Genomic DNA, 121,017 nt, shown 5'->3' with positions numbered 1-121,017 from the left:
AAGCAACATTTAAAAATAAAAAAATTATTGTCTTAAATTTAGTTTTTTTTATTTATCAATTGGTTTACACAAAATATATAAGAAAAATAAAATTTTATTAGAAAAGTATCTTTTCATACACTCATATAATACTAATCACAAAATAAAATTTTCTAAAAATAATTCAAATTTCATGTACTCATCAATGAAAGACAGTACTTAATAATAAAATATAATACTTATATAATTAAAATGTAGTATTTGAATAATTTACGGTAATATATTTGATTTAAAAAGTATATGAAATATTAATTATTTTTAAATAATTATTTGAAATTTGTATTATATAAAATTAAGTTTCTATTTTATGATTTTTTATTTAAAACAAATATTTTTTGAATTATCCGATAAAATTCAAATTTGAGATTTTTTTAATTGAATTTATTATAAAATACAAATTCATTAAAATTCTAAAATTTAATATTTTCATTTCAAAGTAAATAATCAAAGCCAATATAACTCTTTTAAAAATAATAAAGAAATCATTACATCATAAAAACGATTGGTTAATTTTTTACTATTCGAAGGTCACGAAAATGGTCGGATAATATATTTAATATTATTTTAAAAGAAAAAATATGTTTTTCATGTCCTTACCAGACAAAAAAACATAAAATAAGAACTAAAATTTATAAAATATAAATATTAATTATTTACCTAAAATAATTAATATTTAATTCATTTTTCTTCAAAAGATATCTTTTTTTATTATATTAGATATATACTATCTTTTATCGATAAATAAATAATATTTGAATTATTTTTAGAAAATTTATGTTTTGTAATTATTTTTATAAGAGTGTGTTGAAATATAATTTTTTTTAAAAAGTAAAAAAAAAATTTCCATTTTATTTGTCTCATCTTTCATTATCTTCCTTTCAATAAATATATTTAATCTTCCTGCAAGCCTTACAGTTCACATCAGTACCGAATAAAAAACCCTACCCTCACACCTCCGCCGCCTCTCTTTCTCGCCACCTGTCTTCCCGCTGTCGCCTGACGCCATGCTCCGCCGTGCCGACAGAAGCTCCGCCCACCTCTGCTGCGCCCTTCGCCGCACCATCTGCACTACGATTATTACGATTTTAACTACTCATACCACCATTATTTGCTGAATTCTGATTTCCACTCTCCCATTCCTCTGCCGAAACACTGCACATCTGAGCTTGACTTCACTACTATTTCTAATATCCTTTTTCGAACGGGCTTTATCGGCTTGGACCAGATGGCGATGTTGAAGAACTATGGTGCTTGCTTGAAAGACTCAACTCTCCAGTTTCCGCGTCCTAACTGCGGCGATATCAACAAGAGGTTAATCTGAATTTTTATACTTGTTAATTTATTTTTAACATTAAACAATCGTTTGATTGATTTTTATTATATATTTTTTAGTTTAATTTATTCAATTTACGTGTTTGTTTCCCGCGAATTTGAAAAAGAAAATTTTGAGAAAAGTTGGTAATTTTTTTCCCTAGGTGACATTCGCGTACTGTTTGCTTCGCGGAAGCTTTGAAATGAAGGTGCTTTTTTTTTTTTTTTTTTTTGTGAATTTAAACAGAGCCTTAGGCCATGGTGTAGGAAGATTAAAAATCAGTCTATAACGAGCATTGACAAGCATTATTCTTTTTTGGTGTGAACACCTGAGGTTGTTTACGTCAATCATGGCAATGGCATGATACATGTGAAATAAAGAAACGAAAGTGGCGATTTTCAGAATAAACTAGGCTTTGATTTCGGAAGCATTCTTCTTACTATATGCATACGTAAGTGGCTTAAAATCGATTTTTAGAATAAAAACGAGAGTGGCTTAAAATGATGCTTTCTCAAATAACAACGTTACCAAACTGGCATTTTTGACATTAAAATGGTTATTTTCCTCTATTTTTGAAGTGGTTTGGCATGCTTCATTGCTAGGCAAGAGGCTGAAAAAGGCTTGGAGAGTGCCCCTTGTGTTTGTTTTGGACTCTAGAGAAAGAAACAGAAGGGCAATTAATGAAGAGCAGTTGAATCAAGCGATCAAATCAGATTTTATATCCATACTTTTGGGTTCGGTTAGGATGTACATGGAGGAGCAGGACATTCTTTGGCTATGACTGATTTTTTAGAGTGCTTCAAGCAAGGAGAGAGAATTTTGTTGCCTTTGCTTTCCTTGCTTAGCCTAAGCAGTTATTGTAGCGTTTGCCGCAAGACTAATCCTTTTTGTTCCAAAAAATAAAAATAAAAATCTAAATCTAGAATATTTTTGAAAATATTTACCGAACTAGTCTTCCAGTTAGTCCATCATCCACTTTAGTATTTTGTTTTTAATTTTTTTTTCTTATGTTAAAACCATAGTCGGTCATTGTGCTTTTGACATAAAAAAATAAAAAAAATAATATATAGATGTTGATGTGGCAATGACTCACTGGTTTGGTGAATATTTTCAAGAGTAATCTAAATTGAGATTTTTTTTAGAAGGGTTACTTTTATTGCAAACTCGCTATTGTGGTGTGTACTTTGGTGCACCTCCTTTTAAGCGTCTTTTGATATACAATCTTTTTTGCCTATAAAAAAAGTGTTTTTTTTTTTCTTTTTATCTTTTTATCTTTTTATTAGGGCTCATAGCGAAATGATGTTTCTGAAAATAATGAGTATTGCTTTGAATTATTAATATGCTTGTACTTTTTAAAACACAAAAACAGCACTTAAATGTTTTCTAAATAATCCGTTTGAAGGAAATTTCTCCAAAAACACTTTTTGAGAAGTTGACAAAGAGTATGTTTTCTGTGTTATGTTACTGTTTCTGCCTCCCAGACAAGTATTATTCCATGATGTTGGATTTATTACTATACCATTCTAGCATCATTCTATGTATCCACTTTATGAAAGCTGAATTGATGCCAATTTTCAAAATGCCTGTACATTGTGGTGTTCATGCAAGAAACTGAGAATAGTGTGCCTTAACTCTTAACATGGTGTTCCTTTATTTCCAGCATTCTTATTTTGGTATAATCACTCAATCATGTTTTAATCAGTTTCATAATCATAGTGAAAGATGGTTTACTTTTCTAGTTGATAGTGATAATAGTCGTTAGGAAGGCAAAATTGGGGAATCCTATGAATTTCTAGATTGGGATCTCTTCTTCATTCTCAACAGGAATGCATCAACACAACTGCCCTTCCATATAGATCGTTGTGGCCTGGATCCTAGAGGGGAATCTCAGGAGAAGATTTAATAAACGATGCTCTCACTACATGCAATGGTTCGTCAGGAGCGAAGAGTTAGTCTGTTTAAAGTCTTTCACTGTGAAAAGTAGCTCTCTCCTAGCTTCTGGAAAAGCTTCTAGCATGCATTGATTCAGTCTGTGACTCTGTCAATCTCAGTACTGAATGAGATTGGACTGGACTGATACCTGCCAAATAATGTATACAGTTTGGACTGACACTAGCTCACACCTGTTTATTTTCATCTTGGAGTCATCTAGTCATTGTTGCATGAATTCAAGTATGTTTGTGCGAAGTTCCTGACCTCGCACTGAAGCAAAATGCTGGCTAAATGCCACCAATTATAAAGCAGATGAATATGATCTGTATTGCTGCCATCATCCTGGGTTGCTATACTAATGTATTCTATTCTTTGCCACTAAGCAGGAGGAACGCAAAATGGAAGTCTGCACAAGCAGCTGTAATTCCTAATTTCCATCTCCCAATGCGTAGTTTTGAAGTTAAAAATAGGTAAGCTATTATTTATATGCCCAAAATGATGCATTTTTAGATAGAATATCTGCATTATGCATTTTCTTTTTTTAATAATTGGTTTAGGAATACATGTCTTGGCATGTTAATTTGTAAAGACAAATTGCGGCTTTACTTTGATTCGGCTTTGTGGAAAATGTCTCCTTATAAATGTTGACTAATTCAGAGAAAATAATTCCTTCCGAAATGAAGGTGAACACTCACTGCACTGATTAGAGAAAATTCTTGAGTTTTTACCCTGAATGTGTTTTTTATATCCTTTTAGGGCCCATCTGTATGTCCCGTAAAAATGAAATCATTCCATTGCTTATATATAGCATCTGAATTCTGTCTATGTTTGCATAATATAAGACATGCATCTAATGCTGTGTACAAAGGTCATTTTTGTGAAAAGATGTAATCGCAACCATTTTCTTTGTCATGATGACTCTGTTCTGGAATATGGTGTTGGGTACTCAAATTCCATGCAAAACCAAATGGAAGTACCTATGATAGATGTTGGATGGTTTGCCCTGGCAGTTGCTGTTTCCACATATTTGGAATTCTGTAACACTTAGAATAATATTACCTTTATTTACTTTAAGCATATGCAGAAGGAAATATGAAATAATTATTTGACACTCCATTTTTTTTGTCTCCAAGGGGTTTTTCCCCGAATACACATAAAACTCACATTTTCTTGTTTAATATAGTAAATTCATTGATCTTGAAAATTGCTACATGTATATCAGTTTCTCCTTGTATAGTTTTTAGAGAGTTGTTTTGTTCAGTGATTGCATTCTGTGCATAGGAAACATTTTGTTTCCAGGGAAGGCCTAAATGCAGTACTCATAATCTAGACTATATTGACTTAATTGAACCTCTCCGTTTGGATGCAATGTGATATCAATTAAACCATCCAGTTCTACTGGGGTTTTGTTCAAACCAATTAAGTAAATTTTAAAGACAAACATATGTATGAAGAAAGAAGAGTTAATGTTTGATTTATTGACTTTACAATTGTGCATTTGAGTGACACATGGCATGCTTGTTGTACCTGCCTACATAATCCGTCAAATTGGAAGATGGATAAACCCTTTTAACAAATACCTATAAAAAAAAGGATGGATAAACCCTTTTAACAAAGTTCATGACAAATGCATCAGAAACCTTAGTTTGAGCAATGTTTTTTTCAATTATTTTAATTATTTATATATTATTAATTTAAAAAAGACAATGAAAAAATTAAATCAATTATAGGTGAAGGTCTTTGTTATACAATATAAAATCAATTTGGAAATTTACCTTTTCATCCAATGGGTCCAGCTATGAGAAGGCAATACCGTTCACCTGTCCAGTTTGTTGACTAGTCGGGTTTTTGTAATACTGGCACAAATGGGAAGGGATTGTTAAGCAAAGGTCTCCAGTTCAGTATTGTCTGGCGAGTGGACCTAAGAAATCTCAACCCTGACCCACGAAACCACTCAAAATAACCTGTCACCTGAACTGATTATAAACAGTTCGAGTCCCAGTGGAGTCTCTAGAGCCTGTCAACTCAACTTTAATCAGTTAGTTCAGAAATGTTTTAATAGATTCACAAAGAATTGATGTTATATATTATATATATTCTTTGGATGTAATTTATTTTTAAAAAGTTTTTATCAATTTAAATCTCCAGTTGAGGGCCCAACCAGATCTCAAAGGCTGGCTTCAGGTTTGGCTTGAATCCACCTGAACTCGCATGGTTGCCACCTCCAGTGGTGACAGTTTCAAACTGTTAAGGAACTGTATATCAAGTGGTGTGTTGTGATTAAGTTTTGGCAAAGTTTTCTTGTAGAGTTATATGATTGTACTTGCACACAATTATCAGAAAACATTTCATGGAAGTGCATGTGCACATCTGCACATGTTTGCTGCATGCTACGTGCATGTGCTGGTTAATCATCTGAGAACAACGAGCAGTCTGACCAAAGCCTGAAAAACACTTTTCCTAGCAATCCTTTTTTGTGGGTTAAGTTCTATGAAGATGAAGGTTCTATATCATTAATTGATTTTGTTGATTGTTTGGGTTCTAACTGAGGGATGGATTAGTTTTTGCGTTTCCTCTTTTTTGGTTGTGCCTTTTAGTGTCCATTATGTACTTCTTGTGTACTTTGGTGCACTGTTTCTTTTGGCCTTTTTTATATTTTATACCTACTTTATTTGCCTATCTCTATGAAGCTGACTTTCTTCTCAGCAAAAAAGGAGGTGAGTTTGATGTCCAGGAGAAAAAAATTGTGTTCCTTATTAAAAAGGCTAAAAAATAAAAAAAATAAAAACAAATTGGTCTTGCCATTTGTCAATAACTCTGGAGTTGAAAATTGATAACCAAAGGAGGTTGAATACTCGCTTTTATTAAAAAGAAAGGGGAAATGGATTATAACCTACTGTTCCTCTCATGCTTGCAGGACATCAGTAGATGATATCAAGTCTCTTAGGTTGATCACAGCCATCAAAACTCCATATCTTCCGGATGGCAGGTTTGATCTGGAAGCATATGATGCTTTGGTGAACATGCAGATTGTAGATGGAGCTGAAGGTGTGATTGTAGGTGGCACAACCGGTGAAGGCCAGTTGATGAGCTGGGATGAACACATAATGCTTATTGGCCACACAGTCAATTGTTTTGGTGGATCAATCAAGGTAATTGGAAACACTGGAAGCAACTCCACAAGGGAAGCAATTCATGCCACCGAACAGGGCTTTGCTGTTGGAATGCATGCTGCTCTTCATATCAATCCTTACTATGGAAAAACTTCCTTGGAGGGTTTGGTTTCTCACTTTGAGAGTGTGCTCCCCATGGGTCCTACCGTTATTTACAATGTACCATCACGAACTGGCCAAGACATTCCCCCAGGGGTTATTCACACCGTGGCACAGAGTGCTAACTTGGCTGGTGTTAAAGAGTGTGTGGGAAATGATAGGATAAAACAGTACACCGATAACAGAATTGTGGTGTGGAGTGGGAACGATGATCAGTGCCATGACGCGAAGTGGGACTATGGAGCTACTGGAGTGATATCCGTTACTAGCAACTTGATTCCTGGTCTAATGCGACAACTCTTGTTTAAAGGGAAGAACCCTTCTCTCAATGCGAAGATCATGCCTCTGGTTAACTGGCTTTTTGAAGAGCCAAACCCCATTGGCTTAAACACAGCTCTGGCTCAACTTGGTGTGGTGAGGCCAGTTTTCAGGCTACCCTACGTACCACTTCCTTTGGCAAAGAGGGTAGAGTTCGTGAATATAGTGAAGGAAATCGGGCGGGAGAATTTTGTCGGTGAAAAAGATGTTAAGGTTCTTGATGATGATGATTTTATCTTGGTGGGTCGATATTAGTCTCTATACTCTACTCTTGTTCCAGTTACCATGCTGTCTTGGTTTCCAGTTCATGTTTCAACTCTTTTTTGGGGAAATAAATTTATATAATTTATCCGTACATTGTTACTTAGACGTCGGTCATAGATCTGTAGTAAAACATGTAGCTATCAAATGGTGTATGCTGGACGGTTGGAATAATTTTGCCTTTATAGCTGTGGAACCCAGTTTGCATATGAAGCTAATGGGCAGCTTTTATTCTTTTTTTTTTCTTTTCCATTGTATTCACTTCTGGCCCAGCATGGCTGTTTGGAAAGGGATTCCCTTTGGGCTCTGCTGCCGACAGATAACCTTGCCTCCAAAGTTAGGCATAATCTTTGTGATATATCATTTGTATATTGCATAGCAAAACGCATCTGATATGGATGTCATATCATGTCATTTGCTTCTACAAACACATCCTGAATTTGAATAGGTTTGATAATTTTTTATTCATCCTATCTCAAGTTCGTTTTAGACTTTTGACACAACAGAACAATGACTGGCAATGGAAAAAAGTACAATATGTAAAGCACCTTCACCAATTCCCCCCCTTGATTTTCCACGCAATTTCCTTGCTCTATTTTCTACGTGTGAGTTCTGGTTTCTGTCTCCCGAAGTTGCTAACTCACCTAATCTGCCTACCTAACTTAGACCTTGGAATCCTCTCTGTAGTCTGTGCATGAATGTGATGTAAAAATGTTAAAAGAGAGGATGCTGCCTGTCTGCCTTTTGAAATGGTCAAAATCAAGCCACTTTATAATTTTACCTTATGGTCTCTGATCACTAAACCAAAATTCTGTTAAACATCTTTACAGAATAGATGACTTTTCAAAACCAAAAAAAAAGTGATGACACCCACAACCATAGGATCAGTCAATGTCTTGCCTTTTACTAAGACCAATGTTCCAGATCTTCTAACATATACTATTCAAACTTAGTGATTCCTCTAGCCATTAGTTAATCAAGTCTGCATGGGACATATTATATAATGTCATATGGGTATAGATTACAAAATCATGTGACTCCTTCTGGAGTTGTATTCTAGCATTAAATATTGTGAAACATTTAGGGCAAAAAAAAGGAAAAAAACAATCTGGACTTTGTTTTACATGTGTTTGGATTTGTTAAAAAATTTGGGAGATCATTATTGTCAGAGTGCAGAATATAGGAGTAGGAAGAGGATGGAAACAAAGGCAAAGACACAGAGGTCCCCATCTCAAAAGATCTATCTCTGAGACCCAACAATTTATGATCATGAATATTTGTTTATTTCATTCTAGGTTAAATTTCTATTACTAGCAATGATCAGAAGAACAAGACACTTATTCATCCCCTCAGTAAGTTATTGGAAAAAAAAAAAAACTTATTAGAAAGAACAACTGGCTAGAAAATACAAACAAATATTAAAAGCTAGTCCCCCTCCTTTAACTAACTATGCTTCCTTCTGCTGCTGCTGCTGCTGCTGATGATGATGATCTATGTGGAATTAGTGATTGTTGTTGTGAGGAGAGGTTTTGAACTTATTTTGAAGCTGAGATAGCAAGGCTTGGTTTTCTTGATGAAGAAGAAGAGCTTTCATTCTCAGCTTTTCATTCTCTTGTATGATGCTTTGGTTCAACATGTAGAGCTTCCAGTTCTTTATCTCCATCTCTGACTTCACCCCCACCACCATCATGGCCTTGTCTTTTGATTCTTTTCTGGTTCTTCTAGATCTCATCCTGTTTCATTAACAACTTCATTAGAGAAAGAGACAGAGAAGGGGGGTGGAGGGTGGGGAGAGATGGAGAGAGATTGTGAGGGAAAGAACCTGTTTAGCCTGCGAACTTGAACATTGAATCTCTTTAATCTTCTTCCCCGGAAAACAGTAGAACACCTGGGAAGGGATTGAAGCAATTCTGGGCACATGCACATCTTGTTTCACTCTTTTCTTCAGTTCCTATATATCTTTTGGTTATTTTCAGACGGAGAGAAGGAGAGAAGAAGAGAGAGAGAGAGTAGGAGAGGGCGAGCTGGGTGAGGAAGATGGAGAGGCAGAGGTGCTTTGTGGGTTGAGAATGGGATGAAGGAATGAATGTAAACTGAGAAAAAAAAGTGAAGATATATAGCTGGGTATTGTGTCTGTATCTCCATTCTCATATGATATAGAGAGAGAGAGAGAGAGAGGGAGAGAGAGGGGGAGAGAGAGAGGGAGAGAGACTTTTGGAAGCAATGATGGCAAGAGGGAATGATGATTACACAAAGGGCATAGGAGGTGAAGAAGATGATCATGAAGAAAGGGTTTTTTCTCACACCTTTTTTCTTTGGCCTTTTTGATTACATTCTCAGCAGTCCATATAGCTGCCCTTGTGTGGGGTTGGTGTTTGGGCACACAGAAAAAGGACAGAATGCAGCCTCCGACTTTAGTATTCTCCCTAATTCAATTTTGGAACTTTCCCTTTCAGTTTCACCATAATTACCATTCCTCTGATTCCTTCTATCACTGCACATCAACATAAATGCTCTCTCAACTCCCAATTATCCTCATATCACGCCAACTCCATATGATTTTCTATCCCCCCAAACAAAAGTAAATAAAAAGGACCCTCTTCACTACCAGTTCCATCCTATTTCAGTACATGTGGGAATATTGGTTTTTTTTTCTTTTGGGTTATTATTATTATTATTATTATTAACATAATAATTGATGGGCTTAGCATTTGGTTGTATTAGAAGACAACACACCCACAATGTATGTACAATAAAAATGATGAATTTTACTTTTAGTACAAGACCACTTCTATAAAACATTAAAATATTAATAATATTCAACTAATAAGAAAAGTTGATAAATAACTATACATATTATATACATGTAGCCCACATGATAAAAATGAATAACGGGAAGTCTGATGCTAATAAATGACATATAATCCTTGATTTGAATTCTTTCATCGAGAATATCTTGAATTTACTCAGTATTGATTATTGCGAAATGATCAGCACCCTAAGATTTGACTTAAAGAGTCCAAAGGGCTTAAAAAAAACAAAAAGAAAATTATCTATATTATATATATTATTTATCTAAAAAAATAAATACACATGTTTCTTGTCATAGTATATGACACATGAAAACAATACACATGGTAAATATGTTAAAAATCATGTGATTAGAGGGCTCTCAAGGCCCAACTCAAAAGGAAGAATAGGATTAAAAGCTATGTTTGATAAAGATAAACATTGAGTTGAAATTGTGCTTGTTTGTTAGGTTGAGAAATTAGATAGGATATGGTCAAAAAGAAGAAATTTGTTTCATATTATATCTTTTGTGGGTTTCATATGGTAAAAAATTCGATTTTATGATGTGATTATTATAATAATTAATTTTGATTAATTAAATTTTATTTTTTAATTAATTGGGTAATTACCAAAAAAAAAAAGGTGAATTAGATAACTCTCTTTAATTGGGTAGAAAAATGTGAATGCCAAGGGAGTTTGTTTGAAAAATAGATACTATTTTTTCAATCATTTTGCTCTTTGACAATTTTTTTTTTTTAATGCAAAATCCTCAAATTTCAAACAATGTGAGTAAACAAATTTTATTTCCTCCAAGTTATTATGGTTAATCATGTGCATTTATATAGAAAATGAAAAGCTATGTTGACTATGACACAACATAAGTTAAAAAATTAGTTAAAAATTTGGTCACGTAAGTACTATTTAATTCACATGAATAAGAAGTAAGCCACTAAAATAAGGTCACTTGGCATAATGTGTTACACTTAATTTAATTTAATTTAATTTATTTTTATAAGATTAAAAATTCAACTTTTTAATCATACAATTATTGAAAGTCGAAATTCTTGTTATGCTTATCAAGGGACACCTTATTGTCAGACATTGATCGATCAACTTTATCTAATTTGTCCATTAAAATAAAGAGAATATTATTTTTATTAACCAATATTAATTATTAATTGAGAAAATGAGTATGTGATAAGAATTAAGTAGATCAGAAAAATCATATGAGAAACATGTGAAGGAAATTAGTTTTCAAATTTGACCAAATTATTTTGGATTCTAACTAGAATGAATGATAAATAAATGGAAAATGAAAATAAGATCGGGTTATTTGATTAAAAAATGTAAATTTAAAGAAATAACCTCGATCAATCTTTTTTAAAACATAAAGTATAATATCATTTTTTAATCTTGGTCTCGTATTCTACATATATGTAGATAAAAACATCAAAATAAGGCTATATATAGAATGTTCAATACATAGAAGTTATAATTATGTCGTTCCATTTAATAGAACATTTTATAAAGATTTCACCGACCATTAGCAAACCCTTATCCAAGACTAGCAAGTCAAATATATGAAAGGAAGAAGCTGAGATGGTCACAACACATGGGTTCCCACATGCAGAGCACATGCAGTGGAATAGGGGAAATGAATGTGGGAGTGTGGGAAGGGGAAGGAAGATGAGTGGAAGGGAAAGGATGGAGGAGGAGGAGGGAGTTGTATAAGGATACACATATAATTAATGAAAAGAGGGAGAAGGAAGAGTCAAATGGAGAGGGGTTAGGTTTCTTTCTCTTTTGTCCCTTTTCTTCATGCAATTGAGTACAAAGCCATGCTCATTTATTTGGAAAATGAACCCCCATTTTGGCTTCTTCTTCTTCTTCACCATCATCACCACACTTCTCTCTCTCTCTCTCTCTCTCTGTGGTATCATCATGATGATGATGGGAGTATATTTTGTCCAATTTCATCTGCACCACTTCACATGCCTCCTTAAATATTGGCTTGGTTGGACTCTTAGCATGCTATATAGATTGCCCACTATATTATTCAAAAAAAAGAAAAAAAAAGAAATTAAATATATACACACCCATTAGAGTTTTAGGGTTTAGGGGAGGAATATTGCAATATGACATAGTGGATATAAACCCCAGAAGAGGATGGTCACTAGACACCCACTACATAAATGGTCCAATCCAATGCACTCAATTCAATTTTCCCATTTTTTTTTTCTTTCTCTTTTGTCTTTCAAGAAAGTTAGGGTTTAGGGTTTTATAATTTCATGCACATGGTCATCCCTTGATTGTGATTAGTAGTTCCAACCAAATGATAGATTAGTGGGCATATCAATTTGAAAAGGTTTGTGTGTGTGAGTGTATGGGGGCGGTGGGTGTGCTTACTTCATCTCAATGGATTAGAAATGGATTGAAATTTTTCATAGGCCTTAAAGTGGATGGTAGATTCTTTACGCCAAACACAACGTCATGCTAGTTTTGAGAGAGATTTTTTGAACTTTGAAGAATTTTCTTCCATATATGTTTTGAAAAGATTAGGTTTGGTAATGATAAAAATAACCACTCTTGAAAGTAATATAAAATTTGACATGATAGGTGTCTTGACCTTTTGGAGTGAATATTATTGACTTTACTGTATAATCTATTCGTATACCATGTCTTAACTCATACTTCCAATTTAATTCAATATAGGTTGAAATAATAATAATAATAAAAAGAAATCTTTAATTCTTTGTTGGTAAAATTAATTTGAGAAATATACAACCTCATTTTCAACTTTTTAGATTAATAAAAAGAAAAAAAAAACAAAACAAAAGACAAAAGAGAAATAGTTAATGTTGTTATATGATTAGGGTTGCAAATTGGGTGTATCCAATTGGTCTAGCCTAGTGTTTGGGTTGGCGTGTAATCTATGATAAAGTTTGAAAGGATTGGAGTTAAGTTTGATTAAGAAAATATCAATTTAGGGTTGATTGAAGACACGAGCAACTTGACAAAAGACATTCCACACAAATATATATATATATATATATATATATATATATATATATAAAAGAAAAAGTTATATTATTGTTTTACTTTTTAATTATATTAGAGTAATAAATTTATCCTTTCATTTCATTTTTAAAATACTTTTGATAATTAAAGTCTGAATTTATGATTAATCATTTATATTAAATTAATAAGTAATACTTTATTTTATGATTTCAAAATATTTTACATTTAATCTCTTATTTTAAAATATGATTTAGATTTTATAGAGTCTAAAATAATTATTTTCTTTGATATCATCGTGGGAATATAAATTTCTCAAAAACTTGATATGGGTTGAAAATTCTGAATCCGATTTTGAGTTAAGTTTGACATGAGTTAATTTTCTATCTCACTTATATTATAACCCAGTATATCATTAAATTTATACTTGGATCAATATTTTTATTAAAATTAATAAATTGTTTTAATAATTTTTTTTAATATATATATATTTTTAAAAGAAAAGGAGAGTATGTGGGTATGTACATTCAATGTACATAATAATGTAGCTAAGAGATAGGGGAATAGAATAGAGGGAGTCCTCACTCATCATACCCATTTGAAGATAGAGGGTTGAGGCATTTGATATGGACTAGGACCACTTGAGAGTCTTCACTTATTTCTTCTTCTCACAAAGTACTCAACACTACTATCTCCTTTAGTCAACAAACAAATCAAACTCTCTTCCCTATCTTCAAAATCTTTTTATTGCTCTCTATTTGGACTTTTCAATCCCACTTTGATTTATTTTCCCTTGTTTTTTTCTCTTTTGTTCTCATTTTGATTCCCAATTTATTGACACTCATTTAAATTTCATTTACAATAATTAACATTAATATGAAGTAATTTTAGTAAAAAAAATAAAAATCAATATATAATATATTTCTATAAAAAAATTCTTATTAAAAATTAGTTAATATTTTAATAAATTTAGATTTTTAAAACTTAAATAAATACTTAATTTTTGTTAATAAATAAATAAATAAAAAATATATACTTTCAAATATTTAAAAAGAAAAAAGAAAATTGCTCCCAATATCACATCCTCTTGATTTGACTAAATCTTATGGTTTATGGTTACATTGAGTGAAAGCATCTTTACCATGTAAAAACAAAAGTATATCCCTATCCCATGTTGTAGAAGTAGCATCTTCTATGCAGCTTCATAGGATAACTTATATGAATGGCTTTTTTCCTAATAAATATTCTCAAAATTGACTACTTTTAATTAGAGAAAAAAATAAATAAATAAAATAAAAATATATATATCCCATATGATTATCTTTGTGGAAAAAGTGAGGTTGAGGAGCATCTTCTAAGCAGCTTCATTCACCAGATTCTTTTGTATGGCCTTTTTCAAATTAGAGGCATAACCCAAATATCTTTGGTTGTACCAAAAAAAAAACATGTTAAAAAAAAAAAAAAAAAAAAAACCAATCTTGAAAGGGAAAATTGAAGAAAATGAATTCTTTCACATGCCCCATGGAGAGAGGCATTGATGATGATGATGAGTGTGTGTGGATGTGGTCCACATCATCATCATCATCATAACCATATCCACCTCCAAAAAATTCAACTTAGAAATCCATGCTATCTGCCACTCAATTATACATGCAGTGCAATTGATTGCCCTTAAGATTGCTGCACCATTTCCTCATCATATACCAATATTTCTATTATTATTATTATTATTATTATTAAATACGATCTGATTATAATACTGAATCGATACCTATTAAAAAGTAAGACCAATCACAACATGCCATCGATCTTCCATTTATTTTTATATTTTCATCTCATTTACTTATATTTGATGTCATTTATTTGTATCTTAATTTCATATATTTGTATATTCATCCAACTATCTATATTTTATCTTATATTTTCAACGATCGAGATATAGGGGTAGTGGATATATACCGTAACATAAGGATAGTGGATACATATCGTAACATTTTTGATACATAAACATATCTATCTATATAATAATAACAAGTAGGAATTTTAAAGTATGGAGGAACAATGGTGGGAGAAAACTTAGCATAAGAAAACAAAGAGGAAGTGGCATTTTCCTGCTGGCCATCCTCTCAACTATGTGGGGATTTAGATTCTTTTGCTTTTATTTTCTTTGATGTATTTGGGATTCATTCAGAAAAATCTGAAGGTTGCAGAAGGATACGATAAACAACTGTTGATGAATCTCTCATAACTATCCTTTCGAAACATATTTTAAAATAATTTTTTGAAAAATTCAAATTTGGCCTCTGCTTTATGGATGCAGTGTGACCAAGCCTTATCCTACCCATTTTTTATTTTATTTTTTGAAAAATTAAACTTGAAGCTCTTAAGTCAAACATGGGATAGGGAAAATGAAAGAAGTTTTAAATTTGATTATAGGATGGGAAAATTTTGGGGTGGTATGTTTGGTTTTAGAAAATCAAGGAAAGAAAATAAAGATGAAAAACAGAAAAAAAATAAATAAATAAAAAAAGATTTAAAATCAATCACTTATTTTTATATATTACTTCAAATTTATTTAATTTATTTTTTCTTTTTTATGTAAAGATTAAATAATTTACAAATTTATAAACTTTTAATTATTTTTATTTCTTAAATATTTTTTATAACGAAATACATGAGAAAATCATTTTTTTAATATTAATTTTTTTTCTTAATACTTTCCAGGGACCAAATATAGCCTTAGGATTCATATTCATCTCGACCTTACTAAATTTGAACTCTTTAATAAAACTGCAAAAAGAAAAGAAAAAATATGGATGGCCTAAACTACAAACAAATAAAAATGTGGTAGACCAATTTTTGATTGAGGGTACATATGATTAACTTTTTTGGAACCATAGGAAAAACCAAAAAAGTATGGGAGAGGCCCAATTTAGAGGTAGGACTAAGCCCAATTGCCTTAATTCAGCCTAATTTAATTGGGTTTAGTGCATGTTTATAACTTCATTATATGTGTATTTGTGATTTCTTATTGTTAGTAAACAACACTTTATTTAAATTCTTAATTTTAATTTAATTTCCTTTCATTCCATGGCATTCTTATTTTCATTCCTTTTTTCTTGTAACTTAATAAATATCACATTAAAGCATTATTCAAAACTATTGAATTCATAAAGGTCCTATTTTGTAACCGTTTTTTCAAAATAGGTTTTAGAAACAATTTAAAAAAAAATGATATTCGCATTGTTAGCAAGTATTTATTTTTTACTTTAAATTTTATTATTATTTAATCCATAATAATTTTCTCATTGACTTCACAAATGCTGTATCTTTTAGCTACAGAATATTAAAACTTTTTAAATCACTACAATTTGTTAATTTATTTACTGGAACTCCTGTGTTCACTCTTAGTTCTTTTGATAATAAATGTAATTGTCACGATAATTGTTATTTGTTACTATCACTTAAAAACCCACATAATTGGTTTAGTCTTAATTATAATTTTTTCTCTTGACAAGATACTTAATATTTACAATGCATTGGTAGTTAAGAGTCAAGATACTATCGATCAACAAATTAATATGACTTGTGAGATATAATAATTATTAGGAAATAATCAGCTATAGCTATGAATGTTATAGATGGTCTAATGAGAGGAATGGAATGAACAACTATTTATTTGGAAACTTATTTTTAATTATTTTTTATATTTGTATAAGTATTTTTTAAAATATTCGTCCAAAAATAATTGAAAACAATTAAAATATATTATCTAAAAACACTAAATTTTTTATTTTTAAGAATAGAAAATCGTTTTTTTATTGACAGATGTGTTTTCATTTTTTTTTTAATTTGGAATGAGAGAAAATTATTTTAAAAAATATTTACTAAATAGGGTCACAATCACTTCTAGCTTTTCATATATAATTGGAAACTTGGAAATTGGAATAAAGAAAGGCAAGACAAGAGTGAAGTCCAAGAAGCAATAGAAATGTGGGGATAAATTCAAACCGACTTGGTTGACAATTAAAAACAAAAATAAGAAAGAAAGAAAGGGAAAGAAAACAGCTCATATATTGGCTGGCACTCGAGACTTTTCGTTGTTTTTATGATTCGTTATTAACTTTCACCTTTTCCTCATGCGTTTGTCACGTGGATGTCAGCTGCCATTCTATTTGTCACGTGAAATTTATTTCAGAATATCTTTCACAAAAATGAAAAATCAATTTATGGGTATTCCCTATTCACTTAATTCTTCAAATAATATAAATCATATTTAAAAATAATAATTTTAGAATGATAATTTAAACCATACAAACAAAACAAGCATATCTTTTAATCAAAGCTCACACTTTCGGAAATTCTAGGGTATCAAATTAGCACCTACCAAATTTTAAAATTTAAATTGTTGGATAATAGTATAAATATACGTGATCAAGGTATATGAGAATGACACTAAGCTCAAATATTTGGTTCCCAAAAAATTTGAGAAAAAAATACAATGAAAAATAGAGGAAAAAAAAAAATTAAAAATCAATAAATTATTTGTACATACTATTTTAAATTTATTTTAACTCATTAATATAAAAATTAAATAATTTAAAAATATATAAAATTTTAACTAATTTTAATTATATTTTATTTTCTTTAATATTTTTTATAGAACAATCAAACATAAAAAAATCATTTTTTTTTTTTGCATTTCTTTTCTTTACTTGATATTTTATGAGAACCAAACATAACCTTAAGAACGTGCTCTCCTGTTTCAGATTTCATTCCAACATTTCTAATTTTCTGATAGAGTAGATTAAGAACAGCCCAGTACACACTCATAACTTAAATACAAGGAGAGAGGTACTGAGCCAAAAAGGAAAAGGAAATAATATTCAACTACATCGCGCATGTACAACCTAATCCTCCTAGAAGGCCAAACAATGAACCCTCTGCACATTCATTTACATGTCAGCTTATCCCAAAGAACCTTCTTGAGTAGCTTCATCATCTTCCTCCATTGCCTCGTTGCGGTTTTCATCTTCATCAGCTTGATCACCACCTTCAGTTTCTGCATCTGAAATTGATCCATCTTTAGCATGGACTCTTACATAATCATCATCGCTGCTGTCAGTGCAATTCTCAGTATCTGAGTTGGAAGTACAACCCCCCTTTTCCCTCCCACCGTCATAATCATCATCCCCAGCACCACCAAACTGCTCCTTCAAATCAGGAGCAACGATTCCAATCATCTCACTTAGTGCTTGCGGTTCACGACTCAATCTGTTAGCAGCAACCTCAGAAGATGGGTTAGTTTGACTCTCAGCTACTTGACCATTGGCATCATGTAGGGCCACAGGATGATTTTGATCATGGTCTCTACTTTTTGGAGATTCATTCTCTCCATGGACAGAAGGTGCTGTGCTGCACGCCCAGCTACCAGCAACTTCTGAAGCCAAGAGGTCTGCGGTTCTGATTGTTCCTCCAGCTTCTGTATCTTCCATAGATTTCAAATTCTCAAATCCGCTATTTGATTGGGAGTGATGAGAACCCTCCCCACGATTGATTCGACCTGGCTCTTCAGTTTCACGTATATGGGCTTCATCGTCAATCTGCATTGTGTCCCCAGCTAGATCAATGCACTTATTTAAATCAATGTTCTTTTCACCATTGATGCCAGGGCTTTCAGTTTCCATAACTCTCTCAGTTTCGATGGGGTCCCCTTCCAAAGCAGGTGCTGTGCCAACACCATCAATGTCAGAACCGAATCCACCCTTTACAAGACAATCAGCACTTGTGAATTCTGCCTCTTGCGTGTTTTCTTGGGTTCTGATGTCGCAGTCATGCTTCTCAGTAACACTGGCTTCATTGCTGGAAGTTTCAGCTAAATTTCTGCCAAACCTCTGGGCTGAAGTAGCAGAGCCTGTCTTAGCAGCACTACTGCTCCTAAACCCTATTGCTTCTTTTTCTCTGATGACAGTTCCATTTATGAATCCATTTGTTGGATTAAGGTCGATATCAACCGATGTGTTCTCATAATTATCCTCATCTTCCAGGGTCCTCTGCATTGCCTTCAGCTGTTCCTGCTGCTTTGCAAACAGATTTGAAATCTCCTCAGTTGTGGAATAAAATGCCCGCAGTTGTGTTTCCCTGCATATAAACTGCATTTCAGTAAACCATTGCACATAGGGACTACTTAAAATACATCTATAAATCAGGAAAAAAAAAATTAAGCTTCCAAACTCATGTGAGATAATATATGTATAACACTAAACCGATTAGCCTCAAAAAAAAAAAAAAACAGCACCTTTTACACTATGTAAGCACAATTGGTTTAGTTATAGCACTCTTAAGATGCCTTGGTGCAGTGAAAAATTGACAACCAAGAATAGAATATTTATCCTGATTATCTACCTACATATTCATGTGAAACAGAAAGCTGGCAGCGTCCACTCATAGCATCAACTCATAGATTATATTTTTAAAAACCCATTGCATATCTGAAAGCAGCTGGCTCAAGAACAGAGAGTATTTAAACCAACTTCCTTCCACCAACTCCCAAGGCCATTTTGCTACTTCAAATCAAATAGCGATCATTCCATCTTACAAATTCACCATGATAAATGACAATTGTTGCTTAACTGCTTGTCCACAATACTCAAACCTCAAGCTATACTAAAATTAATGGTTCAAGGATAGCCAGTTCCTCTCATATATAGACTTCCCAGGGATAATGCCTTTGTGAGATTTTTTCCATCTATGAAATCAGATGAGACATATACAGGCTCAGTAGAATGCATATGAAGAGCTAAATCGAAATACAATACCTCATAACTGTACAAGTTGCACTCAAATATTAATCTAGTATTGGCATAAATTTCACTCTTCGGTCAAATTTGATTAGAGATCTTTAAATTCTTTACTGTATCAAAATTTTTGTTCAAAGACTTGCTGCTGGTTTCATTTTGAGATGCCAAAATTTGAATCTCACAGATTCACAAAAGCACAAGAAGATTCTAGAAGTATGAAATTATATTGACATTGAACCTTGATTATCCAAATGGCACATCTCTTGCATTCCATAAAACTCAATAGGCTGGTTCTACTTTTAGCCAATAGCAGCTTCCCATTGATTTTTTGATAAGCAAGTTAAAAAGATATGCTAACATCACCTATGAAAAACGGCACACCAGAGTAAATGAATTGTATACAAGGGTGCCAAAAGGCAAGAACAAAACAAAGAAAGCAATATACAAAAAACAATAACCCCTCCCCTTACACAGCACCCATCCAATTGACTAGGTCTACCATGGATATTGTTGTTTCAATTAAGCCCAACCTCACCCAATCCAGAAATAGATGTAAAAAGGACTATTTTCGCATTTGATCTGTCTCTTCCACATCCTCAAAAGATCCAAACAATGCATGAAGGGACAACCCTCCATGCTTTCTTTCTTCTTTTCCCGACAAATGATCCATGTCAACTTAAGAGGGTCCCTTTAACTGAAGTTGGCATTAACCATTCTATCTGGAACAAAGAGAAGACTAGCTGCCACAAGATTCTTGTTCTGGTACAATGAACAAAAAGGTGGCTTGTCAATTCTTCCTCATCTTTACAGAAGGAACATTTGTTCACCATGGTCCAACCCCACTTTTTCAGCTGATCTATGGTGATGATCCCATCCCAAGTTGTTTCCCATGTAAAGAATCCCAATTTTGGTAGCACCTAAGGTTTAAGTTATATCCTTCGAAAAGTGGTAATCTCTCCTCAGCATCAAAAAGGTGTACAGAGATTTATTGAAAACATACCACTTTTCGTTTTCAACCAAACTACCCTATCCCCATCATTCCTACTTTCCACTTTGTTTATTACCTTAAGAGAAATTCCTCCATTCTTTCAAGTTCCCAGTCATGTAACTGTCTTACAAAACAGGGGTTCTAGCATCCCCTTTCCCCTTACTGCCCCCACACAGCCACTACCTAAGAGGCCTTTGCAGTGGCTATAGCAAAAAGAGAGGAAAAGGAATCTCTCAAAGTTGACTTATCACACCACTTATCCTTCCATCTCCACTATGAAACAAGCTTTTGACAACATCCCATCCTTGTCTAATTGCCTTCCATAGGCCCACTCCATGATTATCCCTTACATCACAAGATCTCCATCCCCATGCTTCTCCCCAAATTTCCCTATTATAACCCATTCCTATAGAGCTTCCCTTTTTATTGTGAACCTCCAATTCCATTTGCCAATCAGGACCTTATTGAGTTCTTGATACCAAGACCTCCACTTTTCTTATCCACATTGCGAATCTCCAATTCCATTTGTCGATCAAGACCTTATTGAGCATAGCTAGATTCCTAATACCAGGACCTCCACTTTTCTTCTCCATGCAAACAATTGACCAATTAAACAAGATGGGGTTTGTTTTCTGACGATCCCCCCTCCCCCCCAAAAAAAGTCTCTTTGTATCTTCTCGGGTATCAAAATCACTGTTCTTGGAATGATTAAGGATGTGTAGTAAATTGATAGGCTTGAGTTGCTTGACAAGCTAATTTAATCAGGGTGTATTGTCTTTTCCATCCGGCAAATCTTCTTTGGAATCTTTCTTCCCCATCCCACACTAAGGTTGATTTAAAAGAGGCACCTAAAATCAATCCCAAATACGTTGTGGGAAGTGCCCCCACCCTACAGCCCAACACCAAAACTAGCTCCTCCACATTCAATGCCCCTCCTATTGGGATTGGCTTGCTTTTTTCTAAATTAATTTTTAGCCCATAAACTACCCCAAACCATATTAGAGTCCAGCAGCTTCCCATGGATTGCTGGTCAGCTGAAGCTCCATCATTCAAAACAACTTATTTTTAAATCCAAAAGAACAGTAACTTCTTAGGAAACATTTCATCAGTTTGTTAGCTAATAGTGGCCTCCCATGCAGATTTTGAGATATGTCTCATATTTATCTTTCGGGAACAACCTTATAACTTGGGGTATTCTCATCTCTAGAGGAGAAAAATTGTCCCTCTAAAATTTTTTTTCTCCTTGAAAAGAACAGAATCTGAATTCCACATTATAATAATAGGGTCCATTGTATTGAGGGAAGTTTATGCTAAGGTGGTGGGTTAAAAATCCCATTGCTTCAAGGCAACATACGTCTCACTTGAACCTATCTTCATATGAGTATGATGCTCCAGCCTTTTCAAATGATTGGTTACTACAAAACCCAAGACCATGTACTTTTGGAACATAATTTTATATATATATATATATATATGTAGGTAAAGATAGGTATGTATAAATTAATAATAGGAAAAAGTACACAAAAATACATAGGATGTACAAGGAGCACTTAAGGGAAGGCCTCAAAAGAGAGAGGACACAAAAAAACCACCTTAACTCTCAACAAGACCCACCCGATCTACGAAATCAAACAAAAGCATTGAGCATTCACTTATGTACATGCTAACCCAAGCTAAAATTTTTTTTTTTAAAAAAAAAAAAAAAGAATGTTTTATCTTTTGATCAGTCCATTTCTGATTTTCAAAAACTCTTTGATTTTGTTCCCACCAAATTGTCCAAAATATGCAAAGAGGGTCAGCCTTTCACCCCTTCCTAATAGCTTTCCAAACACCAACCATAAGCATCTCTAACTTCACAAGGGTGCCAACCTGCTCCTTCCTTCCTATACTTCTCCTCCATAATTTGCTTCCAAAAACCTTCCCCATCAGAAACATATCTCCAGTTCCGCTTACCAAGGAGGGCCCAATTCAAAAGAGAGACTTCTAATGCCCAAACCAACCCCCCCTTCTTTTTCTTATCCGAGAAAACAATTGACCAACTAACCAAATAAGGCTTTTGAATCGTCTCTAACCTCAATCTAACCTTTCTAGGGATTACAAACAAAGACATGTAATAGGTTGACAAGCTCAACAAAGTCTTCTAATCAACATAAGCCTCACCCTTCAGAAATATATTATCTTTTCCACATCAATAGCCTTCTAGAAAACCTCTCTTCCACTGTGTCCCAAATTGCTGCCAATCTGAAAAGGGCTCCCAGAGGCAAAACTAGGTAAGAAGATGGAATTCCCTCCACCTTGCAACCCAACCCCATTGCCAAATCTTCTACATCTGTAACCCCTTAAATTGGAACCAATTCACTTTTATCTAGGTTCATTTTAAGCCCTACTAATGCTTCAACAGGTTCAAAATGATTGAAGGGCCTGATTTAGGCCCGGACTTTATGGTCATGGCCAGCAACACTGTCAAAGCTTGTGTTGCAACCCTTTTGTCTCCAATGATAGGGCAGCCTAACAATCATGTTGATGAACAACTCTCCACCATTGATCACCTATTTTTTTAATCACGTAATTGAAAACTGGCTACCAGCATAGCCAAAATGCATTTGTTTCTATTCCTATACTAGAAAGTATTTCACAGAAGGAAATATTTGGGTTCTTTCATTTTCAGAAGGTGAATTGAGGTTCTATATAATAGAATCAAGGTTTTTGTAAATGATTTCAAGTCCCAATAGCTTCTGCAGGAACCACAATCAGGAACAGAACTAACACCTGGGTTAGAAGTTTCCTGCAACTGAGATCCAATATGGTCCATAATATAGCTGCTATTTGAAATCTTGTTCAATTTTTCCCCAAAGTGAATCCAAATTTCTCAATATGACCTTAACTAATTCCACCTCTGAGATAAGGAGCTTCTGCTAATTCCACCCCATGCATGCATCATAATAGAATCCAAGAATTGGAAAACCATTTGGCACCAGAAATATGCCAAAATTCAGGAGTCAACTTTAAAGTGTCAAAAACTCAGGAAGAAGTTAACAATGAAATTTGGCAATAAACATTTTGATTATAAAAAACGAAGGAAAAGACAAGAAAAAAGAGGTTGAGGGAAATATAACTAAAGAGAAATGTATGTTTTCACATACAATTACACAAAATAATACAGGATTTTTTTTTAGCAATAAAGGAATATATGTCAAAGGCAAGAATTCCATAATTCATAATTAATGAATTAAGATAGGTTCTTCTCTATTCATCCAAGCCTATGGTGCGTCCTTTCACATAACACATGCACAATTCAGTAATTAAGCAGGACAGAACAAATTGATCGAACAATGCTAAAGAAGGAAAAAAATGAACAAAAATAATCAACATTAAGTATAAGAAAAAAGGAAGCAGAATAAAAAAAAAACAATTGGCGCACACTGTAATTGTAAATATGTGGATGCTAAATGGTCAGTATGATGCATTTTCAGTAACAGGTATCAAATATCATAAATTATATCTATGGCTTATATGTTCGTACCGAAGCATAATTCTTTCCCTAGCACCTTTTAACCTCCGCCTCTCAAAATCAAGATCCCGCATTGCAGCATTTATCTCAAGTTCCAGCATAGAAACCTTAGCCCATGCTTCTTCTCGTGCTGCCTGCTATCCAACAGCAAGGGAAAACCTCAGCTTAAAATCAAAGGAACTTTGTACTCAGGTGCTCTTATAGATCATTTCCAAACTCAAAACACAGTGCTAAACTGATTTTAAATGTAATAAGCAATCCCACTGGAATGAGTAAACAGCAGTTACGAAAATCATGATAACCTAACAAAAAGATTCATCATCTGCAAGGATAAACACCATATTATTGTCTAAAACGAAATTGAAACACTTCCACACTTCTTAATTCATGGCAGGTGTAGTATCAAACTTGTCTTCACCAAATTTTAAAGCCAATAACATGCTACACTGTAATAGATCAATGACATTTTATGACAAGTTGTACTAATCACCTTCCATGAAATTTATATATCAGCCAACCACACATGCATGTGCACAGACAGGAGAGGGAGATAAAAAGGGCATTGCTTTCAAGGAAATTGAATTAGCAATTAGTTAAAATCTTTATATTCAATTCTCCATGCCTTTGAATTTTGCATGCATAACCTACAAAAATTGATAATAGACGAATCTGACTCGTGGATGTCAGAGTGACAGGATCATGAACATTTTAAGGTGTGAGAATCTGGAGGGCAAAATATAGCAGGATGTGGCTATGAAGGCTTTCAAATTGAATAAAAAATGACACCAAGGAAGCTTAGTGGAAATTTGTCATCTCTACCTTTTCACTCTCAAGCTCCTTCCTCAATCTCGTCATCTCATGCTGGAGTTCTTCTGCTCTCTGCTCCAACATACACAGTAGAACAATGAATGTTAGCTTCTATTTGTATATAGGTATGCAAGACAATGGAAGATAGCAATAGATTATTAAGTTTATTGAAACCTAAGTGGACACTAGCAGACGTGCATACTTTTCTTCCATCTGCAGAGGCTAGTTGCTCTTCACAAACTTGGGTTTCTAGCTGGCGAACTTTATTGTCAGAAATAACCAACTTTTGTCTAGTGTCTTCCTGTTGCAGACAGAGTTGAAAGGAAACACAAATCCCTAATGATTTGGTTGATATATGAAAATTCTTTAATTGATTCAGAAGATACGGGTGGGATGATGATGTTTACCAGTTTAGATCTCAAAGTTTCTACCAGTAAACACCTTTCTTTCTCCGACTCCTGAGAATGCAAATGACAAAGACTTCAATCTTCTATTATTTTAAGATAAAACTACACAATGAGAATACATAATAATAGAAAAATCAGAGAGCTCTCAGACCTGAAGTCTATTAATTACTTCTTGCAGCTCTCTTTCTCGTCTTAAGGCCACTTCAGACAGTCGTTTTATTTCCTCTTGAGCCTCTGACTGAGCTCTATGTATTGCCGCTTTTAGATCAGCTGTAGCCTTTTCTCGTTCTTCCATTCTCTGATCTTGCTCTTCATCTAATCGTGCCTCGAGTTTAGATATAGATGCCTTCTGACTAAAAACAAAAGACATGGCTCACACATTACTTGGAAAAAAAAAACTTGTAGGTGGAGTATCACCCAGCCAAAAGCATTATTCTCCTCTAGGACTTAAAATAAGCTCATCAATGGAGCATAACTAAACCACAGCAGGCAAAGCATTGTTATCATTTAGTGAGAAATGAACTAGTATTATAGAATTCCTGGGGGAAAGATCTTCCTAAAGGGTAGGAAAAAGATAATAAATAAAAAAAGCTCAAGTAACCATAGAAATAAATATCTTTAACTTAACAAAATACTGCCAATACAGTTGCTAATCTCCCTGGTAAGTAAAAAAATAAGTATTGTTGTGATGCAGTATGTGATAACACTAAAATCCACAACCAATTTCTTAATGTGAATTACCGCCTTAAGTCTAAAAACACCGCACTAAGAATTACCTTCACATTTCTATAAGCACAACTTTGGGAAACATATTAAGAGTTATAGAATTGATGAGAATATCCATTCAGAATGCCATCTTGTATTGATCATTTATCATGTACAACACAAGCTATACAACAAGAGCAAATGCAATGAAAACCAGAAGGCAACTAGTTGCACAGAACTAAATGGAAGAGAAGAAAATCTTCTCATTCTGTAGTAATAACCAAAAAGAAAAAGGATTACCTGGTCATTATTTCATTTGCTTCAGCACATGACTGCATAGATGCACTAAGTCTTTCATTAAGGTCACTCATAGCATGTTTTTGTTCGGCCAATATTCTATTGACCTCTACCAATTCCTTCTGTTTAACCTCCAAAAGGTGGTGCAGCTCTTGCAATTGATCAACATATGGTTTGGACACCAATTCTTTCAGCTCCTTCATTTCCTGCAGAATTAAATACATTAGAACATGAGCTGAGATAAGGTTTTGCTAAGTTGAGTAATAGGACAAGTATAAACCAAACTCAGAATTATAAGATTGTTTGCAGCATTAGAATAGAAACAATACTGATAAATGGTAAAACAAGGAACAAGTGATCAGAAATAAAATTAAAGAAATGGCGATGCAGGACAATTTTACATGTTTTCAATTTTGTACAAAATCAAAATGTTTTAAAATTTCAAGCAGGATAGTGTTTTGGTTTGCTTTTGATAGGCTAGTAAACAAAACTTCAATGAAATTAAGCAATCAAATTTGGGAAGACATACCATCTTGTATGTCTTCTCTTCTCCTGCAATTAGAGTTCAGAGTTTCAACCCTGGACATAATTATTTTTATTTTCAAAGCTATAAAAAAAAAATAAACAAAGTAGTAGCATCATCCATCCCATTCATTCAGAGACAAACAATAGGATAGTTAGGGTCAGCTGTCAGAGGAAGGTAGGTTGTGTATGCACATGCAAGCAATGTTGTGCACATGCATAAAAATATAGTTGTTAAAGGTGCATTTAAGCACACGTAGGTGCAAGGTGGTGCAACGAGCTGCAATGCTCAGATCTAGCACCCTGGTTTGTCTTGGGTGAGGCACCTTCATTCAAGCGCTGCCTTAGATGCAAGGCATGCACCTTGGCCAGGAAACAAAGGCACATTAAAGGCATGAGTCTTAGGACACTTTAATATGGAAGGAGGATAGGAGGGGAAAATTCAGTGTCAAGTCATTTTATAATTCTCTAATGGCTTAGAATTTAATATTCCCAGCTAAAGAGATTTGGGGATCCGATGCTCCTCTTAGATCTCATTTTTTTGCTTGGGAAGCTATTTGGGGGAAGATCTTAACCGATAGACACGTTAATGAGGAGGGGATGGTCTACGGTTAACATATGTAGCCTTTGTAAAGCTAGTGATGAATCAGCTGCTCACATTTTGATTCATTGTAATAAGACAAGAGAGCTTTGGACCTTCTTGTTAGCAATCTTCGGTCTGACTTGGGTGTTCCCGACTTCAATGAGAAATCTTCTCCTATAATGGAAACTTAAGGGGCTAGGGAAGAAGAGAAGAGCAGTTTGGCAATCGGCTCCGATTTGCCTATTTTGGTGCATTTGGAGAGAGCGCAACCGAAGGACATTCAAAGATGAAGAGTTGTCAGATCAAAATTTGAAGGATCTCTTCTTTCAGTCGCTTTTAGAATGGTCCCATGGAGTCCTTGGTTATGGAGAATCCCTCTGTTTTGAACTTTTTACATGCTCTTTATTGTGGCTAGATTAGCACTTTTTAAGTTTTGTTTTATTTGGTGCTTGCTTTGGCTTTTTCTATGTATACTGCCCGTATACGTAGAGTGGGCACCCTCTTTTTGGCGTTTCTTAATACATGCCTTGTTTGTCTACCAAAAAAATTAAAGGCATGAGTCTTCTAACCTTATCGTAATTGCCCCTCCTTTAACTGAACAAAGCAAAACAAACTCATTTTGCATTATGTTTTTAAGAACACTACAATACAGTGTTCTTATTGTTCCTGAATCTTCAATAAAAAACCCCAACCCACCCTACAAGTATCTCTTTTGCTGCTGCTTCTGAAATAATATTGCTTCGCTTCTAATTCTAGTCAATCCTGAAAAAATGAACATAATTTTTTATTTTTTTTTATAAGGAAAAAATGAACATGATACACTGAATTGGAATTCAAATTTTGGATCTTACTTTGGTGATATATGACCATATTCGCACTTTAGATTTTATATAATTGTCTTGTTTTTGTTTGATGCTTTTTATAAAGGTTTGAAACCTTCAATGCTATAATGCCAAGATCTTTTTGTTGCTTGGATTGGAATTCGGAATCCTATTATCAAATTTAAGATAAATGCATGTATGTTCAGATATGCAATATTTTATAAAATTGCCCATGAATTAGGTTGTTCCTTACTTCTCTTGGGCACACCCCCTGGGCCTAGGCTTCATGAGACTTGTATGCCTTCGGTGACTATGGTTGCATGTGTGTGAGCACCTACATGTGTCTTAGAGAGAGAGAGAGAGAGTAGTTAAAGGGGAGACAATTGGGGAGAAGGAACACAATACATGGGCTGATGGTTGTATAAAATTCCTAAACACAACGGAATAGTTAAAGAGGAGACAACATTAGACTGGGTTGGGATTTACCAATCCAAGTCCCATCTATTAAATGTTTAATCAATCCTAAGTTAAGGTTAATCCAAGCATAACCTCCATGACCTACATTCTTCGACTTTTTTGAACTCTTGAACCCTGCCAAGCTAAAAGAAGCTCCCCACTGGTCTTCTGAAAAACCTACTGATAACAAAATAAAGCCAACACAAGGGCCCAAAGCACATGGGCTTTCACACAATGAATAAGGATGTGGCAAGCTGACTCCTCCTTGCTCCTATACCAATAACATCTATTAGCCAGCTGCCATCCCCTCTTCATCAGCTGATCAATGGTTAAAATCTTCTCTCAAGCAGCTTCCCTAGCAAAAAGTGCACCCACAGGGCCACAACAGGGCTCCAATATTCCAAATCACATTAGCTAGAAACTTAGCAGAGATATCAACACAGATGGAAGAATGATAAGGCTTAACAGAAAGCACCCACCCTTCGTTCCCTTCCACACCAATCTATCCTCCACAGAACCTCAAACAATCAATAACTGAATGAATTCATGGAACCTGTTTACCTCCTCCAATTCTCAATCATGAAAGCAATTATGAGAACAATGGTTCCAAAAATCCCCTACCCTAGCATTATTATTAGAAAGTGATTACTTAGATGAGGAACTAATTCCAACTTTGGTTGAACTTTAGCACGGACTCATCGCTACACCTATAGAACCAGAACTTGATTTTAATCCGGTTACCAACAGAGATACTAGTCCTAAGCCAGAAATCATTCCACCCTCTCCTAAATGGCCTTCCAAAGTGGCAAAACCCTACTCCAAAAGGCTCTCCAACCTTTTTGGAACTCTAACCATCATCACTCTCCCCAAACTTGCCAACAATAACCTACTTTGAATAAACAATTGTCCTCCACCTCAAACCTTGACAGCCACTTACCATGAAGGGCTTTGTTAAGAGTTTCCAGCCTTCTTATACCAAGCCTTCCTAGATTCTTGCCATTAGGAACAATGCCCCACTTCACAAGATGCATCTTTTTGCCAAAAGGCTTTCCCCCCAAAGGAAGTCTCTTGGAATTTTCTGCAACCAATTCTTCCCTGTTTCAGAAGGAAAAGCCAGACATATGCTAGATTAATAGGCTGGAAAGGGTGCTCTTAATAGGGGTGAGCCTTCCACCTTTGGACAGATACTGTTTTCATCCGAAAGGTCATTCTCCTTTAGAAACACTCCTCCACCACATTGAGATTAGAAACGAGCTCCCAAGGGCAAGCCTAGATAAGATGTGGGCAGACCGCCCACCTCTCAATATCAGCCTCTCCCACTGGAATAAGCGCATTTTTTTTTTTTTTGCAAAACAACTTTCAATCTGGAGATCATTTCAAAACAAAGAAGCACCCACCTTAATTGGACTAGCTAGCCATTTTCTCCACAAAAGTTGAGAGTTTCAACTGCCAAGAGGAGATGAGAGACTTGTATACCCACTTCCTCCTCCTCCTTTAAGTTGCCCCTGAGACTAGGCAAACTAAAAGCTTCCATGACCACCCAAAAATAGACAAGGGGATGATAGGGGATAGGGGCTCCTCTTGTTTTAACTCTCTAGAACCTCAAAAGAAGCCTACCAGCATCCCATTAACCAAAACAGAGAAGCACACAAAAGAAATGCAAGATCTCATCCATGTCAACTATTTTTGGCCAAAACCCATGTTTTCCATAACTACAAAAAGGAATGTCCCAATTGACATAGAAATATTTATTTGTTTCAGTGCCACCTTTTTTCAAACTGAAACATTGCCAAAGACCTATTATTCCATTTCTTCAGGTCCTCTTTCAGAGCTTTTGATTTACTAACCAACACAAAGTTGTAGGAATCCATGAAAACATAACTTTGGCACCACTTCCTAACCCAGTCATAGAAGCCCTCCCCTTTGAGCCACATTTTCTCATACGTAAATGGAGATTTGCCCCTTCTCAGCCCACCATAATCCAGAAGAATAGGGAAATGATCTAAGGTAGGTCTTGGGAGGAGCATCATGTACTATTACAATAGAGGTTAAATTATTAACCATTTTCCAGCAATTGATCATTGATATCTTGCTCAATTGCTTTGACTTTTGTGAGGTAAAGGGGAAAGCCTTAATCAAGCATATCTAGTGAAGTTTTTCTGCATAACAAAAGAAAAGTATAATTCTAGCAACCTTATCAGCCTTGAACATACTCTACCCAATCACAAGGTCCATAAATGCCAATGTGGATAATTGAGCTACATTGAGTTTTTGACACATCTTTTATTCAGTTGAAATTAAATGTTCATAAAGCCTAAACTATTACCAAGTTCCTCTTAAAGTTATTTTTTTACACCTTTCATTTTCATTTTCTATCTTGTGTCCTGTTTAGTTCCCTCTTCAATATAACCATTTAGGAAAGAGTCCTTGGGTAGTACATGGTATCAGCATTAGCACATAAAGCATGCAAACAACATGGAAAACACAAAATTTATTATCATACAAGCACCAAAATTTCATTGACTTATCAAGATCCTATGTCAAAAGTTTCAGAACAGCCATTATGAAAATAAATCATTATCACACAAGAAAAGAACAGTACTTGTTTCTGATCAAGAAATTAATAAATAAAATAGTACAACAAAGATTGATCTATATCATCATAATGTCCATTATGAGGATGCAGTTCCACTTCATAGAAACAGGATGCAGATCACTATCATGTGCTCTAAAAGACCAAAAATTTTGAAATTCTTGCCATCACCAATCAAGGATTACGTGTAAACAAAAATGTGCCTGAATGACTTGTGAAGCAAACTAAGATGAAGTTCAACCAGGAAAATAAAGATAAAAATAAAAATCCTATCACAAATGAGTGGGGAAGGAGAGAGCTATGATGCACCAGCAGAACACACATTTTCATGACGCTCAATAGCAGCGCGGTTCTCATTTTGCAATGTATCAATGGTAAGGACTTGGTTTTCTAACTGCTTCCTCAATTCCTGCGTGTATGCAAACATTTGAGATATAAGAATTGTGCAAAATAAAATTGAGTGCACTTTAATAGAAGACTCCATATGATCAACCTCAGAAGTTTAATAATCAAAATTAAGATACCGTGTTTGACCGCTGAAGGCTTCTAAAATCATCAAGAGAAATAGGTCCTTCAGGAGCACCGATGCCAATACCTTTTATTCTCTTGTTTTCAATACGAAGCTCCTCTACCATAGAAAACACACACACCAAAACAAACAAACAAACAAACGACAATTTATCAATAATAGACAAATCTAAACCTCAAAGCAACTAACGTCACACTCACATTCAAAAGCAAACATTGTAAGTTGGATCTCAAAGTAATAGAATCCAAAATATGTTTTATCCTCATCTGTTAATTGCTTCACCTAAAAGGTCAAGTCATTTTTTAGATCAGAACACGTAAACGATACATATTGCAAGGAGTAAAAAATCCAGAATGTAGATGCAGTTTCCCAGTTCATAATTAACAGACGGTTAAAAGGCACCTTAAGTGGACACACAAAGAATACACATCACAAGAAGTAAAAAATTCCCGAACATAAACGCAGTTTTCAAGTTTATAGTTAATTAATGGACAACTAAAGGCACCTTAAAATGGCAAAGAATACAATCCAAACCATTAAAGAGAAGAAATATGATTTCTTTCCTATAAAGATACCTGCTTTTCTTTTTGGAACTGCCACATTCAAGGGAGAGGACTTAAGAACATCTCGATATACAAATGTAAATGCAATCTCTGCAACCATGCAACACATGAAAAAGGTTAATAACACAATTTGAAGTTGTCTTATATTTTAACTAAGATGATGGATTCTAAAACAACACATTATAGGAATAAAAAACTTTAGAAAAATACTTGAACGCAATAATCATAGCAAATTAGTGAACCAATTCATTCTTTTTCTTTTTATGAATAATAGGAAAATGAGAAAACTGATGACCTCGTTGATCCTTCCTATAATTATACTTTGCTTAAACAACCTATGAAACAGATAAAATTAAAACAAGTTCAGTACAGAGGCCTCCTAAAAAATTCCAACAACAATTAGTTATAAAAGAAATTGATAAACATAACTGATCCACCAGGTTCTCTCCATCAATAGTATGAGAGAATGAATGAAGACATACAGTAAAATATAAATAAATTTTTGAATAAGAAATACATGCAATGGAAAAAGCAACAGAAAAATGAAGGCTTCATTAGGTTAATGGAGAAGGCAGCATAAACAAAAGAATGGATGAAGAGATTTTTTTTTTTTAAAAAAAAAAAGAAACCAATTCCTTTCCCATGCTTGGTTGAGAGGACAAAACGAGAGAAGGAAAAAACTGGGGTGGTTCTAAGGGGGAAAATAACTAGGGAAGGGATAGAGCATGCAGCTTCAAAAGCAAAGCATGGACTGTGATGGTGGTAGGAAGGTGGTTGTAAGGGGGAACAAACTAGGGAGGGGATAACGCATGCAGCTTCAAATGCAAAGCATCACTATTACTAAGATGAGGAGATAATGCCTGCAGCTTCAAACTTAAAGCATCATTATTACCATGATGAGGAGGTGCCAAGCATCAGCGTTACCATGATGGTGGTGGAGAGGTGGTTCTAGGGGTGACGGGATAAAGCATGCAGCTATAAAAGAAAAACATTACCATAACATGACAAGCAGATAACGCACAGAGCTTCAAATGCAAAGCATCACCATATCCATGATGATAATGTGGTGATGCTGCTACTGCTGCAGGTGATGCTGTGGTGGTGGTGATTCTTAGTGAGAACAAGTAGTCATGGAATAATGCAAAAGCAAAGCATCAGTGTTACCATGATCAGGAGGAGCAGCAAATGATATAATATCTCCATGATGTAGCATAGATTCAGGGCTATTCTTCTTCAACTTCTCCCAGTTGAGATATGTCCCATTTGTGCTGCAAATGGTGCAATCCAGTCATTTACACAAATTAACACAACAGAAAAACTCCATAAACAATATTCAACCTAGTATCTTTCAAAAATGCAGAGGGATGATCCTCGTCTTCATAAGCAACCATCTTCCTATAAATTTTGCAATGATTTGCACTAACTGCAGCTGATTCAATCTGGAAACGTGTGTCCTCTGCCAAACGTCCAATGCAGTGCTCATTAGCGGTCAAGAGCACATTTATACCCTGTTTTATAATTTTTTCATCAGGAAGACCCATAATCATACATAAAAACAAAATTAATAAGTGCTTCAACACTGTATTTCAGAGTAGGCAGGCACTGAACTACAGGCTAATTCAGCAGTTAACTTCTTTAACATAGATCTGAAACCAGAAAAGCATAAACTCAACTAAAGCTCCATGAAGTCAAAACTATTATTTTAAGCAATCAGGGTGCAATCGGACTAGCAGATGATGAATCTTAAAGCTGAAATATAACATGGAAATTCAATTCTCTTAGGATGATGCACCTTTGATGTAAAGGTTAGACAGGCTAACCCTCTTATTCAACCAAGTCCTAACTAATCAAATGTAACTTAATACTATTAATATTACATATAAATATGTAATACCAATAACAATAAGATGATAATAATACTAATAATAATAATTAAAATGATAGCAGTCACAATATAAGAACAATCTTCCCAAAATATCCATGTTCCTTCTCCCATCTCACTTAACAAAGTAAAGAAACAATATACATTTCAAATCAGACAAAATTATTCACCACTCCCACTACTGGATTACCACCAATTTCTCTGAAATAAGCAAGTCACTAAACCAATGAAAAAAGGCAAAGACAACAAGGTAAGGAACCACCTTTCTGGTAATAAAGATCTTGTTGTTGGTCATAGCTTTACTATCTCCCAACTAGTTTATTATGAGATTCTATATTCACCCATGATGCCTATGGTACTTACTTGCATTTAAAATGTCAAAGGCAAAATAGTTTTCTCTCGATGGGATAAAAAAAATAATTTCAAAGAATTTAGACTTTGCCACTCATCCACCACTCCCTTGGTTTAAATCCTCTGCAGTATATAACTTCCATGAGCTAATGATAAATAGATTACAGGTTAGCACCACCCATGTCTAGTAAGAACAATAAAGCCCTACAGCAAGCAGTTTTTACATCAAACTACACAGTTGCATTGTTCATTGTGTATGGTTCTTGAAAGTACATAACCCAGAAACATCTATTTCACTATTTGAACAAAGTCTCATTCCTCCATTATGCACAAGCTATTAAACTAAGGCTTCCATTCACATTCTGAAAAATATCTTCCATTTTCAAAAAATAAAAAAGAACATAAAACAAATTAATGATGTGTGTGGTTCTCAAAATTTGTTTTCTGAACAATTCCCCAGAAACAGCCGTCCCCGTAAACATAAAAATTTAAGATATAAGAAAAAAAAAAAACTTTTTTCCCAAATATTCAAAATCACAGGCTCGTGCACAGCGGAAAACAACCATTCTCGTTTCCAAAATTCATAGCATCTGAAAATTTCTTCAACCGTAAAACACCTACATTCCGAAAATTATTTTAAAAACACACACACACTCAACAACAACATTTTGAGCTTCTAAGAAAGAAACCTTTTCAAAATATCCTTGGTACACGTTTCTGCCACTTTCCACTGTGTTTGGTGTGAGGGAAAAGGAATGGGAATAGAATGGAACTGGAGGTGAATCACAACACCATGAAGAAGAGAGTAATTTAATAATTAAGATAAAATAAAATAAAATCCTAATGAGAGTAGGATTTGGTTTCATACTAACAAATTTTTTATTCTCATCCCCATTCTAAAAACCAACCCAAACACATTAACTCTATTCCAGCTTTCCAAACGTGACCATGTCATCGAACCAAACACAGCCAGAATTCAAGAGAACTGAGGTCATAACAGGTGGAGGTTGGCACCTGGCGGCGTTTTCGGGCGCAATTGGAGATCGCAGTGAGAACGCCCCAGACTTCAGGATCGAAGTTCTGCAGAGGCTGAGAAGAGATTTTCGTGGCGACGGAGATGATAAAGTCTTTGGAACTCTGAGGCTTCGTAGCCGATGCAGTGACGTCATCTTGAGCCGGATTATGAGGCTGAGAAGAGCCAGTGTCTGAGACAATGGAACCTCCGTCCCTAGCTCTTGGCACTATTGGAGTCACAGGGCTAGGGTTAGGGTTTTCATCTTCAATCGCCATTGAAGGGAAGTTAGGGATGCCAGCGTCTCACTCCACTCCCTACTCAAATCCCCAGTCCAAAAATAATAATTAACTTAATTTTGAGATAAAATATTTTTTATATATAAGTTATAACATAATATATAGCTCAAGAATAATCAATTTTTTAGGTTATGTTTGGTTCGAAAAATTTGAGGGAAAATGCGAGGAAAAGAAAATACAAAGGAAAAGTAGAAAGAAAGGAAAAGTAGAAAGAAAGAAAAGGTGAAGGAAAATAAAAAAATAGATTAAAATTTAATAAATTATTTTTTTTGTTACTTCAAACTCATTTTATTTATTTTAACTCATCAATATAAAGATTAAATAATTTAAAAATACATAAGTTTTTAATTAGTTTTAATTATATTTGATTTTCTTTGATATTTTTCATATGACAACCAAACATGAGAAAATCATTTTCCTTAGCATTTTTTTTCTTTCCTTTGCACTTTCCGGGAACCAAACATAAAGAAATTTGCTTTTATTATTTATTTATGTCTCATTGCTCGCAATTTCAAAATTTATTAATAAAATGATTAAATTTTGATGCTTCGAAAATTCAAATAATTAGATTATGTTTGGTAACAGTTTTTAAAATCTATTATGAAAAATAATATTTTTAAAAAAAAAATCTATTTGAAAATCTAAAATATTTTAAACTTATTTTTAATATTTTTAAAAATAAATTTTATATATAATATTTTATTTTTAATTATTCTACATATTTGCATAATTATTTTTTAAAACAGTTTTTAGAAAATAAGTAAAAACAATTAAAAAATATTCTTTAAAAATATTTTATTTTCTATTCTTAAAAACATAAAATAAAAAATAATTTTTTATTATAAAATGTTTTTTCCTAATTTTTTTTATTTTGAATAATAGAAAATTGTTATTAGAAACAATTATCAAACAAACCTTAATAGAGACATGCTTTATACCAATATTTTTTTTATACTATTTGAATTTTTACTTTTTGAAAAAATGGATAAAGTATAAAATAAGGAAATTATTTAAAAATTTGTTATTAAAATGAACAAAAATAATAACACTTCAATCTGAAAATCAATAAGAACTTTGAAGAAATCTTCCAATTAAATATAAAGGAATCACAATGGTTTCACTTAAAACCTAAATAACTTTAACTGAGCTTCTAGAAAGAACATAGACTTTCAAAGAGGTTCTTTTGATGCATAATAAAAACTTAATACACAGTTGAATTTGAAATCTAAAATTTAATTCAAAATATAAAAATTTACAAGAACTTTGAACAAAATAAAACTTACAATATTTGAAGCAAGCTTTACAACAGAACTTTGAGCTTTTTCAATACAAGGTTTTTTCTTGTAGGGAAATATTTATTTTCTTTCACTAGAATTCTCTCTAAAACTTCTGATGCCTTATAAAGAGAAGTGGAGTCCTTTTATAGACTATTTGAATGAATTTGAAGATCTTTGAAATCCGCAAATCTGAAATCTTTCAAATCCATCGAACGTTATTTGTCTTCATGTGCAGTTGGCTTTGAAAGAGAAGAGCGGTTTTGAAGTCCATCGAATTGATCCATTGTTTTGAAAAGCGGTTTGAACTGTGGATTTGAATGGTTCTATAAAATGTCTCTTTCACTCACCATTGTCATCCCACCCGAACTTGAAGAATTTGGAAGTCGCAAACAGTTGACATAATTTGAAGCAAATGAAGTATGTAAACAGTTCATTCCACGTGCTTTGAGATCTTTGAGGATGCGGAGATCCTTTGAAAGACTAGGGCGAGAGTAACCCATGCCATGAGCAAGGACATCATAAGCCATATCACGAATGGAGCTTTTGATAGGTAAACCGAGCTATTGCTCTTAAAGAGCTTTGAAGAGGGAGTTTGAAGGCATCTTGGATGCATCAACCCAATGGTGTGTATGGGAGTCCATAGCACATGTCTTCGTTGACATCCCCTAAGAAAGTAAAGGATGTAGTATCATCATCAGAACCAGAGTTAGAAAACCGAGACAAGGTTTCTGAAGCCTTTTTCTTGAGGAGTTTGAGATGTCTTTTGTATTCTTTATCTGAAGAAAAATAAGTTCTTGAAAAAAGAATAGCATAAAGAGAAAGTGGTAATGAAACCTTTGAAGAAGAGGGTTTTGAATAAGAATTTTTTGAAAATATCCACTGGCGTATAGAAGGAATTTGATGAGCAATGGAAGGAACAAAGTTTGACCACCATTTAACTTTGAATTCATTTGCCAAATGCGTGGGGAAAATGAGTTGAAATCATCTGTGAGAGAACAAAGTCCCAACAGAGAATCCAGGGATTTTGAAATCTTGAAAGGAAAAATAATACTTTTGAACAGTGAGTCGGAACCAAATGATCACCATGATCATCAAAGTATTGATATCCTTCAAGAATTTAAGGACAGAAAATGTCCTTAATGGAGCCAAAAAATAGCCACCATTCTTGGAACCAATTTGGAAAATCATTTTGATTTTTGATTTCATCACCCTAATGGAAAAACCAAGAGTGATCAAAGGGTGAAAGAAAAAAAAGTAAAGTACCAAGCATCCATATAATCATAATAATCAAAGGACTTTGGCCTAAAATTTTTTGAAAACATTTTGTGAGTATCAAGAAACTGACCTCATGCTTTTTGAGTAAGAACTTTGAAAATTTTGCATTTTGAATAACAAATTTCTATAGATGATTCATTTTGAATGTGGGAAATTTTTACAGAATCTGTGTCAACCAGAATAAACTCATAAAACTTAAGATTTTTCTAAGTTGTTTTGAAGAAAATATTTTCTTTTTGAAAAGATTTTTGAAATCTCTGGTTTTCCAAAGTTTGAAATTTGAAAATGTTCAAGAACTTGTACCTTCAACACATGGGTCTTAGCCACGGTAATGTTCCATTTATTTTTTGTAAATTGCAAAGGAATAGGATACGGACTAGAATATTTAAAGGACGATGAGCGAGGGCGAGGGTGATGGCGACGAGGGAGATAACCAAACGGAGAAGCGGAGGTAAAGGCAAGGAAATTGTTTCGGGGTGGAGTCGAAGGTTTTTGAAGTTGAGGTGGAGGAGAGAAGAGGTAAAACCCTGTTTTTCATTGTGGAAAGCAAGATGGGGGTTTTGTCATGGGTTAGACTGGGGCCGGCAAGTATTAGGCTATTTCTGGAGGGGTTGGATCAGTGCGTTAAGAATGGGAAAGAGGACAAATGGGAGAAGGGTTGGAAGAAGAAGGGGAGAAGTTATTCCATGGTGCGTAAAGCCAATAAGGTGGGTTGCTTTATCCGGTTAGGGGTCGTAGATGTGAAAGAGAAGAGATATAGTATTTGTATCCTGAAAGGCAGAGGAGAAAAGGGGGAATGGTCAGTTATGGCGGAGATTGTACGGGATCTGATCGCGAGCCTCGATAGAAAAGAGAAAAAAAAAAGTCGATCATTGTAAGACTGCAAGCTGAAATGGGAAAAAGATGGGGGAATAGAGATAGACTTTTGGTCAGAATAGAGGTAGAAGGAGAGGAAATCAGTAGAAATTTGAGTAGATTGGGGCATTGCTTAGTTGGAAGATGGAACCCTAGAGTAGCAGGATGAGAGAATCTGGAGAGGTTGGGGTGGTTGATGGCGAGTGCTTAGGGGTTGAAAAGAAAGCTTGGTTTGGCTTGGCTAGAAGAGAGTCAAGTCCTTCTAGAGTTCGAATTTGTGGAAGAAGCCAGAAGAGTTCTCACATTCGGGAAAAGGTCGGTGGGTGGGATTCAGGTAGGTCTAGAGCTTTGGAGTCCAAGTTACGGGTGTTTGGAAGAAAGAGAAATAAGAGAAGAAGCTTGAGTGAGGATCATGGGCTTGCCAATATCACTCTGGGTCCCGTCCATTCTGAGAAGGGTGGGGAATGAGTGCAATGGTTTTGTAGCCATGGATCCATTGACGGAAAGAATGGAAAATCTCTGGTGGGCTAGGATCCTAGTGAAAACAAAGGGAGGTGAGCTTCCAAGTTCATTGGAGATTAGAGTCGATGGGATATCTTATAACCTTCCTCTTTGGTGGGAGGTGTTGTCGTCGATTAGACAGAAGTCGGAGGGCTATCGGGGCTTAACAGATCGTGCCAGAGAAGAGGTTAGGGGCGACGGAGGCGCATGTGCTGACCCGCGAGTGGAAGAGTAGGGTAACGCAAGGCTCGAGGCGCTGTCACGAACAGCTGACGGGACGGAAGGGCAGGTCAAGGATGAAAATATCGGTAATCATGGATATATCGGTATTTCGATTTTGCAGATATATCAAAGATATATTGGCGAATATTCTGGAAAAAAATATCGATAGGCTTAAAATTGTTAAAAACTTATGGAAATGTAAGGAAAACCTCATAATAATATAATTAGAAGTATAATGGACATTTTAAAGTTGTTTTATTGAAAATTTTGATATACATATGATATAATTTATGATATTAGATGTAATTATATCATGTCGATCTATAAGAAATGTTAATTTTGTAATTGTTCTCATTATAAAGTCACATAAAATACTTCATTTTATTAAATATCAATAATTTATACACATTAAATTCATTAAATAAACATATTTCATATTCAAAATATACTAGTTCACGTTAATTAAATAATTTAGCATGTTAATTAAATAATTTAGCTAAGTTAACTAGTTTAATTTAATTCTAAATGTGAAAATAAATCACAAATAATCATCTAAAATAAACATATCAATTTATAATTAAATAATCAAATTAACCTAAGTTAATTAAGTAAAAATATAAAAATTAATTACAATTGAATGTAAAAATAGCATTAAATCATCCATATTGCAAACATACTAATTAATTGAAAACACATTAATTAATTACAATTGCAAACAAAATTAATTACAATTTAAAACAAATATACCTTAAAATGATTAAATAATTGAGCAACCTTAATAAAAATTGGAGTAATGAGAGAGCAAATGAAGAATGAAAGCAAAAATGGATGAAATAGATGAAATTTGGGCCAAAATAGCCGTTAGAACATTAATTTACCGTTAAAAATCAATTTTGGCCGTTGGATAAAAAACTGGGAGCAATCTGGCCATTGGATTGCCATATTACCATTGGAATCACATCTAGGCCATCGGATCAACATGGACGTGTTGGGCCGTTAGATCACATTGCATGAAAGAGGGGAAATATCGCTAAAAAATCGGCAATTTATCTCCGATATATCGCTGATATTTTGGTGATATTTGCGGAAATATCTCCCCTCCAATTTTTCTCCACGAAATATCGGGTCGACCCCTCCCGATACACGATATATCGCCGATATATCTCGACATTTTCCTACTTGGGGTAGGTGGATGGGACGGGTAGGGTTTTGACTGTAGGTCGGATTCAATTCGGGTCAACAATCCAATCCTCAGTGGGTGGGGCGGAAGTTGGGTCATCTTTGATTGGGCTCACCGAGGACACTTTGGGCTTGAGGTGGGCTGGGGAGCCTATTCCGCAAACCCTTTCAGAATGAGTAACTTTAAAAGGGGTTGGAGTTGGTGGGGTTGGGCCTGAGGTTGGGTCGAAGGGCTCTAAGGGAAAGGAGAAGGTTTCAGAGGTGGAGATTAGGCCGCGATTTGAGCCTGCAGTGTCTTAGAGCAGCGAGCTGTTTCTAACCCATCTTAAGGATTTTGGGGTGTAGCCTTTTGGGCCTTCAGTTACGAATAGCCATGGCCCAACCGAGTTTCAGCTTAATAAAGGTTTGTTGGGGAAATCCTTAGCCCAACCTAAGTCCTATGGGGAAGTCAATATTGAGCTGGAGTTTCTAAGTATGAGGAAAAAGGAAGTTGGGAGAGAACAACAGGCAGACTTCCACTACTCGTTGACAAACAGCGCCCTGGCGAAAGAAGTTTCAAGGTATGGGTCTTTTTCAAACTCCGAGGGTTTAAGGGATTCGAGGACTCCTTCTCATTCTATTTTGTTTTCGTTTGGTCGGACTCTAGGGGGGTAGTTTTTTTATCATTCTGGGGTGTTAAGGAAGGCTTACCATATTGGAATTGTGTTAAATTGCCAAGACGCAGTTGGGCCTAGTGCGAATGGTAATGACTATTGGGAATTGGTTGAGTTTAATGGCCCTATTTCAGTGGCAAGGGATTTGGAGGGGGGGTCATCTCAATATGAATCACAAGAAGGAAGGGGGGAAGGGGCTCTTAATTGGGAAGAAAGTAGCCTAGCAAAGTTCAGCCAATTTTTTGGATTTTCGACTGTAGGGTTGAAAAAGGAAATTTTGAGTTTCTTGGTTAAAATCATAAAAATGAGGGAAAAGACCCATAGTAAATGCCTATTGGAAAAATCGAAATTTGAAAGGGAGTTAAAGAGATTGGAATGCTCAGTTAACTATGAGGAGGAAGGTAGAAAGAAATGTCCTCTTCAAGGCAGAGGGGGTCGGTCAGTGGTTGTCTAATGAACCTCAAGTTGTTGAGCTGGAATGTGAGGGGAACGAATGACAATACGAAAAGGAAAGCAATTAAATTTGTCATCAGGAAGCAGAAGGTGGATGTTCTGCATTCAGGAGACAAAAATTCAAGTTTTGTCTGATAGGGTGGTGAGTAGTTTAGGTTCTGGAAGATTCTTAGACTGGAAAGCCCTGGATGCTTTTGGATCGGCTGAAGGTATTTTGATTTGTTTGGATAAAAGATCTCTATAATTATTAGATTGGGAGGAAGGACAGTTTTCCTTATCCTGCTGATTCAGGAATGTGGAAAATGGGGTGGTTTAGGTGTTCACGAGCGTTTATGGCCAGTTTACCAGAGTAGAAATGGAGTGTTTGTGGGAAGAAATCGGGGCGATTAGAGGAATCTGGGAAGGACCTTGGTGTCTAGGGGGTGATTTCAACATCATCCTCTCTCAAAGTGAAAGAAGCAAGCAAGGGAGAATAACCTCAACTATGAGGAGGTTTGCTCAGGTTGTAAACAAGCTAGGCCTCGTGGACTTACAGTTGCAAGGGGGATCTTTCACTTGGAGTGGGGGCCTTAATAACCAGTCAAGGGCTAGGTTAGATAGATTTCTGGTAACTCCTTGCTGGCTTGACCAGTTTAGTAGAGTGGTCCAATGAAGGTTACCCAGGCCGACCTCGGATCACTTTCCAGTTTTACTTGAGGGGGGTAGCCTAAGGAGAGGGTCTACTCCTTTCAGATTCGAAAATATGTGGTTCAAAGTCGAGGGGTTCAAAGATTTAATCCGTAATTGGTGGCAGGGAATAGAGGTTAGAGGTAGCGGCGGCTTCAGATTGACTGCAAAACTGAATGAGTTGAAACAGAAGTTAAAAGTTTGGAATAGGGAAGTGTTTGGGAATTTGGAATGCAATAAGGATGCAGCTCTCCAACAAGTGGAGTACTGGGATAGGGTGAAAGGTGAGAGAAGCTTGACAGTGGAGGAATTAGCTTGTAAAAAGGAAGCCAATGAGGGATATGCCAAGTGGGTAGATTTAGAAGAAACACATTGGAGACAGGCTTCAAGGGAGTTATGGTTAAAGGAAGGGGATAGAAACAAGGGTTATTTCCACCGTATGGCTTCCGCCCATAGAAGAGCCAATTACATGGACAAAATTAAGATAAATGGGGTGAAGTTGACAGAGGAGCAAGAAATTAGAGAATGGGTAGTGAATGCCTTTCAGCAACAGCTTTCAGAAAGTTCGGAGTGGAGGGCGGACATTGGAAGCCTACAATTTAACCAAATCAGTCTTCAAGAAGCGGGGATATTGGAGCTTCCTTTCATTGAGGTTGAGGTCCAGGCGGCTTTGATGGATATGAATGGGGATAAAGCCCCAGGACCAAACGGTTTCACTTTGACTTTCTGGCAAAGTTGCTGGGATTTTGTGAAAAAAGAGATTTTAGAGATGTTCAAGGAGTTCTATGAATAGAATGTTTTCCTCAAAAGTCTCAATAATACCTTTTTGGTGTTGTTACCAAAGAAAGGAGGGGTCGAGGATCTAGGGGACTTTAGACCCATTAGCCTCTTGGGGGGGGGGCATTATAAGCTGTTGGCTAAGGTGTTGGCCAACAAGCTTAAAAAAGTAATAGGAAAAGTGGTTACCCCTTATCAGAACGCATTTGTCACGAGAAGACAGATTTTAGATGCCTCTCTAACAGCAAATGAGGTGATTAACGCATGGAATAAAATGGGTAAGAAATGGATAATCTGTAAGCTAGATATTGAGAAGGCATATGATAACATTAATTGGCAGTTCCTTTTGAAGATTATGCAAAAAATGGGGTTTGGTTGAAACTGGTTGAGGTGGATGTGGTAGTGTATTTCCATAGCTAAGTACTTAGTCATGGTGAATGAAGTCCTAGTTGGCTTCTTCTCAAGCTCGAACGGGCTACGCCAAAGGGACCCCATTTCCTCCTATCTCTTTGTCATGGGGATGGAAGTGCTGAGTGTTCTAATTAGAAGGGCTGTGGAAAGGGGATTTATCTCAAGGTGTAAAATTCAGCATGGTAGAGGGCGGACTGTCCACATTGCACACTTGCTCTTTGCCGATGACACAATCATTTTTTGTGAGGCAAAAAATGAGCATTTAAGTAACTTGAGTTGGATTCTATTTTGGTTTGAAGCCGCTTCAAGGTTAAGAATTAATTTGGCTAAAAGCGAGATCATTCTGATAGAGGAGATGGAAGAGGTGGATGAGATGGTAGTGGAGTTAGGGTGTAAGGTGGGGCAGCTGCCTGCAATTTACTTGAGACTACCTCTGGGGGCGCCAAATAAGACCATCTCTGGGTGGGATGGGGTAGAAGAGAAAGTGAGGAGGAGACTTGCCATTTGGAAAAAACAATATATTTCAAAGGGTGGGAGAATCACTCTTATAAAGAGCACAATGGCAAGCATGTCAGTGTATCAAATGTCTTTCTTTCGCATGCCCAATTATGTGACAAGGAGACTAGAAAAACTACAAAGAGATTTTTTGTGGGGAGGGAAAAATCTGGATAAGAAAGCTCATCTTGTTAAATGGGAGGTGGTGTGTGGGGATAAGGAGAAAGGGGGGCTTGGAATGAGGAAGCTAACCCTTTTGAATAAAGTTTTACTTGGCAAATGGATTTTGAGATTTGCTTGTGATAAGGAGGCTCTTTGGAAGCAAGTGTTTTTGGCGAAGCATGGTCAAGAGGACTTTGGTTGGAGGACTAAAAAGGTTGTGGGTGTGTTTGGGGTGGGGGTTTGGAAAGAGATTTTAAAGGAAGCTAGATGGTGCTGGGAAAACTTGGCGTTCAAAGTGGGGAAAGACAATAAAATTAGGTTTTGGACTGACCTTTGGTGTGGGGATATAACGCTGTCCCAAAGATTCTCGCATCTCTTCAATTTGGCAGCTCATAGGAATGCAACAATAGAAGAAATGTGGGACCAGAATTTTGGAGAAGGATGATGAAATTTGAGGTTCATTAGGGATTTTAATGATTGGGAGTTGAATATGGTAGGCAACTTGCTTCATGTGTTGAGGTGACACTAGATAACTTGGGAGGAAGATTTGGTTTTTTGGAAGGAATGAGGAAATGGGCAGTTTAGAGTTAAGGAAGCTTACAGCCTGTTGGATAGGCCTTTGGCGGCCATTTTTCTAAAAAATAAAATTTGGGTGGAGAGAGTTCCAACTAAAATTATGTTCTTTGCATGGGAAGCCACTTGGGAGAAGATTATGACTCTTGATAAACTCTAGAAGAGAGGATGACAGCTACCCAATCGTTGTTTTTTGTGTGCTTGTGAAGAGGAAAATGTAAATCACATTCTCATTCATTGTACAGTGGCCAAAGTGCTGTAGGACTTAGTTTTGGGCTTGTTAGGGGTTCAGTGAGCTTTTCCTAAAATTGCAAAGGAGGTTTTATTTAGTTGGAGGGGTACTTTTGTGGGGAAAAAAAGGAAAAAACTTTGGAATTCCATTCAATTATTTATTTTTTGGACGGTTTGGAAGGAAATGAATAAACTAGCTTTTAGGGATGGGAGAGTTAGCAATTTAGAGGCTTAAATATTCTTTTATATGTAACATATGGGGTTGGGCTAAATTGTATATTGGTGAGGAGCCTCATTCCTTTATAGGATTCCTGGAGTGGTTAGCCTCTAGATAAGGGGCGGTGAGTTTTTTTGGTTTTTGCTTGTAAGGCCTTAGTTGCCATGTATACTCTTTGTATACTTTGGGGCTAATTCGCCTCTTTTGAATGAATTCTGTGCTTACTTATAAAAATAAAAAAAACTCACATGGGTCTTAGCCACATATTACTAACTTTGACTTGACGAGGCCTTTTGAGCAAAAGTTTGTTTGGACTGGTTTGAAGACAGATTTCCAAGAACTTGGAATATGTTATGGTTTTGAGTTTTGGGTTTTTCTCGTTGGACTTGGGGCATTGCATAAGGGACTTTTGTGGTTTTTGAGGCTTTTGGCTTTTGAGAGCTCATTTTCCCTATAAAAACTCACATGATAGAAAATCAGGAAGAGAATTTGAATCACCTTTGATAAATTCAATTTCAAAATAAAAAACTGACAAGATAGCTTGTCATAATGCAAATATTTGTTTTGAAACAATGTTTTGAACATCCTTTTGAAGAATTTCTTTTTCATTTTTGCAATCAACACAAAGAATAAATTTTTTGTTGAAAACATCTTTTTGAAATTTTTGAATGCATAAAACAATTGCTAAAATTTCTTTTTTAATGGTTGAATAATTTTCCTAGGGTCCATTCTATGTTCCATAATGAAAACGGACACTAGAGATTTGATTTTGAAAATTTTGTTTTAGTATACCACCATATCCTATATTAGAGGCATTTGTCTCTATGATAGGAAAGACATATGGGTTAAGAATTCCTAAACAAGTAAGACTCTTAACTTGCTTTTTGACCAGTTTGACTATATTTGTGTGTTCTTGTGTCCAAGGCTTTGGATTTTGTTTAAGCTTAGCAAACAAAAGTTTGATAGTGGTTCTAAGGTTAGGATATAAGTTTGACACATAGTTTAAGTTTCCTAAGAACCTTTGAAGTTGAGTTTTATCCTTAATTTCATCGGGAAATTTGCTAGAAAACTCTATTGACATTTGAATAGGTTTGATAGTACCTTGGTAGATTTCAAATCCAAGAAATCTAATCATAATTTGAAATAGTTTAATCTTAGGGGTGGAGACAACTAAACCATTTTTCCTAACAATTTTTTGAAAAATTTCTAAGTGTTTGAAGTGATGTTCAAGAGAATTTGAAAATATAAGGACATCATCAATATTTACTAAGGATAAGTTAGTATAGGGATTGAAAATATCATTCATCATATTTTGAAATTCTGAAAGAGCATTCTTCAAATCGAAAGGCATCACATTCCATTCATAATGCTTGAATGGAACAGTGAATGCAGTTTTATACTTATCTTTTTTCATGGAGTTGAATTTGCCAAAATCTAGACTTCATATCAAATTTTGAGAAAATTGAAGCATTATGAAGGCGTCTTATAAGGTCTCACTTGTTAGGTATAGGATACCTTATCCATTTGAGAATTTTATTCAAATTCTTTTAATTAATGACAAGTCTTGGAACACCTATTTCAATTTCCGAAAGTTTTTTAACATAGAAAACAGCACAACTCTAAGGAGATTGGCTTTTTCTAATAAGATTTTTATCTAATAAATCTTTTGTCTCCTATTTGCAATACTTAAGTAATTGAGCATTCATTTGTATTAGCCTTGCCTTAGTAAGAATTTGACTTTCATCAAATTTATCAATATAGGGTAAGGAGACTTTATGTTTCTTTTATTCCAAAAAGCATTAGGAACAGAAGAAGCTGGTTGTCACTAGACGAATCTATTGAAGACTGATTAGATGACTCAGAACCTGTTTTGATAAGGTTTATCATTTGCTTTTTTAGGCGTTTCCCTATATCTAAATCCGCAATTATTTCTTTGACTTGACAATCTGGGGCAATACGTCTTTTTTTGCCACATTTGAAACATTTAATATCTACTTTGTCTTTCTTTTTGAAGGAAAAACTTTGATATTTTTTATTTGAATGTTTCTTGTGTTTAGGTTTCCTATAATAAGGGTTTTCTTTGAAATTTGAATATTTTTTATTTAATTTTTTCTTCTTAGATCTATAAAATTTTTCTTATTTGGTTGAATGAGGTAGAAGATTATCATACTTGTATTGGGCATAGAATGATCATAACTATTTCTTTTATGATCTAAGATCCTTTTTGAGGGTAGCATTAACTTTGATCAAGGAACAAATATTTAATGCTTCTTGGCTAACAAAGTTTGCTAGTTGTCCATATGTTAAGGAATCATAAGGGATTATACCATTGTATATATCTTTGATCCTCATTTGAACTCTTTGACTAAAGACTTTGGGTAACCCATTAAGAAGTCTTTCTTTCTAACAGGATTGGTTACAATATGTTCTTGAGTGTACTTTAGCAAAGTATACCTCTTTATACCATCTATAGTCACTCAATTTTCTACATCTGAGATTTTGAAGTATTTATAAACTTTGGGCTTGGAAAGAGATTAGATCTTTAATAAAGTGTTTGTTATAGCATAGATTAAAGTATGAATCGAATTATGGTTTCCTCTTTCATCTATACTAGATCTAATGAAGCCTTTTTCTTCTTCAGTGAGAGCATTGTCCCACCATCATTTGAGTTGACCTGTAAAACCTGCTACCAGGTGTGTCCAGATTGATTGGTCAAGATTTCCTCTGGATTTATAGGCCATAAAAGTCATGATCATTTCTTGGAGAATGTTTAAGACTTGATGGTCACTAACACCATCTATGTTCCATTCATAGATGCCATCTCCATCGTATTTTGGTTGAATTATTTGATTCATTTCTTCATACTGAAGATTATGAAGAATTGGTCTAGGATAATAGTTCCTAGTCTCGGTTTGCTGTTTGAACTTATGGGCAATCCTATTTATTTGAGGGTCCTATTCCTCAAACATAGTCTGTATTTGATCTACATTTTCAGGAGTGATTTTTGTTATATAACATTAACAGACTTTGTATTTGAAGTTGACGCTTTGTTTGAAAGATCCAATTGTTCAATCTTCTTTGTTAAAGTTTCTATTAAATCATTTGAATTGTTTGAAAATTTTAGTGTTTGATTCCCTACTTCCACAGGTTTGAAAATTGGATGATTTTTATCTAGATTTCTATCGAGAAAGTGTGGGGTAACAATTTGACTGGTTATTTGACGATCTTCTAGTTTGTCTTACATCCTATTAAGCTGAGATGAGAGAGTACTTAGAATTTGATTGGTAAAATTATTTTGTTGTTGAAGGTTTTTACAATATTTTAAAGTTACTGTTCTTCCTTCATTATCTTTAGGGTTTATTATTTTGAAATGAGAAACTATTAATTCTGTATTTTGAACATTTATGGTAACTTTTTCTAAAGGAGGATGATTTGAAACTATGGTTTTGTTAGACGCAATTTTCCAAACTTGTCTTTTTTTAACAATATTGACTTCTAAGAAAGGATAGTCAATATTGTTATTTGAAGCATATATCTCTAGGTAGGTGAACATAGGAATATCTATCCTATTTCTTTCCATACACTTATACCACTCATCTCTAAACTCATGTCTGGTTTGAGTGGTGAGTTTGGTAGAAAAAAACCATTCTCTCTTATTATTATGCTTTGGAAGGTGTAACTATTTGCTAAAATACTCCTTATCTATTTGAAAGGGTTCAGTGCTATCAATGACCATCAACTGATGAGGTTCATCAGGGGGTAGCATCTAAGAGGGTGTTGGAGAAGTTGGAGGAGACTCTTGCATAACATACCTAGGTTGAGGGATGTTAGGTGTAAAGTCTACATTATCTAATTTGATTGGAGATCTTCGAGAATTTACCTCGAAATATTGTCTTGGAGGATAGGAAATTCTACTTCCTTGGACATAGATCCTATTACCCTATGCCTCTTCCCTTTTTGGGAATTGGATGGTAACATTTCATTTATCATCTTGAGTAATAAAGAGAGGTTTCCTATTTTGAATAGGTTTTGGAAGAGCTAACTTGGTAAAATTCAAGGTATTTGAATGAGTGAGCCATTCCCAGGGGATCTTTACAGGTGTCATGACCGAAGAATGTTCCTCATTGGCTTGGAACAAAAGGGTTTTTTCTTTTGTAGGTTTCAGTAAAGACTTTGCATTTATTGAAGTAGTCACGACCTTATAGTATATCCAATATACTATAAGGATATTTTTGGCTCGAGGGTCCATATCATAACCTTTAGTTTGAACATTAAGAGTTGAGGCTTTGTGTATAAACATATCATCTATACAACTTAACTCTAAGTCTCGAAAACAATTGAAATAAACAGGTTCATGTGCCATGTTTGACTCCATGACTTCTAGTAAGGAATCATCAAAGTTATTATGTCTTGCATCTCTAAAGCAAACACAAAGTGGTTTGTTTTACCCTATCCAGGTTAGAGGTTTGGCGGCTACTTGGATAGCCCCTATATGAAGGATTTAAAATTTTTGATCTCTTAAAGTTTTGATGTCTATAGGATTGAGGAGTTCTACTGTCTCAGTATCTGATCCTATAGAGTGTGTGTTTTCAGACACTTTGATTTTATATGTTGATTTGAATATGAAACTTCACATTTGATAAATATCTTTGATATTTTGTTTTGACATTTCCCAAATTTTGAAGTATTTTCTTCTAATATTTTGAGATCATTTTCCATCCTGTTTATACTACTATTTGAACCACTTCTAGAAAACTTTCCAAACAAATTTGACATTTAAAAATATGTTATTAAATCTTTTGCATTGATGTAACACAAAAAAAAATATAGTAATTGATATTAATTTTAATAAATTACTATAATATCCTTATTTTTATAATGGTATTAGTTTAGACCAAAAAAAAATAACTATGTTAATTTCAAAGGGAATTTTTTTTTTTTAAAAAAATTGTTATTATATATGATCAACTTGCAAAATTTTGAGAGAATTATTATAAAAGAAAATTGTCTTTAAAAAAATAAATATAATATAAAACAATATTTTGAAAATAGGATCAGAACGATGGATCAAGTTCAATTTTTTTAGCCTTTCAAGCATTAAAGTGGTATTGAACTAATCAACCACTTGAATTCAATTGTTCAAATTTGTAAAGCATCCCTTTCTACATCTTAATGACTTTGTTAAATAAATTTTTAATTTTTTAATAATATGTAAATTTTAAATAATTATAGTTACATATTAATAGCACCACTTGTTGGACTTTTTGACTATGATTTAATTGTCGGTCTAACCGATATATTATGAATTAATGACTTTTTTAATTTAATGATCAATTCGTTTATAAGAACAATGGTACAAATGTTATATTTGTGTTGAGTTCAGTATATAATGTAAAATTCATCTTTTGATGATTTTAAGCTTATATCAATCTCATGTTTAAATTGAATTTATGTTTTTTTAAAATAACTTTTCGTGTAAATATTAGATTCAAATTTGGAAACATTTTCCGGGATAGCAAAATTTTTATTTTTATTTTTTTGGAGAGAACATAATTTTTTTTAGCTGGTATACTTGTGCAAAAAGGTATATTTTATGGGCAAAAGGCCATTTTGACTTGACTCCCAAACTCTTTAAGAAGGCATGAATTGGTTGACTCCATTGACGTCTAGAAGGAGAGAAAATTCCACATTAGATAAGGGGTCTAATAAGGGCCATCCAATTAGTGCATAAGTCGCTTACGATGGTGGAAAAAGGGTCCATGAAGGTGCCATCAAGGCATCAACCGCCATTCAACCAACAAAGCCCAACCCACCAATGGCCATGCAACCACACTAACCATTAACTTTGCTTTTCAAAAACCTCCCTGATTATTATATTAATATGAAATATTTGACTAATAAGGATGAAATAAGCCCTAAAATCTAACTCATCCCATGTTTTTTCTAAAAAATTAATCAATTTTTGACATAAATATCATTTTCTATTTCAAGTATTTACATGTAGGTTTAAAAAAAATGATTATTTTTACAATAATATATTGAGGGTATTTTTGTCCAAATGATGACAAAAAAGTGAGAGGTTAAATTTTAAAAATTAGGTTTTGAAAGACCATTTTAATCAAACAACCCTGTTAATATTTGGTAACCTTATGCTTTTGTTGTTGAAAAATACATTTTTTATAAGGTTATTTGATTAAAAAAATCATCCAAAATTGAGTTTTAAAAATTTAACCCTATATCGTTTTTTTTACCCCATTTTGATAAAAATGTCCTTATTAATTTATTTTATTTTTAAATAACCCTTTATTTTAAAACTCACTTTTAAATACTTGAAATAATAAATAATATTTATGTCGAAATTTATTTATTTTTCTTTGATGACGTGTTTACTTAAACCACGTAGACACTGATTTTTAGAAAGTAAAAAATTCAATTTGAACTTAGTTTTGACTTATGTTAAAAAATTCTTTTATGTTTAATACAATTTTAGTATAACAATATTCGTTTTAAAAATTATAACTTTAGCTTTGATTTCAATGATATGATTCTAAGTATTTATTCGACTTTTCATTCAAGGGTAGGAAAAGGAGAGTGATTCTCCTTTTCATAATTATGGGTAATTTATTCCATACATGGAGTCAACATTGATTCGGTCTTACATATTTTTTAGAAAACCATTCATTGAAAGTGGAGGATGATTTGCCCCATAAAAATTCCATTATTTTCCTTTGGGGAATTGTCATTTGACTTTTTTGCCCTTATCATATTGTTTTTATGTTTTATGGATTAGTAATATATAAATATTATCTTCATTATGATCATCATAAATTGCTTAGTTTAATTAGCAAAAAAATATTATCTTTATAATATAAAAGAAATACTTCTTAAATAGGATGACAATAGGGCGGTTCAGGATGGGTCACCCCTATTTCATTGTTGTCCTGTTTATTCAAAATAATTTTCATCCACGTCCCATTAACTCGCCCTATTTTTATTTTTAAATTTGTTTAATTACATTAAAATAAATATATTTTATAAATAACTAAATTATTATATTTTTTATAACTTATTTTATTGAAAAATATTTTTTTTATTATTGTATATATATTAAAAACAGAAAAAATTAAAATTAAAATAAATTAATTTTAGTCGAGGCAATACCCAAACTCATCAGGGGTTTAAAAAACATTTATTTAAATTTTAAGTCCGCCCCTTTATATGTGGGGGTAGGGTAGGTTTCTTGAAAAACTTATCTCATTATCATCCCTATTCTTAGACCATAAAAAAAAATTACGTAAAAAATTATTATTTTTAAACTAAAATTAAAATAACAAGCAAAATGATTTTTATTTTCTTTTTTTCTTCTGATCATATAAAATATTTTGAAAAATAACTAATAATTTAAATATCTTAAAATTTATAATAATTACATATTAAAAAAATCATAATTATTTACTTGCTTATTTTTAATTAGAAAATATTTATTAGCCTAAATTTGTTTTAATGGGCAAAATTTCCCCTTAGAAGTTGATTTAAAAAAATGAATATAATATTTCAGTTGTCAAATATTTCAATAAATATTTATGTTGTTAATAAAATTAATTAATAAAAATAAAGAAATAATTTAGTTTTATTGGCAGTGGATATTATAAAATAAGTACACTTTTTTCATCTAAAATCTATTTAATCATACAAAATTATTTTTTCATCTAAAATCTATTCAAAATAATTTTAGTTTTAATAAGATAAAATTCTTGTTATATCATCTATTTAACAAGTTTTTTTTTCTCTATAATGATGATATTTAAAATTTTTGTATAAGGGTATTATTGTAAAATCATATATTTCATTTTGTTTTCTTCCATTATTAATAAATATTTAAAAGCCCATTTTGGTTTATAGAGAAAATGTAATTGAAATAAAATGGAGAGGAAAGCTATAATAAAAGAAAAAAAATGACAAAAAATAAAAAATAAATTAAAAGTCAATAATTTATTTTTACTCGCTTATTCAAACTCATTTTATTTATTTATTTTTTCACTATAATAATTAAAATAAATTAAAGTATAAAATTTTAAGTAATTTTAATAATATTTGATTTTTTTTATATTTTCTATGATAAAACTAACTATAAGAAAACCATTATTCATACCATTTTTTTTATTATTTTTTTAGTATTTTTGGAGAATCAAATATAGCCAAAATATCGCTCTTAAGTACGTCATCGAAGACGATATTTAATATATAAATTGATGAATAAATATTAAATTATATTTTTTAATAGAATATTCCAAAATAAAATTATTATATCGACAAGGTCCCTTGACCTTGTACATTTGTATTTTATGAACATATAATATATGCAATATATTGACTTGGTCCATCCTACAATAAGTTGAAGGGTAGTTTTGGATTATGCTTGGTTTGGTCAATCATACTTTGAGAATTTTGGAAAAAGATATTTTTGTTGCCAATGTTTTAAAATAATTAAAATTAAAATCGGGTTATTTTTCATTAAAAAAAAATATTCTTAATTTTCTAAATTATAATTAATTGTGGAAATTAATATAATGAAAATGACCAAAATGGCACAATCCTTGCAATAAGTAAGTTGAGGGTATATATTATTGAAAAATGCAAAGTTGGGGGTGTATTCGAATTTCTCACAAAGTGGAGGGATGAAATTATAAAAAGTCATAAATACAAATCAGAAGACCTTCTAGATTGAAGGCCGGACTAAGAATATTAAATATTAATTAAAATAATTTTTAATTGAAGTTTCCTACAACTTTCCATTTATTACACTTTGACCCCATTCATTTCACATCTCTCACATCCCTGCACTTCTCTCTCCCCCCCTCTCCCTATGGATTCCATACCGTAAGCCCACCTAATCCGTAAACCCTAGAATCCATATATCCTCGAAGGTCTCCGGCAAATCAACGGAGAGCGAAAACACGAAAAAAAATTTGAATTTTCCGAAAAATTTGTGTATTGTTTTTGGAATTTAATTTTTGGGGCGTCGAGTATGCATAGATCCGGAGCTGTGATGGCTTGGAACGTTTTCAAGTTCTGCACGGCCTTGAGGGGCCTTGGCTCGATCATGATCCTTTTGGTCCTTGGCGTCGTGGGTGTAACCTATTACGCCGTTGTTTTGACCAGCTACGGCCCGGCTTTGTACGACGGGGGTCTTACTTCCGTTATAGCTGTTGCGGTGTTGATCTTGTTTCATGGTTTGGTGAGTTTCCCAATTTCATAATAATTTATGGGTTTGTGGGGGTTTTTGTTGTGTCTTCTGGGTTTTGAATCGTTTGGCTTTTGTTTGGATTAAAAGGTGGGTTTGTGGTAGTTTTTGGCATTTTTTTTCTCCTTGGAAATTATGCTAAATGTTGCTTTTTTTTTTTTTCCTGCATTTCTTTGTTTCATCTGAAGGTTATCATTATTTATTTATTTATATGGGCTAATTGTGATTCAATGGGAGAAGAGTTCTGCGGGTGCATTTTTTATTTTTACTTTTGAATTTTACTCAAGCTGCTCTTGTTTTGCCGATGTTGTTTCATTGTTTGGTGGGATTTCTCAATTTTGTAATTGTTGTGCCAATAATTTCTTGGCCGGTGGGGATTTTTCTTGTACTTTTTTCTGGGTTTTGAATCTTTGGGATTTTGGTTGAATGAAAAGCCGGTTATTGGAGTTTCTGGCAATTTCTCCTTAGAACTTAGAAGTCACAGAAATGTTAATTTTTCTTGCATTTCGTTTTTAAGTTTGAAGATTTATGTGTTTGTTTATTTATTGATTTGTTTAGGGCTAGTTGAGATTCAAACGAGAAAAAGAGTTCTGGGATTGTGTTTTTTAGATTCTATTTAAATTTTAGCTCAAAAGATTGTAAACTTCAGTGTATCATTTTTTGGTTTTAATTATTGGTTGTCTGGCTTTCATAATAATAATAACAATAATAATAATTCTTTTTGGTGTTAATTATTGGTTGCCTGGCTTTCTTGGATCTTTATGGGTTTCAATTACTGAATATTCACACCGGTTTTCATTAAATTATCTTCTTAAGAAATTTTAGGACATCTGGATCTCTAGAACTTATGAAATGGTCATTTTTGTCCCTTTTTCCCCCTCAAATTTTAAGGCCCCCGTCCTGTTCAGTTCAGATTTAAATGATAAAAGGGGCTGGCATAGAGATAAAATTTATGCCAAAATTTATTATGGAATGTAGTTGGGTTTCAATTACTGAATATTCACACTGGTTTTGATTAAATTATCTTCTTAAGTAATTTTAGGAAATCTAGGTCTCTAGAACTTATAAAATGGCCATTTTTGTCCCTTTTTTCCCCTCAAATTTTAAGGCCCTCGTTCTGTTCAGTTCAGATTTAAATGACAAAAGGGGCTGGCATAGAGATAAAATTTATGCTAAATGTTGGAATTTTATTATGGAATGTAGTTGGTCATGCTATTATGGAGTTACTTTTCTGTTGTTTTAACGGATCCGGGTGGTGTGCCTCCAAATTGGAGGCCTATTATGGATGAGGAGAGAGGGGAGGGTGATCCTTTGACTGGGTCAGATTTTGGTGTTTCGCCAGCTGATGCTTCAAAGCAGAGGGTTCGGTATTGTCGAAAGTGCAGCCAGATGAAACCGCCTCGCTGCCACCATTGTTCTGTTTGTGAGTTTTGTGATAATTGCTCTTGTGTATTTGTTTATGTAAATTTCATGGAAAACTAAGTGCATTTGTTTCTTCTTTTTGTTTTTATTTTTTCCCAGGTGGGAGATGTATACTGAAGATGGACCATCATTGTGTTTGGGTTGTGAATTGTGTTGGGGCTTTGAACTACAAATATTTCCTTCTTTTCTTGGTAATAAATTTACTTCTTAATCACTGTAATCAAATACTTGGATATCTAGCTATCTTTGTAGCAAACCTAAAGGCATTGTGTAATCTTATAAATTTTGTAAAATTCCATTTCTGATAGTTTTTGCTTTCAGCTTCTTCTTAATGCATTTATTCATTTGTTTGTAGTAGATATCTCTAGCTATAAAGGTATGTTGCACCTGAATGTCAAATTTTCCCAAAAACATTGTAATCTTGAATTTTGAAACATTTTGGAAAAGAATCAATGATTTATAGAAGAACATTGCCTTCACAACGTAAAATAGAGAGTAAAATAACGTACAGACACTGGACCACCATTCAAAAATATTTCCTCACATTTGAAGGCAATGGTTTGACTGAATTAAAAAGAACAGAGCCTGATCAAATATGAAAGGAAGATGGTGAGGGGATGCGCTAGGCGCTGGTTCAAATATTTAGAAAGGAAACATATTAATATGATGATTATTTGCTGGACAGCTACTTATGTTATAATTTAATGAAGGCATCTTATCATGGAAAGTGGTCCTTTCAATTCTATTCATTATCACTTGAGGGAAATTTGTGTTCGTAAAAACTTGCTTTATCGAAAATTTCAATGGAGTCAATGTATGTCTAGGCACATCCAGTGGCAAGTTAACTCATTTTCAATTTGTTTTCTGCTTCTTAGGCTTGAGTCAGATGGCAGAAGGTTGGGTCCACAACAGTAGGTTCCTGGTTAATCCCTAAAAATAAATAAATAAATAAATAATTTTCAATTCATTTACTTGCTTGTTACTGTTGGGTGTAGAGACTTTGTTTGAACTTTTGTTAAACCTTTTGTTTCTTATAAAATATCTGAATCTAGATGACATTTTAAAAAAGAAGACGCCATTGCAGTAAACTGCTTGAAATTTAATGCTTATGAATGTTCTTCACTTCATTTTTTGGAATTGTTAACTAGTAGCACCACTAAAGGTTTGAAATTTCAAAAAATGTTTTAGAAATTTCCTGGAGGGGATTGTTGTTCTGCCTTCCAGTTAAATATTTTAGATAGACCTTAGATATTTTAAAACTGGATTTGGTGTTGGACTAAGTAATAGTTCAACTGGTGGTTTAATTGGTTCAGACAACTTTAATTTAGTTAGAAAGTAAAGAAAAACTTTTGAAGTATGGATGATCAAGGATTAAAAAGACGGATTTATGTCTGAGGCTTCAAGCTCTATATAGGCTTGTTTGTAGGGTTCTTTTAAAATGTGAATTTTTTTTTTCATTGTAAAAGCTCAACCAGTATATCCCTTAACCAGAACACTGCCTAATCTGCTGTAATCACGGTTTGAATGGATGGTGTATCGATTGATTGTGAATCCTTGCAAGAAGTGCTTTAGAATAGTTGTGTACACCTGTTGGAGATGAAAGTTGGGTTGCATGGTTAGGTGGGCTTCTTTGCAATTTATGAAAAACAAAAAGGATGTAAAGCTACTGGGCTTACCATTTTTATTTTAGTTTTACCAAATAGAAAAAAACAGAAACTCTCTCTCACCCAATGGATTGTTTTGTACGATAAATACTGCATGCATTCTCATTGGATTACCTGATTCTTGGCACTACAGGAGCTCACCCTGGATTTTAAGACAACTGCAAATGATCAGATTCAGCTGTTTGACTCTTTATCCCCAACATGACCATCTGATTTTGCATCATTTTTTGCACACACTGTTATACCTTACTTATCAGAACTCAGAAGTAAGAAAAATATTCTGCTGTCCCCCAATTATCAACCACTTAATGTTGTGATTTGGCCTCTTGCGTTTTTCCCCTTCTGTTGTTATTGATGGATATAAATTTCACTTGGTTCTCTAAATTGATTCACTGTTGGAAGAGACTTAATTCATGTCTCTTGCCAGGAAGCTCAAATAAAAGAAAAAGAGAAGAAATGGTTGCTAGATTCAGTAGGGCCTACATTAATTCTCCATTTTCTCATTCTGTGACAGAATAAATTGTTATCTTACTATACATTTCCTAGTATTTCCATGTAACCATCTCAACAGCCTATACACCTATCCTGTTGTTGTTCTCTCCATAAAGCATGGTGGCTTATGCTCCTTTCATTGTTTTACAGAATTTCCTTGGGATCTAGCTTACCTGTAGTGCCCCCTGGGCATAAATCAGAGGTCCCAAGTTCAAGCCTCCTTAGTATAGTGTAGAAGAGTAGGTCTGTATTACTCCGGGCTTGCTTCGCTGGCAGTTGGGATAAACCTAGCTGTCAAGGTGGTAACAATGCAAAGAAAATAAAATTACAAAAGGTCAGTAGTGATAAATCATACTATGACCTTCGCAAATAGATATTGTTTATGTGTGCTCTGCCCCTGTTCATGCACCTGTAGACAATTATTTAGACATTGGTTTTTTTGTTTTCCTTTTTATGATAATTAAAAAAATTTGAAAATTTATTAAATTGTAAAAAAAATAAAATAAAATAGTACAGTGTGTTACCAGGAGGTTAATCATCAATTTTTACTCTATCTATGTGATCCTTTTATTTGATTTATTCTTGATTGGTGTTTTTGGATATATTATATGGATGCGTAGTGTGAAGTTTCTTTAAATTTTTGTGGAAGTAAGCTAATTGATGTATTAAATGCTTGAACTAATATTTCTTAAATCTTAATGCAGTTTTACACGTTTCTTGAAACAAGTCTTGTGACTTTATCATTACTACCACATTTTATAGCATTCTTTACTGAGGGAGAAATACCTGGATCACCTGGCACCCTTGCAACCACTTTTCTTGCCTTTGGTATGGTCTAATTTCCTATTTTTGTACTCTTTTTTCTTTGTTGCTCTCATTTATTTATTTATGTTTTAAACTCTTATTGGTTCTTCTTCCTCAGTCTTGAACCTAGCGTTTGCATTGAGTGTGATGGGATTCCTGATTATGCACATATCAATGGTGGCTGCTAATACCACAACCATTGAGGTATTTGTTTACCTCTTATTATTCATTTAACTTGTAATGAAATTTGGTCTTGGCTATATTTTCTTACGTTTCTGTTCCACTCTGCTTTGTAGTTGTACCATTATAAAGTTTGGGCTGAATAAACTCTTCTATGTAAAAATTAGATGGCAACTGGCTGTACATGCTTTAGCTAAATCCTGTTTGATCTGAGGGACTTTCCTCAAATTGCATTTCATGAAGTTCCCAATTTTGGTGTTGTTCAATTCAAAGCTTTTATTGTTCCTTCATCTTTATATCATGGAAACCTTAAGGAATTTTTTAAAATATCTAAACTGATCCCTTCATTTTTTAAGTGAGAATTTCTTAATATGCTTCTTCATTGTTTGCCTATCAAAAAATATTTAGGTGGGCATTTCTTAATTAATTAGCATTTAGTTGCCACCCTCCATTTCATCTACGAACTGGTGGAATATAAAATTTTCCCCAAAAATTGGTGAACCAAAGACCAATTTCAATATCAAATGATTTCATTAAAGCCATTCTGTGAAGGTAATTTACTACAAGGCCCATATGTAGGAAGGTGCATAAGATGTAGACTCAGTAGTTGATGGACTGATTGACTTGTGTTTCAGGCATATGAGAAAAAGACCACCCTGAAATGGCGGTATGACCTCGGTCGAAAGAAGAATTTTGAACAGGTTAGTATATTTTGCAACATATTACCTCTTCAGTTTGTTTCTTTTCTTGGGAGTTCTGCATGAGTCTAATCAATGTGACATGCTTTAAATGTGAGAAGATATTCTTCAAATTATTCAAACCTGCATTCCAGTAAGTGCTTTTAAGATCTAAAGCAGAAGCACTGATATTCTCTGTTAATAATGATAATAGAGGGATTACTATTTCCTGAACATGTTTGAATCCGAACTGGCCAAATATCAGGAAACTTAAGAGGGGGGGGGGGGAGTTCTTGACAATATTGCTTACATTCTGGGAGACTCATAACCTATATGGTTTCTATGTATGATTGAGACTAATTACCATTTCATTGAAGATCAGCAAGTGTGATAATAAAAGCTGCCTCTGGCAGATGATGACATTGACATCTTGTCAATAATCTACTCATTAGAAATTGGATACAAGGTTTGGCATTGATGATTGTACAATTTTTTTTCGGCAGTATGATGATAAATTATTATCTCCCTATATTTGGACCTTGTCTGAATGAACTTGGTTTAAACTGAGAACCTGAAATATAGTTTGTTAAACTGAGAGCCCTGAGTCATACGTTTTATAATTTGGACAGTTTAAGTTGATTTGTCCAAATTGGGAGATCTGAAAAGACTGCTGTTTCACAGTTGGATCTGCATCTTTCTAGAAGAAATCTGTTTAGGCCCTGTTTAATCTGGGTTGGACACCAGTCAGTGGTTTGGAAAGAACATTCTTTCATCCTTAAGGTCATGTTTGGAATGCTGGAATAGAGAATGAAAATGTGAAATCATTTCCATTTCCATTCATTAATGTGTTTAGATTGTCTTTTAGAATGTGAGTAGGAAAAAAAAATGCATTAGTATGGAAACCAAATTCCTCTCATTAGGATTTTGAGTCCTTTCTTTTGCGTGGTACTGTAATTCACCTTCACTCCCATCCTATTTCCATTCCTATCCTCACATAGCAAATGCAGCCTAAGTGTGATGAAGCACTAGGCTTGTTACTGCCTCGTATCATTGTTTTATAACCTGCAAGAAGACCTGAGATGATAAATGTGCATCCATTTCTCTGCATGCAAATGCTTGTGTTGATTTGCAAAATGAGAAAATCTTGACCTAGTCACTGATTTCCAGTTTCAATCGGCACTGTAATTTGGGTGGGGTATGATTGGGTTGAAAAGCCATCTCAAGCGCAACCAGATAAATGTCTTTACTCTTTAGCCAAAATCCCAACCCCACCTGGCCTCTAACCAAAGCATCCAAACCCAAGCTCAACCTAAATTTAATTTTATGACCTCAGCTTGTGTTGTGTTAATCAGACTGATTTGGAGTCAGTAGATTTTGCATGAACATCATCAGTAAATAAAATGTCAAATAGTTGCTGGATTTCAAATAATGAAATTTTTTTATGAGAAACAGGCAAATTTTTTGCACTTGCACCCACATTTATGAAACTTTGTGATGGGAATATGCTTCGTCTCTCTGTATCCGGTTGTTGAGATCGCATAACCTAGACAATTTAGGGATTGTGCTCATCACTTTCCTTTGGATAACATGGACAAGTAGAATGCTCCTAAAATGTCCTTGAGGATGTTTGCAGTTATTTTAATAAGTAGAATTTTGACTTGGCTTATTGTAAATGGTTTGCTCTGAATTCGCTGCCTTGGTGTGTGCAAGGCAGGTGAAGTCCGTTCTCTATTTCTTTCGTGTTATGTAAAGTAAATCTTGACAGCTTGTTCATCATCCTTTTCTGAATAATAAGCAAATGGAGTCCCCCTATTAAAAATTTTTGCCTGTTTTTGTACAGGTGTTTGGTACAGACAAGCTATACTGGTTCATCCCTGCATACACAGAAGAAGATCTACGGCGGATGCCAGTGCTCCAGGGTCTTGAATTTCCATCAAAGCCTGATTTGGATGCCCAAGAGTTCTAACTTATTCATGTACGAAAAATTTCAGGTTTTCCCTTGTAACGATAGATTCAGAGCCTCCCACGAAACATTCCCTTAACTATTAACTGATCAAACAGGTTGCAACTAATTTGGGCTCAGATCCATCTATTCCCAGAGCCATCTTGTTGAAATAACACGAGAGAGAGAGAGAGAGAGAGAGAGAGAGAGAACATTGGATGTGGGGGGCTGCAGCTCAATCAGAGCAACACACCTGGCTTGTAGAGGAGTGGGAATGGTATGGTTGGTTGGTATTGATGTCATGTCTTAACTATCTATTCTGGGAAATCTGGAAAATTGTAATATAAGAAATGCAATTGTCTGAGTCTTGACATGTCTGGAATTGGAATTTGGAAAATGTAGAATCAGTCTGTGCCCCTAGCCCAGTTGTATGCTGCTTGTATGTTCTTGTCAATGATATTTGGCTTTGGGAACTGTTGAGCAGAGGGATATGTAGAATGGCTTGAAATTTGGCTGCTTCAATACCATGAAGAAACGTTTTTCATAGCAGGCCCTCATGGCATGCATTCTGTTGGTATGATTCATGGCCTTAACCCAGAAATTTCCGTAATTATTTCTTAGTTATCCTCTTGAACGCTGTTAAATGAATTTCTGGGTATCAGAGTCAAAAGGGAATGTTGTTATGGATGTCGCGTCAAAAAAGAGAAAAACCCACAAAAATGCAAAACGATCCCATTCTGTAGTTTTGGCACGGTAACGGAAAAACTAAAACGATGGCATTTCAACGGGGAAACTCTGATGACTCCATGTCATTGAACAGAGGAACGAGACCCACCCTGTTATTAAGAAGCATGAAAACAGAATGAATTTTCTTTGAATTTGAGATGAGTAGAGGGACCATGGGGTTATTTGATAAACTGATAAGGACACATACGGATGTACCATCAATTTCCAACCAAAAGCTACTACTATTAGTATATGGTCTTTTCCCTAAGAGTTGAAACAATTGATGGCTACATTTGTTTATGTGGTGTGTCTGAAACCTCAATCCCTGATCTGAGTCAACCCTGAGGATAATGTCATCTATTTGAGTATACAAGTTTGAAGAATCACCATAGCTGATCATCTTCCTTAGAGTAGTACGTAGCTCTCTGATAGAGAGACTTTGGACCATATGAAGCGTATTGGAAATTGTGTATGACCTCGAAGATAAGACAACAAGCTGGAAGTCTGCAGTTCACATGTTTAAAGAAATAATGGCTGAGGATTGAGCTGGTGGATCTTTCAGTAGAGGCTACCGACAAGGAAAGTGAGGGATTGATATCTCTGAATTCTTATTCTTCTACGTTCACATGTTCTCCATCAACAGAGGGCTCTAAGTTCTTACCCCAGACAACGCATTCATCTCAACCTTACATATACATAACAGAAGTCAAGCTAAGCTAATAGTCTCTTTGTTGTTTGATATCACATTCATTCACAGTTATCCCGGGACTTGCCCAAGTATAGAGAAGAAATAGGGCTAGACCCCATCCTACGCTCGGGACCTTGATTCATCCGGAGGCAAGATCTAACCATATTCTTCAACCTTACACACTCATCCTGAAGTCATGTTCCCAAGGAGCTACACTATTACACGTCAAACATATAAGCTCACCGAGCTAATTATTCTAAAGGTGCCCACTGGTTATACAATATTCTCTTATGGGTACAATCTGAATGGGAAATACGTGGGTGTGAAGAAGTCGTTGGTCGTACAGGTTGAAGTTGCAGGAAAGGTAATGTGTAGGGTTCAACCCCACAGCCTAGAAGCTTTGCAACACCTTACGGACACTCCTTTTTCTGTTCTTCACTCATCTCTCATCAGAAAGTTAAGCTGAGGTTCATTCATGTCTTGGTCAGTACTGCTACATCTGTCTCTATTATGTTGGCTTCGTCGTGTGATGAATGAACATTAAAGCTTTTCCCCATTTCCATCCAGTCTCTTAAGATGATGAATCTTTGAACAAGGCTGTAGACTTGGGAAGGAGATGGTTTTTTCAAGGGTGGGCTGAGAATTATGACATGTTTTAATTAAAATGAATCATTTAAAATGAAAAATTAAATATTTAGTTAAATTTAGAAAATATTTTTAAAAGACTGAAAAATCATTAATATTGGCCATTTTTTAAAAAACATTTCCATTAGAACACATTTAATTTTATATTAAATTAATGCAATAAAATCTACAATTTTTGAAAGATCCAATTTGATTGGATTTGGTTCGGTTGGATTTTATCGATTTGTCGTGTTTATCAGCCACCCTAAAAAAGATTACTTTATTTGATCTATTGTAGATTTTTGTTAGTGTACACTAGAAAATTGACTCAACGCTCAAACCATGATTGTTATTAAGGTTACATTTGGTTTCTAAAAAAATTTAAGAAAAAATATACTATAAAGAAAAGTATATTTAAAGTTAAAAATTATTTTTATATGCTATTTAAAACTTATTTAACTTTTTGATATAAAAATTAAATGATTTGAAAATATACAAATTTCTAACCAATTTTAATTTTATTTGTTTATTTTTATATTTTTAATAATACAATTGATAATCAAAAATTTATTTTTCTTAATACTTTCAAGAAAAAAAAAAGATATTATCAAAAAACAAAAAATAACTATTTCATTAGACATAAGAATGATACTCTTCATAAATTTTTGAGTTTCATGATTTTGTAGCTTAATATTATTCGTTTAATTGTTTCTATCTTTATGCTTTGGTTTTATTTGTTTATACTTTCATTTAATAATCTAAAATTGATTACAAATATTCAACTGATATTATCGATTAGGTAATTTAGAATTTTCTTTTAATAAAATATAAAACTTAAAATTTAATAAATATTAAATGAATGTTTGGATTTGCACATTTATGACTTGAATTTTGACACAAACTTCTAGTCAAACACTTAGCTTCAAATGAAGTTAAAGTTATTGAAGGATTTTTTTGACTATTTTTTCTTAAATTCAATCAAATTTGAAAGACAAATTATGATGATCCAAGTCCAACACAGAGGTAGGAAGTCCAAATTCCCAAAATTATTGGGAAATTTTAGGATTATGAACTAAGAGGTGCCATTGATTGAACAAAGCTCTTAAAGCAGTCATTTCTATCAAAAATTTCGATGATTTTTATTGGAAAACGCAACCATTTGTACAACAAATACCCCGTCTCAGCGGGGAATGTCACCCTCGGATCAAGTGCTCCTCTCCTGATTTCTCATCAATATGTCTGATCCAACGGCTGGGACCCTTCCTCGAGCTCGCCACTCCACCGCTGCTCCCTATGTGCGCAATATCCAACCCCTTTCCCACTGGGAGATACACTGTTCTCACGACACGTGTCCCGCGATGGAGAACCCCATGCCACTTGAACCCAGAAACGCTTCTTTGGTTCACGTTCTTGCGCACCAAGACTGCGCCCCTCTGGCTTATTTTGGCAAACATCAGTACTTTCCCGAAGTCCCTGCGGCGGCAGTCCACCACCAGAAAATCCACTTCGAGCAGCGTCGCCGCTGCGTCCTCCGCCTCTCCGACTATCACTTCCGGTGACGTCACGCCGGCGTCGTGCATGGCTTTGATGTACGCGAGCTTCGATCGTTCGTCGGGGACTATGCACACGTGTCGGCCGCACGTATGGCTAGCGGCGATGGCGAGGCCCGCGCTGGTGGTGACTACGCCACCGTGCGACCACGTCTCCACTATCATCTTCGCGTTCCAGCCGCCGGCCATGGCGGCTATCAGCTCCGCTACGCCGGATTGTTTGAAAACCTCAGACTGCACATCAGATTGAATCATATCAGCATACATACACATACGTAAATGGAGGAATTACAGGAAAAGAATAATTGGGTTTGTGAATCCAGAGCGATACTCACTGATTTTACAGTGTCTATGTAAGCTTTTGAAGCTATCTCCGGTGACCATACTAGCTTCATCTCTCTCCCAACAATTGATTTCTCCCTCTCTAGAACTTTCTCTCTCTTCTCTGTTGGTTTTGATTTCCGCTAGGGTTTGAGTTGAGGGTGAATGGTGGTCTGCTTTTAAACGGATTCTGGGAGAGAGAAGTGTTGTCGTTTTCTCTCGCAACCGTTGACATTTGCCCGCGAAACCACAACGTGTGAATCCTGAACCCTGAGGTTACATCCCAACCGTACACGTCAGCATTTAGACCCACACAAATGTGTCCAGGTGTCATGTACGGTCCAGGTGTTACTGTGGTCTATGGGTCTGGGAAGAGTGGAGAGCCGACAGCATCCTATTCACAAACTTTCAAAAACATCAGGCTGATTAGCAACGTCTTTTTAAAACATAGATAAAAATCTGGTCTTTTTTTATAAAAATAATATCTTCTTTTAAAACATACATATAAATAATGACTATATTAAAGGGTATTTATATAAAAAATAAATAAATTATTTTTTAAATTAAAAAAATAAGAGATATTTGTTTTACATATTTGAGATATTTTCATCCTATTTAATTAATTAATTAATTAATTAATTATATCCTTATCTCTTTAGCCAAAGCTGGAATGTGTTATGACATGTGCTTCGATGATTCAAAAAATTGACAACAATTGAGAGAAGTTGAGCAAGTCAAAGGAGTGGCATATGAATTTCATTGAATGACTAGGATTTTTGTCCACACCTTAATCTTGTAAATTAAAATGTGATTATGTCACATTGTTTGATTATACTTTATATAAGTGGCAAGTTGCATAATAGGGGGGACACAACATCCACATCAATTGGTGCAAAATCATTAAAGTAACAAAATTGAGTACTAATATAAAGTTTATCCATGCATCAATCCACAATTTTCCCATATTAAAAATGGTCGAATTGAGAATTTTCCAGTAAATTTTAGAGCATGGTGCCACTTGCATTCAGTGATCCTCCCTTCTTGGGTCAACTATGAAATAGGTGAGGTGGGTTGGGAACCTAGGGTTTAAAAAAAATATTTTTCATATTTTTAAAATGATAGTAAAAAAATTAAAAATATGTTTCTTTATTTATGTTTTTAGTATTTTTTATAAATTAATTATTCTAAAACCCTAGATGTACGTGTATACATGTTGCAGTAAATAAATCAAACTTGAAAACTAAGTAACAACTCTCTGTCTCAGTGTGAGGAGACCATCATGTAAATATGAAGGAGGAGACTGTAGGCCACTTGAGCTGCAAATGGGCTGTTCACTCCCCTTCAATTTACCCTCAAATTTGCTCCAATATTTTGTTGTTTAGACCATGGGTGTGTTAGCTATTTTTAAATTTCTATTTAGAGTCAATTTGAAAATGATTTTAGGAAATATTTTTAATTTTTGAAAAAATATTATAAACATTTCACAAAATTTAGGAAACATTTTTAAAAATATAAAAAATCACTTAGTTGAAAAATCACATATAATGCTCATAGGATAAATATTTGATAGGTGATTTTCAAAATTTGTTTGAAAATGTTTTCAAAAACAATTCATAAAAATAATTTTATAATGTTTTTAAAGTAAAAAATTTATTTGAAAACTTAAAATGTCTTTTATGGATCCAAATATTTTTTAAAAATTAGTTTTATTTATAAGATTGTATTTTCAATTATTTTATATTTATATAATTATTTTTTAAAACATGAAGATAATTTAAAATATGTTATAAAAAAATAGTAGGTTCTCAAAAAAGTGTTTTCTACACAAAAAAAAAAATACGAACATATTTTTTAGTTTAAAATTTATTTATTTATTTTTAAAAACAATTTTCCAACAACCTCATCTTGAAAATGATAGGAAATAATAAAATAAAGTAATTATGAATCACCATTTATATTTTACTTCTTTATGGTACCCTTTCCTTTCAATCTTGGAATTTTTATTTTTTATTTTTTAAAAAAACAATCATCATAAGTCAAGAATTAATTAATATTTTCCTTTGTCTCTATTAGATTAGAATATGATATATTATATGATATAATATGGTGATGTTCATAGTGGGCGGCCGTACCTTGTACCACCTTGTACCTTAAAAACAATCAAGTAGTTGGACGACTTGGTTAATGAAAGAAAGGACTAAGTAGTGGCTTTCAAGTTTGAGAGCGTTGAGTATAAACTATAAAGTTAGAGATAAGTACGAGTGATTTTGATCAAAGACAAGTATGATGAGAGCATTATAACAATTTTTTTTTCTTTAATGGTATTAATTTTTAAATATCACAACTTGGTTCCTTTGCTTGTTCTTGGCTGCTTCATTACTACCACTTCCCTCCTTTAAGTCAATGCCTTTCTCTTTCAAAGGATGTGATATAAATGAAAATCCGATGTGTTCTTTTTTCTTTTTCTTTTTCTTTTTTATTTATTATTTATTATGAGTGTTAAATTACTTATTTAAAAATAGAAATAAGAATAATAAATGTAGGCATAAAAAAATTGTTTTGGGAAGGAACTTTTTATCCATTCAACTTTTAGTTTTAGTAACTACGATTAAATCTCTTATGTTTTAATCTACTTCGTATTCTTTTAAGTGGTTCTTGAAAACAGAGGTAGAATGGGTGAATGAATTTGATTAAAAATTATAATATAAGGATTAAGAATTAATAATCTAATTTAAATAGGGAATAATATTTTTAATCTGATTAAATCTACTAAGATCAACATAATATCCAAAATGATAAAAAAGGTAAATAAGTAATAAGGATATACAAATTTTTACTCGCGTTAATCATGAAGCTACTATTGAAGAAAGTGAAAAGGCAAAATAATTCTATGGTTTATATCCAAATATTGGCCGATTCTCCATAAAAACTAATAAGAGAGTAGGAAGTTTGAGTTTCTTCCTACAATTTTTTTTTCCTGCGTATAACATTATTTATATGATATTTCATGAAATAAGAAAGAAAAGGTTTCTAATTCTATATATACAATGAATTACGTTTAATTGCATATTAAGGGTATAAGCAAAATTGAAAAAATCAACAAACTGATCAAAACCAACAAAAACCGATTATATTAGTTCAATTTTCAATAATAAAAATGTTGGTTCGATTTGAGAATTTTAAAATTGATCTTGTTGGCTTGGTTTTCGATTTTCTTGTCTCTTAATAGATAAAAACCGAAGCAAACCAATATTCTAAAACTTATAAATAATTGTTTAATATTTGATAAGTTTTTTTATATTATATTTTATCAGAGTAATTCATTATTTTTATATTATGGTCAAATTAATTCTAATTGCATTTTATATTTTTTTTTATATCAAATCCAAGTTGGTTTCAATTAATTTTTAAAAACAGATTAGACATAAGACCTAATATAAACTCAAATTAATGAGTTTTGTATTCAAAACAAACAAATTTATGACTAGGTTTAGTACTAAAAAAAGACTATTTAGTCTGATCAAAACTAAACCAAATCGACCTCAAAAAGCTTGATTTGATTCGAATTTTTACTCAAAATCTAGTTGATTCAGTTTTTTATTAAATATAAAACCGATTATGTCTATTCCATCAATTTTTTATATAAAAAAACTGACTAAACCAACTTTATTTATACCCTACTTATGTTTTTAAGCTGTGAGGATCCATTGGTCCAAAATAGATATCATCCACATAAGAGAAAACGAAACAGATCATTATTAATGATATATCAAAATCGGTTTTTGAACTTAATGTGAGTCCATTAAACAAAAATAGGACAATATCTATCCGTATAGGATAGAGTTGAAGAACTTATTGGGTTTAGAATAAACAATATTTAGTTAGATATGACTGATTAACCATTCAAAAAATTTTGCACTCCAATGACAATGAGGAGATGGGACAATGTAAATTCCAATTCAATCAATATGTTGAAGGGTTGCAGAAGTCTTTTACAAAGTTTAATCAAGGGAATCAATGGAGAATATTAGGTGGAGCCCCTACGACCTCATTATAAAAGCAGCTCAGCTTATCAACATAAAAGAAAACCTAACATTTATGTGGAATATACAAAGCTAAAATCGATAAGTTGTTGCCCTCAATGGCTGGCATCACCATTGAGAAAGACAAATTGGTTGTCTCTTTCCCTGGCTGGTTTTTTACTATGGAAGACTGAACCCTAAAAAAAACATGACATCAATTAGAAAGGATCAATACCAAATATTTGATTCTTGTTGAGGCCTCGCGTCCCTGGTGATCCACGTAGGTGCCCAATGGATGGACGCACGATCTTAACCAATACAGATTCTTGATTCAATCGTGATACCTGCAAAAGGCGTCCGAACAGGGTGTCCGGACGCACCATCCGATGGTTTTGTCAGCCATGGTTAGAGAGATGGAGATAAATCAGTTGGCCTTTTACTAGGTATAGCAAGCTTACCTTCCTCTTTGTGTGAAGGTTTGTATATATAGTATCAGAAGCTTTGTCCCTCTCTTTAATGGTGGAGAGATATTTTGTGTTGTCATGATGACATTAGGTGGTGTCAGGGCCATCATCACCTTACGGGCGGCTGACAAAGATCGTGGTAGGTGATCGTGTGAAGTGATCGTGGGAAGTGACTTGTTGTCACTTCATCTTGTCCTTTCACTCTGCAGGTGGCGGAACGTGGGCCATGGCAAGCTGTTGTGATAACGTGCAAGACCTGCTTACTTCAGTCAATGATCATGACAAATGTATCCGGATGACCTATGTTGGTCGTCCGGATGCATTTGTGGAAGTCGTCCGGATGTTATGCTTTATGAGTGTCGTGTGCCTCTCCTTGAGGTAGTCCGGATAAGAGAAGCGCGCCACGTGTACTCTTGGGGAAATCCGGATGAGAATGTGTGCCACACGTCATCAGGAGATGTGTACCATGTGTGGGGAGGGGTCCCTACAATGCCCTCCTTTTTAACTTGCCTATTTTGCCTGAGCAAAAATGGGCATGTTAAAAAATAATTGGTTTTTTCGAAACCGAGGTTACTTTTTGCACTCATTGGGCCACGTGGTGAGCGGGGGCGAAGAGAGAGAGAGAGACATTTATGATGAGTCGTCGTCTCTGTGTATTCCCAAGCAGTATGTCGTTTCAATGATAACGTAGCTGATCGTTTGGTATACCGAGGGGCTGTCCCCCTATAAATAGCATACTGTGGCTTTTGTTGCACTTTTCCTACTGCGTTTTTTCCTGTTAGTGCTGCTTCTCTTTCCTTCTGTTTTCTCTTTTGTTTTTCTGAGTGAAGCCCTAGAGTTTCCTGCCGGTGATTTTTGCATCTTGCCGATGACTGTGTTGCGGATTTCAACCCTATTCTTCCAGATTTACAATTGGTACGTGCATTGTTCTTGTCTTTTCCTTGTTGCGTTTTGTCTTTGTTGGTTTGTTTCTGGTTTGCTTAAGCAAGTTGCTTGCGACTGTGTGTGTGAATGTTGGTGTTTTTTGGTTTCTAGGGTTTTGTTGAGGGTGTTTTGACTGTTGATACCTCTTTCATGCAGTTTTTACGAAGCTAAAAAAAAAATGTCTGCGAACCAGGAAGTGACCTGATCTGGCCCATGCGGCGCTGCTCCTGCCAAAAGGTCTGTGGACAAATTGAGTGTGAAGGAGTTCTGCGAGCGATTTTGCATTCCCAACGATGTATCTGTTGAACTGACCGACGAGGAGGCTATATCGACTGAAAACAATGAAGACCATGCTATATTCTTTAGCAATGAGCAATTCAACGCCGAGCTCCGGTTCCCCCTTCCGTCGATGTTCAAGGAATTCCTGCATTTCAGCCAGATTCCCCCGGCGTATATTCATCCGAATATGGTCCGGGTGTTAATGGGGTGCAGCGTCCTGAATATGCTGTTTAATTTGGACCTCTCTCTATTGGAAGTGTTGTTCATCTATTCGATTAAGAAGCTGAAAACTGATATCTTCAGTTTTGTCGCTTGCCTTCCGTCCATGCAGTTGGTGACCAGTCTGCCGGACTCAACCAAGGGGGCTGCCAAGGGCCATGTGCTGGTGAAGGGCTTATGGGCGGGTTTAGGGACGCATCCAGACAGGCCCTTCGCTCCCAACCGATCGTTGAAGGTCCTCGGTATGGTTAGATTATCTTTTGTTGTTCCATGTTTTGCAAGTTTAGTTCAATATTGTTGGGTTGCTGACATACTTTTGCTTTCTTGGGTGCAGGCCAGAATAAAAGGGGAAAATTGGTGGAGTGGGTGGAGAAGGTCTCGTTCGACCGTTTGAACAGGCTCTTCGAGATTGCGGCGGCCGAGCAGAGTTGCAACACGCTACTTTTTGCGTAGAACCTCCGCTTGGTCATGATGGAGCCTCAGCCGTACGTGCTGAATATACTCCCGAGGCGGCTGCCTGAAGAGGTTGTGGCTGGGGAGCACTTTGTCTTTCAAGATCTGCTTTTCTACGCGGCGGTGCAGAAGGTAGACGCCTGGACACGCAAAGCCCGCCTAACTGACCGGGAGGTAAAAAGGAAAGAAGGGCTGTTGCGGAAGGCTCCGGGTGAAAAACGGTCCGGGCCTTCTCCTGCTGGCGCTCCACCAAAGAAGAAGAAGAAGGTTTCCTTGAAGGGAAAAGAAGTGAAACTCCCCACTCCTCCGAAGGAGTTTGTATGCCCTCCTATTACTTATGAGAATGAGGTGACAATAAAGGAGCCGGAAAATCCTCTCCCACCCTCTATTTCAAGTGGCCCCGGACATGTCCCAGGTTTGAATCACTCGGGGCCCTCCTTGTCAGCGGCTGCCCGCTTGGAGCTTTTGGCCGAAGAAGCTGCGTCAATAAACCAACCCGGCTCTCCCCATCCGGATGTGGACGCAGCCGAGGCCGTTTGTGCGGAAGTATCGCCTCTTATGGCGACCCCAATGGAGGAAATGAGGGAGGGGGAGCCAGAGCCTTCCTTCTTGCGGGCCAAGCCCTCTTGCCCTTGTACCTTTGAAGGGGCCAGCTTCAAAGAGGTCGCATTCGGCGCGTAACTTAAAGTCCGACCTCATCAGGCGGCTTCAAGATTGATTCCAGGAAACCATCGAAGTCAGTTACTGGTCCGTCCAGGATGATCATCTGGAAGGGAGCGAGACAGAGATGGCGACTGAGACCCCAGCCATCTCGGTGGTGGTCCCGGATGAGCGGACGCCCGGAGAGACCTAGCCAGCTGAAAATGAGGGGGCCCTGGACTTGGAGGAGAACTCACCTGCCAACGCCTCATCAGGGGGGAGTCCTGTTGATGATGCGGCTTGCATTTCTGCTAACTCTTTTAGCTACGCAGAGTTGGAAGAGAAGCTGAAACAGATTCCACCCGGCTCGACCGTTGCCATGCCTTCAGCGAGGATGTTCGAAGTGGTGGAAACGGTATAGTTACTTCTTGATTTTATTTGCCATGCTGATGTGTTTATGGTATGGTTTGTAATTTCGCTTTTCTTGCTTGCGTGTTTGTCTGCAACTGGTAAGTGGTCTTCGCGGCATGACCCAACAACACGATCTATTCACTGACCTGCTGCGGACCGCTGATTACATGAATGTCTACGCCTCTCAGTGCAAAAACAGTGAAAATCAGCTGCGCTTGAGACTGGAGGAAGCTGAAGCCAATTTATCCACCGCTCGGGGGGACAACGAGGCTCTCCGGGCGGATTTAGCGGAGGCAAAAAGCCGGGAGGAGTCGATGGATGCCCGCTTGCATGAGGCGGAGAATGAAATGGCTCTCTTGAGGGGGGAGGTGAGGCAACTCCGGACGGAGGTATCCATTGAGAAGAAATAGAAGGAAGATTTGCAGCTGCGCTTATCCGTGCAAAAAGAAGAGCTGGAGAGTGAGTTTGCTGTAGAAAGGGAGGAGCTTGAAGCGGACTACCAGAAACAAGTAGATGATATGTTCTTCTTCGGCTATCGCTGCTGTATGAAGAAACATGGCATTAAACGGGATGTCCCTTCAATTCCTCCGGGTAAAGAGAAGAAGCTGCTTGACAAGCCTGCTTCCTGATAGCTTTTCTTTTTGTAATCTTTGCTGCTATCTTCTTTCTGTATTTTTGTAGTCTGAAGACCTCTTTGTATATACCTTGACAAATATTAATAAAACATTCTTTATTCTCATTTGTGCTTGTCTTCTTTCTTTTATTGATAATACTGCTTTAAATTAGACACATTCCACGGTCTGAGTAATGGAGTTCCGTCTAGCTTTTGTAGGTGATAAGCTCCACTTTCACTTGACTTAGATACTATATAGGGTCCTTCCTAGTTGGCTTGAAATTTCCCTGCTCCTGTTTCGGTAGTATTTTCAAATACTTTTCTAAGGATCAGCGTACCATTTTTGAAGCTTCTGGGCCTTACTTTGCGATTATAATGCGCGGATGCCCTTTGCTGATAGTCTGCCATCCGGATGGCTGCGCTTTTCCTTATTTCATTTGCCCAGTCTAAGTTTCTTCCTAACTCCGTGTTCGCGTCATCCTGATGTGCTGCTTCAGTCCGGATAGTGGGCATCCCTATTTTGGTAGGAATGACTGCGTCCATACCGTATGCGAGGGCGAAGGGAGTGTTTCTTGTTGGTAGCCCGGGTGTGGTTCCATAGGCCCACAGGACGTCGGGTAACTCTTCCACCCACTTTCCTTTGGCTTGCTCAATTATTTTCTTCAAGGCAGTGATTAGCGTTTTGTTTGTGACTTTTGCTTACCCGTTACTTTGGGGATAATGCAGTGTGGAGTATGAATTCCGGATGTTTAGTTCCGAACAGAAATTCCGGAATGCGATGCTATCAAATTGTGGACCGTTGTCGACTATAATGGTTTGAGGGATTCCAAAGCGGCAGATGATGTTTTTCCACACGAATTTGGTGACATCTTTGTCTTTGATGCTTGCATATGCTTCAGCTTCTACCCATTTACTGAAGTAATCCGTAGCGACGAGCAGAAATTTCTTTTGGGCGGGTGCGGCTGGGAGAGGTCCTACTATGTCCATGCCCCACTATGCGAAGGGCCAGGGGCCTGAAATTGGTTTCAATGTCTCCGACGGCATATGTGGAATGGGGGCATACCTTTGACATTTGTCACATTTTTTGACGTAGGCTGCTGCATTCTTCTTCATTGTGGGCCAATAATATCCTTGCGAATGGGCCCTATGTGCTAGAGAGCGTCCTCCAGAATGATTGCCACATACTCCCTCGTGCAATTCTGCTAATACATACGGGGCCTCTGAATGACTTAGGTACTGAAGGTAGGGGCATATGAAAGAGCGTTTGTATAGGTGCCCCCCAATCAAAGTGAAACGGGCGGCTTGCACCTGGATCTTGTGTGCTTGCTTGGGATCTTCGGGCAAAGTGCCTATCCGGAGGTATTGTATAATGTTGTTTGTCCATTCTTGGCCGTCTGGTTGGCTTGCTTCAATGGCGTTGCAAGTGGAGGTTTCTGTGACGGAAGAGTTGGTTTGCACATGTATAGGCAAAAATATGGTTTCTTTGATGGGGAGGGAGGCAGCTATGCCGACTAAGGCGTCTGCGCGTCCATTTTCTGTTCGTCTGATTTTTTCGATTGTCCACTCGTTGAATCGTTGTAAGGTATCTCTCACCTTAGCTAGGTATCGCGTCATGCGCTCATCTTTAACTTCATATTCCTTCTGGACGTGTCTGACCACAAGTTGAGAATCGCTATAGACCCGGAGCTTAGAGACGGATAGAGCCAGGGCGAGATCTAATCCGGATAGGATGGCTTCATATTCCGCTTCATTGTTTAAGGCGGGGAACCCCAGCCGGATGGCTTGCTCCAGATGTTCTCCGATTGGGGACTGTAGCAGAAGCCCGACTCCGGACCCGGATGACCATGAGGCTCCATCAACTCGTAACGTCCACCACTATTTTTCGCTTGATTCCTGGCGTTAGCTAGGCTTTCGGGAATATTCCAGCACGAAGTCAGCCATTACTTGGCCTTTCATAAACAATTTGAGTTGGAATTCGATTCCAAACTCGCTCAATTCAATGACCCATTGTAGCATTCTTCCGGTTAAGTCTGGTTTGTGCAGGATGCTACGGAGGGGTTGGTCAGTTAGCACGACCACCGGGTAGGCTTGGAAATAGGAGCGGAGCTTCTGGGCAGCGCTTCGAAGGGCTAAAGCTGTTAGCTCCACTTTTGAATACCTGGTTTCTACGTCGGCCAACGCTCTGCTGATGTAGTAGATATGTTTCTGCTCCTTGAGTGAGGGGCAGCGGAATAGCACAGCGCTGATTGCCTACTCCGACACAGCCAGATACATGTATAATTTTTCTTTTGGGATGGGGCTGCTCAGGTTGGGCTGCTGCATAAGACAGTGTTTAATATTTTCAAAAGCGTTCTGAGAGTTGTCTGTCCATCCGTTTGTTCCAGCTTTTCATATTTCCAAGAAGAAGGGTCGCAATTCGTCAGTGAAGCGGGCTATAAAACGCCCTAGGGCGACGAGCTTGCCTGTGAGGCGTTGCAACTCCTTCTTGTTCCTGGGTGGTAGTGTTTCTATGACTGCCTTGACTTGATCCGGGCTGACTTCTATGCCCCTTTGGCTGACCATAAACCCCAAGAATTTGGCAGCGCTTATACCAAAGGCGCATTTAGAAGGATTCAGCTTCATGCCATATCGCCTTAAGAGTCGGAAGACTTCTTGTAAATGGAGGACATGCTCCTCTCGAGTTTTGCTCTTGACCACAATATCATCAATATATACCTCTACCGTGTGGCCTATCAGAGGTTTGAAGATTTTTGTCATCAGTCTTTGATAAGTGGCGCCAGCGTTTTTGAGCCCGAATGACATGACTTTGTAGCAATAAATGTCGTGTGGCGTTATGAATGCGGTTTTTTCCTCGTCAACCGGGGACATGGGGATCTGATGATATCCGGAGAAGGCATCCAAGAAAGAGAGCATCTTTTGCCCAGCAGTAGAATCCACGATTTGATCTATTCGTGGCAAATGGAAATTGTCTTTTGGACATGCATTATTGAGGTTGGTGTAATCGACGCACACCTGCCATTTTCCTTCTTTTTTGGGTACCACCACCACGTTTGCCAACCAATCCAGATAATCTACTTCTCTGATGAATCCAGCTTCTAGTAATTTATCAATCTCAATCCGGATGATTTTTTGTCTGTCCGGATGGAAACGTCTAACCTTTTGCTGGATGGGTCTGGCTGTTGGCAAGACGTTAAGTTTATGGGAGGTAATTGAGGGATCAATTCCCTTCATATCAGAATGTGTCCATACGAAGATGTCATAGTTTTGTCTGAGAGCGCTTTGCATTTTCTGGGTTCCTTCTAGTGCGAGGAGGGAACTGATATTCGTAAGGTGAGTTCCTTCTTCCGAAATTTGGATCGTTCGCAAGGGATCTGCTGCCGGGGGATCTTTGTCCACCGGACCCAATAATTGCTATTGGTCATGCGGATTACTGGACTCAGGGAGGGATGCATCCTCCTGGCTGGTCCCTGTTTCTCGTGTTATCTGGTAGCATTGGCGAGCGGCTAACTGGCTGCCATATAGATCAATTTGCCCATCTTTGGTAAGGAAACTTACCATTTGATGATATGTAGAGGGAATGGCTTTCATGTAGTGTAGCCATGTGCGCCCCAAGATGACATTGAAGGATGATAAATCTTGTACCACCGAAAATTGTACGTTGAGAGTGACTGGGCCAGCTTGGACCGGCAGTACAATGTCTCCCAATGAAGTAGTCGAAGACCCATTGAATCCGGGCAAGATTCGTCTTGGATTTTCGAGGCTTGTGAGGCTGTGTCCCATGCGGCCAACGACCGATGCTTGCACAAGATCGACCGAGCTACCTGGGTCAACCAGGATGCGTCTCACATCGAAGTCTCCTATTTCTAGGGACAGGATGAGTGCGCCGCGATGTGGCTGTAATGTCCAGGTGGGATCTACTGGTGGGAAAATGATTGTCCCATCTATGGGGCGAGGGCCCCCTCCAGTTAGTCCAGACCGGATGGAATTGATGCGTTCGCGTACTGATGCAGCCCGCAACAACTTTTGCCTCTTTCGTTTAGAGGCATACTCTTCGTCAGATGGGCCTTCGTTAATATAGTTTATGACGGCTTTGGGGGCGATTGGGGCTCTAGGGGCTCCAGAGTTGTGGTTTTGGGAAGTGTTTCTACTTTCGGCATCTGAGTGGAGGTATTGTTTTAAATGCCCTACCTTGATGAGTCTTTCGACCAAAAAATGAAGGCATCTGCATTCTTCCGTTGTGTGGTCATGCTCTTTGTGGAAAACACATTTTTTGCTATGATCTCTTCTGGATGGGTCCGCTTCGAGGGGTCTAGGCCATCTGAAGTCGGACAAACCTTGGATCATAGGAAGAAGTTTTTCATATGATATGGAAAGAGGCGTGAGGGGTGGCCCGGAGGTTTGGCACTTCTTTCCGTGCCACTCCTAGATGCTTGCCCAGCAACTAGGACTTGCTGGGTGGTTGCTCGTACGTCATCTTCGAGCATTGAGTATTTGTTTGCACGTCTGAACAAGTCAGTCATCGTTGTAGAAGGCTTTTTAGCTAGTGATTCGAAAAATGGTGTACCTGGACAGATGCTTCGTTTGAAGATCTGTAGGACAGCATCCATACTGCATGCCTCTACTTGAGGCACGGCTTGACCAAATCGCTTCACGAACTCCCTTAAGGATTCGTTATCCTGCATTTTTATGTTCTGCAGAGTGCTGATGTTCTGCTTGTGTCGAGCGGAGCACAAGTATTGTCCCACGAAAGCTTCGGACAGGTCCCTGAAATTGTCAACAGAATTGGGAGGTAGGCGGTGAAACCATGAAAGGGTCTACCCTTGTAGACTGGCGGGGAATACTTTGCACAGCAGCACATCGTTGCCAATATCGAGTGTCATGAGCTGTCGATAATGCATAATATGATCGAAGGGATCGCTGGACTCATCGTATGTGGAAAATTTTGGTACGAGGAATCCCCTTGGGGGCTCGTAATGAATGATATGAGAGCAGAAGGGCGTGGAGAGCATGTCATCCAGCCTTTTGCTGATGGAGCCAATGGGTGGCTCGTTTGGGAGGTTTCTCCCATCTTGTTGTACCGCTGGGTGCAAATGAACGTTCCGCACCATGGGGGTGACCATAGGGTCACGGTGCGGGAGCACGTTCTGCACCATGGGGGTGACCACAGGGTCAGGGCATGCTGCCCAGGTTGTGGCTGCTGGTGGCCTTGGTCTCCCAGGCTCTTGTGGGTCTAGTCTTGCGCGCATTGAATTTGACAACTGGGATTTTCTATTGCGTTGTCTTTTTGTTGAAAAATGAGTGGAGTCCGAGCTTTCCTCACGGGGAGCTCGAGGCATGGGCGTGTGTGGCTCATGCGGCCTCACGTTGTATGCCTCTAGGATAGCTCCCGCTGTCCCAGGATATATTGACTCTGGTTCCGGCCTTGAATTTGCTACTTAGCCTCTCGACCGCTGGCGACAGGGAGACCCCGATGTTGAAGCCTGGATGCTTAGTACCGCGTTTTCTTCTCTTAATCTTTCTGTCTCCTGGAAGAGAGCTTTCAGTTGTCGTTCGCTTGCCAACTGTCTTCTTTCGATGGCTTGACGCCATTCAGAATTATCCTCCTCTCCCTTACCAGATGAACGGCTTCGGGAAGGTGTGGCCATCTTTGGTAGTGACTGAATCAGTGAAAATTTTCCCACAGACGGCGCTAATGTTGAGGCCTCGCGTCCCTGGTGATCCATGTAGGTGCCCAATGGATGGACGCACGATCTCAACCAATATAGATTCTTGATTCAATCGTGATACCTACAAAAGGCGTCCGGACGGGGTGTCCGGACGCACCCTCCGATGGTTTTGTTAGCCATGGTTAGAGAGATGGAGATAAATCAGTTAACCTTTTACTAGGTATAGCAAGCTTATCTTCCTCTTTGTGTGAAGGTTTGTATATATAGTATCAGAAGTTTTGTTCCCCTCTTTAATGGTGGGGAGATGTTTTGTGTTGTTATGATGACACTAGGTGGTGTCAGGGCCATCATCACCCTACGGGCGGCTAATAGAGATCGTGGTAGGTGATCGTGGGAAGTGACTTGTTGTCACTTCATCTTGTCCTTTCACTCTGCAGGTGGCGGAATGTGGGTCATGGCAGGTTGTTGTGATAACGTGCAAGACCTGCTTACTTCAGTCAATGATCTGGACAAATGTATCTGGATGGCCTATGTTGGTCGTCTGGATGCATTTGTGGAAGTCGTCCGGATGTTATGCTTTATGAGTGTTGTGTGCCTCTCCTTAAGGTAGTCCGGATAGGAGAAGCACGCCACGTGTACTCTTGGGGAAATCCGGATGAGGTTAACCCAGATGAGAATGCGTGCCACGTGTCATCAGGATATGTGTGCCACATGTGGGGAGGGGTCCCTACAATTCTGACCAATTTGTTTTTTATTAGTGGAGAAATCCAGTCAAATTCGTTTCATTGATAAGACAAAAATTTGTGAATATTTTTAATAGGCTTGATTGGATATACTTGAATGTCCTACTCAACCCGACCAACAAACTTTTGCTTGTTACTCGATGTTTGATAAATTGATTTAATAATTTAAAAATGATTTAATAATTTAATTATATTTTATAAAATAATTTAATGGTATGACTTAAAGTTAAAAATAATTTTAAGTAATAAGTTAAAATAATTAATTTATTTTAAAGTCTACAATGTTATTTGTTTTTTTATTGAATAAAAAAAGTTAAAATATTTAACTTTTTTTATTCATTTAAAAGCAATCTATTCACATCATCCAACATAACTAAATTGAATCTATTGATAACAAGTTCAAATTAATTATGTTGGATGATGTCAACAAGTTACTTTTACCTGAATATAAAAAACAAGATATTTTGACTTTTTCTATTCACCCAAAAAACAAACAGCACCTCCATCTTCATTTTATCTTTTTACATTCATTTGTCTCAATTACCTTCACGATCTTCTTTTCTACTCCACTATCTTTAGTGTTGCTCAACCTCCTTTTTACCCTAATTATAATTTATGATGATAAATATATTAATTTGATGGTTTAAAATATATTTTAAGTTAATTTTATCAAACATTATCGATACTTAAAGTAATAATTAAGTAATAAATTTTAAGTTAATAATTAAATTATAATATATCATAAAGTTAACTTAAGTTGTTAAATAATAAATATTAAGTTTTATCAAATACTCCCTTAAATAACCAACTATAATATATGGAATGAGTAATTAGATTTCTTTTCTACCCGAGCTCATTTGATTGCTTTGTACTTTAATATAATTTTCTTATACTTTGATCTTATTATTTGTATTATTATTAAACAACCTAAATTTCATTGTATATTTTTAATAGTTAAGGCTACGACCTTAATACATATCGATTTGATATTCTAGTATTTTCTTAAAAATAAAGATAAATTTACATATATTTTATTTAATTGTATGTATAAGCAGAACATGGGCGGATTGGAGCAATGGCCAAACAAATCCGATTTGAAAAAAGATTTTAATTAAAATATAATATAAAATATTTATTTCATTGTGCCTATGCTTTTCCATGGATGAGGAAAACGTTGAAGTATGAAAGGAAGTGGTATTTTTTGAAAGAGAGGAAATTTCATCTACAACTGAGATGATTCGTCTTTATTATGTTTTCTATTTGGATTTTCTTGACAACCAAACAAGTAGTTTGACTTGTGCTCGATAGAATTATAAGATGCAACGTATAAAACAACCTTGTATCATCAATCAAAGAACCTGTACGACGTCGTTTTACCAGATGGCGAATGGACCATTGGATCAGGCGGTGCAACGACGTCGTTTTAAGAAGCCAAAAACAGTCGTAGAAATCCATGACAAGAAACGACGGCGTTTAAGTAGCCAACTTGGTCGTGCATTAAGTCTACTTCCTAATTATAATATATCATATGATATATTATATGATATTATATGGTGATGTTCATAGTGGGCGGCCGTACCTTGTACCACCTTATACCTTAAAAACAATCGAGTTGTTGGACGACTTGGTTAATGAAAGAAAGGACTAAGTTGTGGCTTTCAAGTGTGATTTTTGTCCACCCCCTTAATCTTGTAAATTAAAATGTGATTATGTCACATTGTTTGATTATACTTTATATAAGTGGCAAGTTGCATAATAGGGGGTACACAACATCCACATCAATTGGTGCAAAATCATTAAAGTAACAAAATTGAGTACTAATATAAAGTTTATCCATGCATCAATCCACAATTTTCCCATATTAAAAATGGTCAAATTGAGAATTTTCCAGTAAATTTTAGAGCCTGGTGCCACTTGCATTCAGTGATCCTCCCTTCTTGGGTCAACTATGAAATAGGTGAGGTGGGTTGGGAACCTAGGGTTTAGGGTAGCTCAAGGTTGATTGTAGTAAATATATAATATTTAAAAAAAATATTTTTCATATTTTTAAAATGATAGTAAAAAATTTAAAATATGTTTCTTTATTTATGTTTTTAGTATTTTTTATAAATTAATTATTCTAAAACCCTAGATGTACGTGTATACATGTTGCAGTAAATAAATCAAACTTGAAAACTAAGTAACAACTCTCTGTCTCAGTGTGAGGAGACCATCATGTAAATATGAAGGAGGAGACTGTAGGCCACTTGAGCTGCAAATGGGCTGTTCACTCTCCTTCAATTTACACTCCAATTTGCTCCAATTTTTTGTTGTTTAGACCATGGGTGTTTAGCTATTTTTAAATTCCTATTTAGAGTCAATTTGAAATTTTTGAAAAAATATTATGTATTCCATAAAATTTAGGAAACATTTTTAAAAATCTAAAAAATCACTTATAATATTAAAAAATCACGTATAATGCTTTCAAGATAAATACTGGATAGGTGAATTTTAGAATTTGTTTGAAAATGTTTTCGAAAATAATTCATAAAAATAGTTTTTGAAAATAATTTTTAAAAATAATGCCATAATGTTTTAAAGTAAAAAATTTATTTGAAAACTTAAAATGTCTTTTATGCATCCAAATATTTTTTTAAAAATAGTTTTTATTTATAAGATTGTATTTTCAATTATTTTATGTTTATATAATTATTTTTTAAAACATGAAGATAATTTAAAATATGTTATAAAAAAATAGTAGGTTCTCAAAAAAGTGTTTTCTACACACAAAAAAAAAATACGAACATATTTTTTTAGTTTAAAATCTATTTATTTATTTTTAAAAACAATTTTCCAACAACCTCATCTTGAAAATGATAGGAAATAATAAAATAAAGTAATTATGAATCACCATTTATATTTTACTTCTTTATGGTACCCTTTCCTTTTCAATCTTGGAATTTTTATTTTTTATTTTTTTTAAAAACAATCAAGACAAAAATTAATTAATATTTTCCTTTGTCTCTATTAGATTAGAATATGATATATTATATGATATAATATGGTGATGTTCATAGTGGGCGGCCGTACCTTGTACCACCCTGTACCTTAAAAACAATCAAGTTGTTGGACGACTTGGTTAATGAAAGAAAGGACTAAGTTGTGGCTTTCAAGTTTGAAAACATTGAGTATAAAGTATAAACTATAAAGTTAGAGATAAGTACGAATGATTTTGATCATTCAGAGCGTATGACACCAAATCCAAGACAAGTATGATGAGAGCATTTAGGTGATAACTGATAACAATTTGTTTTTTCTTTAATGGTATTAATTTTTAAATATCACAACTTGGTTCCTTTGCTTGTTCTTGGCTGCTTCATGACTACCACCTCCCTCTTTTAAGTCAATGCCTTTCTCTTTCAAAGGATGTGATGTGAATGAAAATCCAATGTGTTTTTTTTTTCTTTTTTTTTTTTATTATGAGTGTTAAATTACTTATTTAAAAATAGAAATAAGAATAAGAAATGTAGGAATAAAAAAATTGTTTTGGAAAGTTCAACTTTTAGTTTTAGTAACTCCGATTAAATCTTTTATGTTTTAATCTAATTCGTATTCTTTTAAGTAGTTCTTGAAAACCGAGGTAGAATGGGTGAATGGATGCGATTAAAAATTATAATATAAGGATTAAGAATTAATAATCCAATTTAAATGGGGAATAACATTTTTAATCTAATTTGATCTACTAGGATCAACATAATATCCAAAATGTTAAAAAAGGTAAATAAGTAATAGGGATATACAAATTTTTACTCGAAGTTAAAGATTGAAGAAAGTGAAAAAGCAAAATAATTATTTGGTTTATATCCAAATATTGACCGATTCTCCATAAAAACTAATATATAATGAATTACGTTTAACTACATATTAAGGGTGTAAGCAAAATTGAAAAAATTAACAAACCGGTCAAAACCAACAAAAACCGATTATATTAGTTTAATTTTCAATAATAAAAATGTTGGTTCAGTTTAAGAATTTTGAAACCAACCTGTTGGTTTGGTTTTTGATTTTTTTTGTCTCTTTACAGATAAAAATTGGAACAAACCAATATTCTAAAACTTATACATAATTGTTAAATATTTGATAAATTTTTTTATATTATGTTTTATTAAAGTAATTCATTGTTTTTATATTATGGTCAAACTATTTCTAATTGTATTTAATATTTTTTTTATATTAAATCCAGGTTGGTTTCAATTAATTTTTAAAAACAAATTAGACATAGGGCCTAATATAAACTCAAATTAATGAGTTTTGCATTCAAAACAAACAAATTTATGACTAGGTTTAGTACTAAAAAAAGACCATTAAGTTTGGTCAAAACTGAACCAAATCGACCTCAAAAAGTTTGATTTGATTCGGTTTTTCACTCAAAATCTAGTTGGTTTAGTTTTTATCAAATATAAAACCAATTATATCAATTATGTTAATTTTTTTTTTTACCAAAAAATTGACCGAACCAACTTTATTTACACCCTACATATGTTTTTAAGTCGTGACTATCCATTGGTCCAAAATAGATATTATCTACATAAGAGAAAACAAAACAGATCATTATTAATGGTATATCAAAATCGATTTTTGAACTCCATGTGAGTCCATTGAACAAAAATCGGATAATATCTATCCATATAAGAGACAGTCGAAGAGCCTATTAGGTTTAGAATAAACAATATTTAAAATTAGATGATCTTTAGTTAGATACGATCAATTGACCATTCAGCAAATTTTGCACTCCAATGAGGAGATGGGACAATGAAAATTCCAATTCTCAATCAATATGTTGAGGGGCCGCAGAAGTCTTTTACAAAGTTTAATCAATGGTATCAATGGAGAATATTAGGTGGAGCCCCTGCGACCTCATTATAAAAGCAGCTCAGCTTACCACCATAAAAGAAAACCTAACATTTATGTGGAATATACAAAGCTAAAATTAATAAGCCGTTGCCCTCAGTGGCTGGCATCACCATTGAGAAAGACAAATTGGGAGTCTCTTTCCCTGGTTGGTTTTTTACTATGGAAGACTGAACCCTAAAAAAAACATGACATCAATTGGAAAGGATCAATACCCAATATTTGATTCTGACCAATTTGTTTTTTATTAGTGGAGAAATCCAGTCAAATTCGTTTCATTGATAAGACAAAAATTTGTGAATATTTTAAATAGGCTTGATCGGATATACTTGCTTTCGTATGCGAATGTCCTACTCGACCCGATCAACAAACTTCTGATTTTTACTTGATGTTTGATAAATCGATTTAATAATTTAAAAGTGATTTAATAACTTAATTATATTATTAAGTAAATTAAATATATTTTATAAAATAATTTAATAGTATAACTTAAAATTAAAAATAATTTTAAGTAATAAATCAAAATAAATTAATTTATTTTGAAGTTTACGGTGGTGTTTGTTTTTTTGACTAAATAGAAAAAGTTAAAATATTTAACTTTTTTTATTCATTTAAAAGTAACCTATTGACACCATCCAACACAATTAAATTGAACCTATTGATAACAAGTTCAAATTAATTATGTTGAATGATGTCAATAAGTTACTTTTTGCTAAATATAAAAAATAAAATATTTTAACTTTTTCTATTCAGTCAAAAAACAAACACCACCTTACATCTTCATTTTATCTTTTTTACATTCATTTGTCCTAATTACCTTCACGATCTTATTTTCTACTCCACTACCTTTAGTGTTGCTCAACCTCTTTTTTACCCTAATTATAATTTATGATGATAAATATATTAATTTGATGGTTTAAAATATATTTTAAGTTAATTTTATCAAACATTATCGATACTTAAAGTAATAATTAAGTAATAAATTTTAAGTTAATAATTAAATTATAATATATCTTAAAGTTAACTTAAGTTGTTAAATAATAAATATTAAGTTTTATCAAATACTCCCTTAAATAACCAACTATAATATATGGAATGAGTAATTAGATTTCTTTTCTACTTGAGCTCATTTGATTGCTTTGTACCTTAATATAATTTTCTTATACCTTGATCTTATTATTTGTATTATTATTAAACGACCTAAATTTCATTGTATACTTTTAATAGTTAAGACTACGACCTTAATACATATCGATTCGATATTCTAGTATATTCTTCAAAATAAAGATAAATTTACATATATTTTATTTAATTGTATGTATAAGCAGAACATGGGCGGATTGGAGCAATGGCCAAACAAATCCGATTTGAAAAAAGATTTTAATTAAAATATAATATAAAATATTTATTTTATTGTGCCTACGCTTTTCCATGGTTGAGGAAAACGTTGAAGTATGAAAGGAAGTGGTATTTTTTGAAAGAGAGGAAATTTCATCTACAGCTGAGATGATTCGTCTTTATTATGTTTTCTATTTGGATTTTCTTGACAACCAAACAAGTAGTTTGACTTGTGCTCCGTGGAATTATAAGATGCAAAGTATAAAACAACCCTGTATCATCAATCAGAGAACCTGTGCGACGTCGTTTTACCAGATGGCGAATGGACCATTGGATCAGGCGGTGCAACGACGTCGTTTTAAGAAGAGAAAAACAGAAATCCGTGACAAGAAACGACGGCGTTTAAGTGGCCAACTTGGTCGTGCATTAAGTCTACTTCCTGATTATAAGCATAAACTAGTCCTAGTAGCCGTTAAAAAAACCGTTGAAAAACTGAACACAGCACACAAAGTTCTCACCTTCAGGAGCTGATTGAAGAAACCTCACAAGCTTAAAGTTGATGTTAATCTCAGCAACTTCAAACCAGCCATGGAACTCAACACACCCGACTCTCATTCTTCTCCCAAAATCCAAAACACTTCACGATGTGAATCAAATTCATTCTCGTTTGATCACGACTGGGTTCATCAACAACCCTTCTTTAACCACCAGGATCATTCTAAATTTCTCATCTTCTTCCCACAAGCCCCTTGTTGAATTTGCTCGCTACCTCTTCATGTCGCGGCATTTCGGCCGAAAACATCGAAAGCAAGACAACCCTTTTCTTTGGAACGCGATAATCAAATCTTTCTCACATGGGGAAGACCCAAGAGAGGCTTTTGTTATATTTAATCTAATGCTTGAAAATGGGGTTTGTGTAGATAAGTTCTCGTTTTCACTTGTGCTTAAGGCGTGTTCGCGCTTGGGCTTGATTAAGGAAGGAATGCAGATTCATGGGTTGTTGGGGAGGATGGAAATTGGGTCGGATGTGTTTCTGCAGAATTGTTTGATGTGTTTGTATTTGCGATGTGGATGTCTTGGAATTGCCCGCCAGCTGTTTGATAGAATGATGAAGAGAGACTCGGTATCTTTTAATTCGATGATTGATGGGTATGTGAAGCATGGGATGGTGAAATCAGCACGGGAGTTATTTGATGTTATGCCAATGGAACAGAAAAATTTGATTTCTTGGAATTCAATGATCAGTGGGTATGCACGATCGGAAGAAGGGCTCAGGGTTGCTTGGGAGTTGTTTGAGGAAATGCCTAAGAGAGATTTGATTTCTTGGAACTCTATGATTGATGGGTGTGTCAAGTGTGGGAAAATGGAAAATGCTCACCACTTGTTTAATCAGATGCCCAAAAGAGATGTGGTCAGTTGGGCCAATATGGTTGATGGGTATGCAAAATTAGGTGAAATAGATATTGCCAGGGGTTTGTTTGATGAAATGCCAGAGAGGGATGTGATTTCTTGCAATGCAATGATGGCTGGATATGTTCAAAATGGGCATCTTATGGAAGCATTAAATTTTTTTCATGATATGCTAAGCAGGAAAGAGTTGTTTCCTGATAATGCCACTTTGTTGATCACTCTTTCTGCAATTGCCCAATTGGGACACTTTGATGAAGGGGTAGCACTACATTGCTATATAGAAGACAACGGATTTTCTTTGAGTGAAAAACTTGGCGTTGCCCTCATAGACATGTATGCCAAGTGTGGCAGCATTGACAATGCTCTGTCAGTATTTGAGGATATAGATGATAAAAGTATTGATCATTGGAATGCTATAATTGGTGGTTTGGCCATTCATGGCTTGGGCGAAGTGGCTTTTGAATTGTTCATGGAGATGGAGAAACTTTTTGTAAAACCAGATGATATCACATTCATTGGAGTGTTAAATGCTTGTAACCATGCTGGCTTGGTGAAGGAAGGTCTGATGTGTTTTGAGCTTATGAGAAGAGTTCACAAAGTGGAGCCAAAACTCCAACATTATGGATGCATGGTTGACATCCTAGGCCGAGCAGGCCATGTGGAAGAAGCCAAGAAATTTGTAGAAAAAATGCCCATTGAGCCAAATGATGTGGTTTGGAGGACTTTGCTTAGTGCTTGTAGGAATCATGAAAACTTCACAATTGGAGAACCAGTAGCTAAGCATTTAATTAGTGTGGATTCTTATAATCCAAGTTCTTATGTGCTCCTGTCTAACATATATGCTGGTTTTGGCATGTGGAATGATGTTTACCGGATTAGGATGATGATGAAACAAAGGGATCTAAAGAAAATTCCAGGTTGCAGTCAGATTGAACTCGAGGGGAATGTTCACGAGTTCTTTGTCAGAGATAAATCCCATCCTCAGGTTAGAGAGATCTATTCCATGTTGGACAGTTTGTCTGCTCTCAATTCAGAGGTTGCCTATTGTAAACATTAGTGCTGAGCTGGGCACTGATGATCAGAAGCTGACAAGTCATCGACGGATTAAAATGTCTTATTGTGGCCAGTGGTAGATGGACAATCCAATTACCAACTCAGCAAGCTGCCATCTTCATAATGTATCTATACTTTGATTGCATCGAGATACAAATCAGTGTCTGATTCAAAGAAAAATGTAAGTATCTTATTATTATAATATATTTTTTTGTGCTAAAATTTTCTCTGGTGATATTAAGCACTCTCACCAAAAATATTAATAATAATATTAAATAAATAAATAAATAAAAATTCTTTAGCTATCTTCTCTCTGGTGATATTAAGTGCTCTCAGCTGAATTATAGGCTATATATGATATATATGACTTTGCCCATCTCCCTGCATGTCATATTGATTTTAATCAGGAACCTGCAAGTTTGGTATTTTTCCATGTACCTCTCTAGGTCTTAATGAACAAAGAACAGTAATTCAATTTCTTTATATCTAGTAATATTTTCTTTTAAGCAAACACTTTAACATGACCACTTATATGCATGTCCCAGAGATCACCATTCTGGATTATGCATAATATTACCATTAACCATAATTTTGATGAATAGGCCCCATGCTTTTCGTTTTTCCTTTTTCTTTTTCCCTCAGTGGGGATTTTTAGTTGGAGAGTGAGAGTGAATGTAGTTCTCATATATGGCTCAGAATTTTTAGAAGGTTTTCAAGTGAACCTTAATGATTCATAGATCCATCTTGACCCACAAAATAATGGCTCTCTCTTAAAGTACTTCAAGTCTTTGAAAGATCAATTTGATTGTATGATTCTATCATTTGATTCAGGAAATTAGACCATTTCTTTTGAGTGTGATGATACTGTTATGCAATGTTTTGGAAAACAAAAAGAATGTTATTATTAGGCATTGCACTCTTGAAATGGCAATGGAAATGTCACTAAGAAACCTCTTAAATCTCCAACAGGCACATTGTGCATGCATAACCATTCTGAAGCTGCAGCAGATGATTGCCTCTTTGTCATTCACTTCAATAGAAAATCTCAATTTTGTAATGTATGCAAATAAAAGTTTCCAAATAGATAAGTTGGCTAACTCTCTGCCGGAAGCATAGAACCCCACCACAATTGCTCTCCTAAAGAAATGGCTGTATCTAATGCATTTATTCCTGTTCTGTAATTAAGTTCAAGTAGCACTTGCATGCAGCCATGTAAACACATTATGACTCATCTGATTCCTTTCAGATCATATTAATTATATATATGAATAAAAAAGGTCTATCATTCTTGAATGGCCATTGAGGAGACATTGTACATGGGTAGTTCATATCTCATGTGTCAAGAAGTGGTAATTTCTCTGTGTACTTTCTTTGAAAGGTATTTGTTTCTAAATAAATGATCAAACTGCTCATTCTTATCTATACTTCAGTAAGTTGGTGTCTTTACAGTCTTACATGGATGATGAAGAAGTTGAAGATATCATGGAATTTTTTCCTCTCAGATGGTGGAAATTGCAACTTCAGCAACCCAAGTTACAGTTTGTATAGGGATTGAGACTGACAACCAAGGTATCTAATCTCTATTGTTGGTATGAAGTCGTCTCAAAAATTATTTTGTTATCAACAACAAAAAATGCATATCTACATTCCACAGTCCTAAAGGCTTAGTCTTTCTTTCACTTCAATGATGAACATGCTGGTAAGATTTTCCTATTGATTAAAGTCATTATCTAATTGTATTGAAATGGTCGTACTTTCTCCTTTTTGGGTCTCAAAGCCGCAGCATTTTGTGCAACTTCAATTGGTGTAAATGTACAAAGTGTAGCTTTTTCTTACATACTTTGTTTTAGTTATTGCACAAAGATTTTCAAGCTATTATTTTTTTTTTCAAAAAAATGCTGAAAGTAATTTTCAGTATATGAATAAAGGGTATTAATACCATCTATGGAGATTGATTACAAGTTGGAAAGTTCTAAGTTTTGGTGTAGTTACTTGTTTAAATTGTATGCCTACAACAGTTTCGTAATCAGCTTAGGTACTTGATTAAGTTCCAAGTTCTGTAGTCACTGTGACTTGCTTTCCAAAAGAAATTGGGAGATAGGTGTAGCAATTAATTATGTAATGGAGCTCAATTATATCCTCCTAAAGCCTAGATTTCAAATAAATATATGAAACCAAAAGAAGTATCAAGGGCTCATTGAAAATGAATAACTATTCTCAAACAGAACTGTTTTATTTAGATGAAAGTTCTTGTTTCACTCTGGGAAGTATTTGTTTAGTTCTATAGCTCCTTATGTTTCTTCTGAATTCAAGCAGAATTGTCTTTTCATGTTCACTATGTAATGGGGCTCAAGGATGTCCTTCAAAAGTCATGGCTTCAAATGAATATACCAAACCAAGAGAAGTATTATGGGATCCTGGAATGAACAAACAATTTCTGACAGATTTGTTCTCCCATTTAGATGGATGTTTTTGTTTAGTTCCATACTTCCTCATCTTTCTTCAAATTGCACTTGTAAATTATGTGTAATGTTTTATAAAAATAAACTTAGAGCTCCAAAGCACAATTACACAATTGGCATTCCATTCAATCAGTGTGTTAAAATGACTCAAATAAGTTCCTGATTGAAAGGACTAGTGAAGGATCTTATCTACCATAAGATCACATTTGGAACATCAGAATAGAGAGTGGGAATGGGAAATCAATTCTATTCTCATTCATTGATGTATTTGGATTATTTTTTAGAACAGGAATGGGAATAAAAAATTCTTTAGTATGGAAACCAAATTCTACTCTCACTAGGATTTTGATTCAGCCTTCTACATGGTATTGTGATTCACCTCCATCTTCATCCTTTTCCATTCCATTCCATTCCCACATACCGAACTTGCCCAAAGTGCAGTGACAACCTCTATTCATATGCGGAACAACTACTAGACTCCTAAAAGGTTTACCTTGCTAATCTCTGAGGAACAGAAAGAGAGCTTGTAAGAGCAATTTGCCAGCTGCAAATAAATTCAATAATTGAAGCTGAATTGTTCTTGCTCCAACATTCAAAAAGCAGAAAAATAAAATCTTGCTTGATAATTACAGTATTATTATTTTAGTGAAAAAGAGAATCTAGACATGCTCATCATTGTGCTGGAGACTATTATTGTAATATGAGGTGGTGGATCGTTGTCCATGTCCAGTAGCATTTTGTTGAAAAAAATAGAAGTTGATGAAAGACAATAGTTTATACGTGGAGTTAAAAAAGTAGGTTGCTCGATTAGTAATAGCCATTATATACATCTCCTTTTTTTTATAAAAACTAGTTCTACAAAGGAGAGAAAGGAGACTATCAAACACTGAACAGAATAAACTTTATTGTAATTGGTGAGGTCTGAGGCCTATCTTCTATCTTCTATATCTAAAAGGTTACAAATATGCTTTTACAGTATAATAACAACCTGAGACTTTGCCTTTGCAGTTGCCATTGTGCAAAGATTAGATTGCTGTTGTAAGAAGGGTTGATTGATAAGCTGCAAATAAGTACATTGAACTTTTAGTAAGTTTCCAGTTTTCATCATGTAACTGTCGATACACTTTGTAATTCACTGTTATGGCATCAAATTCTTAGGGTCTTTTTTTTTTCTTGTCTGTAATGATATATTATGCTGATGCCTTAGACAAAACAAAATAGATATTTACCCCACAACCACAAGCTTTTTCATCCTCTAATTCAGTCTTCCTTCTCCCGGTGAAGAACAGGCAAGAAACAGAAAGGACGAAGAGGACAGAAGTGTTCACGGGCACTGGAATCAAACACTAAAAAGCTGGACTTTATGTTTATGAGAGCCCACTTACTTTCATACACGGAGTATATAATAGACTATGTGAGTCCATTACTCTGTTCTGCTTGCGTTACTATAAAATAATGAAAAGTTGTGATTCCATACAGAAGAAGTCAAGTGCATGCATAGCACCAAATTGCTTTAATTTGTGTTGCTTTGTTTCTAGGTAATATTTTGTCCATTCACCAGTTGGCCACTCATGACTTTTGGACGTTTTCCACATAGTCACATGTTGGGGTTGGGAACACTTTGGATTTTACTGTGCTCTGATTTCCTTATCTTTGTTGTACAATTACTAGAATTTTCTAATGGGTCAGTCAGTGGAGGTTAAGCATGGAAGATAAGAGAGTGAATTTGCTGTTTTGTCTATAACAGAGTCCAGGTAGGGAGGTAGGTTGAATGATTGTATATGGAATATTATGTTGAAAAATCTTTGGCAGAGCAGAAGTACCAAACCCATTTGAAGATTAATCCCACAACTAAATATTGATATTTGTACATATCTCTCATTTTCACTGGCTGAAAATAAGAGATAGTATCGCTTCAACAAAAAATTTGCTGTGGGTCAGTCATGTCAGGAACCCTGGTAACTTGCTCTCTTCCCCACACCATAAAAAAAAATGAAAATATTATTCTGTCTTTTGATGTGTTTGGGTGGAAATGACTGAATGGTCTTGTCATCCATTTTGGCTGTGTTTGAAGCCATGAAAGAACATTATAGGAGTTCAGATCAAGACACGCAGAAAACTTGGGATTTCAGTAATCCATTTTGGCTACATTATGCACCAAAACTTACAGATTTAAGTTAGTTGAAATGGCAAGAAAGCTTGGAATTTCAGTAATCATCATTCAAACCCCAAATGATTCCCAACTTAGGTAAATAAATGATCTCCAAATGTCGGGTCTATCGACCATACAGAAATACAAATAATAGCAACTAAATTAGCTTGCTGATGGAGGAATCCCACCTTGGTACATGGCTAAATTTCTATTAATACAAATTAATACAAGTAATCCAAGGGAAAAATCCCCCCATGCCCACAAATTACAATAAAGAACACATCAACATTCACAACTTCAGCCCTCTAGGAAGGACACAAGCACATATGAACATGAGTCAGCAAAAGCTTTGCATCGGTTAAGTTGTTAGTAATGTGGACCCATCTTACCTCATGTCATGAGAAAATTGAGGCAAGAAATGTGTAGGAATCAAGAAGGGCTAACTAAATCATTCAGTTCTTGCATCACATTTTCAATAGCTGGCCTGTGGCTAGGAGAGTCATGAGTGCAAAGTAAGGCAATTTTCCCCAGCTTAGCTGCCTCAGACTCGGAGAATTTACCAGCAAGATTGGCGTCAATAAAATCTTCAAATCTGCCTGATTCAGCACCATTGCGGGTCAAGTGGGCGATTTTTCGTTTCCCAGAAAGGATTTGAAATACAATCATTCCAAATGCATACACATCACTCTTTTCAGTGAACCGGCCTGTGGTTGTGTACTCAGGAGCAAGGTATCCCATGGCTGCAGTGGCTTTCAGAGTAGAGAATACAATGTCATCTGCAAGGAGTTTGTGCAGGCCGGAATCAGAGAGCAAGGGATTGTAATGTTGGTCAATGAGCACTTTCTCAGCTGATATATTTTGGTGAACTAGAGCACATTTGTTTCCTTTCTTCCCATGTAAATACCCGATACCTGGTTAGGAAGAAACATCAAATTTTAGTATTAACAAATTTAGAGAAGGCAAGCAATGAAGTTATTCTAACAAAAACAACAGAATTCCATGCTCTGTTGCAAGGCTAGAGGTAAGTTTGTAAGCAAGTTTGTGTTGAAATAATTGATCGAGTAGGTTTTTTATGGAGAAAGTAAAAAATTCATGGAATGAGCTTCCATGAAATCCTTCTTTCACAACATCATAAACTTGATTCTTTGAGCCTGAATGATTCTTAGATTCAGATAAACATTAAATTTAAATGATTAAAAACACATTATGGATTTGCAAATTAAGGAATTCAACAAGATAAAAAGGGACTATGACCCACTGACCTTTGGCAATGCCATTGATGATAGAAATTCTGGTGGACCATTCAAGAACCTTCCCACTGTTATCGGTCACATCAAGATACTGCAACAGGTTTCCATTGGGAACAAAATCATAGATGAGAAAACACTCTCCCCTGCCCTTGGAGCAGCAAAAACCTCTCAACCTAACAAGATTTTCATGCTTCAATGAGGCCAATGTCTTTAGTCCCTTCAAGAACTCAGCTTCATCAGACTTGCAGCTTATCTTGGCAATGCATTTAATTGCAACAACTGACCCATCTCTCAGAATTCCCTTGTAGATTGCAGAGAAATTACTCTTCCCCAACAAATTCAAGTCCGAGAAGTACTGTGTTGCAGACTCCACATCTTCTAAGTTGAACATAACACTCCCAGGAACTTCCTGAGAGAACCCGTTTCCACTTTGACCTAAGGGGTCCCACCCATGGGAATATTCCAGACTGATAAGGGGAGAGGCGCTCTTCCTGTAAACCTCCTTAACCTGGTCAGTACTAAGCCGACTATCAGAAGCATCAAAAGCACTTCCAATCTTTTGTTTTCTGCGACGGTACCATGAGAATGCGAAAAGCCCAGAAACTGTCAAGGCAACTATCACTCCTATTACTCCACAAACGATAGCAATTTGTGAGGTTTTTGATGGAGTTGAACAGTGAGTTTTACTGCAATCAGGCTGCAAATTTGCAGACTCTGGGAGGCCATTTTTATCAGTACCATTAGGCCCAAATGGTTCAGGTCTGTTTGGATTTAATTGATCAGATGCACTACAAACATCCAATGCTAAAAATCCATCTCCACATAAGCTTGGATTGTTTCTGTATTGGAATCCATCATTCAGTCTCTTCAGAGCTTCAATTTAACACACAAGAAAACCAGAATCAAATTGGGGTTTTTCCCTTTTAACCTAAATTCAACACATCAACAATAATAACACAAATAAGCAAATGAAAATCAGATAAACTATCTTACCTTGAGGAACATTTCCTGAAAGGGTGTTGTTTCTGATATCAAGAATCTCTAGCATAGGGGCATTTGCTAATTTTACAGGAATAGGACCAAAAAGGTTATTAAAGCTCAGATCCAACCTAGTTAACATCTCCAGATCACCCAAACTCGCAGGAATAGCACCAGTCAATTCATTAGATTGCAGAGCTAGGACACTAAGCTTCTTCAGAGACCCCAACTGTGTAGGTATGCCCCCAGTTAACTTGTTGTAACAGAGCTGTAAAACTGCATACAAAAAGAAAAAAAAAAAACATATCAAGGCTCTACTATTCAGTTTTAACACAGTTCTCCTAGTAATTTAATTTAATCAGATGGTAAGGTGGAAGATACTGAAAAAATAATTGTAAAGAAAATCAAATCTTCTTTGCATCTAACCCAGGATGTCATTACTGCTACACAAACAAAGAAAGTTCAAAACATAATATGTAAGCAAATAGGGAACTGAACATGAGGCAAATAAAAACCAAGCAAGCGACATAACCATTTAGCATGGTGGGTAACATGGAGCCCAAATGAAGAAAACCCAGATGAAAACGTGTGGGAAAAAAAAAATTCAGTAACAAGCAAGTTTAGAGCTTCACTGGACACCCTTTGTTCATATAAAAGAACCCCGGATGAAATAATCTTGTGATATCAGTAATAAACAAGGCTAGAGCTTTATTGTCCACCCATATGCCCAGATGAAATAAGCTGGAAACATTTCTCTAACTTACAATATTATACCTTATTTATCTAGAAACTATATAACCCAAAGCCAAGATTGAATATTTCCACCAAAAACCATAGATCCAAGAATTAAGGCAGTGAATTTTCCACTAAAATCCACAACCCACCTTGAAGATTAGACATATTCCCAATCCCAGGGTGTATCACCCCAGAGAGATTATTCACATTCAGGTACAAATCAGAAAGCTCAGCCAAGGCTGAGATTTCCTTCGGTATCTCCCCATACAGAGAGTTGAAATGCAAGAAAAGCCCAGACAAGCTCTTGAGCTCAGCAATCTCCTTTGGTATCTGACCCATCAGCCCCTTCCCCTGCAGAGAAATATTAACAACGTGGCCATACTCATTGCAAGCCACACCTTCAAAAGAGTCACTGCAAGGGTCATTGTCACTGGTCCAAGAAGAAAGGAATCTGTTCTCAGGATCCAGTGAAGCTTTCATGGCCATGAGGACTCTAAGCTCAGGATTTGAAGAAAGAGCTTGTGGATAGTTGAGATGCAAGGCGAGGATGAAAGAAAGGAGGTAAAGAGAGAGACCCATGTTTGGTCTGAGGGAAAAAACAGGAGGAAAGTTGGTATTTTTCTCTGTTTGTGTGAGAAAAACGAGTGTTAGGTGGTTTAAAATGGATTTAGGAGGAGAGGACAAGCTGAGACGAGAGTAGAGTGGGTTTCGAGAGTGACTCTGAGGATTCGAATCCCAGCGCTAAAGTGTGCTTGGAACTTGGAAGTGGAGGTAGCCGGTCGCACACGCTTCCCCAACACCAAACCTCAGAATAGTCAACCTCTGCCTCTCTCTTTGCTTAGTAAGGAATATATCATCTGTTTGTTTCTCCATTTCCTTTTTTTAATTATATTTTTTGTGATTTATTGTTTTGTATTTTGTTTGTTTGTTTCAAAGTCTGACTCTATGGGCGGAAAGAAATGAACTATGAAGAAAAAAAAAATCCGTTAAATATATAAATATCTTTCATTATTTCAATTATTTATACGTAAATTTAAAATATATATATATATATTATTTTATATATATATATATATATATATCAATGTAATATTATTTGTATACATGAAAAAAAATATTATTTCTTCATCAATATAATTTTTTGTTATATTTAATACATAAAGTAATATATGAAATAATAATTCTTCTATAAATGTTAAATAGAAATTTATGGGTGTATGATATTAATGAGAAATTGACATTAATTTTTGGGTTAATTTTATCAGTCTCATAAAATTTTGATTAAATATATTTCATCAAATTTGTTTGAAATTTTATCAAATATCTCTCATTCTTTTGTCATTTGTTGTTTTCACTCGCTTTCTTCAAAATGAATGAGGTATCTGAAAAATTTTAAAATCAATAAAAAATAATTATATTTAATTAATCCTTAATTTTTTATTACAACATTTATGATTGATTTTATTGGGAGAAGAATTATAATTCTCTTTGAAAGTTTCATCATTTGGTAAAAAAGCAACAATCTAGTGGGGTGCAAAATTAAACTAGACCAAGAGGCAAGACACACTTGAGAAGGATCAAGAATTAGTCTTAGTCTTTACCATATGGTGGCTTCCAATGCAAATCCACATGATAAAAACTTGGTCTTGGTGTTGGAAGAATGCATATAGAGACCAAAGAGAAGAGAAAGGTTAGGAGATAGTCATTTTCATAGGGAATATGATGCCCATCTTTGAAAAATCATAATGATGGCCCCTTTCCACATGCCCCACTTTAATGGAAAAGGATGGAGAAAAAAAAAAGATGTCCCTCTCCATGGGCCCATGCCTGCATGACAGCATATGATTCACTGGAGTCTCTGTCACTTGGACAAAAGTTCAATCTCCTCTAATTCACTTCAAAGAGAGGAGTGTGTGTGTGTGTGTGAGAGAGAGAGATTAAATTGTCATGGAAATGTAATTATATAATTGGTAATATTTAGACTTTACCAACATTTTTAGGTAAGGGTGTAAGTGAGAATTGAAAATTGAAAAACCCGATTTAATTTAATCCAACGATTATAAAAGTTTATTTGGTTTGAAAATTTTAAAAACCAATTTCATCGGTTTTCAGTTTGATTTTCAATTTTCTTGTTTTATAATCGATAAAAATGAAATCAAAATAACGTTCTGAAACTTGTATATCTTGTAATTTATAATTATTTAAAATGAGTTCTTTTATATTTATCACGATGCATATTATATGCTTGACTTTATGCCTAAATTGATTTACATTGAGTCGATCGCCTAAATCAAACCACACCAACTATATGCCTAAATTGATTTACATCAAACCTACCGCCTAAATCAAACCACACCAACTTCAAACAACCTTAATTTGTTTGATTTTTCTATCCTTAAAATATCAATTTAGTTTTCATATATGACCAAATCAGACCTTCTAAAACTCTATTTTTGGGAATCATTTTGAGGATGCTATCAGCCTATCATGAATTAGGTAATGCTACTCTTTAAATCAAAATTCAAAACCTAGAGACAATGCTGTAGTCCATTATAGTAGAAAGGGACAGTAGTGATCCCCACAACCCAGACTACCCAAACTTGAACACACCCATGAGCCGTTGAGGTCCATTGTTTTTTCAAAATTTTACCATTACCTAACTTAACAAATCTATTCATAGAAGAAAAAAAAATTAGGAGTTATTTGAGAACCGTTTTTTTAAATAGTTTTATATTCTTTATTAGAAAATGTGTTTGATAACAAGAAACCGTTTCATGTTTTTTATTCTTAAGAACAGAAAATGGAATGTTTTTGAAAAATATCTTTTAATTATTTTTAGTTATTTTTATTGATTTTTTAAAAATTATTTTAAAAAATAATTATACAAATATTGTAGAATTATTAAAAATAAAGAACTAAATATAAAAAATAAAATTTTCAAACTAAACTTTGTTCTACAAAACATTAAGAATCTATTTGGTAATTATTTTCAAAACAGATTTCTATTCCCTAAAACAAAAAAACAAAACAAAAAAAAACATTATTTGATAGTCATAAACTATTTTTTTGTTTTATGTTCTTAAGAACATAAAATATGTATTTTCAGAAAATATTTTTTGATTGGTTTCTATTATTTTTATTTTTTGTTAGGACGGTTTTAGAAAATAATTATGTAAGCACGAAGAATGATTAAAAATAGTATACTAAATATAAAAAACATTTTTAAAATATTTAAAATAAAATAAAAATATTTCAGGTTTTCAAATAAACTTTTGTTTTACAAAATATTATAAAATAATTTTTAAAAACTGTTTTTTAAAAACTATTTTTTAAAACTGTTTTCGAAAATAGTTATTAAACACGACATAAACAGTTTTCAAAAACTGTTTCTCAGGATAGTTTTAAAAAATAGTTATCAAAGGGGGTTTTATCTTCTTTTACAATTTCCTTTCTGAAGCACTGCAACTTTTAAAAGAATCCAAATATCAGAGGCCTGTGAAGAAGTAGTTAGACATAAAAATAGAGGATAGGACCATTCGGGAGATGGTGCATGTGAGTTTCCGGATATATGCATCTCTGTCTCTAGGGTTATAGGACAGAGGTCCTCCTCACCCATCAGAGCCTGTGAGAGTTCATGGGCCATGGATTAGAGGGGGCTCACCTCACATCCTATCTTTATGATCATCTGATACTGTTTAATGTCTAGAGCTGGCAATATGGTGGGATATGATTTTTGTTGTCAATGCTGCCCGGCTTGGTAAATGCCTGCACTCCCCCATCCCATCAATCATTTTTAGTTCTTGGGAGGTTGCTTCAAGGGGCTACATCTCATTTATTTTCTCATCTATTCCTACTTTTAGATAATTTAAAGGAACTCCCCCATCCCATCAATCGTTTTTAGTTCTTAAGTTTGGGAGGTGGTCTTATAATGTCGGAATTTACATCTCATTTATTTTCTAGATAATTTAAATGATAATTGATGTAAATGAAAGAAAAAATAGGACGTGTTTTTAATCATGTAGATGTAGGGATCCCTCCCCTTGGGAAACACGTGGCACGCGGCTCATGGTGACGCGTGGCACGTGTTATCAGCCGGACCATCATCATCCGGATTCCCCTAAAGATATGCATGGTGCGGCTATCCTATCCGGAACCCCTCAAGGAAAGACAAACAACGTTTCAGCTTCTCCTATCCAAGGAAGAGCAAACGACGCTGGCAGAGCGTAGACACCCGGATAGTCTCCACAACACATCCGGATATTCAGCATGATCCATCCGGATATAAATCGTCTGGATGGTCAATTAAAGTAAAGCGAGTCTTACACGCAACCACAACAAGCAGCCATGACCCACATCCCATCACCTGCAGAATGAGAAGACAAGAGGAAGTGACAGCAAGTCACTTCCCACGATCATTCTGCATAATCGCTTCCCACGATCTCTGACAGCCGCATCACCTACCATGGTCTCTGACAGCCATTCGTAGGATGATAGTGCTCCTACTAACACCTATTGTCATCATCACAACAGAAAAGATCTCCTTACCATTAATGAGAGGAACAGTACCCCTGAAGCTGGATATATATGCCTTCGCATGAAGAAGAAGGGGGGATCCCCTGGTAACCTCTTGATACCTAGTAAAAGGCCAACTGATTTATATATCTCTCTTTCACCATGGCTAACAAAACCATCGGAGGGTGCGTCCGGACACCCTGTCCGGATGCCTTTTGCAGGTGTAATCGCTGAATCAAGAACCCCTTGTGTGTTGAGAATCACGTGTCCATCCCTCTAGCAGCAACGTGGATCACCGGATATGCGAGGCGACAACAGTAGACATGTTTTAAGATCACGTGAATATTGAATTCAAAACAGACAGTATTTAATTGATCGGTAATAACTCAATATAGTTGAAATATTATTTTTAAATGAAAATAAAAAATTATTTTAAATGATATATAAGGATATTATAATTAATTAATTAATTTTTTTCATTCTCGGTTTAGTTCCTGTCGGGTTTTATGGAGCCTAGTTTTATTTGATCCGGTTTGACGATGCGATTCGAATAATATTGTGTGGTTTTTTAATGGAAGATTTACAGATGTTTCACTATTGGTCCAAGCCAGAGTGCTCATGGACAAGCCTCCTAGGGGTCCGGGGACAGCACCCTTGGGAAAAAATCTTGGGCCCATTTAGCTCATTGTGAAACCGCTTTTTGTAATTATGGTTTTTTAGTGTGGTGTGGTTGCCGTGTTTTATATAGAGAGAAAATATTGTAGTCAAATATTGTACTCTATATTCTTCAATATTGTCTTGTGCATGTGATTATTTTTCTTTAACATGTGTTTTTTTTTAATTTTTTTTGTTTCTTATGGTTCAAAAATTTGGCTTAATTCCCTTCAGTTTCCACGTGTCAAAATGGTTACATTAGGAAAATTTGGTAACATAGTTGGAGCCTGGAGGTGTGAAATGTCGGTATGGCTAATTGGTTACCTCCCACCCATCATTTAGAATTTATTGTTCATATCCAGGATGATTATGTCTGAAAATCATTGGTGTATAAAGTCAAGCTCATCTCTCCTGCTTCCAAACTTCAAAAAAATTTGAAAAAAGTTAGTTAATGAAAAATAGAAAATACAAAACCCCATAGATGTGCACTGTCCTACCTACCAAAAGAAAACAAAGAGGTGATTGTCATTTGTCACTCATGATTGGAATTGCGAAAGAAATGGGTGGAAGTCATAACCAAAGTCCCTTTTTTTTAGGGTTTCCTTTTTCATCAACTTTCAAATATCTTAGGGCGTGACGGGCAGATGGAGGTGTAATCTACCATTCATCAAGCCATCATCTATCCTTGCTGGCTTGCTCTTGAAAAGGGTTCCCCTTCTCTCCATCTTTTCTGCTTTTTAGCAGGGGGGGTCAGAGTAGAGTTTCTTTTTTTATTCTCTTCTCCTATACATCATGTGATCGACCTCTCTCCCTCTCTCCCCCTCTCTCCCTCCCTCCCTCTCTCTCTTCCCCCCACACCCCCCCTTCTCTCTGTCCATAAATCTTTGATCATTTAATAAACTCAAATGGGGTTTGATTCCCTCCCATAAACAATGCCATATGTGTCGTCTCTCTCTCTCCCTCTCTCCCTCCCTCCCTCTCTCTCTCTCTCTCTCTCTCTCTTTTCTGTCCATAAATCTTTGATCATTTAATAAACTCAAATGGGGTTTTGATTCCCTCCCATAAACATACCATATGTGTGGGACAAAGGCCACTTTAAACTTTAAAATCTTGCGCACTGCAAATAATGTAACACCTACCTAGGTAAAGAGCATATATAGAATATATTTGATACCTTTTCTCTTTTCCTAAAAAAATTGCTTTATATAATATATTGCAATATTTTTTTTTTAAATGGAATTTTAAATTTTCAATATTATTATTATTAAAATATTATGAAAAATATTTTTAAAAATAGGGAATTTTAAATTTTTTTTTTAATAAAAGTCTGATTAAAAATTTGAACACTTTTTTTTTTTCAGAACATCCCCTTTTTTTCCTGAGATAAATAGGGATTCCACAGTAGATATATGGCATTAGAAAGAGACAAGCACAAGGGGAAAAGGAGAATTTGTGCTTTCTTTGTCCATTTTGCTACTTTTTCAATCCCTTTGCAGAGGGAGGGGATGACTCTGCTTTTTCAGCCACACCTTAACAATACCCTGTTTACTTATTTTCATTTATTTATTTATTTTACTCAACAAGAAGTGTGAAGACAAATGGAAAAGCCAGTAATCCACCAAAGCAATGTACAAATGTTGGGCCTCAATGAATGGACTACTTGTCAGAGGATTAGAGCTTTAGGCCTTTTTTAAGCCCAGTTAGCTGGAAATCTAGATATAGCCATATAGGTAGTCTTTTGGTGGACTTTTAGTTGTCAAGGATGTCAAAAACTCAAGTGATTTCACATATTTGATTCTGGTTCAAATCTAATTCTTTAGGTAATAAAAAAAATGGAAAACAGTTTTTTGTTTTCAAAAATAGAAAATATGATGTTCCAGAGAATTTTTTTAGTTATTTTTACTTGTTTTCTAAGAGATATTTAAATAATAATAATTATATAAATAATTATTTAAAATAAATGACTATATAAAAATTATTTTTAAAATACATTTAAAAATGCAAAAAAAAAGTTAAAAACACTTTTAAGTTCTCAAACTATCCTTTTCCCTACAAAACATGGGATTCTAATTATACCAACCTAAGATAATCACCTTAGCACAAAGATAGGGATGAATAGGGTGATGATCAACATTTGTGAATTTTAACTTAGAGAATATATATGACGTCATATGCAATTATATAAAAAATATGACGAAATAACAATTTGCATATAAAAGAAAATGAGTAAAAAATAAAAATTGCAAACACTAGCTTCTGTCATGGATTGATGCAACCTAGTTTATACATACTCTTGTCAAGCTCCTAACTTAGTGAAAGTTCTATTAACAAGGCTTTCAATCAAAGTTTTTAATGTTCACAATTGAATTATGGTTTTAATCAATATTCTTAAACTTATGGCTCTAATCACCCTCTTGGATCATGACTTTAAGCACCTTTTACAACAAGACAAAATCTTTAAACTCCCTCCTTTGGATTATAGTTTCAAAACAAAATATATTAATGAAGAAATAATTTTTGGCTTATAATATTTGCTCAAGTGGAATGCAAAGAAACCAGGTCGAATGGTGCACTAAGATAAGATGCAAGTTTGAAAGTAAATGCACTATATGTGTAACCTCTTAAAATCTTTTAAAACAAGTGCAAAAAAAAAATTGATCAAAGGTTTTAATAAAAACGTGAAACCATCTAACTTTTAAAATAATTAAAAATAATTTAGTACTTTGATGATTTTAGGTGTTTGAATAAAAATAAAATGCGATATGAGTATAGTGTAATAAGAACTTTACAAAGAGATTGTATAAAAAAGTCTTGATTGATCTTCTTTTTGAGGTTCTCTTTTTATTATTGATTTTCTTTTAACTTGATTTATCTTTGCGATTTACCAATTTGGAAACCGTATTACTTAAGCACAGTAAACATAAAACATTAACTCCAAATTTTTTGTCTTGTTAATTGAAATTAACCAATATTTGGTTTTACAAGAACAACTTTCAAAAAACATTATCCAACATCGTCCCTAATAGAGATTATCTCTCAATTCCCTTGAAAAGAAAAAAAAAATATTAATTCCACTTTTATTTTGAAGAAAATAGTAAAAACTTATAAAAAAATTATTTTGAGGTCTTATACAATTTTAAACTTTTAATTATTTATCTTAAAAAACAAAGAAAAGTTTTGAAGGAAGAAATATTTTCTTATACAATTTCAAACTCTTAATTCATTATTTGAAAAATAAAGAAAAATATTTAAAGGAATATTTTTATTTTTATTTTCTTACTATGAATCTTTTTCTTTTATCTTTCTATCCCGTATATGAAATGTCATGATTTATGAGCTAAAAAATAAAAATAAGAACATAAACATGTTCAACTCAAAAGAAATGAAATTTCAAAGCTATGACAATCAACCTAAAGGTTTAGGTTTTGTTTGAATCTTAAAAAAATATTAGAGAAAGAAAAAACAAAAATTCACATCTTTGTTATTTGATTTATTTAAAAATTTATATTTCAAATTATTCTTTCTTCATATAAGACATCAAAACCCATGAACCAAGACTAAGCCCAATAGCATGGTTGTCAATATGTTGTCCATGAGAAGGATTGTAACATGTGCAGGTTGGGCCTTAGAGCCCATCTAATATGGGCTAGAGACTTTTTGACCCAAGTCCGAACCCGATTTGTCAGAGGTTCTAGGTTGGTCGGGTTCAATAAATAAAAATTTAAATATCATATTCATGATCATTATGAAAGCAATTAACTTTTAATTGCTAAAAATTATGATCGTCTCCATTCAAACCCAAACCCAAACCCAGCCCAGCCAAGCCAAACTAGTATTTTTTTGGGCTGGAATCGGGTTGGATTGGGCTGAACGCCTTGCCTGTGAGGGGTCAAAACGCAAAAAACACAAAATTCAAGGACTCGAATGTAATAAAACAAACAAAGATAAAAACCCTAATCTCAGCGCCCATTTGTTCTCTAGGGTTTCTCTCTTCCTCACAGAGCAAAGCAGCAGCAGTCACCCCCGGAGAGGCGGCGCCGAGGCTTCCATCCTACTACACCATGGGTCGCATGCACAGTCGCGGGTTCGTTCACTTCTCACTGGATTCTCCGCGAACAGTTCTATGAATTTCTGTCTCCTTTTGTTTCTAAAGAAAACAGTTATCGGAATAATTTTCTGGAAATTTTTTTTTCTTTTACAATGAAGATAAGGGATTTGTGTGGTACTTGCTGACATGTCTTTGATCTCTGTGATTTTGTTTCAGTAAGGGTATTTCTTCCTCAGCTCTGCCCTACAAGAGGACTCCACCAAGTTGGCTGAAGATCTCTTCTCAGGATGTGAGACGGCCCACACTTTTCTCTAGATTATGTTTATATTATTGATTGAATTGACTGAAACCCTAAATTTGTTTTTGATTTTAGTTCTTGAAATGTTTTTTTCTCTTTTATGAGTCACTTTTGGTTGCTGAAAAATAAAAGAGATAAAAATTGTTTTTTTTTCCATTGATTGGGACTTGAGAGGTCTAATGCAACTTAGTCGCCTTGTATGAAAACCCTAGTTTCCTCATTTTCTTAGGATTTAAATGGAGGCTAAATGGATGTTCACTATGTTTGATTTGGTTAAACTTTTCTCAACTTATTGCGGCGGATAAGATGCTATTGACGTCTTTAGATCTGGGAAAGAATGAAAGGAAAGTAAGATAAAATTATGAAAATTGATTGGGATATGAGCCCATTTGAAAATGGTTTTTCTTGGATTCTTTCTTTTCCTTTTGATAGTTAATGCGGCGAATTCCGAATTTTCCAAGAACTAAGTGAAGAGTGGTCCTGTTCATAGTGGTGTTTTATTAGTGATTCCCTTATTTCAAATAAAAGAAGACCCTAAGATGCCCTTTGGATGCATACCCATCATATAGAATGAAAAATCGAAGTGAAATGCCAACCTTTGAAAATTTCACCATAATTTGTGATGATGTCTGTTTCTTTATTATGATATCCAGATCCACTAAATATATGTTTGTAAGTAGAATAATGGGACATCCAAACACGATCCAAGTCTGTCACATTTGGATTGATGATTTTCTTTTATCTTCAATCAATCAAACCCATAGTTTGGTCAGTGTGCTTATTGTAGTTTTTATGTGAAATGGAACCTATAAGCTGCTTATAGGGTTAACCATAGCCGTTACTTGATGATTTTCTGCTTGTTATTCTGTTTAATGGTTTTCAAATCAAATCATCAACTAACAGCTATGGTTAAAATCATGAAACTGAATGAGACCCTTAGTAAAGACCAACTTTGAATGAGAGGATGGTTTTTAGTGGGTTATTGTTGTATGTGTAAAGATGCAGAAGAATCAGTAGACTATCTTCTTATACATTGTGGGAAGGCTATAGGGCTATGACACTTTCTATTCTCTTTATTTGGCATTTCATGAGTTCTCCCATATTCGATGGAGGACTTGTTAATGGGAGCTTTGTAGTCAAGAAGAGAAGAAAGGTATGGAGAACAGCTCCTCTTTGCCTTTTTTGGAAGCATCTTTGAACTTGCAAACCAATCTTTCAAAGACTCCCTTATATCTAATCTACGCATTTGGTCCTGAGGGTATCTTATAGTTAATAGTTTAACTGGTACACTATCCTTGATAGTTTTTATTGAGTGGTTGAGCTTTAAGTACTGGATTGCAGTTGTGGTTGTAGCTTGCTTCTTTTTGTTTTCTCACATGTATCCTTTCGATGTATTGTGCTTGCCTGCCTTTGATGGCGCTTTAATATATAATTATTCTTATTTGCCTATAAAAAAAATGAGACCATGAGTCTGTTCACTGTGTTTAGTTGGTGACCTATGATTGATACCTTCCTTTGTTTCTTTCTTCCTTTTCAATATTTTAAATGAACTAAACCATTTTGTTCATTGTGTCTGACTTTTATTATTGATTTTGTTTTAATCCTTCAGGTTGAGGAGAACATCTGCAAATTTGCCAAGAAGGGTATGACACCTTCTCAAATTGGTGTTATACTTCGTGATTCCCATGGTATTGCTCAGGTCAAGAGTGTCACTGGGAGCAAGATCTTGCGGATTCTCAAGGCTCATGGTTTGTTTCCCTTGGCTTTCTATTGGTGCAGATTGCTCTTTTCTATCCTAAATTCAAGAGGGATGTTTATTTGATTTGTTGTTTTAAAATTGGTTAGGGCTTGCTCCTGAAATTCCCGAGGATCTCTATCACCTCATTAAGAAAGCAGTTGCTATTCGCAAGCATCTGGAGAGGAACAGGAAGGATAAGGATTCCAAGTTTAGATTGATCTTGGTTGAGAGTAGGATCCATCGCCTTGCTCGCTATTACAAGAGGACAAAGAAGCTGCCACCTGTGTGGAAGTAGTAAGTAGTCACGCCTTTTGTTTTCTATTTTGTCCTATAAAAAGGTGTTAAATGGTTGCGGTAGTTTGTTGTGCCAAGCTCCACGTGTTTGTCACTCACTCACCTGCAACAAGGCTTAAATAAAATGGAGTAATGATATGGATATTAAATCTCCTGTTGTGAGTGAAAATGGTGGAGCTAGAAATTTCTTTGAACACATTTGCCTCCCTAATATAGGTTCCTAATATTGGCCTTTCTTTTAGGCCAATTTAACATATATTCCTATCAGGTTTTCAGAGTATTTTTGGTGGCTTTGATTGGAGATTTTTATTCAGTGTTTTTGTTTTGTAGCTGCATTTTGTTTCTGTGTTTTAGAAAAGTGTCCACCAATTTGCATGATTTGAGCAATGATACCAAGATGATAAATTTGCTTATGTTCATTATTAAGGAGCACCAAAACCACTGCACTCTAGTTACTATTTCTAGCTGATATATGCATATTAGTTCATGTTTGGATCCATTCCAAATTAATTTGGTTTTTTGAATTGATTACTGATACAACAGTTTGGACTGTGGTATCTGATTGTAAGTGGATCCAACCCAGACCATCAAACTACTATTGGAATCTGAATATATTAATAATGTAATGTTTCACCAATCATTCGCATTCTTAGGTGTTGTACATCACTATATAATGTGCCTGTAAGTAGAGTTGAATGCTGAGGCAGGATTTGCGCTTGGGATTTTTAGGCTATGTTAACGTAGCTGTATATTTGACACATGAGTGATTTTGTAAGTATATTATTTTGATATACGAACTTTTTTGACGGGGTTCCTTTGAAATCTGATTTTGAGTGGAGCACAATTACCTTAATTATATACTCTATACAGCTGAATGTATAATTTCAAATTGAATTGGTCTATGGTATTGTTGAAATTTTAGTGTTATAATTTGTATTGATTTAGGTTAGAATGTTAGTCGTGCTTTATGCATATGCCCACCAAAAGAATCGGTAACTCACCCTGCATGGATGGGTGATGAGGACCTATATTGACTAACATTTTGGTGTTTATTACTTTATTAATCTTTGATTGTTTATGTTAAATAAAATGTATCATGCTCCAGAGTACTTACTTTTTTGTTGATTCTCGTTATGCAGTGAATCTACCACCGCCAGCACCCTTGTGGCTTAGGAAAAGTTCATTTGGTAGCAGTTTTGGGCATAGGTTATGAGCGTACTCAAGCAAGATTTTCAAGAATTTTAGTTGTGTTTTTGATCAGGGGGAAAACAGTTGTTTGATGGATTATTGAACCAATTTGTGTTTTGCACTTACATTTATCAATTCTCGACTAAAATGTTGTTTTTATGAATTACATTTGGTTTGAGTAATGCCACAACATCCATTAGTTAACTTACAAGCAAATATTATTATATATCATTCTACCCTTTTTTGAAACCTCATTCTTCCTTCCCAGCCCGACCCTAGAACTTGAATGCCACAGCTGATAAACATAAAGAATTTATTACATCCAACATCTGGAAATTTACCCTTAAAAATACGCTGAAGGTATGACGAGATTCGTTCATGGAGTTTCTTCATGAGTGCTTGGCATTAAATGTTCCAGATTGATATAGTGCTTCTCATTGACCTACTTGGATGATTCTAACCCTTCTCATTGCAGAAGGGTTTGGTTGAAGATCATGCTGAGGTGTAAAGGAAAGATTGAGATTGTTTTCCTCTTATATCTTTACCAGGCCCTACACCAAAGGTGAGAAGCTGAAGGGTTGGTTGATGACCAGACCACAATAAAATTGTTTCACTCTGTGGAGCATGATTAACTGACTTAGATTTGGGGATCTTTATGCTTTAAGGGGGTGGGGAATCCCTTAACATTCAGAGGCTTGAAGCTGAAAACTGCAGCTTTCCCCTGAAAAGCGCAGATAAAACAATGAATAAGAAATCATGACATGGAAAATTCTACAATACTATTGTATCAATTTAACATTCAATGTTGATTAAAAAAAAAAAAAATCTAAAAATACTTGTTGCATTTCTTCGAAGCCATTGGGTAGAGTGATGCTAAGAAGTCTTTCTAACCTCTTTCTATATGGTACTTGAAAATTTTTATTAAATTTTTTTAATTATTATATATATATATATATATATATATATATATTTTACTGCCTTAATTTTTAAAAATTATTCTCAAGCACAAAAGTATGTAGAGGATTATGATTAGGATATAAAAAATGTGTCCAAAATACAAAAAATATAATTGAAGTGCTGAGATAAAAAATTGTTGATAGGGTATTGAGAACATGATTAGGTAATAAAAAAATATAATAGGATATGAAGAATGATATAAATGTACAAAAAATATTATTAGAGTTCAAAGAATATGATTGAAGTACAAAAATTATAATGTGAAAACATGATTAAGGTATTAAGGTACAAAAAATGTTACTCGAGTACAAAGAATGTGATTAAAGTACGAAAAATATGATTGAATTAATTGGTTAAAATGAATGAAATGATTCTCATACTTGTGAATACAACATTTTCCATGTTTTTGTTTGAAGAGTAATTCATTTTTGACTTAAATATCCTTAATTATTTCAAATATTTACATATATGTAAAGGCATTTTTGTCTAAATAAGGTCAAAAAATAAAGAAAGATTAACTTTACAAAATTGGATTTTCAATGACCCTCTTAATCAAATAATCCGATATGATTATGGTACAAAAATTATGATTGGAGATCTGAGAAATATGGAAAAAATTATAATTTGGATAAAAATAATGTGACCATGATACAAAAATGTAATTAAATATTAATTAAGGAAGATGACATGTAAAATAAATAAAAACAACCTAATATTGTGTAAATACTTTTATTCATACCTAGTGAAAGATATTTCATTTGAATAATGACGATTATTTTAAATAAATGAAATTGCACCAAACAAAGGAGTAATAAATAAAATAAATTCATTAATTCAATCCGCCAATCAACTTACATGTCATGATATTGCTTTTACTTTAAGAAAATTATTCCTCTTGTTTTAATGTATTTTATATTTTATTTCTAAAAATAGAAAATAGATATATAAAAATATAAATTTTTATGTTAGGTTTGATTATATGAAATTATTAAAGAAATAAAAAAATATTAAGGAAAATGATATTTTATATTTGATTTTATTATGAAAAATATTATATAAAATTAGTTAAAATTATATAATTTAATTAAAATAAATGAGTGGGTTCAGAATAACATATAAAAAGAATTTATTAATTTTAATTTTTAAATTTTTTTTTCTACTTTTCCTTTTCATATTATTTTCCTAATATTTTTTTCTTAAATTTTTCAATAACCAAATGTAGTTTTATATCAAAATTTTTGCTTAAATTTTTTGTTTTTAGTGCCTCGATTTTTTTTTTAAAATCATATAAGAGTTTTTTGGTTTTATAATATTTAAAAAATAGAATACATGAAAGGGAAATGAAATGCTACATTTTATTTTCAATTTTATTTTTTTACACTGAAATTTATATAAAAAAAATTAAATAAATTACAAACATCTTAACTAATTTATTTTACATTTTATTTTTTAAAATTAAAGATAAAAATAAAAATGAATACAATGATATTTAAAAAATTTAAATAAAAAATTAAGGACATGTTTATTAACTGATTTTCTAAAAACTAATTTTTAAAACAGTTTTTTAATTTTATTTTCTCATGTTTTGTAAATAAAAGTTTGTTTGAAACTTAAAATAATTTTAATCAATTTTTAATATTTTTGAATATTTTTTAAAAAATATTTTTACATTTAATGTTTTGTTTTTAATCATTCTAGTATAATTATTTTTAAAAATAGTTATTAAAAAATAATATAAAACAATTGAAATATATTTTCTAAAACATATTATTTTTGTTTTTAAAAGTAGAAAATAAAAAACAGTTTTTAATTGTGAAATATATATATATTTTTTACTTTTTTTGTTTTAAAAAACAAAAAATTATTTTAATAAATGGTTACCTAACATACCCTAATTTTCATAATTTACTACCATCTCATTTTTTTTGTCTTTCAATACCACATGCACATTTAATCTATCATCATTGAGAAATTTTTTTAAAAAGTACTGAAGAATCATTATAAATCATGAAAGAAAAGAAAATATTGAGAATTTTAAATTTTATTAGAACATAATTTGGTAATTTAAAAAAAAAACAAAATTGAATAATTTTTATTTAAACAATAAAATATATTCACATGACCTCTCAACAAGAGAGATATTTTATCATATGCCAATAAATCAAATCAAGAAGAGAAAGATAACGTTTTCCAACCGTACGATGTATATCCAGTACCATTATATGCTGACGTGGCGGGATTTGATTCCTAACTTTCCCATACCTCACCGTAGCGAACCGGAGGGACCGCCAAACCCCCAACCCCCCCACATTATTATAATAGTGCCATATTCTTCAAAGACTCAGAACAGAAAGGGGCTTGTTCTTCTTCTCTGAATCAATCTATGTAAGTCTTCTTCTTAAATTCATATCGTTTCCTTTTAAGCGGGTAATTAAGATTTTATTCTTCGGTTTCTCTTCATCTGTTTTCTTTGTATCCAAACGGATTGTTAGGTTTTCCTCTCTCTCTGTATATATTTTCATGTATGATCTTTATTATTAGGGTTTTTGATCACTTGAACTTTAAGTTCAAGGTTTTGTCTTTGTTCCATTTTTCTTTTGAATTCACAGTTTTGATCGAAATTTGGTGTTGAGGTTTGAGTTCCTTGGATTTGGTGTCATGGAGTAGTATCGTTAGATTCACAAGTCGTGAATGATTTTTATTAATCATCTATTAGTAATGGATTGATAAACTAGTGTTGAATTTTTATTTTGGTTATTATGTTTTGACCTGATCTCCGTTGAAGGTATTGCTCCCTTATTTCTTTGCAGTTTTTCAACTAATATGGCAAAGAGCTATTTCAAGCAAGAGCACGAATTTGGTATGATTGATGTTGATGTGTTTAAGGGGTCGTATTTATTTATTTTAAACAGTGAGTAAAAAAATGATATTGTTGTGTTATTGAACCTCCTGCAGAGAAGAGGCGGGCAGAGGCTGCTAGAATTAGGGACAAATATCCAGAAAGAATTCCAGTAAGAATCGATTCTCAGTGATTCTGACCACTTTGCTTTTGATGGTGAACAATTTGATTGGAGTAATAAAATTACTGTAAAAAGGCATGGATATTTCATGGAGAGACAAGTGGATGCTATACACTGAACACTAACCACTACTGTGCTGGGTAGTTGGGACTTCAAGATTTTATGCTTCTTCTTCACTTCTGCATATTCAGTAGTATGAAGTTTTCTTCTGAACTAGGACTCCCAATTTAGCACTAAATCTTCTGGTTAATTATTTTTATTTTTGTAGCCTAAGTTCCTTAGTTTGTTATATTATATTAATTTATTTGTTTTGATTTAGTTTAATTCTCTGCGGTCAACTTTTTTGCTTTTATTGATTGAAATTATCCTTTAATAGGTTTAAGTGGTATCTTGATTTCTAGCTATTGGGTTTTAAATCATGTGCAATCAACCTTTTTGCCTTTATTGATTGAAATTATCCTTTAATAGGTTTAAGTGGTATCTTGATTTCTAGCTTTTGGGTTTTGAATCATGTTTTTGGAATCCTGAATATAAATCCAGTGTGCAACCTAAGTCGATTATAGCCATGCCTTATTGAATTGAAGAGTTGTGTAGTTTGCATATGACATAACTCATTTTATGTGTGCACACAGTCGTAGTGCATTAGATCTCCAAATGGGAAAACCTATTTGACATTGCCTTTATTTTCTTGTGCATTGACTGCACTTAGCACAACTTGTTTCAATCTTTAAGTGGTTATGTGGAATAGACACCTTCAAAGGGGATCCAACTCCATGTTAGATTAAATAACATGTCCTTGATGTCTCTAAAATTTTGATTTATTTGTTTCAGAATTTCAGATATAGAATCAATATTCATTGGATTCTCAATTATAATATAAAAAAATAAAATAAAATAAAATAAAATTACAGTAGTAAGGGGAAAAAAACAAGTTGGGTCATCTTTTCATATATGTTTTCTTGAGTCATTTCCATAATATATTTAATGAATGGAGGCTTTTGATTGAGGGAGAAAATATTACTTTGTATAAACCATATGTTACATATTTAATAATTGTTGTGACCTTGCTTCAATTTTGAAGAATTTGCAGGGTTGGCATCTTTGAGTTGTGTTGATCTGCTTTCCTAGTCTGTTCCCATGCAACAAACAAGAGTTTGTTTTGTAAACTGCATAGTCACATCATGCAAATTGCTGGTGCTTGATCATAAGTTCCCTGATTTAGTTGCATTTGCAAGTGGTCATTCGACACTATATGGGTATCACGGATGTGTTCCATCCTAATCTTGAAGTGGCTTTTCTAGCAATCCTTGGCTCAACCATCTAATATTTGGCAATCGAATCCATCCTATGTTTGTCTCTAATGATGACCCTCTTGATACAATTTACTAAGTTCATTGATGCCTTCCTAGTCACCTCCAGTTCATGAAAAATCATATTTGTCAACTCCAACCTGCAATTAACCCTCTTATGAGCAGTTACAAATTTTTTTAGAGAATTCCTTATTCTTGTCCTCCCCACATTTTATCTGAATATGCTGTGATTTCTTACCTACCAATCTCCTAAGTGACTACTGACCTTTTGTATTCCTTCTTAAGGACTATGTTTCTCACTCTCTTCAGGTGGCTATCCAATAATAGACTATTCCTCAACATTTATATCATAATTTGCAACAAGACCTCCTGTTTTGACATTTTGGCCCTCACATCATAAGGAGAATCCTGGGAAAAAAATGAAACTGGCCACCATGTTTTGAGTTGTAAGGGCCCTCTCCTCTCTTAAAGTACTGCAATCACATAAAAAATAAAAATAAAAATGATTCACATAATTGCATAAGACCTTTATGCATATCGCTAGAAAAATGCTCATCCTCGGATGGTGACAAGATGAATTTATCAAAGTCCTCACATATCACTGGAGCACATGAAGGGATTATGTATCAAATAATCTCTTTGCCTTCACAAGATCTGATGAGGCATGCATGGCTGATGCAAGTCTCAAGTATTTATTTTTTTTCATAGGGAAATAGAAAGATTTGAAGTCTTTCTCCTACACATCAGCAAGTGATAGCTATCCACATTCTCCTCATCCTGACCAACATCTTGGCCAGTCATCATTTGCTCTCATCTGTTGAGGACATAACCTAGAGAAAACTGCCTTCCGCATCCTTGTTCTCAATGGAAAATAGGAGATAAATTGTTCTGATGAACCTTGCCACCTTAACAGCCAGCCTCCCGTCTCCCATGTCAAAATAGCTCATCTTGTTTCACACCTTTCTCTTAAGAATGCTAGGTACAGAAGTGGCCATTCCAAAAATCTAAAATGGTTGCTTTACAAACATACTCCAACTTAATGAAGTTTTACTCTGTATATTCTACTGTTCATATCCGCTCTTACATTACTCAACTAGATTCAAGACTTAATGAAAAAAGGAAATCAATCCCACGCACCTTCCTTCTTGAACTACTATTGTAGTCCATGGGCCTGTCCCTTCAGTTTATAGAAAAGTCAACTTCTTTATCTCCCTATCTGACACCTCAACATTCTTTCTTGCTTCTTCTTACTGTCCATAGTTGGTTAGTTTCCTGTCAACACATCTCGATATCCTTAAAAATGCATTCATTTTGACTTGTAACCCTCAAAAGGTGACTCCTATATATCCAGTAACCCCTCTGTTTTGAAAAGTATCTGACACCTCATCATCTTCATCCTAATCCTCCTACTGACCTTCCTGGCTTAATAGTGACAACCTTGATAGATGAAATTTGGCTAAACATCAAATCAGTATTTTTTGGCCTTCTAGCACATTTTATGGTGCATTTCAGTAACATAGAACTGTGGCTATAGCTGGCTGGATGAGAGGATCTGTATTTTCAGTTTAGACATAATTTATCATTTCTGTAAAACTAACATAGGGAGAGCAGAAATGGGAATGGAAGCCTGAGATTTCTGGTTCTATTGTTGGTTTTGAGTCTGTATTATCTGTTTTTGTGCTACTTTTTCTTTTCCAGTTTCATACTTGTCTTGTGTAGCTAGGTTGTGCCACCTTTGGCATCTTGTTTTTACATGTATTGTCATTGTCAATCAAAAAGGAAAAAAGAAGGGAAAAAGGAGTGGCTCGTTTTACCATGCATGAAAACCTCTGAGTAGAGGTATTTCACATACAAGGAGATATAGAGATGTTAATGGGGTGGGATCACATAGGGCTCCCCTACTCCCATCCCCGCTTCTAGTATTTTTTTCCCGTCCCTCCTACATTCTTTGTCTTGGACTAGGATGGGGATGGGGAATCCTTGCTAGGGGAGCAAGTTCCCCGTCCCCACCCTTGTTCCTGTCCCTGCCCCTGGTTTGAGTTTATTCAATTTTCTCCTTCCCTGTCCTTGCCCCCTATTAGAGGTGGATCCCCACAGAGACCTGACCTGATGGGTTTTCTTTGCCATCCCTAATATATACATTTCATGCTTTACTAAAGTTACATTCTAAAATGCCCATTCAGAAGTGCAAACTTGAATTCACCCTGTGAATTGAGTTTTTGATCAAGTTAGATCACTTAGCAGTTTAGCAATTCTTTTTATTCATTGCATTTAGATCACTTATCTGTTTTCATTCTTTTCTCTTAAAACTTGATATGGCCAATGGAGAGAGTTTAGTCAGATGGTACTTGCATCTATTCATTGCTGGAACTTCCGAAGGCCATCCAATGAACTACAAAAAAATAAAAATAAAAGTGGAACTGCCCAAGTTGCAAGCATAATGCATGATGAGATAATAAGACTATCCTTGCAGTATCCAATAGCGCATCTATTTATAATTTGATTTTATGATTTCAAGGTGATTGTGGAGAAGGCTGAGAGAAGTGATATTCCGAACATTGACAAGAAGAAGTAAGCAACATTTTCATCCCACTAATGGTTTGCCTGTTTCTTGTTATGTTTGGAGCTTTCTTTCTTTATTAATATCTTTTAGAAATTATTTATCCTCATCATAATTATATTGTATACAGTTGTTCTAGTGACTGGCAGATCAACATGAGTTATTTGAAACACCAACTCTCTCTCTTCCCCCCACCCCACGCCACCCCACCCCAATGAAAAATCAGTGGTGTGGTCCCTGTTTCACCTAGTGAATTAGGCTGGAAAGGGGATGTAATATTAAACTCAACTTCAAAATCAATGCTTGTATCGAGATTTTCTTATCCATTTGAGAGAGTGGGATAACATACCTGGAACGAAATAAGAAAAAGGTAGTTTTGAAGCATGCCTGTTCAATTTTTATTTATTTATTATTATATATATTTTTATTTGAAGCCAAAAACATGATCTTTTTTCCTTTTAACGACAAATACTGGAATCTAAGGAAAATTGAACTCTAGACTTGACCCCTACCTCTACCCCCTAGCCCCATGACTTTCTATCCCTTCACCAGATGATCCAACCCCAGGGAAAGTCATGGAATTAGAAAAGAGAAAATAAAGGACGCAAAAGAAGCGAACATGGTTTTGTCTGCTACCAGTTAGTCAATATAGTGTGCATATGGTGCTTGAAAGCTGTGAAACTTCTTGGTATTTACTTGGATAAGAACATACAGGTACCTAGTCCCAGCTGACCTGACTGTAGGACAATTTGTCTATGTGATCCGGAAGAGAATTAAGCTGAGTGCAGAAAAGGCTATATTCATATTTGTGGACAATGTCCTCCCACCTACAGGTAACAACAATATTGCAATTTTACCCCTCCCTTGCTCACATACACCTGCTCTAGAACTAATTTTGTTTGTTTATATTCATTCCAACTTTCCTTCCCATCATAAATTATGGTTTTGACAATAATTTATTCCCACAAAGTTTTAAATTAAATTTGATAATTTTTCAAAATATTTTGCAAAAACTGGTGCTTTCATAAAGAATTGGTTGAGATTGGCAGATTCAGATCTGTCAAAATGATCAAATGGCCCATTTTGAGATTCTTCAAATTGAATCTCTTGTTGCTGGATTTTGGATAACAAAGGTTTTGGAGTTATTGCAGGAGCAATAATGTCTGCCATATACGACGAAAAGAAGGATGCAGATGGGTTTCTATATGTTACTTACAGCGGAGAGAACACATTTGGGTACCAGATCTCACCACAGCTCTAGCTCTCATCACCTACATTCCTTTGTCATCTGTGTTGCCGCTTGTTTCTCATTGCCTCATGTTAAATAATTTTCGCATCTTGCCTTTAATATATATATATATAATCCTGCTAATGATAACAAGTATATATACTGTGTATAGCTTCTCCACAAGCCAAATGGTGAACACTTTATTCTTATTAATGCATTAATCAGTTGCTTTTTCTCTGATGGGTTGATGAAGCTGAATACAGTTTCTTAGCTTTTTTTTTTTTTTCCTTTTCTGAAACAACAAAAATTGCTTTTGTTAATGATCAACCAGTATATGAAGATGATGTCAACACACAGGACCTATGAAAGGCCAATCCCAAGTACCTCTTAACAGAAAAGCTCTTATGAGGGAGGGATTCTCACCCTTAACACAGTCAAATTTTGAAGAAAGATTGGAATTGTTGCTTTTTCATTATTTGGATCTCTCAGTTACGAAAACAAATTCAATTTTGAAGGAGGATCAAAATTGTTGCTTTCTCAATATTTGGATACCTTACTCCAAAAGCCAATCCCAAGTATCTTGAATCTAATTTTTCCTTGTACTTTTTAATTAAATGTTGTGTAAGGTTCTAGATGATAAAATAAAGGGTTTTTTTTTTTTTTTTTTTTTTCTGGGAATTTGCAAAATTAAATTTGAGAAAGAAAGTTGTTACAGTAAGATGCCTTTTTCCTATGGTCGGCACCGCCGCACTCAGAGACTATATGGTCCCAAATAGATTCAGGTCCTCACATAATAAATTCGCCCCTTCCCTTCCCTTGCCATGTTCTGAATCTCTAATATTTGAATGTAGATTCCAGAGATAAATTTTGAAAAATTTATGTAGAGAATACTGTTGAGGCTTTGAATACTTGTAACATCAACACAGCCCCTGGTCTAAATTGAACGAGAGTGCGCAGTTTAAGCATTTGATTCCCCACAATGCCGTGGCGACAACGTTGCGAGGCAGCCGAGAATGCCCGACTTTTACAAGACACCACAAGTTGAGTCGAGCCGGTTGTCAACGCCGGCTCCCGAATCCCCATGCAGCCTCGGGACCCAGTTGTGTCGCGCCGTCGTCCCCATTTCTTCTCCTTAAAACCCTGCTTCCACACAGTAAATAATTAAAAAAAACATTGATCGAAAATCGTAACGAAGTTAAAAATCGAAGAGACTACCACCAGCTCCTAAGCTTAAACAGAGCAGCAGAGGGAGAAGAAGAAAGGCGGCATGGAGCTGTGGCGGCCAGTACACTGTAAAATGTACACGTGGCAAAGGAAGGTGGCACATGGGAGGTGACACGTGGCAATGCTAACCGGTAATGGCGGTTGGGACACCGTGTTTTGTGTAGGCGGGAGGAGGAACAGAGAGATGGGGTGGCCATACTGGGTTGTCCCCTACGTGATTCTCACACGCGTTTTCAAATAGGTCCCACGTGTGTCCTCATTCAACATGTGCCTCCCCACATTTCCCTTTCTTTAACATATATTACTCTAATTTCCCTAATTTAGCCTTTCCTATTTTGGCTTTAGCTAAAAGTAGTCATAGCTGTAAAATTTTTATTAAATAAAAAAAAAACTACTTAATTCAAAATAGAATTTTTATAAAAAGGAACATTTTTATAAGACTCTTTACATTAATTTTATTAATAAAAAAATTATAATAAAAAACATTACTTTATATAAAATTTTGAATTATGTTGAAAACTAGTTTATATTTAATGAAATATTTACAAAATTTATCTTACCTTTTAAAAAATGATGACTTTTATTTTGACTTAAATTTAAATTTAATTTTAAATTAAAAATAAGTCCTTAAAAACACCCAAATGTGAAAAGAATATAATATGTACATGTCATGCATCAATTTATTGCTTAATGATGACTTTATCATTTTATCACTTGCAAATGTAGAAAAAATTAAAAAATTAAATTGGGCTTTAAGTATAAATGGTGATGACCAAGAATAAGAAAAGAGTAGTTGACCAATTCAATGTGTCCCAAATTACAAATTATTATTTTTTAATTTATTTCCAAATAAAGTTTTTAAATACCCTTCAAGAAAAGGTTCAATTTTCTAATTAATTCCATAGAAAATACATATCCTTATAGTTGACTCCAGCCATG

General features: G+C 34.7%; 10 protein-coding genes across 18 annotated transcripts; 7 read left to right on the top strand and 3 right to left on the bottom strand.

Annotated features, from left to right (window-relative positions):
- The first annotated feature begins 924 nt into the window (after positions 1-924).
- LOC100262665 (4-hydroxy-tetrahydrodipicolinate synthase, chloroplastic) lies at positions 925-7,347 on the top strand. The gene is made up of 3 exons (XM_002279804.5): positions 925-1,350; positions 3,670-3,753; positions 6,201-7,347. Exons 1-3 carry the CDS (start codon positions 1,265-1,267, stop codon positions 7,126-7,128), a joined length of 1,098 nt encoding a protein of 365 aa, XP_002279840.1. The 5' UTR covers positions 925-1,264; the 3' UTR covers positions 7,129-7,347.
- Positions 7,348-17,678: 10,331 nt separating this feature from the next.
- LOC100260735 (uncharacterized) lies at positions 17,679-36,118 on the bottom strand. 4 transcript variants are annotated; one of them, XM_002273743.5, is made up of 13 exons: positions 35,769-36,118; positions 33,860-34,029; positions 33,686-33,789; positions 32,534-32,611; positions 31,954-32,057; positions 31,752-31,838; positions 26,458-26,660; positions 25,604-25,805; positions 25,453-25,503; positions 25,248-25,346; positions 25,058-25,117; positions 24,251-24,375; positions 17,679-19,080 (listed from the first exon to the last, which is right to left on the bottom strand). In XM_002273743.5, exons 1-13 carry the CDS (start codon positions 36,042-36,044, stop codon positions 17,907-17,909), a joined length of 2,733 nt encoding a protein of 910 aa, XP_002273779.2. In that variant the 5' UTR covers positions 36,045-36,118; the 3' UTR covers positions 17,679-17,906. The 4 variants fall into 4 exon arrangements, with proteins under 4 accessions (XP_002273779.2, XP_010661649.1, XP_019081295.1 ...); XM_010663347.3 differs by having other exon boundaries at positions 24,251-24,372; positions 35,769-36,112; XM_019225750.2 differs by lacking the exon at positions 25,248-25,346 and having other exon boundaries at positions 35,769-36,112.
- A 7,104-nt stretch (positions 36,119-43,222) lies between these two features.
- LOC104881894 (uncharacterized) lies at positions 43,223-43,939 on the top strand. Its single transcript, XM_010663407.1, has one exon. The coding sequence runs from the start codon at positions 43,223-43,225 to the stop codon at positions 43,937-43,939; it is 717 nt and encodes a 238-aa protein (XP_010661709.1).
- A 414-nt stretch (positions 43,940-44,353) lies between these two features.
- Positions 44,354-45,436, top strand: LOC104881895 (uncharacterized). The gene has a single exon (XM_010663408.1). The coding sequence runs from the start codon at positions 44,354-44,356 to the stop codon at positions 45,434-45,436; it is 1,083 nt and encodes a 360-aa protein (XP_010661710.1).
- Positions 45,437-54,803: 9,367 nt separating this feature from the next.
- On the top strand, positions 54,804-62,983 carry LOC100252406 (probable S-acyltransferase At3g60800-like). The gene is made up of 8 exons (XM_010663348.3): positions 54,804-55,250; positions 56,460-56,679; positions 56,778-56,869; positions 59,539-59,662; positions 59,757-59,842; positions 60,454-60,519; positions 62,336-62,470; positions 62,557-62,983. Exons 1-7 carry the CDS (start codon positions 55,041-55,043, stop codon positions 62,459-62,461), a joined length of 924 nt encoding a protein of 307 aa, XP_010661650.1. The 5' UTR covers positions 54,804-55,040; the 3' UTR covers positions 62,462-62,470; positions 62,557-62,983.
- A 2,606-nt stretch (positions 62,984-65,589) lies between these two features.
- On the bottom strand, positions 65,590-66,512 carry LOC100245353 (uncharacterized). The gene is made up of 2 exons (XM_002273842.4): positions 66,361-66,512; positions 65,590-66,259 (listed from the first exon to the last, which is right to left on the bottom strand). Exons 1-2 carry the CDS (start codon positions 66,418-66,420, stop codon positions 65,669-65,671), a joined length of 651 nt encoding a protein of 216 aa, XP_002273878.1. The 5' UTR covers positions 66,421-66,512; the 3' UTR covers positions 65,590-65,668.
- A 20,950-nt stretch (positions 66,513-87,462) lies between these two features.
- LOC100241999 (pentatricopeptide repeat-containing protein At2g45350, chloroplastic) lies at positions 87,463-91,307 on the top strand. 2 transcript variants are annotated; one of them, XM_019225659.2, is made up of 2 exons: positions 87,463-89,651; positions 90,973-91,307. In XM_019225659.2, exon 1 carries the CDS (start codon positions 87,567-87,569, stop codon positions 89,472-89,474), a length of 1,908 nt encoding a protein of 635 aa, XP_019081204.1. In that variant the 5' UTR covers positions 87,463-87,566; the 3' UTR covers positions 89,475-89,651; positions 90,973-91,307. The 2 variants fall into 2 exon arrangements, with proteins under 2 accessions (XP_019081204.1, XP_019081202.1); XM_019225657.2 differs by having other exon boundaries at positions 90,920-91,307.
- A 2,858-nt stretch (positions 91,308-94,165) lies between these two features.
- Positions 94,166-97,841, bottom strand: LOC100247285 (LRR receptor-like serine/threonine-protein kinase SIK1). Its single transcript, XM_002279962.4, has 4 exons — positions 97,197-97,841; positions 96,328-96,588; positions 95,347-96,207; positions 94,166-94,995 (listed from the first exon to the last, which is right to left on the bottom strand). The coding sequence occupies exons 1-4, from the start codon at positions 97,624-97,626 to the stop codon at positions 94,514-94,516; spliced, it is 2,034 nt and encodes a 677-aa protein (XP_002279998.1). The 5' UTR covers positions 97,627-97,841; the 3' UTR covers positions 94,166-94,513.
- Positions 97,842-106,006: 8,165 nt separating this feature from the next.
- LOC100242146 (small ribosomal subunit protein uS15) lies at positions 106,007-109,983 on the top strand. Its single transcript, XM_002279976.5, has 5 exons — positions 106,007-106,297; positions 106,478-106,550; positions 108,169-108,307; positions 108,405-108,591; positions 109,731-109,983. Exons 1-5 carry the CDS (start codon positions 106,275-106,277, stop codon positions 109,762-109,764), a joined length of 456 nt encoding a protein of 151 aa, XP_002280012.3. The 5' UTR covers positions 106,007-106,274; the 3' UTR covers positions 109,765-109,983.
- A 2,916-nt stretch (positions 109,984-112,899) lies between these two features.
- Positions 112,900-119,094, top strand: LOC100264435 (autophagy-related protein 8f). Of its 5 annotated transcripts, none has more exons than XM_002280024.5 (6): positions 112,900-113,121; positions 113,547-113,596; positions 113,692-113,747; positions 117,585-117,637; positions 118,341-118,459; positions 118,778-119,094. In XM_002280024.5, the coding sequence occupies exons 2-6, from the start codon at positions 113,560-113,562 to the stop codon at positions 118,885-118,887; spliced, it is 375 nt and encodes a 124-aa protein (XP_002280060.1). In that variant the 5' UTR covers positions 112,900-113,121; positions 113,547-113,559; the 3' UTR covers positions 118,888-119,094. The 5 variants fall into 5 exon arrangements, with proteins under 5 accessions (XP_002280060.1, XP_059599091.1, XP_059599092.1 ...); XM_059743110.1 differs by having other exon boundaries at positions 113,085-113,121; positions 113,522-113,596; XM_002280041.4 differs by having other exon boundaries at positions 113,115-113,163.
- The last annotated feature ends 1,923 nt before the right edge of the window (positions 119,095-121,017 follow it).

The sequence above is a fragment of the Vitis vinifera genome, chromosome 15 (genome assembly GCF_030704535.1).
Source record: "Vitis vinifera cultivar Pinot Noir 40024 chromosome 15, ASM3070453v1".
In the NCBI taxonomy this organism is placed as follows: domain Eukaryota; kingdom Viridiplantae; phylum Streptophyta; class Magnoliopsida; order Vitales; family Vitaceae; genus Vitis; species Vitis vinifera.
The sequence above is the reverse complement of the archived record's forward strand: the minus strand, read 5'-3'. Positions and strand labels throughout refer to the sequence as shown.

What these genes read in the sequence shown, in the direction of transcription:
- LOC104881895 (XM_010663408.1), top strand. Translation starts at nt 44,354, where the DNA reads ATGGTGAATGAAGTCCTAGTTGGCTTCTTCTCAAGCTCGAACGGGCTA.
- LOC100262665 (XM_002279804.5), top strand. Translation starts at nt 1,265, where the DNA reads ATGGCGATGTTGAAGAACTATGGTGCTTGCTTGAAAGACTCAACTCTC. An exon ending in TGCGGCGATATCAACAAGAG is followed by an intron (nt 1,351 to 3,669) that starts GTTAATCTGAAT and finishes GCCACTAAGCAG; the next exon opens with GAGGAACGCAAAATGGAAGT. An exon ending in AGTTTTGAAGTTAAAAATAG is followed by an intron (nt 3,754 to 6,200) that starts GTAAGCTATTAT and finishes TCATGCTTGCAG; the next exon opens with GACATCAGTAGATGATATCA.
- LOC100242146 (XM_002279976.5), top strand. Translation starts at nt 106,275, where the DNA reads ATGGGTCGCATGCACAGTCGCGG. An exon ending in GCGGATTCTCAAGGCTCATG is followed by an intron (nt 108,308 to 108,404) that starts GTTTGTTTCCCT and finishes AAAATTGGTTAG; the next exon opens with GGCTTGCTCCTGAAATTCCC. An exon ending in CTGCCACCTGTGTGGAAGTA is followed by an intron (nt 108,592 to 109,730) that starts GTAAGTAGTCAC and finishes CTCGTTATGCAG; the next exon opens with TGAATCTACCACCGCCAGCA.
- LOC100260735 (XM_002273743.5), bottom strand. Translation starts at nt 36,044, where the DNA reads ATGGCGATTGAAGATGAAAACCCTAACCCTAGCCCTGTGACTCCAATA. An exon ending in GCATTTTTGAAAGATACTAG is followed by an intron (nt 33,790 to 33,859) that starts GTTGAATATTGT and finishes CACCATTTGCAG; the next exon opens with CACAAATGGGACATATCTCA. An exon ending in AAGTAATTAATAGACTTCAG is followed by an intron (nt 25,504 to 25,603) that starts GTCTGAGAGCTC and finishes TTGCATTCTCAG; the next exon opens with GAGTCGGAGAAAGAAAGGTG.
- LOC100247285 (XM_002279962.4), bottom strand. Translation starts at nt 97,626, where the DNA reads ATGGGTCTCTCTCTTTACCTCCTTTCTTTCATCCTCGCCTTGCATCTC. An exon ending in TTCAGGAAATGTTCCTCAAG is followed by an intron (nt 96,208 to 96,327) that starts GTAAGATAGTTT and finishes GTTAAATTGAAG; the next exon opens with CTCTGAAGAGACTGAATGAT. An exon ending in CATCAATGGCATTGCCAAAG is followed by an intron (nt 94,996 to 95,346) that starts GTCAGTGGGTCA and finishes CTTCCTAACCAG; the next exon opens with GTATCGGGTATTTACATGGG.
- LOC100245353 (XM_002273842.4), bottom strand. Translation starts at nt 66,420, where the DNA reads ATGAAGCTAGTATGGTCACCGGAGATAGCTTCAAAAGCTTACATAGAC. An exon ending in ACATAGACACTGTAAAATCA is followed by an intron (nt 66,260 to 66,360) that starts GTGAGTATCGCT and finishes TCTGATGTGCAG; the next exon opens with TCTGAGGTTTTCAAACAATC.
- LOC104881894 (XM_010663407.1), top strand. Translation starts at nt 43,223, where the DNA reads ATGTGGTTCAAAGTCGAGGGGTTCAAAGATTTAATCCGTAATTGGTGG.
- LOC100252406 (XM_010663348.3), top strand. Translation starts at nt 55,041, where the DNA reads ATGCATAGATCCGGAGCTGTGATGGCTTGGAACGTTTTCAAGTTCTGC. An exon ending in AACCACTTTTCTTGCCTTTG is followed by an intron (nt 59,663 to 59,756) that starts GTATGGTCTAAT and finishes CTTCTTCCTCAG; the next exon opens with TCTTGAACCTAGCGTTTGCA. An exon ending in GAAAGAAGAATTTTGAACAG is followed by an intron (nt 60,520 to 62,335) that starts GTTAGTATATTT and finishes GTTTTTGTACAG; the next exon opens with GTGTTTGGTACAGACAAGCT.
- LOC100264435 (XM_059743108.1), top strand. Translation starts at nt 113,560, where the DNA reads ATGGCAAAGAGCTATTTCAAGCAAGAGCACGAATTTG. An exon ending in CAAGCAAGAGCACGAATTTG is followed by an intron (nt 113,597 to 113,691) that starts GTATGATTGATG and finishes AACCTCCTGCAG; the next exon opens with AGAAGAGGCGGGCAGAGGCT. An exon ending in CCGAACATTGACAAGAAGAA is followed by an intron (nt 117,638 to 118,340) that starts GTAAGCAACATT and finishes AAGAACATACAG; the next exon opens with GTACCTAGTCCCAGCTGACC.
- LOC100241999 (XM_019225659.2), top strand. Translation starts at nt 87,567, where the DNA reads ATGTTAATCTCAGCAACTTCAAACCAGCCATGGAACTCAACACACCCG.